This window comes from Triturus cristatus, chromosome 2_2, assembly GCF_964204655.1.
Source record: "Triturus cristatus chromosome 2_2, aTriCri1.1, whole genome shotgun sequence".
Classification (NCBI taxonomy): Eukaryota; Metazoa; Chordata; class Amphibia; order Caudata; family Salamandridae; genus Triturus; species Triturus cristatus.
The window spans coordinates 1,181,800,002-1,181,944,180 of record NC_140582.1 but is presented as its reverse complement, the minus strand read 5'-3'; the positions used below and the strand labels follow the sequence as shown (position 1 = coordinate 1,181,944,180).

The following is a 144,179-nucleotide window of genomic DNA, read 5'->3' as shown; positions in this document are numbered from 1 at the left end:
CCTAGAGTTTGTTCTGGAAAGAGCAAATGACAATGGACAGTCATACCTTAAAACGTTCACACGCTGTATGTGTTCTAGACAGTGCAGTGTAGCACGCATGCACAATTTAAAATGTTGGAAAATTAAATAGTTTCTCAATGTTAACACCTCCTCGAAGTTGTGTTGTTTTTGGCACCAAGTGCTGTCTAAAAATATTACATTAGTAGACTCTAGGCGTGGGTGAACGTGTGTGGAAACATCCATGCACCATCCACGGAGCACCGCCTTGACACAAAGTAACACAAGACTGCACGTTGCACAGTTTTGTGTTACTTTGGGTTACAATCCAACACAAAGATTGTAAATCCCACCGCAACACTTTGCCTCGGGTTTGCGTTAAAAAAAGGCATACAATCCCAATGCGAAGTCTTCGCAGGTCTGGGCGCCTTTGGCTGTGTAGATGACGTACACATTTTATATACCTCGGCTGTTTGGTAGACGTGCTTGGATGATGCAGGGTTTCTCTCTTTTGTTTGTTTTACTAGAAATCAACGCCCCCTGCTGACACAGCTGCCCACTCAAAGCTGCATCTAACTGTCTGAAAAAACTCCCTGAATTAAATTAGAGAGTGCCCCGTCCTGGTGGGACATCTGGCTCAGGTAGGTTAAAGTTTCCAAGTTATCTTTGTATTTTATTTAAGCCGAAAAAATTAAAAAAAATGCCTTTAGCTAAAAACAGAAACGGAGATAAACGTGCAGAATAAAAAAAGACGAAAGTGGTGTGTAAAAAGAGAAAATGAACGGAATGAGCGAATTACCAGATTTATATTTGTTTAGAGCTCAAATAACCACACTGCGGCTTCAGAGCGCTTTGAGAATGGCGAGGGGCATCATTAAGTAGGATTAAAAAAAGTGCGAGTGAAAGACTCCAGAGAAGGGTCTGGCTTCAGAAGTGGAACTAAGATACCTTTATAAGAGGCGTGGCCTATATGAATCACTAAGGGTGTGGCCTAACACACTGCATCATTGTCGGCTTAGTACATTTCGGAAAAGATACTTATTTCTCCGACACGATAACACAAAAGAACAGATTTCAAGGGGTCATATATAACGTTTTATTTAACATGGCTGTCGAAAGTCACGCAACAGATTTTAAAACCAGACATTACGAATATTGCAGTTATCAGCCGTCCATTCCAGTGTTCGCACATGAAACTATCTGGCGACCTTTCCAGCTCGTGAAGAGACACGGGGGGGGGGGAGGGGAGGTGGAGACATTCAGGCTGGCAAATGGTGTTCGCGGCCGCTACTGTCCGTGGTAGGGTATGTGCGTGTGTGAAAGTAATCGCGATCGCGATCACATCAAAGCGGCCGTGCGGCCCGTGAAAGTGAAAGCAAACGAGTGCTTTCAGGCCTCCAAATGGTGCGCGCGCCCGGCCGACGCACATGCACTGTATTTGGTGGCCTGAAAAGCCACTGTTTGCACTTCCAAAACTCTCTTACTATAAGTCTCGCCAGAGCAGCGCTAAAGCGCTGTCTCAGGCGAGACCTAAAAAGGGTAGTAGAATAGAGAGGGATATACACACACCTTCGTTAGTTCGTGACGCCTTTCCTGATGGTCCAGATGCTGCCCGACCGCTTGATGACTGCAAACTTTTCCCAAATCCACGGGCTATGATAGATGCTTGCACGATTTCTGGTCCTTTGATAAATTGGGGACTGTAACGTGCTGAGCAGAGGACTTTGAGTTTTGGCCTGCTTTATTCGGACAATTTGCAACAGACTCGGTTATGCAGAGCCAATGAATTAGTGGATCCCAAATAGCCAGATTAGGTAAATATGATGTTCTGCGATTTACTTGAATTGATCTAGAAATTCTAAACTTTGACGAGACAAATGCAAATATAAATCATTATGGAAATTTAGATAAACAAATATTGATTAACAAGAAATATGAGTTTGTGGTTTTTCGTTAAGGGAAATAAGGATTCTGAGTCTTAAATGTGTTTTAGCTGGTTCTAAATCACCATCAACCAATCCAACTAATTGGTCCGTCGACCAAGTGGGTGGAGTGCCTTGATGTTTAGGATTAGGGATCTATAGGCGACGAATGTTAATGTATATTTTGTAAAATAACTTTTCTCTCCCAATAGGTTATAAGGTGTTCCCCCCACATGTCCAGCGCTTGAATTACTCATCTCTCCTGTGTGTGTAGACTCGTGAATGGTGACATGTGTGAGTTGGTGTTATGGGCCCCACCAGTGAATGCGTGTATGAATGAGTGTGCGTGACGACGGGTCTGCGACGCAGGGAGGATATCGGTAAATGTTGTTCCCCATTTTCCTAGTCTTGCGCTGGATCACTACTATAGGCTAAACATAAGCAAAATACAATATAAGGTAAAATATAGGAAAGAAGTATAGTTAAGAAGATCAAGTCCAGAGACTACACCTATAGAATTTCGTCATCATACTACCCCTACAGTGGTGGACTCTCTCCTGAATGTAGCACTTTCTCCAGAAATCATGGGGTGGGTTTTTATTACCGCTCAATTCTAATCTAGCTCTTTAAATCGTAGTATTGCAGGAAACTTGGTCAGGGGAAACACTTGCAATGTGATCAGGCCTCCAAGATCTGTACTGAAACCTTTATTACCAGTGCTGAGGTAAACCCAGTATAGTCAGTGGCGACGAGGTAAGACCCGGCAAAATGTGAATGGGGAAAGGTGCCTGGTACTTGGGGAAAACTATGGAAATCAGAATTAAAATATTTCAACGGATATTCTCCATTTCAAGTACCTGGGAATACGGATCGCGGCTGTATTGTTAAGTGCTCGAGTTGGAATTCCTAGCTGAACACCTTGGCAGTCTAAATAAGGGCACCAGTCTTATTGTATGATTGCCAAGTTCTTATCAAAATAGAGGTTTTGAAGACAAGCAGTGGCTCCCTACATTAGGGGGCTTATTTATGGGGATTTGGAGCAGGGCAGTGCCACAAGTCTTCTTGCTGCGCTGCCCTAACCCAATGTGAAAGGGCAGGAATGCACCGTATTTATGCAAAACGGTGCATCCTTGTCATTTGTATAAAGCTAGCGCACAATGGGCTGCCAAGCGCGAACGCAGGCACCGTTGCACCATGGTGCAAGGGTGCCTCCATTGTAAGCAGGATTGTGTTTGTGCAGGAAGGGCCACCTTTCTGCACAAAAACAATCCTGAGAGGCGTTTCCTCTTTCCATGGGTGCTGTAGAATGCAGCACACATGGCAAAAAAGAAAAAAGTGGAGAAATAAAAATATTTCTCCTCGTTACGCCTGGTCTGGGTAGGCGTAAGGCTTTGGCGCTGCCCCAGGTTTACGTGTTTAAGCAAATCTGGGCCAACGTCACAATGCATGCGTGTTGCGTGGGAAAACCCACCACAACGCCCATGGAATGCCTCCCTGGTGCAGAGTAAGGCAACGCAGTGACTTGCGCTGCTTTGTCTTACTCCATATCTATGAGGCCATTCAAAGCCATGCAAAGTAGCCTTGTGTGTTCTCAGAGATACGGTTCATAGGTTTGCGCCACCTGAGTCAGAAAATGTATTCCAAGTATCAAACAATAGATGGACAGTTAGGGCCATACCTGCCCCACTTTACTCTTTACTGCCCAGTGGTATTCAATGCCTTACTGCACCAATGAGTTGCGTGTTTTCCTCCCACCGCAATGAGTAACCATGAACCACACCTCCATGCCCTATTACCTCCTTCTTGCCCAATTGACTCCAGAAATATGTGTTGCATGTAAAAATTCGGCAGCCATTTTGAGTTTTGGGGAAGTTTTCCATTCCGCATATAGCAATCATTGTATTTGCACGGCATACATTCTCCACATTACAACTGGCAACTATTTGGTGCTGTTACAGAGTGAACCTGTGCCCAATGTACCTGCATTCTGGCGGCCATCTTTGTTTGGGAAGCTGTTCAGGTTTTCTGGTACGAAGCCTGCACTTAGGCACACCTGGTTAATTGGATCATCCCACCAATTAAATTCCCATGTTGGTCATAATTTTATTTACTGGCAATTGGAGATAAGCCTGTGTTCATGGTGACAAGCACACCTAGTTACTGTGATAATTTTCTATTGATCTTTAGCAACTGTGGTATTAGAGGCAGCAACTCACCCACGCTAGGCTACACTCATGGATAAGATACCAGCTCCCACACCATTTTTACCTGCCCCTGTAACTCCTCCACTTAATTGGCCACAGTGGAGGGAAGCATTAAAGGCAAATTTGGAGGCAATTAAAGATGAAACATTCACCTCTAAAAAGAAAAAAGCCCTCTTGATATACAATTTTGGTCCTGAAGGCAGAATCATTTTAAAAAGCATTCCAGACAAAAAAAGGTAGCTAGGGAACACGATACTGCACCACCGGTCATTTCTACAAAGTGTTTTTATTTGCTGCCCACCTCTATATGTCAGCTATCCAATGACCCAACATAGAGAAAAGATATTGTATTAGAGAGGCAACACACATAATCAAAAATTGAAATAAAATAAAAAGACAATTAAGTTCACAATGATAACCAGTAGGTTTTCTTTATCCTTTAGATTCTTTATTCTTCTTCATACATGAACAAAAACTCAACCAATGCTTTTTGCCCAATTGGGAGCTTCATCAGGGCATGATATCTGCGAGTAGTCCAATAATCCAAACAAAATTATTGTGGTAGGTTCAAGCTAAAACAGCAGCCATCCATTAGGAACGCTGGTAAACTGTATGGACCTCAAGTTGTCCAATATCATATGTTTGTGATGTTAAGTAAAATAGTGCTCGCAACACCAAGTTCGGCGAGTCCAGAGAAATGTGTTTGTCCAAGCTGTGTTCAGCAGAGTGTCCGCGCTCAGAGTGGAAATGTCAAATAACAGTTGACCCTTTATAAGTGTTCCTAATGGTTGGCTGCTATTATAGCTTGAACCTACCACTTTAATTACTTTTCTCTGGATGGGGTAGAATATTTAGAACATCATGCGTCAAAAGATGGGGTAAAACCCAAAGTCAAAATCCTAAAAGCAATTGAGAAGGCTTGTAAAGCTGTCAACAAGGATCAACTTAGATCTTTTTTGGGTTTATTAGAATATTATGCCAAATTTGTGGGAAATTTTGCAAGTAAGATAGCTTGCTGAAGGGACCTGCTTATGAAGAACACAAAGTACATTTGGAATGAGGAGAGTGACAAGGTGTTTGAGTCAATTAAACATGACATTGTTGTGGCATGACCTCTTTAGACATTTGATACTAATGACACATGTTTAAATTCCACTGACGGCAGCAATTTGGGCCTTGGGGCCGTACTAATTCAGAAGTTGCGCAATGGTGGTGAAAAAATCCTTGCGCTTGCTTCAAGGGCTTTGAGAGGCGCAGAGACCACTTATTCTACCATAGAGAAGGAGGCTCTGGGTTTGTGGTTGGGTGTTCATTGTTTCAAATATTTTGTGATGGGGCAGCAGATTTATTTGAAGAATGGACCATAAACCATTGGTAGACCTATTTAGTACAAGTTAGGGCGGAAGAGTTACCACTCACAATGCCAAATGGAAATATACACTGAAAGAGTTTCAGTATAGATTAGAATTTGTAGCTGGTGCCAGAAATATATTTGCTAACTGTTTGTCAAGGCTGCCGGTGTGTGAGTCTGGATCCCAGTCAGAAGTGGATGATGCCTTCGATATGGTGTGTGTGGTGAATTCCATTGATGTTGCTGTGAATGGTGCTCTTTCTGAAGGGAGTGGATGGAAGAGTTGGCAGGTTGACAGTGAAAGCATTCAATCAATCAATCAGTAGATTTGTAGAGTGCTTTTTGTCACCTGTGAGGGTATCCAGGCACTGGCAGGGTCTAGTTGGACTTTTGGAACGCTGGAAGAGATGGGGAGGTCCGGAGATGAAAGGGTAGCTTGTTCCATGTCTTCGCTGCTCGATAGAATGAGTGACCTCGGCATCTGCTATGTCCGATACAGGGGGTGAGGGTTACAGAAAGGGAAGCGGAGCAGGCTGGTGGGCTGATGGAAGTTCAGGTGGTGATTCAAGTAGGCGGGTCAGCAGTTTTATAGGCCTTGTACGGGTGGGTCAAGAGCTTGAACTGGCATCTTTTCTGTACAGAGAGCCAGTGGAGTTCTCTGAGGGATGGGGGTATCTGGGTTGATCTTGGGAGATCCAGGGCGAGTCTGGCTGCGGCATTCTGTATGGACTGTAGTTGTTGGAGAAAGTGAGCTGCGATCCCTGTGTAGAGAGAGTTGCCATAGTCCACTCGGCTGGAAATGAGGGCCTTGGCAATGGTGCCTCTTGAGCTTTGGGTTAGCCGTTTGAATATCTTATGAAGCATGCGGAGGATGAGGAAGCAGGAGGAGGAGATTGCATTGACCTGAGTCATCATGGTTAGCTTGTTGTCCTGAATGATGCCTAGGTTCCTAGCATGGTCAGTTGGGGTAGGCATAGGTCCAATTTCTGAGGACCACCGGGATGCGTCCCATGGGAAGCTTTTGTTTCCAAAGATCAATACCTCTGTCTTGTCCATGTTTAGCTTCAGGCAATTGTCCTTCATCCAGTTGCCGCTATCTGTCTTCCAGTTGTGGAAGTTGGTTTTGTTGTTGGTAGTGTCTTTAAAGAGTGAGAGGGTGAGTTGTCTGTCGTTGGCATAGGTATATGATGTTGAGTCCATGAGTATTGACAATGCTGGCCAGAGGTGTCACATAAGTGTTGAAGAGGGTGGGGTTGAGGGAGGATATTTGGGGTACTCCACAGAAGATTTCCCTGGGGTCGAAGGTGAAGGGGGGAAGGTGAAATGTTTGTGTTCTTCCGGTGAGGAAAGAGGCGATCCATCCAAGAGTGGCTCCTTGGATGCCTCTGTTGTGCAGCCTTGTGATGAGTGTGTGGTAGGAGACCATATCGAAGGCTGGCCAGAGGTCTAGGAGGATCAGAGCCGCTGTCTCTCCTCGGTTGAGTAGGGCTCGGAGGTCATCGGTAGCCACTATGAGGGCTAGCTCGGTGCTGTGGTTGCTGCGGAATCCGGATTGGGAAGAGTTGAGTAGGAGGTTCTATTCCAGATGTGAGGAGAGTTATTGGTTGATGGCTTTTTCTAATATTTTGGCCGTGAACAGGACCAGGGAGATTGGTCGGTTGTTATTGAGTTTGTTGGGGTCTGACAATGGTTTCTTTAGTAGGGCATTGACGTCTGTGTTTTTCCAGCCCTCGGGGTAGATGGCCATGGCAATTGAGATTTTGAACAAGGTGGTGAGTATGTTGCTGATTCTGGCTTCTCCTAGGTTGAAGATGTGTTGAGGGCATGGGTGAGTTGTGTCCCCCGACTGGACAAAGTTCATGAAGGAGGATGTGTCTTGTGGGCAGAGCTCGCTCCATTCGGTTTGTTGGATATCTGTGGGGGTAGTGGGGCCATTGTGTTGCTTGACGAAGTGGGTGGCCGTGAGCTGGGGTTTGAAGTTTCTGTAGATGTTGGCAATCTTGTTGTGGAAGAAGTTTGCAAGGTTGTTGCAGAGTTCCTGTGAGGCCCTCCACAACACTGGACCCCAATACCTCAATGGCTGCATCTCTTTCCTTGCCCCCTAGAGAAAGCTCCCCTCAGGTGACCTCACCCTGGCCACCAGCCCACTCTTCTGCAGGACCAAAGTGGGTGGAAGGTCCTTCTCCTACCTCGCTGCCAAGACCTGGAATGACCTCCCCCTTCGTCTCCTGCTAAGCCCGACACTGCACCAAGTCAGGAAAGACCTCAAGACCTGGCTTTTCAAGTGACCCCAACGGAGCTGCACACACCCAACCCTCAGTGCCTTGAGACACTAACGGATGAGTAGCGCGCTTTACAAAATCCTTATTGATTGATTGTTGCAGCTGACGGTTTGGAGAATTTTGTGGTGATGTTGCCGAGTTCTTAGCTGTTATTGGAGCGTGATTCAATACATGAGGTAAAGACGTTTTCTTTGACTCTCTCAACTGTCTGTGGTAGAGGTTAAGGGCTGCCTTGAAGGCAGTCTTTTTGATTGTGTCCTTGCTGGAGCGCCATCTCCTTTCCAGTTGTTTACAGTGTTGCTTGGTGGTTCTGATGTCTTCAGTGTACCAGCTAGCCTGCTTAGTTGACCTTCTGTGGGTATTGTTGCTGATGGGAGCAACTCTGTTGGCACATTTGGTGATCCAATTGTTGAAGTTTCTGACATTCTGGTCCCTCCACCAGGCTTGTTGATGCGGTCACGGTGGATGATCTTGTATCCTCTGGGTAATGCGGTGGCGATGCCTGGCGCAGAAGTGGGGTCGATCCAGGTCTTAGTGAGGAAGAGGATGTCAGATGTGAGGGTGGAGATGAGGTACTAAATCTTGGTGGTGTGTTTGCATAGTGAGTGTGTGTTGAGAAGGGCACATGTGAGTTGGTGTCTTTGTTCAGGTGGTGTCTGCGGTGTGTTCAGGACGGGGCTGGCCGGTGGGCTGGTGTGTGTGCTGTGGCAGGTGAAGTGGCAGTGGGTGCAGGTGAAAGGTCCAACCTTGGAGCGTAGGTCGGCACTGTGACAGTGTGGTAGGCAGGAGGGCCAGGAGTCATGGCACTGGGCACGATCCAGGCGAGGATGGGCTTGCCTACGGCATGCCCACTGCGTTGTTGCGCTGCGGCCTGCATTAAATAGATCCTGGGATGGGCAGGGCTTCTGTTGGCAGCAAGACCGGTGAAAGGGAAAACCTGGGTGGGAAAAGCCAGGTGAGAAAACCCAGGCAGTGGCAGTGTCATTTGGTCAAATGGTAGCAACTGGATCAGGCTGGAACAAGAAGGAAATGAAGGCCACAGGCAGGTGGCAGGCCAGGTGCCTACCTGAGATACAAAGTGTGATGGAATTTGTTGCCAGTCATTGGCCTCCTGCTAAAGACGTACAAGAGAGCTTGATTCCATATTTAAGTGTTTTTGATGAGTTGTTTGTTGTTAATGGTGTTTCGCTGAGGTGTGAACTGTTGGTAGTTCCATCGGTGTTGCGCAACAAGGTCCTAACTTCAATTCATGAGGGTCATATTGGTATTCGTGCCATGAAGCATAGAATAGATGACGATTTTTGGTGGCTGGGTGTTAACATGACTGTGGAAAGTCTAGTGTGTTGTTTGAGAGTGACAAGACCCAGGGGACTTGTCCTAGTCCTATTACCGCTGTAACCACAGTTAATTCACCATGGCATAGACTGGCTTTTGACATAGCTGGACCGTACAGTGCTTTTGGCAGCACACATAAGTCTGCTTGTATATTGATTGACTCTTTTACTAGGTGGGCTGAGATCAAATTTGTGGACAGTTTGAATAATTGTGTTGTCATCGATTTTCTCATAGAAATATTTCTGAGGGAATGATATCATGAGGAACTGGTGACTGACAATGACATCCCATTGGTGTGAGGGAAATGGAATACTTTTTTTAACTGGCTGACATTAAACACAACAGAACATCTATATATCATCCCCATAGCAATAGGTTGGTGGAAAGAATTAATTGTGTTATTAAGGATCAGCTGCAGTTGACATTGGTAAATGGTTTCAAATGGAAGTCTGTAATGAGTGATATGATTTAGGTCATGAGGACCTCACCTTGTATGACCACAGGTATATCACTGTTTCCTTCATTAAGGGGCATGATTGCTCAGATGAAATTGACCAAAGAATGGATAGATAGGAAAAGGGTTGATGTTGAAAACATTGGCAGAGTTGTGGACGTGAGACATGAAGTGCAAAATAAATAATACTAGTGGCAACGTTTTCAGAGGATTGCTTGTTAAGGCGGTTGATTGGGTTAGGCTCAAGAAACCTGGTCATGCTCAGACATCATTTTTTTTCTCCTGCCTGTTCAAGTAAAGGACCTGAAGGAAAATTTGATGGTCCTCAAGGATGGAAGGGTATGGATCAAGCGCTTCGTTTCATTGGTGCCCGACCCCAAGTCCACGTATGTGTGTGAGAAAATGGCTGTGGGAACACAAGAGTGTGCTGAAGTTGAATGTGACCAGCACCAACCTAAGTTTCCTCAGAGAGAACCAGTTCTGTGAACTTTAAAAAATTTGTTATGAAATAGTTATATATTGTTTCTACCTACAAGCTGATTGGTTCTGTCTACGCATTGTGAGGTTATGTTGTTCATGACATGTTCATATTTACCTTTGCCTTTTGTTAATGCTCCTGTTACCATTAGGTTGATGGTTATGTTGATCTATTTGAGTTTATTTTGTATTTTTCATGCATGTTGCTTCCGTGTTCTCCATCCCACATTTGGCAGCCTGGTTCTATAGGGTGTCATTTTATTTTTAATTTATTGTTATAAGTTTGTTTTATTTCTATTGCGTTTGAGAATTATGTTCTTATTTGTTTTGGTTGTGAATGAAGAGGGGTGTGTGTGTGTGTTTTTAATGTTAGGTGATGTTGGTTCCTTGCGTGGAACATTTGGGGTGCGGGATTGTTGGAAAGACTGTTGCTGCTGACTGTGGTGACTGACAGTTGAATACATCTTTTCTCCCTCACCCTAGTGCTTGTCTTTTCAGTGGGACGCTGGCGAGCAGGGGTCCTATGGAGCGGAGGTATTTGGATGTTTGGAGGAAGGTGGTGTCTGTTCAGGTTTGTGGGGCCTGAATCCTTGTGGTTATTCTGCATTCTGAGGGGGGGAAATGCCATGATCACTGGTGTGGGCCAGATTCCCTCCAGTATTGCTGCCCCAAAAAAGCAGCACAATCACTCAGAGGGCCTAAGCATGGGAATTTGTATTGGGTGAACCCAGCTATAAGGCAACACAGCACTGGCTTGTAGTTCTAAGTCTTGGGTCATAGTAACAGCTCGGAGACATACCTCTTCTCACTTTTGTAAACCTTACACAGTGTGATGTGATAACATCAAATTTACCTTTTCTTAATTTGACTGTTTATTAGCATATTTTACAAGTCTTAAAATGTATCCTCCAGGGAAGTCTGACATATGTTTTTTGATTTCAATTGACGTCTACTATTTTATTTTGAAAAATGAAAGGTGGGAGTATTCCCCCCTTCATTTTTCAGTTTTAGAATGAAACACAAATTCGGTGCTATTTGTCACGTATTGCTTGATTAGGGCTGTCCCATTCATATGTGAAATATTCAATGTAATAATACCACCGGACCGCTACACCTCAACAATCCTGTCTTTAAGTCTGGCCTAAAAACATCTTTACCTTTTTCACCAACCTCATGTAATTACTTTTTTTATAAACAATATATATATTATTTTTTTTTCAAACAAGCATGCTGCACTCCCAGAGGCTTTTAATCTGCATTTAATCAAACAGCACTTGACTAGCAATGCACACCACAACGCGTTTCGACAGCTTCGTCTTTATCAAGTGGTGATCATTGGTTGATTCAATTAACCAGTCTTAAGTACCTCTCTGAAAGCATTGTGGGATTTGTAGTGTTGTTATAGTTAACATTTTGTGCTCAGTGCAGATTAAATTTGAAAGTCTTAGTAGTCAGATATCCACAATGCACCAGCCATTTACTTTCATTTGTACTGTGTGATGCTCAACTCTGGACCCTTTCCGCACAAACTCAGGACGCATCGTTGTCTTTAAACATAGAAGGGGACATCTGCTCACCATTGTGACAAGCGTGTCCCTTTTCTGGGAGTCGCTCAAGGCACATTAGAAGTTGACAAAAAGTCCTCTGTCATCTAGGGTAAGTACCCATGCAAGAGCATAGTATCCCTTCACCAACTCCACACTGTCTTCAAACAACGGGTGCCGCCGCTTCCAAATAGTAGTTCAAACGAAAGTGGTGTAATAGCGGCGCGCACTGACTGCCGGTGCACCGTTAAGGGAAACAGACCACGAATCCAAAAATATATTTTCAAACAAGGACGCTGCACTCCCAGAGGCTTTTAATCTGCATTTTATATATATATTCCTTCACAGCCCCTACGAAAAGAGCAGAAGTGGGTACTCCCCGTAAGCAAGAAAATTGTTCATTAATGTCCGTCCTGACGTGTTTCGGCTGGTCCCAGCCTTTTTCAAAGTCATTTTATTGTTCGATTTTTTCCAAATTTAAAGGTACAACACATATAGACATATAAGAAACAACATCTGTTGCTAACATGTCCCCCTCATTATGCATGCTGTCTCTTAAACTGGCTCAATACATATTCATATCCAAATGGTATATATATTTTTTTATATTTACATTTTTAAAATTAAACTCTTTTTTAATAATAACAAAAAAAAATCTTTATATAAAACAAGCCACCTTGACATTGTCATTTCCTATCTAACAAACTAGGAAGCGGAAAACACTTAGGAAGCATACTCTTGGGCCAGTGCTCAAACCTGATAAGAAGCATTATGCGACCTCTCTGGAATCAAACCTTTGGCGACAAAATACAGGGCATTGCCAACCTCAAGATATTCTACTTATCCTAGAAGTGCATATGTATAGTTATAATTCCTTGTTCAAGCTAAGAATTAGGTCTGGGCGGTAAACTTCGCTCCGTTGGCGGAATTTGCGGCGTTTTCTGCACTCCGCACTCGACGGAGCTGGCGTAGTGCAGAAAACTCCGCTTAGCGATGTGCAGCATAGTTTTTTCCCCGCTCTCGATCGTGAACGGTAAGTTAGCGATCGCGAGCTGCTTCTCGGATAGAATTTCTACCCGAGCTGCAGGAATACCAACACACACTGCAGTTCGCACTGCACTCTGCCACTCGCGGAACTTTGCAGAGTTCCGCGCAGCAAAACTCCGTGAACTATGCCCAGGCCTGCTAAGAATGAAAGGGTATAGATAAATACATAAATAAGTGAATGATAAGATATGATCACCAATGGATCAATTCCCATAAAATATGTATTGTATAGATCCTGTATAGATCAATTAATATCTAACATGCTAAATCACATTATATAAATCCAGTCATTCCTTTCAATATAATAACTATACATGTGCAATACTTCTAAACATACGTAAAGTGCCTGAGTGTAAAATATCGTCATAATTGGAATCAGGGATGTCCCAATGTAAAAGTGCTGTAGTGGAAAGATAAAACCATCTGCCGTTAACTTGGCGATAGTTCCTTGTGAATATCCTCCTTAGTGTTCAGCTCCAGGATGTATCTAGATTCCAAGAATCGTAGATTTATGACTCTGTTGCCTTCTCTGATGTTTGGGGGAATTCTATCATCTGCAAAGAATATTAGTAAGCCAGGATCACTATTGTGTTTGTCATAGAAGTGTTTTGCCAGAGAGTATGTGAAATCATGTTTCCTAATCGCTCACTAATGTTCTACTATGGAAAATAGTGCTTCCCACATACATCTGGGGGCATGGGCAGCTAAGTACGTAAATGCAGTGGTCAGTGTTACAATTATAACAAGCATTTGCAATGCAATAGGTCTCGCATTTTTGAGTTATTGGTATTGTAAATGACAATACCTTTTATTGGTGTTCTAAAAAGCAGCACGCGGTGCGTAAACACCCACTTAGTACTAGTTGTCCGTGTTTACTACAGGCTGGCAGTAAAACAGGCACGGTTACTGCCAGCCTTGCTTCTGGTAAGCAACAACTATATGTACAAAGTGCGTGTTTACACACAACTTGCAGATTTTCAAAATACATAAATAAAAGGCATTGTCATTTACAATGCCAATAGCTCAAGCGAGAAACCTATTCATTTTCAAATGCTTGTTAAAACGTATGCCCAATGTACCACGCATGTCTGGTGTGATAGTGAGTCTCTGGTAAACTAGGCGATAATTTGCTTCAATAGTTACTGCTGGGATATTATTTGATTGGCTGAGAGATTTCCTTCACGTTACAAAAAGCACTATCTAATTCGAAGTGATTTATAATGGTGGCCTTCCCACTGTTACCTGCGTGGGAAGGGGCTCGTCCTGTTCGGCGTTATCATCTCGCAGAGTGTGTGGTTATTGTCGAAATTACTTGCACACTTCAACATTTTGTGATAGGTTCGTATAGTCAGTGCTCAGCACTGAATGATGTCTTACTTGTACAATCAAACAGCAAAAATACGAGAGTTTTTCCAACATATTTTGATATGAACCATTGATAGCAGAGATTTCAAAGACCCTCCTCTCTAGCACATCATTTACATGATAGCTCTCCTTCAGGGATCAAACCCAGGGGGTGCGCTGCAGTAGAACGAATAAATGGGCAAGAGGGGCAAAAGGTCACCGAACCCACACACCATCACAAACACCACACAATTAACCCCGGACCAAGCATTGGAAACAGGGTGACGTCGAAATGTCCCGTGTGAATGAGCGTGCTCAGGCAGGGGGCGTCCGGCCATATACAGTGATGCAACAGGAAGCTGCATAGCTTAAAAAGATGGTATGAGACTCGCCTCTGTATTAGATCTCTTACCGCCAGGGAGGAGGCGGATAATCTCCAATAATAACTCACACAGCAGTAAGAAGCAGCCCCTGTGGTTTAATGCATGGAATACATACAGTATCTGGGCAGCTCCTAATTGAGTGAACACAGCTATTCAAAATAACATTGCTTTCACTGAAACCCATAAAGAATGTGGTATTTGCAAACCACGGGAGTTATTTATTTAAACAAAATGGTTATTTTAAATCATAGGAGCAATATTTCCTCTTTATAGAGAAAAATAGCATGTTTTATTACGAGCCCGTGGCAATGAATAAAAGCTTCTTCATGCCGTGAAGTCATTCCCTTCCTTTTATTTTTACCTTTCCACTTGTAAGTTCAAAGACAGGAAGGCAAAAAATGCGGCGTCAGTAACAGAAAAGTGCCCTAAAGGAAAACAAATGGAAAGCGCGAAGGACGTATAGAATGTGCGGCGCTGAGGCAAGGAAACACGAAGGAAAGTAGTGTCCAAATGAAACAAGCCCGGCGGAGCATGGCGTGCGCGCTTTGCGGGGCTGGGGAGCGCATTCCAGGCGGGGGAGCGGACCCTTTGAAGTAGGATGCCAAACGGATTGCATGGCGGCACGATGCACGTGATTGTGCGCGTGCTCGCCATGCAATCCGCTTTTGGGAGCACTTTTGGGAGCCCCTTTACTAGAGTCTCACTGAGCGATCGCTTACGCGATAGCCAGCGAGACCTAAAAAACATTTATCTTTTTCACATGGCCATCGTTCAATTTGAATGTAAGGTCATTTTTCACCATTCTGCAGGCCGTACAATGATTGCACTTGTAGAACCCCTTCATGGTAGCTAGCCATCTCTCAGGTTTACGGCTTCCATCGAAATAGCTATGTGTCAGATTATCTCCCAATGGCCTCCTTTTCCTGTATGTCACTGGGGGTGCCATAGGCAAATCTTTACCAATTACATTATCCCTTTTGACTACCTGCCAGTGTCTTCTCATGATCTAGTATACTTTTGGTGACATTTGATTGAAACAGATGATCACGGGTGAGCAAGTGCGCTCTTTATCAATGCACGCGAAATCAGGATCCCTATTAGACCCTGCTCCTCCTGCCGTTATGTCAGAACTTACTCCAGTCGTAGCTGATGCGCTTGCTGAAGTTTGTAACATCTCGTTAGCTACAGCCACGTTTCCCCGTAAGTGGAAACACGCACACATTAAACCACTGTTGAAAAAGGTGCTGACAGATCCCACTGATTTACAAAACTACAGGCCGATTTCTCTCCTCCCTGGTAGCTCGAAGATCATGAAGACATTAATCAATCGCATCTCCCTGGCTTTTTGGAACAGAATAACCTACTGGATCCATCCCAGTCGGGTTTTCGGGCCGGTTATTCCACCGAGGCCGCACTGCTGGAAGTCACTAACACTATAAGGATGTCACTGGACAATGGGACCTCGGCGATGCTTGTTCTCCTTGATCTATCAGCTGCCTTTGATACCATATCTCATCGTATCCGTTTGGATAAGCTTCGAGAGATTGGTGTCGGAGGCTTGGCCTTTAAATGGCTTCAAAGTTATCTTAGCGACAGATCACAATGTGTCAAGTTGGACTCCTTTGTGTCACAGACTACTCTAGTGGATAAGGGGGTCCCACAGGCATCCATCTTAAGTCCCACCTTGTTTAATATATATGTGGCACCCTTAACCTCAATTATCAGGAACTGCGGGTTTGAGACCATATCTTATGCAGAAAACACGCAGGTGTTAGTTCCCATGGAGGCGGACCCGGCAGCAACTAAAGAAAACTTTTAAAACTGTATGTCTAATATAACCCTGGATGAGGAATAACTTTCTCCATCTGAATTCCATTAAAACAGAGATACTGCTGTTTGGCAAAGCGGAGGAACTGTGGACCCCAGAATGGTGGCCAGTAGACCTAGGAGAGGCGCCCTCCCTGAAAAGTTGTGCCAAGAACTTAGGCATTAGAATTGATCATAAACTTTCCATGGAGGAACAGGTGAAGGTGTTGTCGGGCACCTGCTTTGGAATAATGCGAATGCTTAGAAAGATCTTCCCATGGATACCGCTTACGGCAAGAAAAATCCTTATACAGTCACTTTTGGTTAGTCGACTGGACTATGGCAACTCTCTCCTGGTCAGAATAAGGGAAGATTTATTATCTGAATTGCAGGTGGGCCAAAACACTGCAACCCGCCTTGCCCTCAATAAACTGGCACACACTCCATCTCTACCTCTTCTACGTCAACTATATTGGCTTCCTATTAGAAAAAGAGCAATTTTTAAACTGCTATGTATTGTGTTTAAATCGCTCCATGGAACGGGCCCTTCCTATCTGAAGAAGAAACTTGAACTTTATCTACCCGTGCGTCAGCTGAAATCTAGCAATCGCAAGCTTCTGTGAACGCAGAGCATTAAAAAAGCCAAAATGGGTGGTCGGGCTTTCTCCCATCTAGCCCCCGTTAATTGGAACGGTCTCGCTGATGAGATCCGTGCATGCTCCAATCTGTTTCACTTTAAGAAACTGCTTAGGACCTGGCTGCTTTAAGATTCCTCTGCTCATTAGGTGTCCTTTTCTCAGGTGCCGAGAGATCCCCTTGGGGATGATTCGCTGCGCAATACAAATAAGTAAGTAAATAAATAAATAAATAAATAAATAAATCTTGCTGAAGTGCCTTCCTTTGGGGCTCTATCATTTGGATAAAACAACTGATTTCTGGTGACACTTTCTGACTTGTGTTTAGTCTCAACTAACGTCTTTGGATGATAGCCTTGTTTCCTGAACCTCTGATTCATTTTTTTTACCTGTCCTTGGAATTCCTGATCCTGGCTACAAATTATTTAAGCCTTAATGTTTCTCCATAAGGAATGCTTGCTTTCAAATTGGTTGGATGTTGACTTTTAAAGTGCAGAGTGCTATTACCGGCTGTTGTCTTGTGAAACACAGTGGTGCTGATTTTACCATCTGTTACTTGTAATAAGATGTCCAGAAAGGATATCTCGTTTACACTCATCTGTGCTGTAAAATGCAGATTGAAGGGGTTCTTGGTTAGGATCTTCACATACTCCTCTGCCTCTTGTTTTGACCCGTTCCACAACAAAAATAAATCATCAATCTAACGGGTCCAGACCAGTGTATGTTGTACATATTTCGCATTTTCGTCTGCCCAGGCCACCTGCTTCTCCCACTGGCCCGTAACTAAATTGGCAAAGCTGGGGGCGAAGCAGGTGCCCATAGCTGTCCCCATAGTCTACCTGTACACCCTTCCATCGCGCATGAAGATGTTGTACTTCAAACAAACATAAATCCTCTTCAACAGCATTCGCGTATGTTCTAAGAAACACGCTGGTCTCTTTTTCAAATAGTACTTGCATGCTAGTACTCCTAAATCATGGCCAATTGAAGTATAGAGGGCAGTAACATTAAGCATAATCATGATGTACGAGTCACTCCATGCGAGGTCATTCATTTTAGTGAGGAAATCTCCACTGTCTTTACAGTAAGATGGTAATGTTTTAACAAAGGGAAAAAGAAATGAGTTAATATATATGGCGGTGTTCTCTAAAAAACTCTCATTGGAGGAAATGATAGGTCTTCCTGGAGGGTTGGACAATCTTTTATGGAACTTCGGCAGTAAATAAAACTTGGGGATCTTGGGATGCTCTGATCTTAAGAAATTGAATTCATCCTGATCTAAAATACAGGCGTCATACCAAGACTAGAGTTGTCTTTGAAATCTCTTGACGCAATCACGATATTCATCAAATGTAATAACCTGAAAACATTCCCCATCCTGTAATATATACACATACATTAGTTATAGTTAGGAACATGTTTCCATAGGAAAGGCGTTTTTTGGCACGTTCCAAAATAATGTAATTGTGAATCTTAATGTGCATGGAAAGTTTCAGGATGATCCACAGACATGCGGCAAGGTTAGGAATGAAACAATTGCTCCTGCACAGAGGGGGTTAGCAGCTCCCTCCATGCAGTAGCAATGCTGGCTCCTGCAAGAGGCAGGGAGCCAGCAGGGAGCCAGCTGGGACCGTGGGGACCTTGAGGCTTCCCCGGCGGTCCCCATGCTGCACACTGGGTGTCCAGAGCACCGAGGAGACATACCCGGGCCCCGGGGGAGGGGGTCCTCAAGGCCAAAATCACCCCAGGGAGGCAAGATGCAAGGCTCCCCTCACCCATTAAAATATATCAATTTTAAGGCCAGGCACAAGGGATTGAGGTCCCCGGGGCCAAAATTGGCCCGGGCAGAGGTGGCTACGTGTTCCCCTTCCTCATTTGTTTATGGCTGGACCCTGGGGGATGTGGTCCTTGGGCTGAAATCGGCCAGGGGGTGCATGCAACCTCCTCCCCCATTAAAATTATATACATTTTAAGGCCAGGCCCCAGGGGATGGGGTCCCTGGGGTCAAAAATGGCCCAGAGAGGGAGGCGCGCAGCCTCCCTTCCTCACTACATTGTGGCTGGGCCCCAGGAAATGGGGTTCCAAGGGTCAAAAGTGGCTGGGGAGGGGGCCTCACAGCTCTCCTCTCCCACTGTATAGTGACTGGGACCTTGGGGATGCATCCATGCGCAGACCCACTCAGAGACTCATGCAATTAGTCTCAGACCCACCCAGAGACTCACACACCCACTCACAGTCCCACCGAGGCACTCACACACCCACTCACAGCCCCACTTAGAGACTCATGCACCCACTCACAGACACACTCAGACATTCGTGCACCCACTCAGACACCAATGCACCCACTCGCAGACCCACTCATGCACTCACTCACAGACTGACTCACACTCATGAAGGCACCCACAAACCCCCTCAGACACTCTCACACCTACTCACAGACTGGCATACACTCACTCAGACACTCATGCACCTACTCAGACACTCACACACCCACTCACAGACCCACTCATGCATCCACTCACACACCCAGTGAAACACTTATGCGGCCACTCTCAAATCCATACAGATACTTACACACCCACTCACACACCCATTGAGATACTCATGCATTCTCTCACAACCCAATGAGGCACTCTTGCACTCACTCACAAACTCACTCTCAAAGGTTACATGTTACAATTGGGAAATAAATTTGAAAACAAACCTTAGATATTCACTTAAAAAACCAAAGGCTACAGGGATGTTATAGGTAGGAAACAATGCTAAAAAAAAGCTTAGAAAGTTACCAAACAAGCATTTACAATGCAATGGTCTCGGCATTGGTAAAGTTAGAGCTATTGGCATTGCTCATGACATTATTTTTGTTTATGTTTTTGTTTTTAAAACATTTAAAGAAACGGCATTGTTATTTACAATGGCAATAGCTTAATCACTCTCAAATGCGAGACCTTTTGCATTTGCACTCACACACACAGCCACCCACACACAGAGCCACCCACACACACAGAGCCACTCACATAAAGCAACCCACACACAAATAGAGCCACCTATAGAGCCACCTACACACACAGTTACCCACACACAGACAGAGCCACCACGCATAGAGCCACACACACAGAGCCACACACACACACACAGTGGCTTCCACAAACCTTCCAGCACATGTGACGAGATTAGCAATAAATCATCATTTAACAGTGTTTAAGGCACGAGAAACGAAGGAGTTAAATGCCAACATCAGAAGGAAACAAAAAGAGAACTTCGCCACTAAAGATAAAGCGTGCAGGAACTGCTGAGGGTACTGCGTAGGATGGACAGTGGAAATGTACAACACCAGCAGGCACTGGCTGCACGCTTCGATGGGGACTGTAATGCACAGGAAGCTCTAGACCACCACCCAACTCAGTAAAATTGGACACTCTGTGAACGAGGGACTGGAGACAAGTATTTGGGTAGGAGCGGTGGGGGAAAGCGGGAAGCCCTGGCGTTGTCCCATCTAAGGCTTGAACAGTACATAATTCACAACAAAGCAGTCGTCCCTAGGGCATAAAGATCTGCTGCTTGGCGAAGAGTCTACAGTTCAACCGGAAGAGAGTCAATTCACCCACACACTTCTCTGGTAAACTTTGGAACCACAGGTTCGCACCAGGCAACTCCTTGACTCTAGCCCACCCGAAATGAAGCAGTCACTAAACATGCTTTTTTGACGTGGTGATATTTGACAGCAGACGAAAAGAGAAATGTATACATTAATGAAGAAAATAAAGTCACCGTATGATTAGCGTCCCTTTACAAACCCCTCCGTTGTCCCCATGCACCTCCAACAACAGCTGAATAGTGTTTAAAGGGGGGAGTGTTTGCTCAAAGCCGCAGGCATGCAGGCTCTATCCTGTGCCTCGCACCGCATTGTTGTTGTGGAATCGGCACGGAGGGGCTGTGAGGAAGCGTTGGATGCCCTGGAGGAGAGCGAGGTCCTAGGGGGTGTTGTTTGGACTCCTCCTGAAGTTGTGGCGAGGGACCGGTAGCACCCTCTTGCTTACGCCGGTCAAAATGAAGGCACGCAGATGCTATTTGAAAAGCGTGCCGCGCTATTAAAATAAATTAATAAATATATACATTATGGGGGGTGGGGGGGGAATTTACATATTTAATGAGCGGTGCAATGCTTTTTTAACGTGGTGATATTTGACAGCAGACGGAAAGTGAAATGTATACATTAATGAAGAAAACAGTCACCGTGTGATTAGCGTCCCTTTACAAAACCCCTCCGTTGTCCCCACGTGCCTCCAACAACAGCTGAATAGTGTTTAAAGGGGGGAGTGTTTGCTCGAAGCCGCAGGCATGCAGGCTCTATCCTTTGCCTCGCACCGCATTGTTTTTGTGGAATCGGCACGGAGGGGCTGTGAGGCAGCGTCGGATGCCCTGGAGGAGAGCGAGGTCCTAGGGTGTGTTGTTTGGACTCCTCCTGAAGTTGTGGCGAGGGACCAGTAGCACCCCCTTGCTTACGCCAGTCAAAATGAAGGCACATTCCTGTATACTCCCCTTGCCTCCAGCTGCACTCCAGCTTTGGCGGTCTGCTAGGTCCCATCCCATTCATTAAGTACGTTACCCACTACAACGTAATCTTTTTACATAACAAGCAACCTACATTTCACAGACCAGTAATGCACAAACGGTGCGTAGGTAAATAATGAGGCATTCTTACGTACATAGCTTCGGCCCGAGGAGAGGGAGCGAGCGCCACCATGTTTCTCCGAGGTCAAGCAGAAATGCCTCGGAGAAACACAGCGGCGGTTTCGGATTCGGGGGCGTGTTTTTCTTTTCTCTCCTCTTGCCATTGGCTGGAGGAGATAATCAGAAAAGTAGAAAAAAACACGCCCCCGAATCCGAAAAGGACGGGGCCTGATCGGAGTGACAAAGCCTCTTCTCCAATGGCTGACCAGCATTTAAGAGGCCAGCCAATGGAGAACAGGGGAGAAGAGGGGCGGGTTCAAGCCCCTCTTCTCCAAAACATTAAACCTCCGACTTCCAGTTCTGCCTTCGGCAGACCGGACGGTCCTCGACCTAAAAACCAAAAGGTTCCAGGGACATTATACTTAGGAAATAGAATAAACAAGCCTTTGAAATTCACTGAAAAAAACAAAGGTTACAGGGACATTATAGTTAGGCTCAGATTTCACTCATACAAAACCAGTGAAATTGAGCAGTTATAGTTAGCTGAGCTAACTATAACTTACACCCAGCAATGCACTGCTTATGATTTCACATATTACATCACTCATGACATGCTCAATAACATCACTGATGACATCATCCACAGAATCACTCACACACCCACTCAAAACCCTATCCAACCTCTCATATACCCACTCATATAACCATACAATCACTCACTTACCCATTCACAGACCCATACAAGTACTAATAATAATAATAATAATACGGCATTTTGTAAAGCGCGAACAGCTACCTCACGAGGAGGTGTCCCGGCGCTAGGAAAAACACAGTTAACCCAGAGGACTGAAGTAGGGGAGCTTAGCGTGGTTGGAAAAAGAGCCAAGTCTTTAGCAACCGCTTGAAGCAATATTCAGAGGGGGCTTGCTGAATTGCTGGGGGCAGGGTGTTCCACAGTGTCGCAACATTAGCCGAAAAAGTTCGACCCCCCAGCCGAGCCCTTTTTGCTCGTGGGACGGCAAGTCGAACGCGGCAATTGGAGCGAAGCGCACGGGCCTGGGAGTATCTCGGGAGCCGGGTTTTCAAATACTTAGGGCAGGTGCCAAACAGAGATCTAAAGGCCAATGTGAGTGCCTTAAATTTGATTCTGCTGGCAACTGGTAGCCAGTGCAGTGATCGAAGATACGGAGAGACTGAGTGCTTAAAAGGAATCCGCATTAGCAGTCTCGCAGCCGCATTTTGGACCAGCTGAAGTTTTTGAATAAGGTATTTAGGTAAGCCCAGATAGAGGCCGTTGGCGTAATCCAGCCTAGATGTCACTGTGGCATGGATTACTGTTTTCCGACAACTCTCAGGGAGAAGTCTCAAAATCTTGCGGAGATTCCTCAGCTTACTCAAGCAGCAGCCAACTACTTGTTGAATATGCGAGGTAAAGGACAGACTGTCATCCCACCGCACTCCCAAATTTTTTGCCGTTAGGCTGGGTGAGGGGGCTTGTCCCATCTCCACTGGCCACCATAGCTCTGAGGGTGGAGGGGGGCCTTTACTCACACAAACACTCAGTCATCCATAGAGCCACTCACACACTGACTGACTCACTCATACACCTACTCACACAGCTACTCACTCACCCATACAGCTATGCATACAACCAGTCACTTACCCATACAGCCACTCACACAGCCACACACTCACTCATGCAGCCTCTCAACACAGCCACTCACTCACCCATACAAGCACTAACACTCACTCACACACCCATACAACCACTTATATACTTATTCACACATCCATATAAGCACTCACACATCCACTCACTCACCCATACATCCATTCACACAGACAGTTACTCGACAATACAGCCACTCACACACCAACTCACTTAATCAAACACACTCAATCAGCCACTTACACAGGCAGTCACTCACTCATACAACCATTCAAACAACCACTCACTCACCCATACAGTGAGTTACACATCCACTCACCCACCCATACAGGCACTCACACAGCCACTCGCTCACCCATATGGTCACACACACACATTTATACACCCATACAGCAACTCACACACTCACTCACACACTCACTTAAATAATATATGTTAGAAGTAATATCACTCATTAGTAGTACACCTAATATACTTTTTTACTTTTATAGTACCTTGGCATATATGTTTACTACTCATAAACATTTAGAAACCACTTACTGGATGATGTCATCAGTGATATCATCAGTGATGCAGAGGGTCAAGAATCACTGCGCGTGCGTTGGGTTTCTTAGTCCAGCAATAACGATATGATTTAGACCTCAAAAAGATACTGCATCGGACTGAGAACTGGAGAGACGTGCATCCACCAGATCGTGTAAATCACCCGACTGGCCCATAAGGATTAACCCTTGGAAATTATTCCCAGACCTCCAAGATTCTTTTTTTCTTTTTGAGGTCTAAATCATATCGTTATTGCTGGACTAAGAAACCCAACGCACGCGCAGTGATTCTTGACCCTCTGCGCAGGGCTACATACCTACCCCCCTGTCCCGAGGAAGACCCGCCGTAACGCTTATTAAATATTGCGCTTTACATACGGTCGAAACGTCGACGCATACTATGAGTCTACGCAATGCTTCAGTTCAGAAATTAACTTATACATGATGATGAAGCATATGTGAACAATCATATGGACATAATCAAAATTTGTATCCTCCCAAAATAACCTTTTTGTGATTTCTCTATCCGTCATCTGTATTTACCACTACATGTCACTCCTTCTTCACAAATCTTTCAATTGTATAACTGTAGCCTTGTTTATTCGTTATTTCCTTTTTTCTAAAAAATAATACCGATTGAAAATTTCGCTTGGGTGTGTTTTATTTACTTATGGATATGTGTTACATGTAATGTATTTATACTGTGAACACCCTAAAGCAATTGAAACTTCCCCGACAGAACCATTGTATTTATATAATACGTATACCCAGGTTCTGAGGGACACCGGGTCACCCCATTATTTTTTGTAAATGAGTGACAGAATGGTCAAGTCTACCAGACAACACAAGCTGTCTGGTTGCAAAAGACCTATTGTGAACTTACAGTGTGCTTACCGCCCGCTCAGTGCTTACCACTGATTGACTTTGGCTTCGTAGAGAAGGTTCAGAACCTTGGAGTTACTTCAGATGAACATCTTTCTCTCGAAAAGCATGCTAATGGAGTAGTAGGGGTTTGCTTTGCACTTCTTTGGAGCCTTAGAAAGCTTCTCCAACTGTTACCTGTTCAAGCCAAATCTCTAATTGCTGGGCATGTAGTGCTTAGCAGACTGGACTACTGTAATGCCCTTCTCTTGGGAGCCCCCAATTATCTGATTAAGATATTTTACAGAGTTCAGGTTTCTATAGCCAAACTGACTCCAAGTAGATCGCGGTATTCTTCCGCCTCCAGTGCTCTTAGGGACCATCGAACAAAAGATCCTTTTCAAATTGCTTTGTATAGTTGCCACAGCCCTCCAGAATAAAGTTCCAAAGCCACTACAGACCAGACTGAAGAAATACGCCCCAGGAAGATCGCTACGTTCAGCTACAGCCAATCTTGTTCAAGAATACAGATTCAGTAGGATGTGTGAAAGTGGACTAGCCTTTTCTTTCAAAGCTACTCAGGTTCGTAATAAGCTCCCGCCTCAACTGAGATCTCAGGCCGACTTTAGGAAAGCCCTTAAGACCTGGCTCTTCCCAAAATAATTTTTACCTGATGATAACTACCCTCCACCTTCCCATATTCTCCCCCTCCCCAGCTTCTTACCATGATTTTAGCTACGGTCAACAGGGGAAAACTGTGGTCCATGATGGGGGAAATGGGTTTTGAGTAACCTATCATCACCCTCCTGCGTAGGTTGCACGTGTCCACTACGGTAGCAATACGATTTGGCCCTGGGGGAGAGAGGACCGGACCCATTGTCTCTACAGAGGAGTTCATCAGGGGTGCATACTGGCCCCCTTTCTCTTCCTCTTGTACACAAATGGCCTAGAATCAGCCCTAATAGATCAGGAATTAGATTTCCCCAGAATTGGGGGCAAACCGGTACCGTTGTTGTCATATGCGGACGACACGGTCTTCATGGCTTTAACTGCAAATAGTTCACAGAAGTCCCTGAATGCTTTTACTGATTTTATGTTAGCTTTGGACCTAAAAGTTAATTTTACTAAATCCTAGTCCAAGTCATACTAAATCTAGAAAATGTATTGTAAAGGGCAAGACAATCGATAAGGTCTCCAATTTTACTTACTTGGGGAATGTTTTTAATAATAAACTGAACTGGGACCATCTTATTACATCTAGGGTGCTGAACACCAGCCGTGCTGTGGAAGGTCTTTTTCGCTTCGCATGTAAGTTGGGCCACAAGCCAGTTGCGGAATTGATTACCTTATATAAATCAAAATGCTTCTCTGTTGCCACTTAAGGGGCAGGAGTATGGTGATATCACAAAAGTACACAACGACAAACACTAGAAAATAAGTTTTCAAAAAGATTGTTGATGATCCCAAAAAGTGCCTCCACAGTATTCTGTCACTCTGAGGTAGGGATGGATTTTATTGCAGACCAGATTAACATTGCCCCACTGATCCTTTGGGCCAAAGTCTGGCTGTCGGAAGACTTAAAGCTTACAAGGGAAATTATCAAGGATTGTATGCCGCTGGATAATGCCGAGGCTATCCCATGGCTCCGCTATGTGAAAGGAAAATTTAATGAAATAGGTCTAGGGCATTATTATGATAATCCTGCCAGCATCGATACTAACATGAAACTGATCATAAAAGATGCATATTTTGTTGAGCTTGATAATCGCCGGCGGCAATCAGGGCTGCAACCTCATTTAGATCGGTCCCTCTTACCTCCACAATTTTATTTGTCCTTTACCACGAACATACAGTTCAGATTACTCTTGACTAGGCTTCGGCTTTGCACGTTGCACTTTTTAGTGGCCTTTCCCAAACAGGCCGGATGGTGCAATAACCTTACTCCTTGCCCCTGCAATAATTCAGCACAACAAAGCACCTTGCACTTTACTCTATTCTGTACACTTCACAAGGAGGCAAGGGCACGGTTCCTTATTCCACTTTTAAGAGAAACTCGCCCGCGTAACCATCAGGAGGGTTTTAATCTCTTATGCTCCTTGTCCACTGAAGTTATTTGGACTGCAGTATTCCATTTTATTAGAATTGCACTTTTAATAAGGAAACGGTATGAAATGTAAATGAAATTGGTGCTTTCCTTTTAGAAATTTGAATTTTAGATTTATTTTATAAACTGTGGAGTTTTTGAGTCAAGTGTCATGTTATTGTACTAATTCGACATGTAAACTTTATTCACTTTGTATGTATGTATGTTATACTTATGGTCCATTTGAACCGAATAAAGTTATTCTTGATTGATTGACTTTAGCTACTCTAGCGCCAGGATACCGGTCTGGTCACAGTGCGTACTATACATATATCATACAATACAATAAGAGAGCATGTGTTTTTTAGCTCCCTCTTTCATGTTCTGCTTCTACCCACCCCATCCTCAAATAACCACCCGCTGTGTTGCTTCCCATCCCTTCCAGCTTGCCTGTAAAAGTACAGCAAGAGGGATATTTGTACTGGGGTGCATCTGAAGAGCAGACTTTAGAGGTTGTTATTTTTATCTCCTGCATTCCACATATTGCCTGAAAGCACAAGCTTTGGCACACAAATGATTGTATGGCGCTGGTTTAAGAGCCATCTGCTGCACTCACTCTAGCATCTGAGGCACAAGGTGTACTTAGCATGACACTTCTCCTGGAGGCCCATACATCTTCTCCATGTGCTGGGACATAGGTCTAATGGCTGAATCCAGTGAAAAGTAAATTAAGTCTTGGCAAGTGGTTCCCTTTATATCTGACACTTCTTTGTCTTTTTTAAACTTTGTTCAGAGTATTCAGAGTGAAAAGTATTTTAAAAATAAACCAGGCCGTTTAAAAAGATTGAAAACGTTGAATTCAATGTACAGGTTTGAGAAAACATAAGATATGCTTTTGCTGAGAGACCTAATGGCTTTGCAAAGGCTTGTTCTAATTCACAATGATTTTCCAGATTTCACTTGGAAATGAGTGACAGTGGCAGGATTCCAGGCATACGCCTGGAATTTGTTTGTAAATTCCATTTTCACAGAAGTAAATATACATGAAGATTAATTGCTCCTACAAAATCTGCTAAGGAGGTCACATGGCAGTTTTTCTTTTTTATCAACAGGCAAAATACTTTTTCCAGTATAGACACCCCATCCACCAGTTTTAGGGGTGTTGTCCGCCCCTACCAAACCTGGAAAGGAATTTAGTCTTGCACTTGTCAACAGAAAATGTCCACCTTCATCCAGGTGCAAATAGGGAGGGGGGTGCAGTGTTTGCATCCACGGGTTTGCACGTTTTTTGGTGTGCACTGACATACTCTCTGACTTGCACGCCACGCTCATAGCTCAAAGCTGTAAGTTTAGGCGTTTGAAAGTTGTGTGAACTCCAGCTTTGGTTTTATGCTGTGCACCAGGCTTGTGCCAGCTGCACAGTTGCAAACAGCTTTGTGAAATTGGCTCTGCATTTTTCAAGACTATTAAGATTTCTGTGGTCATCATAAACACACTTTATATTTGCACCACGTTATGCAAAACACATGCATTTTATTTTCCTCGGGTTAAGTCTTCCTAGATTTGTTTTACGGGAGCAGATGTGTGTAAATTGGCTTTTCAAGCTCCTTTCTGTGTCCGTCATGGGGACGTCGGAAGAAGTGAAAGGACATGCTTAGTAACTGCACATGATACTACTTGTAAAAGGGCTACATTCAGGAACCTAATAACTACATTTTTCCTATATGGATATCGGGAAAATCTGTCATGCATCCTCGGTTCTTTGCTAGACTCAGCTGACCCATAACTTACCAAAACTTCTCAGAGGACCTTATATACCTCCAACAACTCAAGCTATGCTGTCCTGAACCCCCTCTGAAACTGAGCCACAACACACTGCATACAAAATATACACAAACAAACCTGTTGTGCTTCCTTGTTAATCCCTCACCTCATCACCTATGACCTGGAAGTGACTGATCACCATGAACAATGCAAAGATGTTGTTCCTACAAAGCAACCTCTCACTGCAAGAGCACTTGGGTTTGCCAACTGTTTGGTTCAGCGCCCACTGGCCCACTCATGCGTAGTCGCGACGCTATCTGAGACTTTTGTGCATAAACTGCCAATCATTTGCTTCTACAGATTTGCCAGGAGACAGGCTTATCTAGGCTTTCCACCTCTCTCCATGTCGACAAGACACGAAGGCCTTTCCTTTGACTACCTAATATTTTCCAGTTGGACTAGCGGGCCGCATACCTGGTATTTTTAATTTAAAAGCCCAGGCCAGAAGCATCAGTGCCTGGGTTAGAGTTGGCTGGTAATGAAAAGTCTTCCCAGTTGTGCTATCCTTAGTTTAGCGGAACACAATGTCCTGTGGCCAGGGTTGGCTCCTCCGTTGGAGCGGAGGAGCGCCGCCCCACTTATAATCCACTCCAAAAACCCCAAGATGAAAAATAAAAAAATAATTTATTACTATTTTATTTTTATCCGCTGTCCCAAACAAAGCGTCAGACGGGGGTGGGGCCGCAGGTGAGTGACAGGGAGGAGGGTGGACTGGCTTATGCACTTTTCAAAGTGCGCATGTCCCTTTGGCCGGGAGTCTTGCGACGGCCGGCCAGACATGCGCAATTTGAAACCTCTAACCCAGCTGTGTTAAGACAGCTGGGTTAGAGTAAGTGCAGGCCTCCAGGGCTCTGTGGTGCGCCGTGTGAGGCCGCTCTCTCCAATCAGTGCGCTGCTCTCATAGCATGAAATGATGCCCCTCTCCCAGGTGCCCCCTGCCGGACTTACCTGGCTGGCTGCGTATTGGGGGAGAGCGTGCCGTGAACTGGGCGCCACCACTGTCTGCCACAAGGAGCCATGCCTGCCAGATGTTTGGCGAGGCAGTGTGATGCTGACTTGCACCGGTAGCTTTGACCTTCCTTTTGGAAGTAATGAAAATGGACACAGCACAATTTGGGGCTGATTATTGTCACCATTTTTCAAAAGCAATACAAGTGTTAAAATTGTACCATTCGCACCTATGTATGATGCATGGTTAAAGTCACAGAGATAGAGCACAAGGCCTTTCTGAAGAGATTGTTTCTTTGAGGTTGCCAGAATTAGGGCAATTTTTAGGAAAATGCACAGAGAGGAATAAACAAAATGGCGTAGTCATACATCTATTGCTCTAAATTGGTCTTTTATGCTAGATGTGGGTGGATATAAAAAGAAATGGTACTGGAAATTGAATTCCAAGTTTAACACACTCAGCCCCGCCATGTTTGAGTCACGCTTTTTGCAATTTAGTTGTCGGGATGGTTTGTTGCAAGATCCACCGTCTTGTAAGATGAGTGTCACGCGCAATGTTACATGTAGCACGTGTGCGGTGTTGTAGCCCAGCAACATAGTGCAACACCACAAAGTGCTTAGAAACAAGCCACAATGAGCACCTCAGTGCTGAATACAAGTGATTGGTCCTACGCTGTGGTGGGGAATGAATAACCGAGAGAGCTGCTTCAGTTAACTCTCTGGAAGAAAGATTCAAAAATGTAATGCCTCATTATTTATTTCAAAATTCTAAATACTTTCGTACCCAAACTACTAAAAGCATTTCACTTCCTTGATGCAAAGAGGATATTAGGTGCACTGTGTGCAGTGCTTGCTGGATGCAAAAACATAATTGCAAACCAAGCCTTTAATGAAATAAATGTAATTACCAACTTCATCATAACCTATGTGGAAGCCATAACCCTGTTCATTATTCATCATAAATTAAATTGTATTCATTAACATATTTATCCTTACCCTATTCCTGACACTAGGTTAATCTTAATACATTGAAATTAATTTCAATTAACTTAAATAAATACCCTAGTCCTCACCATACTGCGACCCTGCCCATAATCCTAAATGGATTTAAATTAAATTAAAGTACATTAATGTAGGTTAAATACTTATCCTCATCCAAGCCTTAATACTGATCCTAACAGTTAATTTGTTTAAAGTGAAGTAAAATAATTTATCTTATTACTTATAACTTAACCCGCCTAATGATCGACTTTTCACAATTTATTTTAATTCAATTAATTGCAGCATAACATTAACCTAAACGCAATGCCAACCCTCGTCTTAGCCAACAATCAATTTAAGATTAATTACTTGCAATAGTTTGCCATAATACTTTTTTATTTTTAATAAATAATATTAAATTAACCGTTACTCCTTAATTGATTTACAGTATCACAAAAAAGAAATGACATTTAATGGCATTCTCTCTGGTGGTAGTTTCTATAGTGGTCACGTTGATGTCGTGGTCACGTTAATGTGGCCCCATCAATGTAGAGTGAGGTGCATCCTCTGCCAGATCTTGCACTCATTGGCCCAAGGTGTGACACACACAGAACAAGCACAGCGCAGAGAGCAGCAGTGTGAGCGCCCCTCACACGGTAGCAGGTCTGAGAATTGCAGCGTAGGATTACACACGCCCAGGACCAGTACAGCAGTAGGGGAGCTTCATACTTAAAGCACAGAGGGCAGCAGGGCATGCTTCCATATATAAGCTAAAATGAAGAAAGGGTGGGTCCTTGCGTGATCCCAGAGCGAATATCTAGAAGATGTCAGGAGCGGTGTGCTCGGGTGCTCTAGAGTCTGGGGGGCAGATTTACAAGCCCCTAGCGCCGCCGGTGCATCACGTTGCGTGACGCACCAGTGGGGCAGCCTGCTGAGTGATATTTACAAGACCAGATAAAGTCACCCTGCGTGACTTAACCTGTGCTTGTAAATATCACCCCTGTTCACGCAATACTTTGCGTGTTAGGGGCGTGACTTGGGTGTTGCTGTGGGTGTTCCCACGCAACACCCATGTCCACTGATGCATTTCCAGATTTACGAGAAATCGTAAATCTGGAAATGCGTCAGAATGCTACGCCACTCTAGGGGTGGCGTAGCGAGGTGGAACGAGGAGAAATGTTCTCCATGTTTTTTTCCTCTTTCAATGCGTGCTGCATTCTACAGCACACATTGGAAGAGGAAATCACCTCAATTGATTGTTTTTTGTGCAGGAAGGTGCTACTTCCTGCACAAAAACAATCTCCCCACGACACAGGCATCCTTGCACAATGGTGCAAGGGTGCCTGCGCCGGCGCATGGCAGCAGTTTGTGCGCCAGCGCAGGAGGAAGCACAGAGATGCGGCATAATATTGTAAATATGTTGCATCCCTGTGCTTCGAAACTAATGCAGCGCGGAGCAGCAAAATGACTTGCAGCACCGGGCTGTGTTTGTTTCTTGTAGATCTGCCCCAGGGTGTCTACCTGCCCCGAAGGACTGGAGGCAGCTCCTTGGACAGCCCGTGATGACTACTACACTCTCAGAAACATTCATCCACAACAAATCATCAACATTATCAAAGGAAACCAACAAATCTGACAGTACATGGACTCTGGTCGCCCCGAATTCCTGGCTGAGATCAAAGTATGGTTATCACAAACTGGTGCCAATTTGATCCCATGGCCGTGCCACAACCCAGACTAGTGGTCGGCCAGTATATAGTGACTTTGGGATATTGATTTAAGATTGATTTTCAGCTTGTCTTAGGTCCCTACTTGTAGCACTGATATACAAAGGCACATGTAAACACCTGTCTACCTTAGAAGGTGTATATTATACACACACAATAAGGTTACATGGTGTTTATCTGCTCACTGCAGTCACATGTTCTTTACCTGCAAAAAGAGATCAGTTCTGAAGTATTGTATTTTAAGTCCTCACAATCCTGAACTAAATGGCTGCTCTGATGAACTCTAAACAGCAAAATACACACTACAAGTCACTTTGAACAAACATGTGAGCAACGTTTACCACATGGACAACTACAATGACTATAATGCATCGGGATATGCAAATTTGGCTATTGAAACCTGTGATTGTGATGCAGAAGATAAATTATGACATTTTTAGCTGTAGGGTTCCCCGTACAATGGTACATAGAAGTTGGATGAGAGGATGATAAAGCCAAAGTACCTCTCTGAGAGATGTTGCTGCTGGACTCCTGGAGGGCAGCCACATCATGCTTTTTTGTCAAAAAATGCTTGGATTAATGGCGCTATGACAGGGCTGCCATGTGTGTCAGTGAGAGCGTGGTTTTTGCGGACTATGGACATGTGTGCGTGTAATGGGATATAAGTGTATGGGTGAATGAGAGCCTGTGTCATATGTATTTGTGGCACAGAACATACCTTTCACCATATATGGCAGCATTACATGTATAACACAAACATACAGCCATTTATTTAAATGAGAGAAATTTAAAGTGCAGAAAAATGTTCTGCAAAAATGCTCATAATAAGGAACATTTTTCTGCACTTTAAATTTCTCTTTGTGGAAATAATGCCTGTATTTTTAGGTTATAAATATGGCCCGGGTCTACCAGCCACCGGGAGCAAGTTGCCTGCTGTGTGTAAAAGCAGCCATTTGAAATGGTAGAAAATTAAACCGAAGAGTTAACTTTAGGTTTATATTTATTCCATAAAACCCATCACTTAAATGTTCTCCCATTTCCAAATGCCATATTTACATCAGGCATCTTGCTCCCAGTGGCCTGTAGATGCAGTGCCATATTTATAACAGACAAATACATCCATCTCTTTAAATATGGGGAATTTATACTGAACAAACACGCTTCATAAAACAATAGGACAACAATGGCATAATTGCAAGGGGAGAAAGGCCTTAAGACATAATATTTTATAGAAATGTTTATCCACTTTAAATATCTCCCATCAAAGAAGATGACTGTATTTTTCAGTTATAACTGTGGCGCAGCGTCTACAGGCCGCTTGGACAACAGGCCTGCTGTTTGTAAATTCAACATTTTGAAATAGGAGAAAATTAAAATGAAGAGTTAACTTAATACTTTTTCTCCCATTAAAAAAGTTCAGCAACATCGTTTTGTTATCAGGCTCTAATGTTGAGGTAACAAGGACTTTTTTTCAAGAGTTAAATACCTCATTGCTTGGGTTATTCACCTCGGTGACCCTGCCCGGGTCATGAATCTGACCGGGCACTGCTCATCATCAGGCCCTGCCATCTGCAGGCTCATGATAATAATGGAAATAAACACAGCCTTCTCTTAACCGACCAATGGATGAGGAGGGCTGAGATCCACTATAAGTCAGTATATTATATATGAATACTTTTATTAAAATCAAAAGGTCTTGACTAACGCTGGACCTTAAAATGGCCCCCCTCCCTTTGGTTTCTTTCTAAATCAAGGTGCCACAAGCAAAAGATGCTGAGCAGATGCCAGAGCCATCCTTAGGGGACATTCCTGAATCTTATATTCATGCATTGAGGATACTCAACGCTTTGATGTTTTTTGGAGCAGGTGCTGAAAGCTGCAATTTCAAATTATTTTATTTGGGTGCCTCATTTCTTTGTCGTAATAAGGTTTTCCTTCTTTGCCTGTAAACTCTTTAGACACTACTTGAATTTACAACCTGCTGGTACATCCTCACTCACAAAGCAAAAGCATGCATCTTTTAAATATAGAAAAGCCAACATATTAACATTGACCCTGAGTAGCAGCCATTCACACATTCCCTTTGTAAAGGCCCTCGCCCAGTCCTAGAAGGCGTTAACTAGGTGGGAGTAAAGCACAAAGTTACTCAGTATCCTCTGTTACCCACTGAGTTTCCCACGCTGCTGGCACTTATAGTAATGCAGATCTGCAAGCATAGCCAAGCCTGGCGGGAAAGTACTGGTATACGCATACAAGCCGCATCCACATGGGGGAAGTATGCTGCACCCGAACGCTTGCACAACTCCTCATGGGCATAGAATCCTGCGCGTGCCCTATGAAGCCCTTCCTTAAGCTAATCACATGGATGTACCCACCCAGTGGGTCCTGAAAGACCTTCCTCTGCCAATCACATCGAGTTATCCTCCCTGCACTTACAATACGCCCTCCTCCTCACAACAGCCAATCACAAGGAGACAGCCACCATTTACATAATATGGGATCAGCACGCCATGCTTGAACCTTTGCTAACTCTAGCATGAATACGCTCTTTAGCGAAAGTAGGAACTGTAAAACTTAATGCCACCATTTGCTCCATGCCTATGTCCATTAATGCCAATTCAGTAATTTTCTCTAAAATACTGCTGTGCCATAATGTAAATACGATGGCAGGTTTTCCAGTTGTTATCATCCTGAGAAACCATTGTGACTGCTGTCCCAGCATCTGTGACTGTGCACATTGCTTGGAGTTCCAATCCAGGCATGGATGTGAATTGTTCAACCAGTAATCAGTGCAAGCGTGTAACCGATTAATTAGAGATAATGTTTTTTTTATTATCACACATAATGCACTAACTACATCTGTAATTACTACAGTACCTAGGACAGGAAAGAATAAATTAAAATAATAAAACAAGAAAACATTGATCTCGTCGCCGATTGTTATTGTGTGGTTGCCCGCAGGCGTTAGATGTGGTGGGCCATCTATCTGCTGGTGGACCTTATAAGTCCGGCCCATCCTGTCTGTCCCTTCCTCTCCTTCCCCTCTCTCTTCTCCAGCGCATATTGTCCTCTTTCATTGGGAGAGTCTGAGCCACCAGTAAGCTGACGACCTCTTCGGCCACTGCTCCCCGATTCGCCGACTTACTCCGCTGCGCTGGTAAGCAGAGTGCCCGCATCACGTGGAACTAAGAGGTCATTCAAAACACACTCCAAAATGAAGTTTCTAGGTGTCCCGTTGAAATGTCTAAAGATTTGGGCCAAGTCCTCCCTTCTTTCAAGGCTGTATAGCATGTCTTGCTGTTGAGTCGGCCATCGCTAGTCATTAGAGGTCACGTCAATGTCCTCTCCATTGGGCTGCTTGGTGGCCATCCGCCATCTGTTGATGTGGTGGGAGCCCTTCTTCTTCTGTTCCGATTCTGGGCCCTCCTCTTCCAGTTTCTGCCTCTTGTATTTTGTCCGCCTGTTTTGGAACCACACCTTCACCTGCAGACGAGAGAAGGAAAGTGCCCGTTAGAATGTGAGGGAGTCCCATAATTTCAGGGGACCAATCGTAGCTGCATGAAGATGTCCACATCAACAAATACACAATTGGGTGACAAGTTCATTAGAGTATTAAGTCCACATAAACAAACTCTATATCCAATTATTCAATCATATTAGTAAGAGGTCTAAGCTTATTTATATAAATACCAAACAATTCCTTCATACAGTAAAATAGAGGTTTTTAACCCTTTGACTTCTGTGGACCCCCACTGTATCGCAACAGGAAGCTGGAGACCCCCACCTACGCGGTTTCTATGATTTGAACTTCAAAAGAATATACAAAAGTACAGAACTAAGTATACATCAAAATATGAAAAAATGTTTTTGATTCCCAAAAATATGTGTGAAAAACGAAATTGTAACTTTAATGGGAAACTTCACTAACCATCCACACTAATCTCATTTGCTGTACATCCCCTACTTCCACGAATCAAATGGCTTCACGTTTATGGATTGTTTGAAAATGTTCAGTGTTCAATTTTACTTTTTCATGCATATACAATTTATTACTCTGCGCATAATATTTAATTTTCTAAACAGTCACAGGCCCCCCTGAGTTGGTGCTGCAGACTCCCAGGGTCTACAGTCCCCAGGTTAACAGTCGCTGCAGTCAAGCCATCAATTGCACTGACTCTCTTTAAAGCTGCCACATTGATCCACTGACGTCAGAAATTTAGCAAGAAGCACAGCAACCTCCGGGGATTCCGTTTTGAACAGTAGGTCAGGAGAGCCAGCCATAACTGGAGCTTAGCGTCTAAGGAGACTTTCTTCAGATATAGGGGCATATTATCTAGCAATGGCGATAAAGCTCGCCTGCACACGCTATCGTCATTTTTTGTATCGCATAGTTTCCCGGATACTTTTCGCATTGTTTTCAACGTATTATCAACACGTTGGTAACATGCGATAGTTTGCGGGAAAGGATGCGAAAACTCCCGCTAACACGCGATAGGAATTCATGCGATAGCATGGATCAGCGTGTTAGCGTTGCGTTAGAGTTGCGCTAGCGGCGATAGTATTGCAGCTAACATGCCAATAGCATCAAGATGACCCACTGAACACCCTGTAAGACCCACACAATTAGTCTTGCACTCTGCAGCAGTAACACATTGTGAGGACCTGTTATGTGATGGGGTGGCGTGTTTGTTGTATTGCACCCCCTTACAACACCACGCCACCTTCGTGTACATGAGCAGCAGAAATAGGCTGGCTTACATGCACCTACATGCTTAGGGGCTATTAATGCTGTACCTTTTTGGTGTCTGTGGCTCCTCAGATGGAGATCAGGCCTAGTGTCCCTTAAGTACCCCCATGTATAACCATGTTTAGTCAGGCTTTTATCAGGTGTTAAAAACCTGTGATCTTCGGGGATTAGCGCGATGTTTTTTATCACGGCACAACTTTGGTAATACAGCGAAGTGGTGTTAGAGACTTTTAACATATACATTTTGGTTAGAAACGCCTACCTTGCATGTCATTAGCGATAAATATTGCTGACATGCAAGGCGATAGAAAATGCGACCGCTAACGCCTGAAAGCTTGCGCTAACGCATGTTAGCGCAGGCTTGCTAATAGGGCGATAAAAATATTGCCGCTTTATCGGCAAAAAGTGCCGCAAAAGCGGCGACATTGCCCTTGATAATATGCCCCATAGTTTCTAAACCTACGAGAGCATGGGCACATTTTCAACATAGGAGTCCTTTTGTTCCATGATCTCATGTCACATACAAAAGCTTCTTAATTCAATTTCCTTGATCAAATTTTCAAGAGCCACGCGCCATAGTTTAGCATCGTAGCTGAAGGTCAGATTCGAATCATATTTCGTTCTCACTTGGAGGGACTAAACAGAGCAAGGGAAGACTTTCCCTAAATATATATCAAATATATGTGATGATCTGCGTGCATACACTGATTTGATGCCAGTTGTGTGTTAATGTTTATGATATGTAAACTGAAAATAAAGTTTAAAAAATATATATATATATATATATGTGATGATAGTGCTTGCTGACTCAGCCCTGTAGTTTCTTAGCGCTGTAAAAACACTTTTTACTATGAGTTGACTTAATGTTAATCATTTCCTCCACCAAGCGATAGCAGAATGTTTTAACGGTGCCCTAACGTAGACTCAAGGGTCTGACACTAATTTATTTGGATGGACTATTGTTAAACGATAAGCACCTTTTAAGAAAAGATCTTGTGAAACACTAAAAGATGAACCCTGCATCACTTTCTGGGAGGGCCTCTGTGGGCTGTGCAAGCTTCCAAGAGACGCCCAGTCCAGGAGCTCCTTGTGCGAGTGAGTGTTTCCTTGTACCCATGAGATGCACTTCTGATTGAGCGACGATAGGTTTCACCTATGCAAGAGATATTGTCTTTGCGAATGTTGTGGCCATGTTGGCTCCAATGCACTACCCTATATTTCACCCTATACCTCTCTCAATATATCCTCTACCTCCCCTCTCTGACTCATCCCAAACCTCATTCTACTACTATGATCTCCCACATAACCCCCACTAGACTCTTCCCTCCGCTTTTCTTCCTTAGATCACCCTAAACCTCATTTTACTACTATGATCTCCCTAATCCATTTCTAAAGCTTCCTCCCTCCTCCATGTTTCATTATACTCATCTCAAACCTCACCTTACTACTGGGATCTCCCAATAAACACTTCCTAGCCTCTTCCCTCTTCTATCCCTCCATTCTCCTTTTTAATCCAACTAACAGACTCACATGTCCACCACTCAAATTAACTCAGATTCACGATACTAGTCCACCACTAATCCTTTGTGGGTTCCGGAGTAGCATGCTACTCGCTGAAAAGCGCTTCGACGCCTCATCAGGGGTAGTAAGCGCTGCATAAATGCCATTACAATACAATGCAACGTAGTCTCCATTGATGATGAATTGTGAAGCCTTTGGTAAAATATAGGTCCTTTCTAGCACAGATATTCCCTCACTGCTCACACATCAAATTGCTTTATGCGGTGTACGAGCCTGCAACTCGATATTAATTGATCAATATATTTCTCTTTATATGCATATATAATCTTGTATGACCTACAACATAAAAAGTAATTATTTAAATGCTGCCTTATTTATATATGTATTTATTGTCCAAATGCCCCGTTTAGGACTCAACTCCAAATGGGACCATACATTGGATGCGCAGTTTTGGCAGGTCGATCTTTCGACCTCGATGTAGTGGTGTAACTACCACCGTACAATCTTAGTCAACAGTTGTTTGTTGCTCTGATAAAAGAGATCAACAACTATCGACTGTGAACAAGTAAAATATGGAGGCGCCCCCTTTTGCAATGTAACCCCCATATGTATAAATTGGCCAATAGGCTCTTTCCCGAGCTCGATTTAGAGCAGGGGGGCAATGGAATATCTGGCAAGTTCTGGAACAAATGTTAAATTAAGAGAGTCTACCTGTGGACTTTCCTCCAACACAGAAATAGTTTAGTGCAGGAAACTAGAAAAGGAAATCTCCTCCTTTAAATGTAGCTCTGCTTCCGCCAACTGGAGTATTTACCACAGAGGGAAGAGGTGTGGCGCCGCGGCCAGGGCGACTGATGCTTGAATCTGGGGCTCACGGTTCGATCCCCGGCACTGGCGGCAGGTCAGCCCAGCACCTTGTGACTCTGGGCAATAGCTTGCTTAATCTTCCCCACGGCCCCCAGCGCCGGGATGCCTTGGGGGTAGCTGTTCGTGCTTTACAAATACTGGATTTACATTTACTACCACCAAATCCCAAGCCAAGTTCAATAAACAGAGGCGCAAGTTTCTTCCCCAGATACATCCTCCACCATACAACGCCCCAAGCCCTGAACCTCCCTTTCTCAACAACTACCACTTTAGGAGGATGTACACAGTGAAAGATTCAACGTTGAACATGCAGCATAGAAACTAAAAGTTAAAATACCACACATGTTGAGCTTAAGTATGGAATATGCAGTAAAAAGCAAATGCCATCAAGTGTGAAAGTGTTGAAAGGTACTATGCCTTCTGCATTAACTAGAAGATACTTGTGAGCCTCGGCTCTATGACAAGGAAAATGGGGTGTAAACTAGAATACTTCACAGCGCCTCTAGAATACTTCACAGCGCTTCTGGAATACTTTGCGGCGCCTCTAGAATACTTAACAGCTCCTCTAGAATGCTTCACAGCGCTTCTGGAATACTTCAGAGCGCCTCTAGAGTACTTAACGGCTTCTCTAGAATGCTTCACAGCGCTTCTGGAATACTTCAGAGCGCCTCTAGAATACTTCACAGCGCTTCTGGAATACTTCAGAGCGCCTCTAGAGTACTTAACGGCTCCTCTAGAATGCTTCACAGCGCTTCTGGAATACTTCAGAGCGCCTCTAGAATACTTCACAGCGCTTCTGGAATACTTCAGAGCGCCTCTAGAGTACTTAACGGCTTCTCTAGAATGCTTCACAGCGCTTCTGGAATACTTCAGAGCGCCTCTAGAATACTTCACAGCGCTTCTGGAATACTTCAGAGCGCCTCTAGAGTACTTAACGGCTCCTCTAGAATGCTTCACAGCGCTTCTGGAATACTTCAGAGCGCCTCTAGAATACTTCACAGCGCTTCTGGAATACTTCAGAGCGCCTCTAGAATACTTCACAGCGCCTCTAGAATACTTAATGGCTCCTCTAGAATACTTCATAGCGCTTCAGGAATACTTCACTGTGCCTCTAGAATACTTCACAGCGCTTCTGGAATACTCCACAGCGCCTCTAGAATACTTCACAGCACCTCTAGAACACTTCACAGCGTCTCTAGAATACTTAACAGCCCTTCTGGTATACTTCACAGCGCCTTTAGAATACTGCACAGCGCCTCCAAAAGAAAACCTCAGGCTGCTGCTTTCAAAATAAGAACATGTGGATCCAGGAAGTGACGCGCTGTCTTGTGATGGAGACACCTTTGTGCGATAATGGATGTTTATCCACAAGGAAATAACTGCCTGTGTGGAGAAAAGAAGTCAGCATGTGAAAATTCACTTTCGCAAATTCAAATGCGTGAATTACAGCGGCCATTTTCTGAGCTGTAACTGTTTACACTTGTGCGTGCTCCTAAAAACCTGCAGCTCTCTCAGCTTCCCAGTAGTAAATGAATTTGAGATTTTAAACAAATCTGTGGCTTTAAAACCTACTTTTTTAAAAATAAATCAGCCCTTTATTGGTTTGGGTGGTGAGTAGCCTCTCCTGTGTAAAAAAGATTCTTCGACGAACACGTTAGGAGGCGCTCCGAAGCCTCCCCGTGCTCCAGAAAGCACTCTGTTTGTTGCTGTCATTGGTGTTGATTCGAGGCCTCGGGCCAATGTGTAGGTAAAGCCGCGTCGTACAGGCGGGTCCTTCCGCCCTTTGTCGGGTATAATGCGTGTTTGTGTGGCTGTCCCTGTCCCTCATGTCCGGCTGTCACCTGCCCTCGGGGGCCCAGGCCGGCAGGGACACTTTCCCAGGCCTGCCCGCCCTCGGGACAGGAGAAACATCCTCTGTTTACTGTTTGTCGCTGCACCTCGTCCATGGCGAGGTGTTTATGTCACAAAAGGCCTGGTTAAGGGGTCTGCTCTGTCAGCAGCCCTGGCGGCGTGGTCCCTGGACGCTGAGAGATCTCCACGCTGCTGCCCACATACCTTGGCCTCTAACAAGATGGCGCTGGCGAGTGACGCACAGGAAGTCCCAGGCGATGCCCTGCAGAGGCTGCTGTCCCTCCCTCAGCGGCCCTCACGGTGGACTGTACAAGTGAGGCCCACCTCTGGTCTGGTCTGGTGGCTTGGTGGACTAATGCGTCCACTGTATGGGGCCTGTGTCTGGCCTCATGGTCACAGGTTCAAATCCTGGTGGGTCCACTCAGCCTTTCATCCTTCTGACATCGATAACATTAGTAATAATAAGTTGGGTAACAATCAAAATCTGTTATTTATCGCCAAGATACCCGTGGGTGAACGTGCGCTTTGTTATGTTATGGTCAGCAGGGCCGTCCCGGGTGTGCCAGGGACAGGTGGCCTGCCCAAACTGGAGCCACTGACAGCAATCAAAATGATGGAGACCCCTGTGGAGCTCGGGGAGGGCCTGCTGGAACATAGTAACATTGGTTACTTATAGTGCTGAGAAATGCCAGGCGTGTGATTCGGAGCACTATATAAAAACAAAACTACTATTGGTTATAAACTAAGACCTTGGGCCGAATGCGGTGGGCCCCTTGTCCCACGTCCTAGCCCACCATGCACCACACGTGCCGCAGGGGCTACAAGAACCTGGATTACTTCCCTGACAAGCGCCTGCACGAGACTTGTTTTAGCTGCTGTACTGACAATAAAACTCAAATGATTCTGTGGGACTAAAACACAAATGTGAAGGAGGGAAAGTTGGACATGAGCTTTTGTGGGGTTACCCAGATTTTTGGAGTACTTAAGTCTGATATTCTCAATAGCGCCCACATGCATGGGCGTGTTTGTACATGGAATTATAACACGTGTGCAATCACACAGGCAGGAATGTAGCATGAAAATATGTTTGTTTGTTCTCTGCACCCACAAACCCAAGCTGCCTCCCTTTGGGAGCCTGTTTATCGTTGATGCCACCCCTGTGGGAGGCTGCCCATCATTCATGCCCCCACAATCTGCAGCAGGTCCATCGCTCCTGTTCAGAAGCTGCAGCATGTCCATCGCTCCTGTCCACCACCTGCAGCATGTCCATCGCTCCTGTCCACTCCTGTCCGCTCATGTCCACCAGCGGGAGCATGTCCTCGCTCCTGTCCACCAACGGGAGCATGTCCATAACTTCTCTCCACCAACTGGAGCATGTCCATCGCTTCTGCCCACCAGCTGCAGCATGTCCATAACTTCTGTCCACCAGCTGCAGCATGTTCATCGCTCCTGTCCACAAGCTGCAGCATGTCCATCGCTCCTGTCCCCCAGCTGCAGCATGTCCATAACTTCTGTCCACCAGCTGCAGCATGTCAATCGCTCCTGTCCACCAACTGGAGCATGTCCATCGCTCCTGTCCACCAGCTGCAGCATGTCCATAACTTCTGTCCACCAGCTGCAGCATGTCCATCGCTCCTGTCCACCAGCTGCAGCATGTCCATCGCTCCTCTCCCCCAGCTGCAGCATGTCTATCGCTCCTGTCCCCCAGCTGCAGCATGCCCATTGCGTCTGTCCCCCAGCTGCAGCATGCCCATTGCGTCTGTCCCCCAGCTGCAGCATGTCCATCGCTCCTGTCCACCAGATACAGCATGTCCATTGCTCCAGTCCACCAGCTGCAGCATGTCCATCGCTTCTGTCCACCAGCTGCAGCATGTCCATCGCTCCTGTCCACCAGCTGCAGCATGTCCATCGCCCCTGTCCCCCAGTTGCAGCATGTCCATCGCCCCTGTCCACCAGCTGGATCATGTCCATCGCCCCTGTCCCCCAGCTGCAGCATGTCCATCACTCCTGTCTACCAGCTGCAGCATGTCTATCGCTCCTGTCCCCCAGCTACAGCATGTCCATCACTCCTGTCCACCAGTGGCAGCATGTCCATCGCTCCAGTCCACCAGTGGCAGCATGTCCATCACTCCTGTCCACCAGTGGCAGCATGTCCATCGGTCCGGTCCACCAGCGGCAGCATGTCCATCGCTCCTGTCCACAAGTTGCAGCATGTCCATCTCTCCAGTCCATCAGCTTGAGCATGTCCATCGCTCCTGTCCACCAGTTAGTGCATGTCCATCGCTCCTGTCCGCTCCTGTCCACCAGCTGCAGCATGTCCATCACTCCTGTCCACAAGCTGCAGCATGTCCATCGCTCCTGTCCACAAGCTACAGCATGTCCATCGCTCCTGTCCACAAGCTGCAGCATGTCCATCGCTCCTGTCCACAAGCTGCAGCATGTCCATCACTCCTGTCCACAAGCTGCAGCATGTGCATAACTCCTGTCCTGTAGCTGCAGCATGTCCATCGCTCCTGTCCACCAGCGGGAGCATGTCCATCGCTTCTGTCCACCAGCTGAATCATGTCCATCGCTCCTGTCCACCAGCGGGAGCATGTCCATCGCTCCTGTCCACCAGCTGGATCATGTCCATCGCTCCTGTCCACCAGCGGGAGCATGTCCATCGCTCCTGTCCACCAGCTGGATCATGTAAATCGCTCCTGTCCATGCTTGATTACATACATGTCCTCAACAGAACCAAGGGCCCTACGAATGGATCTGTTCCCCACTCAGTGGCCACTGCAGGAGACACGTTTACCAGTTCCTTAAAGTAGGGATGTCCAGTGTAGTTACAGGACGGCCAGATCCAGGCCAGATTTTCGGGCTAGCCACTGGAAAGGTAAACGATTTCCATTAAGATAAATTGTATGTCAATGTGTCTTTTGTGGATTTCCTTAAGTCTCCGCCCTGCTTGTCCTTTGTTACGCATTCCTGCACAGACAGCCATTAGGAATGAGTTTTACATCTTCCTAGAAAGGCTTGCAGGCTTGAGACCTGTCAGAGGGCGCTTGAAGACGTTCTCTCCAGGGTGGTGATCTTACCATGGTCAAGAAGGAGAAAAGCGTGACGTGTGCTAGAGTAGAATGTTCCACCTACGCAGAATGAAAGGGGATAGTTCACTTTGCTGAGATATGAGCTAGAACCACTTTGACACTGGCCAGTAAATCTTAGCAAGGCAGGGGCCGGCATCGGACACGCCGCATGTATGGTGGTCGTGCCGGGCCCCGATGACGAGACAGGGAGGTGGGTCTGTCGTGCGCAGTCGTGATGCGGGGGGGCGCGCCTCATTGGGGATTGGTTTGCCCGGCTCGCACCCCGGAAGTGATAATGATCACTTCCGGGGCACGTGTCGTCCAAACGCCAGGGGCCGGTTAGAACCAGCTCCTGGCTGGACTTTAAGGCAGAATAAAAGGCTTGGGAGCGGCGAAGACTGCCTCTTTGCTCGCCGCTCCCACAGCCTACACAGGCATCCTTCCGGCCTCACTAGGAGGCTGTATTTAATTTTCACCCACCATCCCCTAAGCAAGGTTTTCCAAGGTTTTGTATTGCAGTGTTTTTTTCAGGTTGACTTGGTTGTGTTCATCATGTGTACTGTTGTTTTTTCCCTTTTCAGGAAGTTTTATTGTTTCTTTTACAGGAAATGTTTATTGTCGTATTTATAGTGCTATTCCTTGGTCAGCGGTAAGGTCATGATTGGTGAGCATTAAATTTAAGGTCCTTAGAGGGAGGCGCAATTCTTGAATGGGGTCGCCCAAGGGGGAGGGACAAGTGGTCTCTCACGGAACTCCAGGGGCAGTTACAGCCGGTTGGCTGGAAGGGTGCGGGGGGAGGGGAGCTACACTTTCCAGTAGGCTGGTTGGCCACCTGCACGCGCACAAGGGCACAAGTAAACGGCGCATAACTGCTAGGGCCCCTTTTGGAGTTAATCTGCGGGGCGTAGAGGGTGCTCGGTGGGGAAGTACCCTCCCGGTGAACGGGCCCCCTGCGCATGCGCACTCCGGTTGGAGTGCGGGCATCGTTTTGATCAGGATCTGGCGCCAGTCATTGACCTTGCCATAGGCTCAAAATAGGGATACGCAGAAAGATAAAACGTTATTTGATTATGGAATGTTTCGATTCGGATAGAAATTCTATGCATTAGAGATATGTTAAGGTTAGCAAACATGACATATGTACCTATAAATGTAATCAATGTAATGCAATGGACTTTCTGCGTATAATTATGAAAAATGTATAACAAATTGTTTTTGATTATTAATTTTTTAATAAATACGGCCGGGGTTTAACGGCCTCTAATCCAAAAAATGTCCTTGTGATAAATGATTTGCTGCCCTAGGAGTAAATGGGAGGCGGGCAATTTTTGGGCCCCGGTAAAAGGGGCCCTCTAATAGGGGTTGTAGTCATACAAACGTGTGTTAATGTTGGACCAGTAATCCGGCAATGCCAGCTCTTCAGGATAACCACACGAGATATATTAACATACAGGATATTTAAATAGGCTTCATTTACATAATTCAATCGTCGGCCTGAAGCCCTGGAACGGTTCTAGCCTAATGGACCACACTGGACACCCCTGAAAGATGCTGGGTCACCTCCAAGAGACAAGGAACAAATCCTGTTATTCTGAAGAATTTGCTGAATGTCCGAACTTGCTCCAGAATAAAATCTTGTAAAACATGTGAGATCAAGCTAAAATATCTTTAAAATACTTATTTTCCACGGCAAATGTCTGACGCTGCTGCAGAGAAATTAAGTGCATTTTTATGTATCAGCAAAGAAAACATATTTAAGCAGAATTCATTGGGTGAGAAGATGGTGTGATGGCAATTACACACGCTGACGGGTTTCGAGATATGCAGCGTGAAGCGCCAGCTCTCATTTGGCCCAATTCCTCGCAATGTGAAAATGCAAACTCTGCATATTTAATGTTCAGTTTTTTTAGGTCCCAGATCAGATGTATATGATTTGAGATGGAGCTGCGGAGCACGAGGACGGAGGTTGTGGCTTAGTTACACTGAATTTGGGCTGATTTTGGGCTTCCGTTCGACGAGCACAAGAGTGGGCGTACGCTAGAATGGACAATTAAATATGCCAGGGGGATGCACACCCATTTAATCTGGAAAATGGTTCAGTCCAGCTGTGTACTGATGAAGGGCAATCAGAAAAGAATTTGATGGGACTGGCTGCTGTGCCACCAGTGGTGAGTGCCACAAAGGTGACTGAGCTGAGCTGGCTCCCAATGGAAGCTTCCTGCAGCTTCAGAATGGCTAGTCTCACTCACAAAGTCCTTCCCCCTGGGCAACCAGCTTACCTCGCCTCAAACCTCAAAAAGACAGGCCAGTCAAGAAACCTAAGAAGCTCAAATACTGATGTAATGAGGTCTGATACCCTCGGGGAAGAATGCAGCACACCGAGAAAGAGGAAACAAACAGGAGAAATAAATAAATGTCTCCTCATTGCACCTCTGATGGGAAGGTTGGTACATCTGCGAATGTGGCAGAATACATGGGTGGGTGTGTGGGAACACCCATACTCCACCTTACACTGCATTGCAAGGCAGCGCCTTGTGCTACCTTGCGTGACCCCAGATTTACCAAACCACGCAGTGCCACGCAGGGTGGCCTTGTGTGGCTAGGTAAACCTGAACCTAGATTTTGCATCGTCCTGCGTAGTGCAAGGGCGACACAAAACATTGATAAATGTGTCCACCAACATCAGCAATGCATGTCTACAATGCAATACAAGGAGCCTTATACAGGGCAAATACACCTGTCCTCGGGGCCCACTACCGAACCCTGCTCTCCAGTCTCTATATGGCGCCAGTAGGTGATGTGCTAACACAACATGACATCTCTTTTCTGCAACATGCTGACATTTACCTTACAGTCGATGTTGCGGAAGGCTCCAGGTGCTTATGTTCTCCCTTTCGGATAAACAGGTCTGAATATTTTAAAATTAAAGCTAAACCCTCAAAAACACTGAATTCCTCCTTCTCTCCCCAAACAAAGAACAAGAAATTCCAGCTGAATCGTGGAACCAACTCAAGGACTTGGAACTGGAACTTACACCGAAGACTATCACAGCCGTGTCAAGCTTCACAAACAAGTCCTGCTTGAACTGCACGTCAAAGAGATGCCAGAGACCACTTTGCTTTTCAGATTCTAACTAAAGCATCTTCAAAGACTCAAACCTATACTCCAAAAATAAGACTTTAAGCTGATTTTAGTCAGTGAAATGTTCTGCTGACTTGGCGGCTTAAGGGGCATATTAACAAGCTGGCGTTTGCAGCCGAAAAGCGGCAATAATTTTATCGCCTAATTAGCAAGCTCACGCTAACGCGTGAAAACTTGCTTTAGCGTGGGTATTCCTAACGCCCAGCTTTGCATCTCTAATGAGATGCAAAGTGGGCGTTCCTGACCTAACATGACAGGAGAAATGTCACTAAGCGACATTTCTCCTATCATCAAGCCCCACGCTATGAAGCATAGCGTCAGGAAATGTAGCGATAACCCCTGTTTTCGCTACTTTCCTTACGCCTGCTTCAGGACTGACTTAGCCATGATATCCTATGGAAGGTGGATATCATGCCTAAGTTTGTGAGTCCCTATCAGCAAGCTAACGCCACACTACGTGAGATTATCGCTGGGTTTCCAGCGACAATCTCACGTTAGGCAGTTAACGTAAGGATTTTTATCACTGAGGAGATAAGCGTTGCTTATAGCACGCTATCTCAGCGATAAAAATCCACGTTACCCGGCGATAATTATCCTCACGCTAAGAGCGCTGAGCGATAATTATCGCCGGGTGTTGCTGATATGCCCCTAAATCTCTGAGCTCCCCTTATATCAGTGCGCCACTCGGAAGCTGGTGTTGTCTCAAATAAAACAAGATCTCAGAGCATCACACTAGATCGTGTCCCTTGGACAGATGCTTTAGAAAATGTATATTTTTTGGGCAGCTTTATATAGCGTGAGCTCGACCCGAAGGAAGTACCAGTTACGTTACACAAGGACACATTCATTTTTGGATAGGCACAGGGAGATTAAATGATTTGTCCAGAATCACAGGCTGTTGTGCCGACGCCGAGACTCGAACCTGGTTACCCAACTCCAAAGACGGTAGCTTTAGCCCTTATGCCACATCCTCTCCCACTGTCTTTCAAAATGCAAGCATCATATACAGAGTGATTCATTTTAAGAAACTGAATACTTCTCTAAAAATCTCCAACTCTCTGGTAGAAGCAGAACTTTAAGAAGCCAAGCTCTTCTCTGGACATCCCCAGATTCAACATGTCTGTCGCGTTGAAACACTCTAGGAATGCACCAAGTGTATGGAATGCTGTACTGACACAGATCTGACAGGCCGCCCCAATCCCTGCTCTAAAGGGACCTTGTTATCTGTATCCAACCTCGTGTATATGGTTTTATCAAACCTTGCACTACAAAGATGACTCCATCTTTATGGCCTCGATCTCTGTCCTCAGACATGCTCTTCGGTTGTCTCTCTGTTATTCTGTGCCTTGTTTCTGTAAATCACACCAATGCCAATGGAGGACTGGAGAGCTGTTAAGCAGGGTTGGTATGGGGCTTCCAATCTACAGTTTCTGGTTTCCTAAGAGATTTTTGGGCCCCTTCCCTTGCTGCCATATTATGGGTAATTACCTGTCTCTGGGAATCTCTACAGAGTGCCCCAGCAGTGCACCAGGTGCAGTGTGCTTTGATGGAGATGTCTTGGTTCATAATGTTTCAGCCCTGACTGCCACTGCAACCCTGTGCCTTCTGCAGTACATGTGCAAAGCTTCTTTACAGTAGCCAATGGAATTGTAGTAAGATGAAGCCACATCAACAAGATCCCCCAGCCCCAATGCGGTGAACTCAGTGGGTAAATGCACCTGCTGTAGAGGTATTTGTGTAATCAGCAGTTACCAGGTCTGGATGCTAGCAGCATCCGCCCACATCTCATTCTGTGACATCGACACAATCAATGCCAAGTCTGTGGGGTAAATGCACAAAACATGAAAAGCGCCAAGACACACCAGAGGGAATAGTGGGTGTTCTGCAACTACAGCTCCTATAAGCATGAACGAGTCATAAACGTACGGTCGGGTTTATAGTATGCCAGCATGGCATCTGGGATGTCTTCAAAGTACACATGTGGGTGTCAACAACATGTGCAATGAAAGGTCAGTCTCTGCGAAGTGCTTACCAGGAAAGAACAAACACTGACAAAGTCAATAGGTCTGGATTTTTCTTTATACGTTTTGTTGATGAGCCACACACATGCAAAGGTACTGTGCACATTGTACTGTTTCTAAAATGTGCAGGCGCTCATAATGGCGGTTAGAATCCCTTTTTTGAAGAATTTGCTGGTAAGTGAAATATTGACTTTCAGGATTTCATGTCGCCTGACTTAGTGGCTTTTTGTGAGGCCCTTTTTAGATCGAGCCTAGAGTCAGCAGCGCGCATGCGCTGCACTGAAAGACTTGTTGTAGTCTAGTAGGGAATAAAAGCCCCACCCACTCTCCGCACATATTTGCCGTTGGCTTGTGTCACTGTCCGGCCTAAATGCTGGTTTCTGATTCATAAATAGGTTTGTTAGTCCCTTCTTAGTACAGCCTGCTCTTCATTTGTCATCTCCCATGGCGCCTGGCCCCTTTACTACGGTTGTTACACGGTACTTGTTATTTTTGGGCTGTGAGCACTATTTTCTTTATCCGGTTTCTCTTACTGCAGGCACAATGTGCTTTGGTGCCTTCTTTGCAACCCTGGCCTCCCTCCCGTTCTCCGTGCCTTCTTGAACCCCCCCCCCCCGCCCTCCCTCCCAATGTCCGTGCCTTCTTTAACCCCCCACCCTCGCTCCCGTTATACCGTGCTTTCCCTACCCTCCCTCCCTCACTCCTGTTGTCCATGATGCCTGCCATTTGCAATGCAATAGGTCTCGCATACCTTTTATTTATGTTTTGGTTTTTAAAACATAAATAAAAGGCATTTTCATTTACAATGCCAATAGCTTAAGCTCGCGTAAATGCGAGACCTATTGCATTGCAAATGTCTGTTATTACTTTACTGTTAGATTATAGGAAGACGATGGCTCGTCTTATTGTTAGAGAGAATAAATAAAATCACAATTCTAAATGTTTTATTGCATTAGTTTCGGTGCCCAGTCCCTCTGTGAGTTCAGTGCCACATGACATAAGCACGCCTTGCCTTATTTTAATGATGCTAATTGCACTGGGGTTAACCTTGCCACACATGCCAACTCTCAGAGCTCCAAACAGCGAGCACGCCATTGCGCTCTACATCAACTCGGTGCATGGGAACAGCCTTTATGTAATTCGGTTTAAATAGCACCTACTAATCCTAGGGAGGCGTGGAAGCGCTTTATTACATTAAAGAATGCTGTCTTGAACATGTGTGGAATCTGCTGCCTTTCGAACACTTTTCCAGATGTGGAAATGACCTCCTAATACATACTCCACGCTTGCAGAATTTACTCTGTACAGTTATGCGTCAGAATGACAGTGCAAAATGACATTGTCATATATAGGCGGCCTCTAGCTTTCCATTTTCCGGCTGCGATATTTACAGGATGCCCTAAATTGGAATACGCTTTACAGATGTTTTCATTGGTGGGAGCATGGGTCAGGGTATCTGCTCTCTCTATACCTGCAAGTGATCAGACTAGAAAAGAACAAGCATGTCAAGACTTCTATCCTGCCTTCAGATCCAGTGCCCATTCAGTTCCTGGCCTCTGTGCTGAGACTGCCTAATCAAATATCACTACTGCCAATGGCGATGGTTGCTCGCGAGTGCGATGTTCATTAACCCCTTAAAGCCACCCTCTTATTTCCTATCGGCCACCGCCATGCTCAGTCCAAACATTTCAAATGCTCCTACTGTTGCAATATTTGTATAGCGCTCTACTGCGCTACTACAGAATCCTGGGGCTAAGGGAGACAAAGGAAACAGGAGCGAGACAAATGAAACTGATTTGGCGGAGAAGATCAAGGGTTTGATGAGCTTCCAAACAACATGATGATTGGCTTCTTAAGATGGTAGGTTAGGGAACAGTGAGTGGGCGGGGCTAAGGTGAGCAGCTCAGTTTTGGATAAGCTGAGATGCTGGGTCGATAGGTGGGAAGACCTAGGACTTATAAAAAAAAGCAGTGTTGTCTTAAGGATTTTTGGGGCCCTGGGCAAGACATATTTTGGGGCTGCCTTTTCTTAATGTTATTGCCCATTTCCTGAAAATTTAAGACCGCATGAAACCAAACAAACTTTCAGAAACGGGGTTCAGACATAAAAAGTTGAAATATGTATTTCAAGGGCTTCCAAATATCCTTAGGATGCCACTGGGCAAAGCGAAAGAGACTCCCAGGTAGCGGTACGCAGAGGGGACAGAGGGCGAGATATGGGAACAGACAGAAATGAGCTCGATAAACAGAAAGTTTACTTTCAAAGCGGGCCCCATGTAAGATGGGGGCCTGGGCCCACTTTGCCCGTCCCTTAAAAAGTCTCTGATGAAGAGTTACAGTAGTCAAGGCGAGATAAAATAACCACAGGAACTACTGAGGAGGCAGGGAGGAAATGGACTTAAACAGACGTAGAAGAGAACTTGAAGGCCATGAAAGAGGGGCTGGTGTTAAAATAAGGCCTCGGTTTGCTGGCAGGAGAGGGTGTCCACCTTGCAGAGGATCAGACTGGTGAAGTAGGATAGGGCGGGATTGCGTACTGTCCATGAAGCAACTAAACCTACAAGTCTGAAACCTAGATTGGAGGACCCCAATGTTCCCTCTACTAGAGACGAGAATCCGAGAATCATTAAGAGGGAGAAACGTAACCATCTCATGAGGATAGCAGAGGGCATATGTACAATTTAAATAGAGCTGGGCCTAGGGAGGAGCCATGGAGTACACAGTGAGAGAGATTCTAGAGAGGGTTGACTAGGACGAAGCAAAACTACCTGGCACCTATCAGAGAGAAAGAGATGGCCAAGTAAAGGGCTAAACCATTACTGCCCATGTTGAAGAGTCAAGAGCACAGGATGTCATGCGATACAGTGTCACAGCCACACTGACATCAGGGAGAAAGGGCACGGCCTGGTGAAGACTCTCGCAATACAAAGGGAGTCCGAAACTACAAGCAAAGCGGTTTTTGTCCCATGAAGGGGACAGAATAGTGGAGTAGTGTGATAGTACAGGGTGATAGAATAGTGGTGTAGTCTGATAGCACAGGGACATACAATAGTGGTGCAGTGTGATAGACTAGTGTTGTAGTGTGATAGGATAGCAGTGTAGTTTGATAGGACAGTGTGATAGAATATTGGTTTAGTGTGTTAGTACAGGGAGATAAAATAGTGGTGTAGAATGATAGGACAGTGTGACAGAATAGTAGTGAAGTGTGAAAGGACAGGGTAATAGAATAGTGGTGTAGTGTGATAGGACAGAGTGGCAGGATAGTAGTGTAGTGTGAGAGGACAGTGTGATAGACTATGGGTGCAGTGTGACAGTACAGGATAATAGAATAGTGATGTAGCGTGATAGGACAGTGTAATAAAATAGTGGTGTAGTGTAATAGAACTGTGTGATAGAATAGAAGTGTAGGTTGATAGGATATGTGACAGAATAGTGGTGTAGGGTGATAGGACAGCGAGACATTATAGTGGTGTAGGGTGATAGGACAGCGGGACATAATACTGATGTAGTGTGATAGGACAGCATGATAGAATAGTGGTGTAGTGTAATAGGACATACTAAAAGAATAGTGGTTTAATGTGATAGAAGAGTGCATTAGAATAGTGGTATAGGGTAATAGGACAGTGTTGTAGAATAGCGGTGTAGGGTGATAGGGCAGTGCGATTGAATAGTGGTGTAGGGTGATAGGAGAGTACTGTAGAATAGCAGTGTAGGGTTATCACCATACCCTGCTATTCTACAGTGTAGGGTGATAGGACAGTGTGATAGAATGGCGGTGTAGGGTGATAGGACAGTGTTGTGTAAGGGTCCATTTTGATCGGTGCGTATATACGGGAGACGCGACAATCCTCACGGTCCCGGGCGAAGCACAAACGTGGTAGTTGCTGGCATCTCTTATTAGGGAAATAATAGATGCCGGCAACTACCACGTTTGTACTTTGTCCGGGATCATGGGGATTGTCGCGTCTCCCGTATATCTGCACCGATCAAAATGGACCATTACAGGATTTCAATTCTTACTCATGGGACTAATATTGGATAAACCTAGGACCCTTACCTTTGGATGACAAACATATTCTCAAACATTTTCTGCCCTGAAGAAGTCCACCTTCATTTGGACGACACGTGTTGGCTGGTTTTCCTTGGCACATATTTATGAAGCAACAATAAAGATAAGATTTCCAATAACCTCTTTGCAGTTTGTGGATATACCTTGTACTAACAGAAACATTGCAAAAGTGGTGCACCACTGTTTCTATATTTAACTGCTTTTCCTAATCTAGGTTGGCACTCCTTGGGCAGAGGGTGTCTACAGTGAGTGCACACATTTCCAAAATAGACGCTTTCGTTGATAAGTTCTATTTGGGGAGATAACAGTGAGGGGACGGAATCTAGTTGTGGTCCACTTTCCACAATTTTTCTTCATACTTTTTCTTTTTCTTGTCTTCCAGTACATTATGCTTGGTCCATACTTTTTTGCTCTTTTAGCCCAATACCCTTATTTCTGGCAAGTGATATTTATTCCTTTTTTTATATAGAGTGCATTGGTGACCTATGCCAAGTTTGCCTGTCCCTATTTTTGGACCTTGGTATACCTATTTCGTATGTCGCCCTGAAGAAGGTAGACCTCTGATTGTGGTCTACATCGAAATGTGTGCGGCGCTTATGTTGATAACAGCCAGACCAGGACCACAAATACAATTGAGCCCTTCTTGAGTGTAAGAAATGCGGGCCATTCTACAGATGCAATTCATAATCAATTGAGAATATTTCTATAATATGGGGTTCTTCTAAGAAAATTATAAAAATCACGTTTTTTTTCTGGTCCTCCTGGTCTACTGACAACTATTTTGCTGTTTATTTGATCTAAGAATGTGCTTGTCTGAAGGAGTGGATCTTTGGGTTTGTCAGTATATGTCTGATACGAGTATATGTGAGTTTGTATGAGGTATTTTTCGTGAGGGATGCTTCCTGGCTTTTTGTGTGACTTTTGAAGTTTATTATTTTTGCTATATAAGTATATATCTTTTTACTTCTATCAATATATGTGCTATATTGTATTGTATTGTTGTTGCTTTAGTTATGATTTAGTATTTATACAAAAAACAAGTAACAGAAAAGAATACATTTTGTAAAAAATTCATTGTTGTGTTTTAAAAATCATTGTAAGGGATTGCTCTTTCACTGTAGTATTGTGGGCTTTTTTGAAATTGTTGCGCTTTTTAATGAATGATTTGTTCATTAGAATTGTATTTTTTCACCAGACAGGAATTGCTTTTGTATAGGGTGATAGGACAGTGCGATAGAATAGCGCTGTTGGGTGATAGGGCAATGTGATAGAATAGTGGTGCAGGGTGATAGGACAGTGCTGTGGAATAGTGGTGTAGGGTGATAGGACAGTGCTGTAGAATAATGGTATAGGGTGATCACCCTACACTGCTATTCAACAGTGTAGGGTGATAGGACAGTGTGATAGAATAGCAGTGTAGGGTGAAAGGACTGTGCAATAGAATAGTGGTGTGGGGTTTTAGCACAGTGTGATGAAATAGAGATGTTGGGTGATAGCACAGTGCAATAGAATAGTGGTGTAGGGTGATAGGAGAGTGTTGTAGAATAGCGGTGTAGGGTGATAGGACAATGTGATAGAATAGAGGTGTAGGGTGATAGGAAAGTGCGATAGAATAGTGGTGTAGGCTGATAGGAGAGTGTTGTAGAATAGCGGTGTAGGGTGATAGGACAATGTGATAGAATAGTGGTGTAGTGTGATAGGACAGCATGATAGAATAGTGGTCTAGTGTGATAGGACAGCATGATAGAATAGTGGTGTAGTGTAATAGAATAGCGGTGTAGGGTCATAGGAGAGTGTTGTCGAATAGGGTTGTAGGGTGATAGGACAGTGTGACAGAAGAGGGGGACCAGCAAATTTATTTTTTTGAAAGAGGAACTGCCTGTTTTGTTTCCCAATCTGTTTGAGCCATGCCTGAAGAGTGAGATGGCACAAGTGGCTCTGGATGGGTATGTGGCATCTGAGATTTGGCAGAGGAAGTGAGCTGGGCAGAGCTCCTAGAGAAGGCTTGGTCTCTTTGCGTCAAGTAGTCTCAATCTCCATACGTCCTGGAGAAGGCTTGGTCTCTTTGGAACATAGAGGCTTGGTCTCCTTAGGTTCTAGAGAAGGCTTGGTCTCTGTAGGTCATGGAGATGGCCCAGTCTCCTTAGGTCAGGGAACCTTGGCCTCCATAGGCCTTGGAGAAGGCTCAGTCTCCTTAAGCCGTGGAGAAGGCTTGGTCTTCGTGGGACCTAGAGAAGGCTCAGTCTTCTTATGTCATGGAGAAGGCTTTGGCTCCATAGCTCCTGGAGAAGGCTCAGTCTACTTGGGTCCTGGAGAAGGCTTGGTCTCCTTAGGTCACAGAGGCTTGGTCTCCGTAGGTTCTAGAAAAGGCTTGGTCTTCGTAGGTCCTGGACAAGGCTTAGTCTCCGTAGGTCCTGGAGAAGGCACGGTCCCTTTAGGTCATGGAGGCTTGGTCTCCGTAGGTTCTAGAGAAGGCTTGGTCATTGTAGGTCATTGAGATGGCTCAGTCTCCTTAGGTCAGGGAACCTTGGTCTCCATAGTGCATGGAGAAGGCTCAGTCTCCTTAGGCCGTGGAGAAGGCTTGGTCCTCGTGGGTCCTGGAGAAGGCTTAGTCTCCTTAGGTCATGGAGAAGGCTTGGACTCCATAGCTCCTGGAGAAGGCTCAGTCTACTTGGGTCCTGGAGAAGGCACGGTCTCTTTAGGTCATGGAGGCTTGGTCTTCGTAGGTTCTAGAGAAGGCTTGGTCTCCATAGGTCCTGGAGAAGGCTCAGTCTTGTTAGGTCCTGGAGAAGGCTTTTTTTCCATAGGTTCTGTTGAAGGCTTGGTCTCCGTAGGTCCTGGGAAAAGCTTGGTCTCCATAGGTCATGGAGAAGGCTTGGTCTTCGTAGGTCCTGGAGAAGGCTCATTTTCCTTAGGTCCTTGAGAAGGCTTGGTCTCCTAAAGTCACAGAAGCTTAGTCTCCATAGGCCCAGGAGAAGGCTAAGTTTCCTTAGGTCCTGGAGAAGGCTTGCTCTCCTTAGATCACAGAAGCTTGGTCTCCGTAGACCTTGGAGAAGGCTTGGTCTCCATAGGTCATGGACAAGGCTTGGTCTCCGTAGGTCCTGGAGAAGGCTTGGTCCCCATAGGTCCTGGAGAAGGCTCAGTTTGCATTAGGTCCTGGCGAAGGCTTGGTCTCCTTAAGTCACAGAAGCTTGGTCTCCGTAGGTCCTGAAGAAGGCTTGGTCTCCATAGGTCATGGAGGAGGCTTGGTCTCCGTAGGTCCTGGAAAAGGCTCAGTCTACTTGGGTCCTGGAGAAAGCTTGGTCTATTAAGGTCACAGAGGCTTGGTCTTCATAGGTCCTGGAGAAAGCTTGGTTCTCTGTAGGTCCTGAAAAAGGCTTGGTCTCCTTAGGTCACAAAGGCTTGGTCTCCATAGGTCTTGGAGAAGGCTTGGTCTCCATAGGTCATGGAGAAGGCTTTGTCTCCGTAGGTCCTGGAGAAGGCTCAGTTTCCTTAGCTCCTGGAGAAGGCTTGGTCTCCTTAAGTCACAGAAGCTTGGTCTCTAGGTCCTGGAGAAGGCTTGGTCTCCATAGGCCCTGGAGAAGGCTGGGCCTCCTTAGGTCCTGGAGATGGCTTGGTCTTCATAGATCCTGGAGAAGGCTCAGTCTTGTTAGGTCATGGAGAAGGCTTGGTGTCCGTAGGTCCTGGAGAAGCCTTGGTCTCCATTGGTAACAGAGGCTTGGCCTCTGTAGATTCTGCAAAAGGCTTGGTCTATTTAGGTCACAGAGGCTTGGTCTCTGTAGGTCCTGGATAAGGCTCGGTCTAGTTAGGTCCTAGAGAAGGCTCGGTCTTGTTAGTTCCTGGAGAAGGCTTGGTCTCGTTAGGGCCTATAGAAGGCCCGTTCTCCTTAGGTCAATGGTCTTACTTGGGCACCTCAAGGAGAGCTTGATTACCAGGGAAAAGGGGTCTGCTAAGGTGGTAATGACTGAACCTAGGACTAAGAAATTGGGGTACTCTGGTCTAAAGGTTAGTGGACTATTGCCGTAGGTTAGTGGACTATTGCCAGCGCTTTGAAATCATGGCTACACTGTATCCGAAGTTAGTGATGGGACCGTACCACAGGCATTCACCTCCTCCCCACCCCCACCCCCTGCTGTCCCTTTAGAGGTGCTGCCTGTCTGGAAAGCGACCATCGTCCTGAAGAGGCTGTGCTTCCTTGGACGCCCATGACGATACAGGCCTGTTATTCCCAAACAATGTAACCAACTCCTACTCATATTTTTTCCTGTCTTCAAAGTTGTTTTTTTCATTCCATTTCCCACCCCACGGGAGCTTTACACCTGCTTTGCGCCGAGACAGGTTCTTGTTATTGCTCAAACCCTACGTAAGAGGAGCTCTCACGCGCTATCGGTGGTGACAGGAAACACATCAGAAAGATGCGCGTCCCGCCTGCATGCATCACAACACTTGCTACGCCGCGCAAACCGCTCTCCTCACACGACTCGCCGTCTCCAATCTGCCTCCGCGCCGACACCTGCCTGCGCGGCCTCCCTAACAAGCGACACTTCTCCGGCTGCTTCTTTAGCACCCCGAATCCGTGCTGCCAGAGTACGGAAGCCCGCTGGGGCCAATCAAAACTCCAGACACAATGCGGCTTTTCCGTGAATGTGTCGGTTCCGCCAGAGGAGCTCGTTCTCAGATCTCGCAGGTTCAGCATCACAGCGTTAGATTACCCATCACGGGCAGGGGCAGGGCGGAAGTAGGCAGCTCTACTGTGCCATCCTGACCATCCACCTTAGAGCACGATCTCGCAGGTCCACAATCAGAGCGTTAGACTACCCACCACCGGCAGGGGCAGGCCGGAAGTAGGCAGCTGTACCTGTGCCATCCTGACCACCATCCACCTTGGAGTGAGATCTCGCATGTTCACCATCACAGCGTTAGACTACCCATCACGGGCAGGGTCAGGGCGGAAGTAGGCAGCTCTACTGTGCCATCCTGACCACCATCCACCTTAGAGCGCCTGGTGAAGGCTCTCAGCGCGGGGGCTGCGAGGGGGCTAATGTTACGCCACTGTTGTAATATTAGACTAAACACAGACACGCTATACGCATGCACAAACACACGCAGGAAAAAGTGTGTATAAGAGTCGTGCAAACACGGACTCGTATATGGATGGATATAATTTGTTTCTCCCTTATAGACATACAAACACACACCAAATATACACCATAAAAACACACACACAAAATGGAAGCACTGTAAACAACAAAGGGGTACCACACGCAGGCACGTGCGCGTAAACCCACACGAACAGATAACCACAGGGAAAGCACACAACCGTGCTCGGACAATGAATCACTTGTGCACACACACACACGTATGTACGCACACAGACACACACAACCAGTCTCTCGCTCAAATATAACCCAGTGATGAACTTCACGCGGGTGTGCATGGCCTAGTACAGCAAAAACTAACGTGCCAGCGGCCTCAAAAACAAAACACAGGCTAAGCGCACGCAAGCACCACATACAGACACAGACTGGCACATGCACACCGGCACACAAATGCTCCCGCGCAACCACCCGCGCCATGTAGACAGACACACACAGCACGTGCGCGCTCACAGACAAATAGCTGCTGGCATGTTGACGCACTCACCCATTGGATGGGCCACTCGTCACGTAACACGCGCCCGACTGTTGCTGAACGAGACGTATTTAATCACTTTATAAGTAATGTTGAAATAACCGCTACACAACGTGACCCAGAATTTAACCCTCATTTGAAATGTTATTACCAATGCAAAATGTGTGAAAAAGGCAGCCTCGTTGCTTCTTCTTAAAGGCAGCGTCTACTCCAGAGTGTTTGATTGTATAATTATGGGTTTAATTTGACATCTCCTGTTGTCATAGCACACCACTCTGTGTTTTAATTTGTGTCCCTGTCAGTAATAGAAAAGACAACTTTCCTAGCAAGTGTTTTAATTAAGCTCGTCCTGGGCAAATGTTGTTTTGACGAATGCAACTAAAAGCGTTCCTGATAAATCGGCGGTGGTGGTGTTTGGGGGATGGAGGAGTGTGGCGGGGAGGGGGGGTTCAGAGTGGGGGGGGGCGGCTGCGTGGAGATGGGGCGCTGCTCACCTAGAGAAAGGCCCCTCGTTCTCTATGGACCAGGGGGCCCTACTCCAATCCCTCTGGCCTCTCGACACTGCTCCATGTTGACGAGATATTGAAAACATTCCCGCCATAATGTAGGGTCGTGCAGCTGTGAAAACATGACTCTAGTCTAAAGACATTGGCGCACGCCTTTGCACTGGTGCACATTTTCACAACCTTGTATTCTGCACGTAGGAGGCATATTCAAAAAGGGAATGGCGAAGGGTGGCCTCAAGCAAACGTTGCTAACGCCGCGCTCTGTCATTCTGAAAACGCAGGGAAGCGCTAGATTCACAAGATTGCGGCTACACCTGCATTTTCCCTAGCGCTGGCACTAAATCTAGCTGCCTAGTGCCAATACGGGCAGTCTTTCAGCATAGTGAGGGCAGTGGCGGCTTGCCGAGGGAGGGCTGCGGGGTAGTGGGGCAGGCGGGGGAGGGGCAGGGTTGAGGGGTAGTGGACTCCGACTTTCGGTGAAACGGAGTAAACTAAATAAATAAATATATAAAACTATTTACCTTGCGTGCGCTGCATCGCCAACTCGGTGATGCAGCGCGCGCAAGGTAAATTGTTTTATTTATTTATTTATTTATTTATTTATTTATTTGCTCAGTTGGTTGAGGCAATGCTTGTTCATGTGCAGGAGAGTGTCCCTTCCTGCAGATAAACAATCACTAATGGTGATTTGTAATTTCTATGTGTGCTGCATTGTGCAGCACACATAAAACTTGCAAATCATCATTTTTTATATGATTCTTCCTGCACATAAACAATCATGCATGGAGTTTTGCTGTTTCTATGTGTTTCTATTAAGCATTTCTCCTCGTTTCGCCATGTTAAGACCAGGTTCTCTCTGGTCTTAATTTTGGCGCTGCCTCCTATTTACGCCACCCTTGTAAATATGGAGGCAGCGTCAACATCAATTGGTATTGTGGTAAACGTCCACCGCTACACCCATTGCACGCCCCTTTCACGCAAATTGTGTAGCGGGAAAGGGGCCTTATTTGCAAGGTGGCGTTAAGCCACGTTAAATGCCGTAACGTCGCCTTGAAAATAAGGCAAAGGGTTTATCACCACAGGAACATCATAAAAAGTGACGTTTCTGTGGCGATGGGGGCTTGTAAATATGCCCCCTAGTGTCACCACCAGCTTTTGCTGTCTTTTACCAACAGATTTTTAACATCTTATCACCATCTTTACATTGTTTAGCACCAGATTTGTATTGTGTTTTACCTCCAGCTTTGCATCGTTTTTTACAACTAGCTTTTTTCTGTGTTTTACCACCAGCTTTTTATTGTGTTTTAACACCAGATTTTTGTTGTGTTTTGCCACTGATTTTACTGTGTTTTATCCACCAGTTTTTTATTGTGTTTTACCACTACCTTTGCGTTGTGCTTTACCTAGCTTTTCACTGTTTTACCACCAGTTTTACTATGCATTACCACCAGTTTTTTATTGTGTTTTACCACTACCTTTGCATTGTTCTTTACCTAGCTTTTCACTGTTTTACCACCAGTTTTACTATGCATTACCACCAGTTTTTTATTGTGTTTTACCACTACCTTTGCATTGTGCTTTACCTAGCTTTTCACTGTTTTACCACCAGTTTTACTATGCATTACCACCAGTTTTTTATTGTGTTTTACCATTACCTTTGCATTGTGCTTTACCTAGCTTTTCACTGTTTTACCACCAGTTTTACTATGCATTACCACCAGTTTTTATTGTGTTTTACCATTACCTTTGCATTGTGCTTTACCTAGCTTTTCACTGTTTTACCACCATGTTTTACTATACATGACCACCAGTTTTTTATTGTGTTTTACCACTACCTATGCATTGTGCTTTACCTAGCTTTTCACTGTTTTACCACCATGTTTTACTATGCATGACCACCAGTTTTTTATTGTGTTTTACCACTACCTTTGCTTTGTGCTTTACCTAGCTTTTCACTGTTTTACCACCAGTTTTACTATGCATTACCACCCGTTTTTTATTGTGTTTTACCATTACCTTTGCATTGTGCTTTACCTAGCTTTTCACTGTTTTACCACCAGTTTTACTATGCATTACCACCAGTTTTTATTGTGTTTTACCACTACCTTTGCATTGTGCTTTACCTAGCTTTTCACTGTTTTACCACCAGTTTTACTATGCATTACCACCAGTTTTTTTTATTGAGTGTTACCTGCAGATTTGCACTGTTTTACCACCAGCCTTTTTTGTGTTTTGCCACCAGCTTTTACTGTTTCAACTGCCAGTTATTATTGTGTTTTACCACCAGATTTTCACTGTGTTTTACTACAGTTTTTATTGGGTTTTATCCAATGCTTTAAATGGAGCGGTACTGTCTGGTATAGAGTACTGGCACTTTTTTCTTTTGAGGGTGAGAATACCTGCACTTCTCAAGAGAAACATAATACTTTTAATTGGAGAAAACGAGCTCTTTTCAGAAACAAGCAGGTACTCTGGTCACAGAGTACCTGCACTTTCATTTTTCCATTTCAAGCACTGGTTTTACCACCAGTTCCTTATTGTATTTTACCTATGGATTTCTAATGTGTTTTACTACCACATTTGCACTGTAGTTTACCCTAGCTTTTCACTGTGGTGTACCACCAACTTTTTGTTGTGTTTTACCACTAGCTCTTACTGTCTTGTACAACCAGTTCTTTTATTGTGTTCCGCCACCTTTATTTATTGTGCTTTACCACGAGCTTTGCATTGTGTTTTACCACCACTTCTTTCATTGTGTGTTACCGTCTCTATTTATTGTGTTTTACCACCAGTTCTTTCATTGTGTTTTACCGCCTCTATTTATTGTGTGTTACCACTAGTTATTTTATTGTGTTTTACCACCTGCTTTTATTGTGTTTTACCACCGCTATTTATAGTTTTTTACCACATGCTCCGCATTGTGTTTTACTGATAGCTTTTCATTGTGGTTTACCACTAGCTTTTCTTTGGGTGGTAACAACTAACACAACATATAACATAAGGTAATAACTGTGCAGCCTTAACACAAGTGGTGAGTGCGTCAGATTAGGCAGTGCCCAGTAGTTCTAGGTCTGGAGGGCTTCTCAGACCAGGTCCCAGAGGGCAGCGTCCACGCCAGATTTGTAGGAGAATCAATTTATTCATTTAAGTGGTGACGTTATTTGTATAGTGCCGACCTAAGCACAAGGACCTCTGGGCACTACACAGAGAGTTTGAGTGATCAGGGCACCGTAATGGAGCACAGAGTTAGGACCCATGCACAGGTTCTGTTTAGATTAAATGTCTGCAAATTTGTAGGGACTGCCATTGACCTTTGAACCCAGGCAGTGTAGTAGGGGCCACCATTGGGCTTTGAACCCCAAACAGTGTAGCAGGGACCACCATTGACCTTTGAAACCAAGCAATGTAGTAGGGGCCGCCATTGACCTTTGAACCCAGGCAGTGTAGTAGGGGCCGCCATTGATCTTTGAACGCCATACAGTGTGATAGGGACCACCATTTGTCTTTGAACCCCAGGTGGTGTAGTAGGGGTCTGTAAATCTTAGGCAGTGTAGTAAGGACTCTCGCTGGTCTTTGAACCCCAGGTGGTGTAGTAGGGGTCTGTAAACCTTAGGCAGTGTAGTAAGGACTCTCTCTGGTCTTTGAACCCCAGGCGGTGTAGTAGGGGGTCTGTTAATCTTAGGCAGTGTAGTAAGGACTCTTGCTGGTCTTTGAACCCCAGGCGGTGTAGTAGGGGCCTGTTAATCTTAGGCAGTGTAGTAAGGACTCTCGCTGGTCTTTGTACCCCAGGCGGTGTAGTAGGGGCCTGTTACTCTTAGGCAGTGTAGTAAGGACTCTCACTGGTCTTCGAACCCCAGGCGGTGTAGTAGGGGCCTGTAAATCTTAGGCAGTGTAGTAAGGACTCTTGCTGGTCTTTGAACGCCAGGTGGTTTAGTAGGGGTCTGTAAATCTTAGGCAGTGTAGTAAGGACTCTTGCTGGTCTTTGTACCCCAGGCGGTGTAGTAGGGGCCTGTAAATCTTAGGCAGTGTAGTAAGGACTCTCGCTGGTCTTTGAACCCCAGGTGGTGTAGTAGGGGCCTGTAAATCTTAGGCAGTGTAGTAAGGACTCTCGCTGGTCTTTGAACCCCAGGTGGTGTAGTAGGGGTCTGTAAATCTTAGGCAGTGTAGTAAGGACTCTCGCTGGTCTTTGAACCCCAGGCGTGTAGTAGGGATCTGTAAATCTTAGGCAGTGTAGTAAGGACTCTCACTGGTCTTTGAATCCCAGTTGGTGTAGTAGGGGCCTGTAAACCTTAGGCAGTGTAGTAAGGACTTTCGCTGGTCTTTGAACCCCAGGCGGTGTAGTAGGGGGTCTGTAAATCTTAGGCAGTGTAGTAAGGACTCTCGCTGGTCTTTGAATCCCAGGTGGTGTAGTAGGGGTCTGTAAATCTTAGGCAGTGTAGTAAGGACTCTCGCTGGTCTTTGAACCCCAGGTGGTGTAGTAGGGTCTGTAAATCTTAGGCAGTGTAGTAAGGACTCTCGCTGGTCTTTGAACCCCAGGTGGTGTAGTAGGGGTCTGTAAATCTTAGGCAGTGTAGTAAGGACTCCCGCTGGTCTTTGAACCCCAGGCGGTGTAGTAGGGGTCTGTAAATCTTAGGCAGTGTAGTAAGGACTCTTGTTGGTCTTAGAACCCCAGGCGGTGTAGTAGGGGTCTGTAAATCTTAGGCAGTGTAGTAAGGACTCTTGCTGGTCTTTGAACCCCAGGCGGTGTAGTAGGGGTCTGTAAATTTTAGGCAGTGTTGTAAGGACTCTCGCTGGCGTTTGAACCCCAGGCGGTGTTGTAGGGGTCTGTAAATCTTAGGCAGTGTAGTAAGGACTCTTGCTGGTCTTTGAACCCCAGGCGGTGTAGTAGGGGTCTGCAAATCTTAGGCAGTGTTGTAAGGACTCTCGCAGGCGTTTGAACCCCAGGCGGTGTTGTAGGGGTCTGTAAATCTTAGGCAGTGTAGTAAGGACTCTTGCTGGTCTTTGAACCCCAGGCGGTGTAGTAGGGGTCTGTAAATCTTAGGCAGTGTTGTAAGGACTCTCGCAGGCGTTTGAACCCCAGGCGGTGTTGTAGGGGTCTGTAAATCTTAGGCAGTGTAGTAGGGACTCTCGCTGGTCTTTGAACCCCAGGCGGTGTAGTAGGGGTCTGTAAACCTTAGGCAGTGTAGTAAGGACTCTCGCTGGTCTTTGAATCCCAGGTGGTGTAGTAGGGGTCTGTAAATCTTAGGCAGTGTTGTAAGGACTCTTGCTGGTCTTTGAACCCCAGGTGGTGTAGTAGGCATTGCCGTTGGCCTTTGAAGGCAAAAGCGATCCACTTAAAGGGAAATCACACTGTCAAGTCGCTGCATCTTGTGTTCCATAGTGTCAGATTCTGCTAGATCGGCACAGCTGCACCATCGCAGTCTTTCATGCATTGGAAGTGACCGCTGGTGACCACTGTAGGCAATCAAGGGTAGTATAGAGGAGATAAGGTTCTCTGACTTGAAGATATGCCTGACCTTTGAACCTGAGCCTTCTGAAAACAAGGAGTAGACCCGCCAAGACTCTCAGAAAATGCAGGTGGAGACCAGTTGGAGAGGGAGTTTGAAAGCTTCATGATCAGGCTTGTCTTAGTGGGGACAGTGCAGGCATATCAGTGCATCTAAGGGACCCTGGGACTAACTTTTGTATTACGACAAGTAAACATAAATAAGACGATAGGTTGCAATAAACAAAGAACTAACAGGGTCCGCAGGGACAGGAGATTTGTCGAATCGTACCGCTAGGAGGCATGTACATTTGTTACGCTGTGTTCACCTGGAAGGAGTAGGCACACTCAACTTGATTTGTGAAAACCAGAGCAGATGCCAGCAGGCTGCAGCCTTCCACCAAGACCCATGCATCCCACATGCACACATCTTGGATTCAGAATGTTGACATCTAATGGTCGCCATCTTGGTTCCTTATTGAGGTTCAGTAGAACTATCCGGAATCTGCCAAAGCAGGATTGTCGATTGTCCTGAAAGGCTGTAAGCAGGCTGATCAATAACAGGAAGGCGGGTCAAGCACGGGGCACAACTATGTCTATAAGTGGGGGAAGAGTCTGGCAAGGAGATCAAAAAGGATAAAGTGCTCGAGGTCAAATCTGTCTAAGATTTGAGTCAAGGCCTGAAACTTGAGGGTTCCTGAGAATAGCACAGGTGTCATCTTCCACGGGCCAAGCATCGGATAGCTTTATCAGCGACAGGGATGTTGATGATGGAGTGTGCAATGTATAGGTCTGTCCATTATAGGCGTGGGTGACACAGCTTTCATTAAATGCAGAGGCAGGTAACCCTGAGCGAACGCCTCTGAGGTAGGACTCTTGGAAACAGGCTATGGAGGAACCCTCTTGGGCTAGTTGAGATCGGGCCTTGGGCGTGCGTCAGTGCACTAGAGAAGGTACGTACAGATGTGTGTGAAAGAGGCCAAGAGTCAGGGAAGGGCAGATATCAAAGGCTGCTGTGGCATCTGGAGTGCCTGGAGAGAAGGGACGGATCCCGCCCACCAAGAACAGCTCGGTGTGATTTTGGGGGTTTGATTGTTGGGCATCCAAGCATGAAAAAAAATATAAAAGACTCGATGGCACTTTCCTATCATCCTTGGAGCCTGTAACATCTCACCAACCAATGGCGGCTCAAAGGTCATGGACGCCCAGGGGTCATCACCATGGTTTGTTCATGAACATAAAAAAAGGGATCTGGCTCCAAAAAGGCATGTCAGGTTCAGCTCCAAGGTCCCAGCCAGTGGGCCCACTGGAGATGGTGCCCTGAAGCTGAAGCTGCAGGCAGGAGGCAGGGTCCTTGCATAGATACCTGGAGCAATAGAATGTGCTTTGCAGCCCTAGGCTGGTGCAAGGCAGGAGCTGCTGTGCTTCGGTTCATCCTCTTACATGGCGGATGCATTGCAGGTGGGTGCTGCAGGTAAGGGGTGGAGTTCTTGTAGTGGCAGGGGTGATATCCTAGGGTCATGTGAGAGGGTTGGGCCTGGTGCTTCTCCCGGTGCAGGACCACGTCATGAGGGGTGCAGGGCCAAGAGCCTGTGACCCGCTCTAAGGGGACCTCTCTGTGCTCGGTGTCAGGGCTCGCTTTTGTAGACTTCCTTCCATCTGCGTCATTGTGGGAAGGCGTGGGTAGGGGTTGGTGATGGAGCAAGGAAGCGCAGCATCTTGGGAGGGAGGAGACAGACAAAGGAGGCGGAAGGGATATACAGGAGGAGTAACTATCGGAGCCCCAGCATACACATGACGTCACACAGGTCACTCGTTCTGGAGTGTGGGCGCTAGGTAGGGGGCATGTGCTTCTAGGCGTGGGCTCCGGTGCTGGGTCGGCACGGAAGGGTACCAGGCATAGAGTTGGCTCATGGATGATAACTTTAGGACTGGGAGTGGTACGTAGAGGCCTTCAGAGCCTCCTCTTGGCCAGTCCTGTTTCTTCTGTTAGCTGTGTACAGGGCGCCTTTGTTTTCTTTCTTTTAGGACTTGCGCCATCTAGTGGTGAACTCACAGAACTCGACAATGACTGCTCCTTGGGTTTCAAAAAGACCCGAACAGGGTATTGATTAGTGAATGAATCGGGAGGGAGGGGCGCCTCGGATACAAGACATGGTACACTGTACACAGCTTAATTTGTAAAAGAACGAGTGCCGGGGCTCAACGTTTCGCTCAGAAACCCGCGGCTAGTGCTACCGAATGCCGCGGGCGGGCCCAAATACCAGTGAGACAATGTTGATTCCACCTCATGCCTTTTTCGTCCACCTCAGACACTTACTGCCCCTTTATGTCACTCATTCGTGTTCTTTTCCATCACTTCTTTTTACCTTTACCTTTGTCATTGATTTATTATTTTCTCTTTCTTTACCCATTTTGAGGATTTTCTTCTTGCTCTGGGTCAAAGTCTGAAAAGGAGCAATTGGTGCAGGTCCCCAACATGAGTGCCAATGGGCCCCACCTGCAACCACCGTCTCAAATTAAGCACTTGTTCACAGCACTCATTTGTAAACCGACTCCCAAGGAACATTTAGAACGGTGCATGCACACAAATATCTCTGTCCCAAAACAATACATATTCCTGTGGTTCTCTTCAGGAAGGCTTAATGGACCCGAAGCTACAAGCTCAAAAATCGGTGAATTGTTATTGAATTGTAAGTGGCATTCGAAACAAGAAAGCTTATGAAAGAACAATTCAATATTTTATTCACAATGAATAGATGTTTTGCGCAATGCCCAGCTGAAGAAGAAGGCATCTCCCTGTTAAGACCAGCTACAGTGTTGCATTTATCTCTACAAACACCACAAGCGACACCAGCTTAGTCAGCATCAGAAAGAACTGTCCTTAAAACAGAAGTGGTCCTCAACTTGTAAATCCCACACAGGGAGACATGCAGATAATAGGCATTATTTACAAAAAAATTACGCAGCGCGGCGGCACACACCATTTTGCTGCGCTGAGTTGCGTCATTTTAATAGCACAGGAATGTGTCATATTAACAACAATAGTCAAGAGATAGATATCACGCACACCAATTGTTTGTCAAAAAATTAGTTAAATCCTTAGCAGGTAATTAGCGTGCAGCTAGAGGAGCGACCCCTGAACCTAGGTCGGTAGATGAATGTTAGTTGCACTGCCCCATTCGGGGTGGTGTCCCTCTATGCGCACAGCACTATGGGGTAACGAAGTTACCAATCTTCACAAGCATGAGTTTGAGTCAAAAGTTCATTTATTCATAATGAAAAGTATGTTGCCATATTGTAAACTTCAAATGTTAAGTCACAACGATATCAACGGATATCCTCTATGCATTTCGGGTAAAACCCTTCATCAGGAGGAATCCTGTAACAGAAATAGGAGAACATGTTGCTAATCCCCTTAAAATACAATAATTAAACAAAGCATACAAAAGAGTAAATGACATTGCCCTTCCGTGAAAGGTCAAAATTAAACTAAATAGTGTTACTCGAAAGAGTATATGTAACAGTGTTGCAGTAAAAAATGAAACGAGAAGAAGCACAGTAACGGTGAAACTTGAGAGATAATAACGGTGAGAAGTGAAAAATAAAATACAAGTAAACTTGGATGGTGAGAGACACCACGCGTTGTGATGCGACAGTGAATTCAACATATATGCGAAAAAATCAAGCTTAGAATGAACCTGGGTCAAACACAGGTGCATGAGTAAATACGTGAAACTGCGTGTGTAAAGTTGTGCGTTTGAAGCGCTGGGGTGAACGCTTAAAATAGTGCTCAAGCGTTGTAAACAGGCTAATAAACGTGATAAGATCAAAGGAACAGGGTCAAAGGAATCCGGGTTAGAAAAGAAAATTACCTCGATTCGTTGGTGAAACGGGCATGGTGAAATAAGTTGATAAACTTTATTTACTTTCCTAACTTTATTGTTTCCGACATGTCTTTCATTTCAACATTCCCTTTTTGGTAAACCTTTGTTATCACACAAATCTCTTGCTTTTTTCTTTGGGTCACATTTGCCGATAAATAGTACAACTACTAACACACTTTGCATCTTTAAGATGGCCGCCGCACTTTGAGTCCTCTTTTTTTGTTTATCACTCAATTTCCTATTTAACATGGTGACCGTTACAATTCACGATCTTCCGGATCGGCACAATTTCACCATGCCCGTTTCACCAACGAATCGAGGTAATTTTCTTTTCTAACCCGGATTCCTTTGACCCTGTTCCTTTGATCTTATCACGTTTATTAGCCTGTTTACAACGCTTGAGCACTATTTTAAGCGTTCACCCCAGCGCTTCAAACGCACAACTTTACACACGCAGTTTCACGTATTTACTCATGCACCTGTGTTTGACCCAGGTTCATTCTAAGCTTGATTTTTTCGCATATATGTTGAATTCACTGTCGCATCACAACGCGTGGTGTCTCTCACCATCCAAGTTTACTTGTATTTTATTTTTCACTTCTCACCGTTATTATCTCTCAAGTTTCACCGTTACTGTGCTTCTTCTCGTTTCATTTTTTACTGCAACACTGTTACATATACTCTTTCGAGTAACACTATTTAGTTTAATTTTGACCTTTCACGGAAGGGCAATGTCATTTACTCTTTTGTATGCTTTGTTTAATTATTGTATTTTAAGGGGATTAGCAACATGTTCTCCTATTTCTGTTACAGGATTCCTCCTGATGAAGGGTTTTACCCGAAATGCATAGAGGATATCCGTTGATATCGTTGTGACTTAACATTTGAAGTTTACAATATGGCAACATACTTTTCATTATGAATAAATGAACTTTTGACTCAAACTCATGCTTGTGAAGATTGGTAACTTCGTTACCCCATAGTGCTGTGCGCATAGAGGGACACCACCCCGAATGGGGCAGTGCAACTAACATATTAACAACAATGCAATACATCCGTGCGCTTTGCCCTGCGCTGGAGCACAATTGGCTGCCATGCACCAGCGCAGACACCCTTGCGTCATTTTGCAAGGGTGCCTACATTGCGGGGATGATTATTTTTGTGCAGGAAGGGACACCTTCCTGCACAAAAACCATCATTGATTGCCTTTTCCTCTGCAGCATGCAGAGAAAGAGTAAAAAAAAGAGGAGAAATAAAAGTATTTCTCCTCACTGCGCCACTCCTACGCCTCCCCTGGCGAGCTGTAGGATTCTGATGCATTCGCAGCTTTACAAAACTTTGTAAATCTGGGATTGTGTCAGGCTCCATGGATGTTGCTTGGGAACACCCACAGAAACACACATGGGACGCCCCTTTCACACAGAGTAATGCATGAAAGATGCCCTTATTTACAAGGCCATGAAAAGTCACACAGGGTGACTTTATGGGGCCTTGTAAATAGGGGGGTAGGCACACTGTGTGGCCAGTGTGTCAAAAAAGTCATGCCTCGACGGCGCAATGGGCTTGTAAATGAGGCCCAGAATGTGCAGGCGTATATACTCTGACTCAATGAAACCAACACAGGGCGGCAAGTAACATAATGATGGGCCTGGAGTTCAGCTGATCTCAAAGCCAGCAGTGGCACACCCCCGCCTCGCGTTGTTCCTTTGTTATGTTGTGTCTTATTATAGTATGTGTTATGATAGCGGCATTTGTGTAGCGCACATTATGACATTAGCATGGGCTCTTAGCACTGTTGGGTTTGCGGGTTAACTTCCACCTATTTCTGAGGCTCCATCACAGTCGTCATGTGTAGATATGTGTGGGTGTTGTATCCTACTCTCTCTAGGCAAATGACAATAGCTACAGCATTTGAAATTGGCACCAGAGGGGCGTGGCTGTGAGGAAAGCATACGTGGGTGTATTAAAATAATGATTCGATGCTGCTCAACCATCCGGGGTGGACGGTGGTCACAGTAGGAAAGAGCCAGGCAGGAACAGCATTGTGATTTGTTTCACCGCTCTGATTTTCCATGGCACTAAACCCACTGAGCAGCTCATGCAGGATTCCACCCACAGAAGACCTGGGAATCTGTTCTTTCTAGGTGATCTACACTGGCCAGTGTCTTTGGCTGCTTTGTGGCCAACCTGCTCCTAAGTGTAAATTCCTTCTGGTTATTAAGCTGATAAGTTCCGAAAAAGCAATGTATATTGAAGAAAACTATTCCCTCTGAAAAACACCACTGGGTGGAAATATGTAGAATAAAATTATAGATCGAAATGTGTTCAAATGTTGTCACCTATTCAGTTTTAATTCATTTTTAGTTATTGTTTCAGCTAACAGCCTTAAAATAGTTGAAACCCACAATTAAAAAGAAGAACAAAGTTGGCGCGGAACACAGCAGAAGACATAAACAATGACCAAAAGTCGCTCACCAGCAAAAAACAGGACTCAAGCCAAAAACCAGCTCATCATTACTAAGTTTCCCAACAGCCACAACACATCGCCAATGAGTTGGATGGAAGAACGAGGCACATTACCCTCTCACCTCTTACTACTAGCTTTTAGGTGTATCCTTCCACCTTTGTTGATGTTATTCCATTGGAATGACTCAGAACCTTGTTTACATGTAAAGATTACAACCAAAAAGTCCACTCAGAATTTACAAAATAAAGTGCTAACCTTCCTAAAAGTGACAAAACCCAAGTGAACCGTTTGGTTACTAGCATGGGAAAGCAATAAAGTTTCTTTAAATAACCCTCACCCACCAAAAGGTCCCTTGGTGGCATGCTTCATAATTGGGTTCTTCCCGCCCCGCTGCGGGACGGGGTGTGCTACGACCGACGAATACATGGGAGCACTTTAAAGTGAAGTAAACTATGTGTATTGGTGTGAGAGTGGAAGGCTCAGGAATGAGTGAGTTTAAAAAATACCTGGCTTTTTGGAAAAACTAAATTTTAATGCTCCCTATAGCTGGTATGGATTAAAAAAAACGGGGAAAGAAGGAGGGAAAAAAACTTTATTGAGCAGCTCTCTCGCTGGTCGACATGTTTCGAAGCCTACCCCTAAGCTTCTTCTTCAGGACCAAATACAGTGATCCCTGTTACCACTCTGACTAATACCTGGTGCTGTTAGCCTATTAGGTGTGTCGGATTAATATACTCCTGTGCAAGACATTCGTTCGATACCTACTTGGTAATATTCTTTAATAGAGCGAATATACATATTCTTATTTTTGACAATTTTATAGGTTTTCTAATTGGACCCCGTGAGCATCAACACGGGAGGGGAGGAGTGCTTGTAGTCAAACATTCATCAAAGCATCTCTCTCACCCATAGAACAATACCTGCCCGTGGCTCCGTCGAATGGGCAGGCATTGTTGGGTATAGTCACTTTTTGGAAGGTTAGCACTTTATCTTGTAAATTCTGAGTGGACTCTTTGTTGAGATTGAGTCCATGACTGATATATCTCTTCACTCCCTTCGTTGTTTTTTGATAAGATTACAACCAACCGTAGTTACTGTCTGTCACAATCAGTTGTTTATGTTCAGTACAGGAAGTAGTCTTTTTTGTTCATCTTATCCCAGAAGTGGCAAAGCCCATAGGACAGGCTTCACCATGATAAATAGCATTTGTGTATGCTACACATGCAAATAGCATTTGTGAAAACCTTTGTTTGAAAATGCCAATGCTTGTTTGGAAGTGTAAACTCTCCCACGAGTAAGCTTTTAAGAGTAATTGATTACTATGAGAACAAAATACTGATCAGTTGTACATTTCGGTGCCTGCCGAATCTCTCCTATGTAACTATGTTGTCGAATGCGCTGAGCATAAAACTCTTGTAAGAATAGCCCAGGGAAGTGAATAGAGCAGAAAAGAAGGATGGAAGCTCTTTCAGAAAGTCAAATGGACTGGCATCTCCTGGAGAGAAAAAAGAGTACTCTTTCCATACTTGGAAACTTAAATGCTTTGCAGCCACAATGGGGACTCCGAGAGTGAGGAACCCAGATAAAAAGGTGAATGTTCCAGTAGGGTGAAGGTGATCACCCAAGTCTATATGGTGGGAGGCAGGAGAAGCACCCTTTGAAAAAAGGGGGCGCATTTTAATAATCCTGTGCGGCAGAAAGCCTTGGAGAATATTCCTTGGTGCACAAGACGCCGGGGCAGAACTCTTAGAGTGACAGTGACAGGACCAAAGTGTCTCATCAGAGAAACTAGCTGCTCTGTGTCATTCTGAAAATGCTGAAACTTAGCAAGAGTCTAAATTGCTCCTACCAGGCAAACACTAAACCAGCCATGAGAAGATATCACCAGCCACAATGGCAGTGAGCTTTTCGAAGATGGGGCTGAGTGGCTGTTCTGCCACTCTAGCATTTTCTGGGGAGTTGGAGGCGCTGAAAGCCCACGTATGTCCACTTCCTGCAGTGTGGAGCTGCTTCGACCAATTTTGTCAAGGGTGACTTAGGCTTCCAGTCTGGCCCTGCTTCATAACATAACATGAAATAACATAACGTGTAATTGTACGGCACACGTTCACCCAAGGGTGTCTTTGCGCTGAATAACAGATGTTTATTGTTACCCAACTCAATAGTACTCATTTTATCAACTCCAGAAGAATGAGAGGCTTAGTTAGACCCACCAGGATTTTAACCTGTAACCATGAGGTCAAGCACTGACCTGTGCAGTGGACACAATTGTCCACTAAGCCAACGGACCCAGCCTCATCATACCTGAGAGGCAAATTCCGTCCTTCAGTGTTGATGTGCAAAGGGGGACTTTTCAGTGCCAAACATGTAGAAAGATCATTGCCGGGGCTTGAAGTTCCTCGTAGGAGCTTGCCGCTGGTGCGACTGAACGCTGAGGTGGCTAGTTACCAAGGATGAATACGCCTGAATCCACTTCATACCTCTTCCACTGTTCCACACTTCCTGTCTCTTTATTTCACTCTTACACATACTTTTTCATCCCTCCTTTCTTCATTTGTCAGTGTTTTCTGGTCTTTGTCTTCCTTAGTTTTGTTTCCTTTTCTGCCTGTCTCTCTTGACCTTGGCCGAAATCTGATGATAGGGAATAAAGTGCCAGTACTCACCACCTTCATCCACTGGCACAAGTTAAGCATCTGAAGCTGACGAGAGCTGTAGAGATAACTGAGGGTTAGCGGGAGGCTCGGGGAACTGAGTTTGAGGGGCAACCTCAGGAATTTAGATAGAGAAGGCGGCTACTGGGACCCCCGGCTGAGTACGACACCGCGGAACATTGCGGGAGGCGGAAGCTTTGGAGCTCTGAGGTTTCACTGGAGCCTGAGACCCTTAGGGCCAGTAAAGCACCACGGGAGCTGAGGGTAAACCGGACATTCCTGGAGACTCACGACTATGGTGAACACAATCCCCAAAGACCCGAGGGTGCCCAGGACCATCCAGGTAAGAGTGAGCAAGCACGGGCGGCTCCCCCATTAGGACGGAGGTGCATAGCCCCACTGCTCTCTCGCAGTACGAGAAGCAGAAACATGAAATGGTATGTTGAATACCATTTTATGTTTCTGCTTCTCGCACTGCGAGAAAACAGAAGTGTATGCCTGGTTGGAGGTGGGCTGGTCAGGGAGGAGTGGCTTGCTCAATGCTCTGGGCCCTGACTGTTAGGTCGGCCCTCTGGGGCCGGACAAACCAGTCATGCGCACTCTGGATTTTTTCTATGTAAGCTGCATGCAGCCTACATAGAGAAAATGGCCTCCCCATAGGCCCCAGCTGGGCACCATCCTTACCAATCACAACGCTGTCATTGCAGCGTTGTGATTGGCTGAGGGGAGGGGAGGGGGGAGGGAGGCTGCCTTCTTCCTGTTCCTGCCGGAGGCGGAAGAGCAGGAAGGCTGCAGGAAAATGTAGGACCCGGTCAGGATCGGAGGCGGCGCAGGACGCAATAAGGTAAGTTTTATTATTTATTTTTAAACCCTCCCCATGCGAAGCCCAAGTGAACCCCCACGCGATCCCCCCCACCTGCAAGTCATGCCAGCCGCGACTGTGAGCAAGAGCTGCAGAAGATAATGGGGGACTTGAGATGTGAAAGTGAGCAGGGGCCTTTGGGGGTCTCAGGGTAGCAATGTCTTTACTGATCTTGAGGGTGAGTGGGTCGTTTGAGGACCAACCGATGAGGCGCGAATCACCCAAGGTCTGAATGTGAGCAAGGCTCCTGGGTTCCTGAGGATGAACGTAAATCTCCAGACCTGAGGGTCAGCATGACGTTTGGCGTTCTGTTGGTCAGGGACAAGTGGGGATGGCTAAGGATGAGGGTGATAAGGACATTCTTGGATCTCGGGGTGAGCGGGCCGAGGGGCCTAAGGGTGAGCAGCAGATTCAGGGAGTGAGATGGAGATTTGAAACCTGAGGCTGAACGTCATGTGACCCGTGGGTGAGTCTCAGTTTAATAATGCCATTTTCAATCTTGACCAAAGGTACTCCTGTTACTAGCTCTAAAACACCTACCTTAGTGAAACACCCTGTCATAAACCTAGGGGCAGATTTACAAGCCACTTGCTACACTTTTGCGCCGCTATGGCGTCACTTTTTGTGATGCAGCAGCGGCATAAACAGTGCACCACATTGAGGTCCATTTACAACGTGATGCATCTAGGGAGATGCGTCACGTTGTAAAGCCCTGGATAACATTATACCTGTGTCAGGTATAATGTATGCAGGGTGGGCGTTCCCCTGCAAGAAGGCATGTAGAACTGATGCAGTGAAATTTACAAACACTTCACTGTGTCACTCTGCGCCTTCACTGCGTCACAATCCTTACGTCTGCTCAGACCAGGCGTACGGAATGACGCAAAGCCTTTCACTTGGGACTCCTATCTGTTGTAGGGCATTGCTGAGCAACGCCAGCAGGTGTCACTTTTTGAGTCAACAGATGCATTATAATTTCTGACGTATCTGTCAATCCTTGTGCCATGGTGCGCCGTATTGTAAATACGGCGCATCCATGGTGGCGCAAGGGTTTCGTATGGAGGTGCAGGGAACTGACGCATCTGTACAGATGCGTCAGTTTCTTGTAAATCTGCCCCTGAATGTTTTCCACAAAGTCACCATCTGCAAATGTGGGCCACTATATTTGGGGAGCCCGGGTTAATTTTTGGTCCCATTCCAACACTGGGAGATTCACCCATCACCCAACAGTGGGCAGCGTTTTACTGGTACGCCTGGGGGCAGTGACGTAATGTAAGTATGTAGCTGGTGCTTTTCCTATTACACCCAACTAACAGAGTTTCATGCCCACCGCTCAAAACGAACTCTTATTTCCCTATGCTAATCCACCACTTATCATCTTTGGGTTCCGGAGTAGCGTGCTACTTGCCGAAATGCGCTTCGACGCCTCGTCAGGGATAGTAAGAGCTATATAAATACAAATACAATACAAAACCTGGTGGTAGAGAGAAAGAACAGATGAGACAGCATTAGTTCCAGAGAGGGACTCACCTGTGTTTCCGAGAGGCTGAGGCTGCTGGCCAGCTGCTTCCTCTCGGCCCCCACCACGTAGTGGTTCTTCTCGAAGGCCCGCTCGAGCCGGAGTAGCTGGGAAGGGGAGAAGGCTGTCCGGATCCTCTTGGGTTTCCTGGCGAAGGGGCCGTGGAGCAGCAAGCTGTCCTGGGACACGTCGCTGCCTGCAAGAGATAGAGGCAGAGACCATCAAGAGCTAGCACCCGAGGCCACCCTCCGAGCAGGCGCGCGCGGGGGTGTGGCTGGGCGAGCAGCCGCCAATCACCTGCCCCCAATGGTTGCCCAATCAAGGTCAATGTGTTCAGATGGCTATTCATGCACCAATCAGAAACACCCAATGCCCTGCAATTCACCCATTACTGACAGCTGCACCCACACACCTTGTCCTCAAGACCTGGCTTATTACCCTACACGACACCACAAGCAGCATCACACGTCACTCAGGGTGACTTGGGTTATATTTGCTTAAATTGGTGTGATGTATGATGTCAGGATACTAATTTGGCAATTTATCATTTTTCCACAAATTGGAATGTTCTCAAGGGTTGTTATTCCTTCTTCAGGGGAAGATGCTGGATGGGAGAGTGCGGGGGCTTCAGGGGGTGAGTACCAGGGGGTAAATACCAGCCGCTGGTCACTTTCCAATGCAGAAGCAGGGGTCTCTCAGACCCAGTGTTGTGAATGAAACCCCCCATGTCACCAGTGAAACCCAATGGCACGCCCACGGGGCGCCCCCTCCCAGAAGAGGGGTCTGGAAAGTGCACCGGTGAACACATGTTCATTGCAAACACACCCCGAGCTGTGCTTTAATACATTAAAAGGCAGCAGTATTGAGGTGCAAAGCAATAATGCCAGTGGGGTCTAAGACGCGCGAGGAGGCCGCAGTGGGGCGGGGCCTCCTGTGATGTGAGCCGCCATCTTGGCTCAGCCGGCCTCTGTCCTCCAAATAACCACTGCGCACAAACCCTATTCTCGCCACAGGGCTACGTTTATTGCGCAAAATCCGTGATTTAAACTCGCCTTAATTTCACAGGCACAATGTTATAGACATGAATTATTTTCTACAATTTGCAGAAGCGTCAGCAGTGTACATTGTAGATTTTCTCAAATATGAAGTCTAGACTCAGACAAACTAGTTTCCTTACCAGCAGCTAACTAGTTCTTAAACATGACAAAGAATTTGATTAACGGCCGTCCCAAGCCACACTCTGAATATCACCTTTGTACGTTAATAATCAACCTCGTCATGACCCGGAAATAAAACCTGAGCATTCTGGTTACAGTCAGGGCCCTTTGTTAGCTGCAATGTGCAGACAGTGGCTTCAAAACCTCTGGATTCCACAAGCAGGGTCATTAGGCATATTTCAATTAAAACTCCACCTTATGACCAATGTTCTCAAACATGTTCCCTTTTTGCTGCGATCTTCCCGGATTCCCATGTTTTTCAGTTACTGTTCTCAAGCGGACTTTATTCCTGTTTGACTAAAGCCATCTTTTTCATGTTAGCCAATATAAATATGTAATATGCGAAATACATAACTGATATGATGTACAAAAATAAGCGTCTTGGGATTCTGGCAATATATATAAATTGCTCAGCCTTCAGGAACACGGGTAATATTGGGTCATAATGCATATACGTTCACTGCTCTCAGTCTGTGTGTGTGTGGGCGCGCGCACGGGCGTGTGTGTACATTAAGTACTCTCTCTTAATATATATATCTGTGTGTGTGTGTGTGCGCGTGTGTCTGTGTGCGTGCGTGCGTGTGTGTGTGTGTGTGTGCATAAATACTATATATATGTAGAGAGAGCGCACGAGCGTGCGGGACGGTACTTAACGTGTAAGAGAGACAGACAGATATATGCTCGCACAAACGAGAGACAGACAGATATATGCTCGCACAAACACACGCAGCAAGGTCAAGAATAAAAGTCTCTTTGTTAGAAGGAAACAAAGAGTTGATATCTTAATTAGACCCGCCGAATTGTTTATTTTCAGTATCTCGAGGACGCGCCGCCACTTTGCCTTGCAGTATCTCGAATCCAAGGCCGGGGTTCCAGGAAAGCTTGCAAATAAACAATCCCGCTGCCATATTCCATACATCAGCGTGTTTACGTGCGTGCACGCGCGTGGCTGCGCGCTCGCTACTGCAGGAGCTTTAGAATTGATAGGAAATATGACTTACTTTGATGTGATGCCCGTAATTCACTAAAAGTTGCGTATTCCTTAAATTAATAATTGTTCTCCTAAATTAAAATGTTTAACCAAAACTAAAGTCATGTGTTTTTACATGTTTTACAAAAAAAAAAACATGTAATGTGTGGAACGGAACATGTTCAATCCCAACAGCATCTTGGTTTGCAGGGTCACGCTATGTTTTCGTGTCAGCTGATTGTATGGCTGTTTGACTAGTCGTGATTCACACCCCTTATTTCACTGTCATGATGTCACAGCTGTGAAATATGCCCCATTAAGTAGGGAATGGCCAGTTTCACTGGTGTCGAAGCGTGGCAATGCACGGAGTTCATGGCGGCCCCAACCCACATGGCTGCGCTTCACCCTCACCCATAGCTTATCAGTCAGGGCTCTCTTCGTGGAAAGTGAACAGCACTTTAACATGCTGGGTGGAATCAGGGCCCTTTGTTAGCTGCACCCAGGGGCAGAGTCAAGGAGATCGTACCGCTGCTGTTAGATTGTGCGCATCAGAGCGCCTCCCCCGAAAGCTCCCCTTCAGAAGGGCAGAATACATATGTCTTTTCATTTTAAACCACCAAACTGCAGATCTAATATTTAACGAACTGTTTTAAAAAAACGCTTTTCTTCGGGAAACATTTTGGGTGCAAATTGCTTCAAAACAAATAATGCAAAGTCGCCTATTGGATAACTTGTGTTATTCTCCAATGGCGCGGTCTTGGGGTTCTGGTGACATTTACACCCCACCTGGCCCTCAGTGTAACTGTAATGTAACCTATGGGATTGTGTGTGGGGGGTGGGTGAATTCGCGCGCGCGTGTCTGTGTGTGGATACAACGCCACTGAGAGTGCATTAATCTAATAAATCATGAGAACAAATGATATTTAAATACCACCGCAACCTATAAATCGCATTTTATTGCAGAACATCTCATTGCATTTGTTGGCGCCTGGTGTTCAGAATAGCGACCTCGGAAGGATGAATGGCTGAATCAATCAGCAGTGTATAACTTAGATGGCAGCGGAAAGCCTTTTGTCGGTTTATTTTAAGCCCGTAAGACATGAGTGCGCACCCTTTAAACTGCACTCAGATTGTGACATGTTGAGAGCATCTGAGCCGACACCGCTCCTCCTTTCAGCAGCGCACTGGTTGCATCGTTGTGTTATGTTGTGTCATTGCTGGACAGCGCACTGGAACCGAGGCTGTGTTACACAAGAGGGTATGGGATTTAGGCAGGGCCACTCGAATTCGGGGACTGGGAAGCACAACATTACGCGGCACGTTGACTAAATATTACCAGCAAGAAAAGGCAAATTATGCGGCATAATGTGGCACGTTTTTGATACTGTTACTTCATTATTCTGTCATTTTTACACTTGGAAATACTGTCTGGGCAAGGGTGTCGCCTCATTAGTACCGGTTTAACAACCAAATACAGAGAAAGCTTCCGAGAGATGACCAGCTAACATTTGCAGAAGGTCTTTCAGGAGTGCGAACCCACGCGCCACGTTTACAGAAACTTTGATCTGATTGAGCTAGAGGAGCCAATTATTTTTTAATTTGCAGCTTATGCAGCCGATGATGGATTGTGTGGTAAATGTGGCAACATCCATATTTATGTGGAAAAAGCCGGGCTGCGGAATCACATAATTCCAGTGGCCCTGGTTTTAGGGAAAGCAGCAGCACGGGCATGAACCCTCGGAGCTCTCACGCTGCTTTGGCATCAACGCAGGCTCTTAAAGACAACTTTACAGCCCAGCACCGTCCTCTCTTTTCTGCCCCCTTCCTCCCTCTTCTTCTCTCCCCCCCCCCCCCTCCCTTCTGCCATCCCTCACCCTAGCACTCCCTGTAATTAGCCAACGGAGGTGTTCACTCCTCGCATACATCACAGGAGCCTGCCTTTGAAGGGCCCTTATCTTTGGCTCACATCGGGGTCGGGGTCAGGTCTGGGGAAGCCAGGGGTGCTGCTGGGGCGGCTGAGGAGGCCCCGGTGACTAATGAGCCGCCCCGGATGCCGCGGCCACCTCCGGGCAGGGAACCTGTACTGCTGGGTGCGGCCTCCAAACTGGGGAAGCGGGTTCGAGTCCCGGCGTCGGCTCAACATCCTGTGATTCTGGGCAAATCTCTGAATCTCCTGGTGCCTCAAACAAGGAGTGAGTGACCTTGTGTAATGTAACTAGCTCTTGAGTGAAGCTCTTCAATGCCTTCGGGGCCAGTTCGCCCTATATAAAACTGCAAAAAAATAGAACCTCCAGAGGGAGCCTATAGCTCCAAGAGGCGAGCGGCACCAACTGGGGTGGGGTTTACAGCTCCATCAATGAACGAATTACAGCTCCGCCTGCGGCTCAGATCTCCAGCCGGGACATGCAGCTCTACCCAGGGCTCACCACAGCTCCACTTGGGCTTCGAGCTCCATCTAAGGCCTGTAGCTTCAACCAGGGCTCACTACAGCTCCACTTGGGTTTAGAGCTCCATCTGAGGCCTGTAGCTTCAACCAGGGCTCACTACAGCTCCACTCAGGCTTAGAGATCCCTCTAGGCCTGCAGCTTCACTCAGGGCTAACCACAGCTCCAGTCGGGCTTAGAGATCCCTTTGGGCCTACAGCCTCATCCAGGGCTCACCACAGCTCCAGTCGAGGCCTAGAGCTCCAACCAGGCCATGAAGCTTCAACCAGAGCAGTCCACACCCAGAACCAACAGCTCCATCCGGGGCGTGCAGCTCCTTTTAGTGCTCACCACAGTTCCACCGGAACATGCAGCTTCATTCAGTGCTTACCACAGCTCCACTTAGGGCTTAGAGCTCCATCCGGGAGATGTAGCTTCACCGAGAGCTCACAACAGCTCCTCTCACAGCTTAGGGCACTGTCTGAGGGCTGCAGCTCCATTCAGCGCTCGCCACAGCTCGACCGAGGGGCCTAGAGTAATACTAGTAAGAAAAGCCCAATATAGCTCCCTTTGGTGCCTACAGCTCCACAAGGAGCCGGCGCCTCCACCCAGGGTCTGCAGCTCTGATCCAGCGCACACTGCTCGACCTACTGCCCACCACAGCACCACCCGAGGCCATAGTTTCTCTAACTGCCCACAGCATACCGCCCTCCCTTCCACCTATCCAGGATCTGCAGCTCAGTGACCCAGCGCCTACAGCTCCATACATTCAATGTGCACAGCTCCATCCAGTGCTCAGAGCCCTCAGGTCCTCCCATTGCCTACAGCTCCACCCAGCGCCCACCTTCTCCACGAAGTGGTCGTAGCTCCTGCTCCATACAGTAGTGCAGCTCCACCTAGCGCCCACCGCTCCATCCATTGCAGGCTACAGCTCCACTACAACCTAGAGGTCACAGCTCACCTGGTGCCCCCCAGGGCTCCAACAAGAACACAGGGCATCGCCCAGGATCACTCTCTAGTACCAACTGGTCCACCAGGTTCACCCCTGGGGCACGCCTACAACAAAACCCCTACAAGGGCCAGGAGTGCCCGCGAACACGGAACTAAGAGCCCAGAGTGCAGTGCGCGAGTTGCCTTTAGCACCAGTGAAACAGCCGAGCACCCTCGCGCAAGCGCACTGTTCACGTCCAGTCACTGTGCGTTCTATGTTATCTCGTTTTTACAAAGCATTAGTACACTCGAGCATGCTTCATGGCGCTTCACGGCATCAGCGTGTGTATCTATATTCAGTGCAGGCAACGACCCATATGATAGCTCAGTGAGTTGAGCCCTGGCTAAAGTGATCTTAGTGTATACGTTAGGTAGCTTCGAATCACAGGACGTCAACAACGATTTTTGGTTCCTTACTTATAGAACTGGATTTAAAAGCCGTAGGCGACTCCAATCATGGGATGTGCTGCGGTATTGTTCAATATAAGCATCGGTTCATTTTCATTTCAGCAGCTTTTAGTAGCGCTCCGCCTCCGCCTCGAAGCGCAAAGGGACGCCACGCATCAGCGAAAGCCACAGCGCAAGAATTAACAACCAACGGGAAAGAAATATAAGGAAGGAAAACACGAAGGGTAAATGAAAAGAGCACAGGATACGCGGTTTATTTTCAAAACATGTTTAGTAAAATGTACTCTGCCAAAGATAACCCTTAATTAATTTAAAATACTCGCTGGTGCTAGCAAGTGGCAGCGGTTCTTAGCTCGTGGTCCTGCCTCTTTCACCCCGAAAATGAGGACACTCGTTCCGTTTTAATTGGTTTAATTAAGTTGACTTTGTCTCTTAAACTCCACCTGGCTTTAGCAAGGATCGGCAAAGAGACATGTTTTGCTTCCGATGTTCATCTCGTGCGGCCCACTGGGGACTGGACCGGGGGTGCCGCCTAATTGTAATCTGCCCCCCCCCCACACACACACACATGCAGACACGCACACCACCACCCTCAATCAGGTAGCTATATATGTGGGCGCGTCACTGACTAATTGGCTAGAATCCCTCACCTTAAACTTGAATAACCTGAATAAAGTCTTTATTGCTCGATTCACAAAAACCATTGCAATTAAAACATTCACTCACCTAATGTGCTGACAGGAAATGGGGCGCATCTGTGTGTGTGTGTGGGGGGGGGGGGGGGGCAAGGACAGAACCCCAGGCTCTGCTGGGAACAAGTCAAGGGTTGGCACTTAAAACATCTGCCCCTTAAAAGGAAAACTTGCGAACATGAAATAAAGCAACGAAGACATGTCTGGTGCAAACCACGTCATCATTTCTGTGTGCGTTGGGTCAGAGGCGTGCACAGAGCATGCGCACTTTGTCAGTTGTTGAAGAGAATGCGCCAGGACAGCGAGGGGGAAACGGGGCCTCTGAAGTGGGTCACTTTAATAGATGCCCTTAGCCAATCTAAGGCACGATGCGGGATAACTTTACTGAGGGCCAATTATTTCATATATTGGGCCCGGCAATGATGCTTCAAAGTGGGCGCTACAAAGCTCCCATGGCAGATAAGGAGCCCGAAGGCGCAGAAGAAATTTGACGAAGATCACACAACTGGGTTTACTGGGCAAAAGTTGGAATTCGAGTTTAAGTTTTCTGACTTCACCAAAGAAAGCCTCAAATCACATCATACCTGTACTTGAGGGTCTCAGGCGATGGCAGGATCAAAGTTCAGGTCTGATGTACCCCCAACTCGAGCCCTGAACGTAACGTATATATACTTGGGCTCAGGCAGGCATTGGATAGATGCGAAGAGTGGCATTTGACTGCGTCCAATCAGACCCCCAGGTCCTATGTCTGCTCAACTCCTGTCCAACCGGGTGGAACGGGGGGCAGGTGAGAGAGTGTGCGCGGTCCTAAACTCTGCATCCCCCTCGGAAGGGAGGGACAGACAACCAGCTCTTCGGGAAGCCCCCGGAATATTCACTCTTGCCTTCGAGTGAACTCACCACAGAACAGGGGTGCGATGGAAAGATCACTGTTCTAGGGGTGGGGGGGTTGGGGGTACAGTACTCAATCATGTCTGGACTCTACCCTCCCCTTCTTAGCGCATTTTCATCCCTCTCCCCTCAAGCGCTCCGAAGGATCCGAAAGGAAATGCGTTACGCATGATGCGTAGCACTTTAGAACATCTTAATGAATACAGCACATCTCCTCGAGGCGCTGCTTGACACTTCGTGCTCAGTTGATCACTCATCACCAGGAGCCCCGTGTGTAATTATCCCTGGGACCCCGGAAGCTGCTGCCTTTGGTCCTTTAAATCATCGGCTTTTTTACTTGTTTGTTAGTGCCTGGCATTGAAGCGTAGAGCGCGAGCGCTTTGAGGCCGAACTAAAGCACTACAGGTGTAAACACACATGATACATGACAGGGCGGTTGGCCCGATCTGCAAAGCACACAAAACATAGAGCCATCCTGTGGGGGAGGGGACAAGAACATGATTTTTGTCAGTTTAGCGACAATTGTGATAATGCGTGTTGAGGCAGAAGGCCGCGCAGTTATCTCCGGGTGACACACGTACCCCGAAGCAGAATGCCTGTAAGAGAAGGAACGGCTCACTCGGGCGCGGGCAGAGTCCATACTGCTGATGGTAAAAGCGAGATCCTTTTTAGAGCGCTCCAGGCGTTCACGCGCCTTTCCCGGAATGATTTTAATTACTAGGGTTGTGCACCATAAATTGTTGACTTCAGTGGCCTTTAATTGCTTGAAGATTAACTGGAATATAAACCTATCCGTTCGGTGAGCAGCGACCATCTTACTTGTTTGAGTAAATTAACGAGACACCAGTGCGAGGGGAAAATAGTGAAAATATACCAGTGCATGGGGGATTATTGAAAATACACCTGTGTATGGGGGAATTCGTGAAAACACCCCTGCGCACGAGGAAATTAATGAAAAGACACAGTGCATGAGGTATTTAGAGAAAATATACCAATGCATGAGCGAATTCGCCAAAATATACTTGTGCATGCCAACATTAGTAAAAAATATACCTGTGCATTGGGAAATTAGTGAAAATACACCAGTGCCCTGGGGAATTAGTGAAAATATAGATGTGCATGAGGGAATTTGCGAAAATACACCTATATGTGAGTGGATTATTACAATGAACTGATGCACGAGTAAATAATGAAAAAACAGGGTATGGGGTTATTCTTCAAAATACCCCAATGCATGGCAGATTCGGCGAAATAAACACCCGTGCATGGGGGAATTTGTGGAAATACACCAATGCATGGCCGAATCGGCGAAATAAACACCTGTGCATGGGGGAATGTGTGGGAGTACACCAATTCATGGAGAATTAGCGAAAATACAACTGTGTATAGGGGATTTGTGAAAATACACAAAAACACGGTGAAATTTTGGAAACTACACCAATGTATGGAGGAATTCGTGAAAATACACCTGCGCATGTTGGTATTTGTGAAAATACACTTATGCACGAGGATTAAGTGGAAATATACGCATGCATTGAAAACGATGTGAATACATGCCTGCATGGAAACATTTTTTAAAATACACGCACGCATAGGGAATACTTGGAAATACAGGTATGCATGAAAACAATTGTGAAAATACACCAATGCATGGGGGAATGAATCAAAATATACCTGCTCATGGTGGTATTTGTGAAAATACACCAATGCCCGAGGAATAAGTGGAAATACAAGCATGCATTGAAAACTTTGTGAAAATACACCCATGCATGGGGAATACGTGGAAATACACACATGCATGGAAAAAATTGTGAAAATACACTTATGCACGAGGATTAAGTGGAAATATACGCATGCATTGAAAACGATGTGAATACATGCCTGCATGGAAACATTTTTTAAAATACACGCACGCATAGGGAATACGTGGAAATACACGTATGCATGAAAACAATTGTGAAAATACACCTATGCATGGGGGAATGAATCAAAATATACCTGCTCATGGTGGTATTTGTGAAAATACACCAATGCCCGAGGAATAAGTGGAAATACAAGCATGCATTGAAAACTTTGTGAAAATACATGGGGAATAAGTGGAAATACACACATGCATGGAAAAAATATGAACATACACTAATGCATGGGGAATAAGTGGAAATACACACAGGCATGGAGACATTTCTGAAAATACACTCATGCATGGGGAATAAGTGGAATAACACGCATGCATGGAAAAAATGTGAAAATACACTAATGCACGGGGAATAAATGGAAATAAAAGCATGCATGGAAACATTTGTGTAAATACTGCACACACAGCTAAGTTCGTAAATGCTGATGAACGTTCGTCTCAAACAGTTGTTTTGAGATACTCAGAAAACAAATACATTCAGATACCAAAACCATACCGTGTAACGACACAAAAGTGATGTGTCCCTGATACTACACTTGATCTTGGCCAAAAGGCCGAGAAGAGATACAAAAGGGATGTCTCCCTGGATGTGAAGCACACGCGATAACGTGCCTGCCTCTCCTCCGCACACTCATTGCTGCGTGGGGATGAGTATCAAAGATAGGGCCGTGCGAGCTGGACTCAGAGTAATGAAGATTACCAGTGTGTAATTGAAATATCCCGTCCTTCAGGTATGCCCAGGAGCATCAGTTTTAACTGATAGGAGCAGGTCTCGGGGTCTTTTCTATTGTACTTCTTTAAGAACCTGTTCGTAAAAGAGTCCAGTGAACTAGCCACCAGCACAGACTGTTTAACGTCCCTACTGGTCGATTTTAATCCGTCAATGGTCAATTAAACATGTATGCAATGAGAATATTTAAACCATCGCCTTCAAGCACCGAGACGCAATTCAATATCCAGTGTGAGCTGCGGATGTATGGATAATTAACAACGGATGGCTGCGTCACTGGCTTAACATACCAAACATGAGTGTGTTTTTCCTAGATTTCATTGCGGCCACAGAGGAGGCAATAAATGTTTCTGGTTTTGAGCGCACAACTCCGGAAATCTCTACTCCCAGACCAGAGGAGCCAAACAAAGCTGAAAGCCTTAAAAAAAACAACTCAAAAACAATTCTTTTTTGATGAAGCTTCCTCCCCCTTCCTGACACAGGTGGTGGGCTCGCCCTCCACGCGTGGGGAACAGATTCATATGCCTTCTCCAGGTCTTTCAAAGGCTCCAAATGCATCAGGAAGGGATTTTCAAAGTGGTTCAATGTGTGTAAATTCACCAGTGCCTCAATGTGGCTTCTGGGCACCGGCTGGTGCTATCAAAAGCAATGGTACAAGGAAGGGCACATCTCGCCATCAAAAGTGCCATCAACTCAGACTTTCTTCAAATTGGAACCAAAGCTTAAAACACAAAAGGGAAGATTTCTCCTTGATTCTGAGAATAAAACCCCCAGGGGCGTGGGACTTACCACCAAGCTTTAGTCTTTCTCCTTCACTGCTATGGAAGGATATATTTAGCAGCCGATCCTATGAGCAGCAGCTCAGTTAGCCCTGCCCCGCTGCCAAGGCGCACAGTGCACCCGCCTCGATGCCCAGCTCCCCACCACAAAGTGTTTACCGGATGCAGTGTGTTTGTTTGTTTGTGGTCGTTGCTTGTTGCGTTGCGTCCCACACTCTAATTATCCCTATTGACAGGCTCATAGATGCAAATTACCTTCTTTTAAGCAGTTCTCTCCTGTTGTGGTGATACACAGGGATTGCAGCAGGAAATCCCATGTTTGGGGCGCACTGCATCAGTGGCCATTGTTGTAACGGGCACTTGTGGCGCACAAACCCTTGCTACGCAAGACGTAACTGGCCTTCTAGTTATGATTTGGGTCCAGTATCCAAGGCACATTTCGTGTTATAATGTTTGCGTTGTCGCGACAAGAGAGCTGGCTGGAAGAATGCGGCTCCCTGACAAGGAGCACCCTATTTGAAGGCCTCTATTTCAGCCGATGACGTTGGTATTTCTTAGACAAAGATATATATATATATATATATATATATATATATATATATATATATATATATATATATATATATATATATATATATATATATATATATATATGTATATATATATATGTATATGTGTGTGTGTGTGTATATGAATGTGTACATGTATATATATTTGAATGTGTATATATATATACACATATATATATATATGAATATATATAATATGTATATATATTTAATATGACATGGCAGTGAAAATCAATGTGGGCCAATAACTCTTGTTTTTGGGGCGCCTCTACTGTAGTCGTAAACGTGCATTAACACATTTTTTTTCAACAGCGCAAGGGCCATATTCAAGTTTGTTACCATAATCACAGCAACATTGACACGTGTAAAGCAGGTTTTACTTCCTCCCAGAGCATGTAACGATGACTTTGGACAGGGAAGAGCTCTGCTAATAGTCAGGAAGGCTCTTCTTCTGTGCGGTTCTGTCTGACAGCATTAACCCCTTGCATCCTGGCTTTGGTTTACAAGAAATACAGATGAGCAAGCCATGGCATGAACCACATCTGGAGCAGAGTGTGACGTGCTGTTCATTGTCATTGTTAAGGGAGGGGGAGGCCATAGATACACAATATTATAAACAAAAATATCTATTGGGGACGAGTGATAAATCCATGAGATATTCGAGTTTTCAGCCCAGCCCTCTCTGGCTTTGGGCTTCCAGTGGGCTTGGACTTGGAGCCTCTCCCAGGCAAACCTCTCTGCAGGTCCAAGGCACAAAGAGTTAGTGGCCAGGCGACCTCAGAGTTACTTCCGGCTCATGTCGAGTGTGTGAGGGGGTCCCTGAGTGTCTGATGGGCGCTCCAGGACATCGACCCCAGTCCAACATGGCGACCAATACTCAAGGGTGTATATCTTGGTCATGGAATCGGAGTCAGATGTACAGTTCGTCGTAGAACACATTTACACACACACACACACACTCACATACACACATCAACACACACATACGCACACACACATACACACACATACAGATACACAAACACATGTATGAGACATTCCTCGTCAGTAGGAATGCATTTACGAATACAATTTCCCAGAAGTTGTTTATGGCTTGGAATTTTACATTCGTATATCCCAATTCTGCGCGTTAATTCCCCCGTAAGTGGGCAAAGGTGTCTGAGAACCAGGACCCAAGTTTGTTAAAACACCAGGACATTGTGGGGGTTCAGCCTTTCCCCTTCCCAGGCTGATGCAAGGGCTAATAAATACCTTTGTTTCAAGTGCTATGAGATAAGACAGTCTTTTTAAGGCGCTATGTAAGGGATGAGTAATGGTATTAGCCGCCCTTGTACTCCGGAAAGTTGAAAGGACGGTGACGTGCTCTGTGCTCCACTCGGATATTGTGGCCTTACTCGGAGTTAATTCACAAGACGGAAATCTACAAAGTGCATACACGAGTGTGTATAAAAGTGTAAACATTCCAAAGCATACGAGGTAAATACATCAAAAGTATACATTCTAAAACCTAAGATGTAAATATATAGAATTGTCTTCATATAAGCTTGAAACCTACACAGTGTATACAAATGTAAACAGTCCCAAACACAAGATGTATCATGTTAATATATAAATATATAAACATTCCCAAAAATATAGTCTAAATATATAAAGATGAACACATTATAAAAAAAGAAGGAAATGTATTAAAAATGTAAGCATTCCAAGACACAAGAGGTGAATATATAAAAATGTATACATTCCAAACATAACATGTAAATATATCAAAATGTATACACTTTAAAACATGAGATGAAAAAGGGTATTTTTTATCTTGTAGCCTAATAATTTGGTTGACACAGTCACTCATGGGCATTTCTCTGTTTATTTTTCGTTTGTTGTGTTGTTTTGTGGCTGGTTTTGTGGTAGTGGAACCCCAGGAATTAAACTGGATAAACCCCGTTCCGTCGGAGTCACACCGAGGGTGGACGGGGCTTACCAGGAAACAGCTCTCCCCGTCGGGAGCTGAAAGACACAGGTTCACCAGAGTAACTGTATTTCAATAGGCCCTGGGCACGAGGCCTCCCGACATGCTGTCATGGGCACGAGGCAAGGGGTATATGGTCATTGTTTTCCCGCAGGTCCTGTCACAATGGAAATGGGACGCGCTGTCGCTGCCCGGCCCCTGCCTCGGTGCCCAGTCAGATGGGCTCGGATGGCACAGCGCTGGCACGGATTACAGCCCCCTCCTTGTAGTATCTGCGTTGGTGAATGTTTGTTCCTTCAGGGCACCTCTGTATTCTGGGAGATCAGGATTTCGGGGGGAGAAGGGGTACCCCACAGATAAGACGATAGCAATAATAGTCTTTACGGTTTATATAGCGCACGTAGTCAACTGAAACATCTCTTGGCGCTTAAATCCTGCCGCTTGGAACTCCTAACTGGGTGGCTCTCCCGCTTGTTGAGGGGGAGTAACCTTCCATCTGCACACTTGCCCAATTTAAGTGTCTCACAACAAGGTGTGTTTTGTTGTGTGATAGAGGGCGCGCTTCTGCCGGCCTCTCCCCGCGCCCTAAAAAACAGGGTGGCCGAACCGAGGCAGACTCCACTGAGACACAAATAGAGGTACCATATTAACTGGAAGTACATGAGAAGTAAATAAAAGGAAGAGGGGCAGATCACATCATTTGCACAAGTCCCATACAATGTTGCACTAATAGTGTGGAACGTTGCACGGACTGCTTTCCAGTGGTCAGCGGGTGAAAATTTCGATTTGGCATCTGTCACTCAGGAAAAATGTAAATCCTGCCCTGGTCGCCAGAGCAACAGTTGCTGCAAAACTGTCAAGTGTGGATAAAACTTTTCGGCCCGGAAGCAGTGCACTGGTGCCCGACACAAGTTCAGTTCATGTGATAGGGCCTCAAAGTGCATTCATACGTCTTTATTTCACGAGTTAAGAGTTTTGTAAAGCGCCGTATGTATCAACGCTGCGCAGTAGGGCAGTTCGCCGCTCCAAGTTGCACGTATTCCTTAAGCGCCAAGATGCCCTTGGGCACAGCCGCGCTTCAAATATATAAATGATAAAAATGTACTGTAACAGCCCAACTCTTGCCCTCTTTCAACACAACTCATTTTCCCCATTTTAAATTTGTATTCTTATCGCTCTCAGTCTTAGCTAATCAGCGCCTCTGATAAGAATTTCAGCAGTCCGGCCAGCAGCAGTTGACTGCTTACACGCCATAGCCAGCAGCGAAAGGCAGCAGAATGGGCTGCTGAGGAGATAACTTAATCTTTTCTTCCCTCCCCAGAACAAAGGCTCCCTCCCTTTGATGCCCCCCCCCCACTCCTCCTTTTACCCGGGATCAGTGAAAGCTCCGCGTGGATTTGCATGTGTAACTGGGTAATGAGGGGGAGGCCAGGAGCCGGTGCTGGAGTTCGGAGAAAAACACGTTTTCGTGTACAAATTTGTTAACCCCCCAAACCCCAACCCCTCCCTCTTCCCTAGTCCTTTCTTGTACTTTTTTTCTGCCCTTCTTTTGTGCTTCATCGCCCTCTTTAACTAATCACGGCCTTTAATTCCTCGTTGACAGATTAGAATAATCGTTTGGGATTGGCCGGTGCCTTTTGTAGCGTTGCGTGTATACTACACCGCGAGCGCTTAGAGTCCTGTTGGGAGGCGCTGTCCGAGAGGCGTACATGGTACCGCGGGTTCAAGCCCCACCGTAAATAAAAGCACATCATAATAAAATGATTTTAAAAAAAGCCAAACTGATGTTTTAAGAAATATCCCTTGAAGACAAAATGAAACTCCACCTAGAGAACCAGCCGTGACCCTAACAATGAAATAGAGCAAGCGCCTAGCACAGCATAAGGCGCTGTCTGAGTGAACCGTACGAGCTGAGGGGTGATCAGGGTAAAGTTAAAAGGTGCCGAAGCTAACTAGTCCTTCCGCGCTCTCAATTTGCAGGTAAGTGACAGGGTGTGATAAATATATGAACATTTTTGGAAGTGCTTCTATTAAGTAGGTGAAATGTGAGGTTATTTATTGTAAAGAAAGAACATTCTTTTTCATCAAAGTATGTGTTTCCGCGCATTGTCAATCCAGGGGAAAATATTCCAGAAAACTGGTCAAACGGTGGCAAAGTCATAAGAAGACCGAAAAACAATTTCCTGCCTTACACCCAGGGACAACTCCTACTGGATAATTATATATATATATATATATATATATATATATATATATATATATATATATATATATATATATATATATATATATATATATATAGATATATATATATATATATATATGTTTCTCATTGCCTACGTACATCAATCCGTACCTAGTAGGAGATGTGCCCCGTGCTGGTGGGAAAATGCCCTCTTGAATAAATGCACAAAGCGGCAGAACTAGCTTTGATCCCGGCAGTAATTATCGCCCCCGCTTCACGTCTGTAATTGACGACATCTGACTGATCGCCAAATTAGGTACCAATTATTTGCCGCGTCCTAATTATCTAACCTAAAATCCTTTTTTTCGACAAACAGTTTCGGTAAAGTGCAATGTTATGTTGAAATTCAGGTGGTTTGAAAAAGATCTTGGTCGCCACTGCTCTGTGTCCGAAGTGCGAGTTCACTTATCACTGGAAGGTTCATATTCTGGTAAAATAGTGCTATATTCGAAGCCTGGATTTGCCTCATCTGGGGCACACGCTGCATTTCTGTAGACCGCAGTCCCCTTATTTCGGGCGTTTAGAAACAGATTTCACGGCGCTATATAAAAAGTGAATGTACATTGTATTGGCATTGTTTCTGTACATGGCCAACATGCGTGTTCTCTACGCACTGTCCACTAAACAGGTAAATACGTTTATCCTGCGGCTCGTTTGTAGTTTGTAGTGTATTCTGCGTTCAAAGACGTTAGTAGCTGAAAAATGCGGAAGTGAACAAGTCAAGATTTGAGTGAAAAAGTCTCCTGCCCCGGTGTCCCTTTACAAATTAGCTATCGAGAGCGCCGCCTCTGTCCCCGTCTTGTTTAACCTGTCAGTGGTGCGACAGGGACAGTGCCCGCCACGTGCGGCCGGAAGTGGGGTGCGTGGAGGTACGCGGAGAATCAAAGCGCGAAGTGAGCACCTAGCGCTGTCGTCTAATGCTTACATCTATAGCTCCTAAGCTGCATTTCATTCAAAAAAGGCGGCGCGTGCTCATGTTTAAGGTGCCCACGGTCTGTGCGCTTTAATCTGTAGGCAGATGAAACCGCTCTACGACGCGCTCCTAACAAGCGCCCTCTGACGCGCACCAGGGCTGCCTCTGAGAGTGCACTGCCGAGTGCGTTGAAAGAGAGTTTACTAAGGTCACAATTACTCTTTATTTGCCAATTACATTAGAATGTTAAGATTCACCCCAGGAATCTAGTCATTCATTGATTCGTGGGTATTTCCATCCCCCACCCGTTTGTTCTTTCTTTCTTTTCTCTTCTTTCTTTCTTTCTTTCCTTTCCTTTCTCTTCTTTCTTTCTTTCCTTTCTCTTCTCTCTTTCTTTCTTTCTTTTCTCTTCTGTCTTTCCTTTCTCTTCTGTCTTTCTTTCTGTCTTTCCTTTCTCTTATGTCTTTCTTTCTTTTTCTTTCTTCCTTTCTTTCTTTCTTTCTTTCTTTCTTTCTTTCTTTCTTTCTTTCTTTCTTTCTTTCTTTCTTTCTTTTCTCTTCTGTCTTTCCTTTCTCTTCTTTCTTTCTTTCTTTCCTTTCTCTTATGTCTTTCTTTCTTTTTCTTTCTTCCTTTCTTTCTTTCTTTCTTTCTTTTCTCTTCTGTCTTTCCTTTCTCTTCTTTCTTTCTTTCTTTCCTTTCTCTTATGTCTTTCTTTCTCTTTCTTCCTTTCTTCCTTTCTTTCTTTCTTTCTTTTCTCTTCTGTCTTTCCTTTCTCTTCTTTCTTTCTTTCTTTTCTCTTCTTTCTTTCCTTTCCTTTCTCTTCTGTCTTTCTTTCTTTCTTCTGTTTCATGTATGCAGCTGTTCATCCGTTTCCATTTGCTTTTATTCACGAGGCACACCGTCCTACCAGTTTCCTCACTTCGTTCTTTGTCACTATCCCCAAGCACTAGTGATGCCCATGTCTTGAACAAGCAGACACTGCTGTTTTGATTGATCCCCTTGCACTAGTGATAATTATGATATGAAGGTGCAGTCGGTGGTGTTTTCACTAACATTCTTACTCTAGTGATAGGTATGTCATGGAGGTGCAGTCAGTGGTATTTTCACTAGCAACTGCCAAGCCCTTGTGCAAATGTTATCCCTGCCATGAAGCGCAGACAGTGGTGACAGCCGAGTCAGAAAGGGCGGGCTAAGTCCTTCATCGAGTGCGAGCCGTGCCACGAAGTGAGGACAGTGACAACTCCACGCACGCGCTTGCACTAGTGATTGCCATGCCATGGAGCTCAGACAGCGGCATTTCACTACCTCCTGCACTAGTGACGGTCACGGCGTGAAGAGCAGACACTGGTATTTGCATTAGCCCCTTGCACTAGTGATAGTCACACCATGGAGGGCAGTTAGTGGTGTTCTCGTGAACCCCAACTGCATTCGCGATAGCCATGGAGAGCAGTGCTGCTTTCACTAACCCCTCGCACTAGTCATAACCGTGCGTGCAGCGCAGACAGTGGCATTTTCACTAACCCGTTGCACCAGTGGCAGTCTTTCCGTGAAGTACAGAGTGTATTTGTACTACTCCGTTACACCATAGTCACATCATGAAGCGCCGCCGACAGTGGTCATTTCACTACCCCTTGCACTATTGGAAGGCATGCCATGGGAAGCCGACAGTGGTATTGTCTCTGCCCCCTTGTACTAGTGAAAGTCACACCATGACGCTTGGACAGCGCTATTTTCACTCCCCTTGCACTAGTGAAAGTCACACCATGACGCTTGGACAGCGCTATTTTCACTCCCCCTTGCACTAGTGAACGTCACACCATGACGCTTGGACAGCGCTATTTTCACTCCCCTTGCACTAGTGAAAGTCACACCATGACGCTTGGACAGCGCTATTTTCACTCCCCCTTGCACTAGTGAAAGTCACACCATGACGCGTAGACAGCACTATTTTCACTCCCCCTTGCACTAGTGAACGTCACACCATGACGCTTGGACAGCGATATTTTCACTCCCCCGTGCACTAGTGAGAGCCAGGTTGAACCCAGTGCACAGAGCTGCCCCCTGCTTACCTTGAAAGCGGTGCCCGAAGAACCGGTTCCGCAGCACCCAGGGGTAGAAGTTGAGGGGGTCCCTGTGCTGGGGTCCGAAGAAGGAGTGCGGGTGCTGCAGGTGCGAGGCGCCCAGCTGGTGGGGGTGCACGGTCAGGGAGGGGTGGCTGACGGCCTCGGGGAAGACCAGGTGCTCGGGGCTGCTGTAGAGGGGCCGGCCGGCCGAGCTGGGGTGGAAGCCGTTGACGAAGGCGTCGGCCGCCGCGCCCGGGTAGTTGAGGGCCGTGGGCCGGATGGGCTCCTCCGAGCCCGGGTGAGTGTCCTTCGCCACCAGGGACTCGATGGTGAAGCAGCGCTTGGTCGCCGGTTGGAACATAGTTCTCTTGTTTTGGGCGGCGCGGAAGGGAGGGGTTGAGTCCACTTGGTAATGGTCCTTGGTGTGCCCAGGGATGCCCTCTCTGGCACGCGAGGCTCGGCCCTCCGCTCCTCTACCCTAGGAGAGGGTGTGGGGAGCCGCTGTGCTCCATGGAGAGACTGTGTTCCTGCGGGCGTGGGGTCTGCTGTCTTTGGGGAGTCTGTGCCTCTCTGTGGTTATTGCAGGTCTCTTCTTGTAGCTCCGTGGGCCCCTGTACCGGGCTGTGGTTACTCTGGGTCCCTGTAGCCCTCACACGCCTCTGTGGCTTCCTGTAGTAGTCGTACGCCTTTATAGCGCCCAGAGGCCTCCCTGCGCTCACTTCTGTGATGTGCTGCAGGTCTCTGTGGTTATTGCAGATCTCATCTTGTAGGTCTGTGGGCCCCTGTACCGGTCTGTAGATACTGTGGGTCCCTGTAGCCCTCACACACCTCTGTGGCTTCTTGTAGCAGTTGCACGCCTCTACAGCGCCCAGAGGCCTCCCTGTGCTCACTTCTGTGACGTGCTGCAGGTCTCTGTGGTCATTGCCGATCTCTGGGCCCCTGTACCGGTCTGTAGGTACTGTGGGTCTCCCCAGCACCTACACTCCTCTGTGGCTTCGTGTAGTAGTTGTACGCTTCTTAGGCGCCGGGCGGTTTCTAGGCGCACTTCTGTGATGCTGGCTGCTGTGAGTCTCTGCAGTTGTGCATGAGTCGGTGGTTCGAGTTGTCTGTGGTGTCTCGTTGCCTGTAGTTACTGCAGCTCCCTGTAGTTGATACAGCTCCCTGCAGGAGGTATAGCGCTGCGTGACCGCAGTTGCCCAGCAGTAACTGCCCTTCGCTGCAGTGCAAGCGGTCTCTGCAGCTGCTGCGGCTCTCTGTCTGCTGTCTCTGCTGCTCGCAGGGATGAGGGAGCAGGGTAGGACCCCTCGCCTCGGGTCCTCAGCAGCCAATCCGCGAGGGGATCCTTGCTGAGCAGTGCAAATAGTGCAGTACCTGAGAGGGGCGCGCTGATTGGACACCCTCACCTGCCCAAAGGTTGGGAAGGGCATTAGGAGAGCGGGGGATGTCTCGGAAGAGCTGGACGGGAGCATGTGCAGAGAGCAGGAGGCAGGGCCGGGGGCGGGGCTGGGGCAGAGCCCGGCTGAGCAAGAAGAGGACCCGCCTCTAGCCGCTAGCTTCTGTGACAGCATCCTCTGAGCCCCACCTCCCGCGCGCAGAGCAGCGGTGGACTGACCTGGACAAGGGGCTGAAGGATGAGAGAGAGAGAGAGAAAGAAAGAGAGAGAGTGAAGGGGGGGGGGAGAGAGAGAGAGAAAGAGGGGGGAAGAGAGAGAGAGAGAAAGAGAGAGAGAGAGAAAGAGAGAGAGAGAGAAAGAGAGAGAGTGAAGGGGGGGGGAGAGATAGAGAGAGAGAGAGAAAGAGGGGGGAAGAGAGAGAGAGAGAAAGAGAGACAAAAGCGTAATAAAAAGTGAGGGTCGGTTAGAGCTAGATGATAAGGAAGACAACAATGAAAGAAAGCTGGGAAGGAGTGGGAGAAAAGGGAAACAAGGAAGGCAAAAACAATTAAAGAGAGAAGACAAAGGGAAAGCGTGAGAGAAAGAGAAAATGACAAAGATAAGAAGAAAGGCAGGAGGGGATGGAAGAGATCGAAAGAAGGGAGGAGGAGAGGGAAACGATACAGACGTACTAAAAGAGGCAAAAGGGAAGGGGAGAAATAAGAGGCGTGGAGGAATGAAGCCAGACAGAGAGGAAGAATGAAAGAAATGGAGAAAAATGAAGAATAGACGAGGAGAAAGAGAAACAAAGAGCGGGAGACAGAAAGGGAAATGAGTACAAGCGGAAATATAATACATAGAAAAACTGAAACTCGGAGGAGAGGAGCAGGCGATCGGGATTGGGGAAAGAAGAGAGAGAGAGAGGGAAACTGGAATCAGAGAGAATAGAGGCGGAGGGTGGGAGAAAACATAGCAAAAGACGACACGAGAAGTAAAAATAGGAAGAGAACGAAGAAAGAAAGACAACAAAAATCGATAAAAAGAATAAGTCAATAAAGAGACCGAATCAACGGATCAGAGGGACAAGAGGAAACATAGAAAAAAAAGGGCGATACCTAAGAATGAAGTAGGAAAATAACAAAGGAAACAAAGAGAAGATATAGAAGAGATAGAGAATGAAACACATTAAAGAAGAAGTAGACGGAAACGTAACAGCTGTCGGCATAAACATATAGACAAAGATAAGTTAAAATAAAATCTAAGAAATTATGAAACAGCTACATATAGAAGAGAGAGATGCTAATACGGAAATAACTAAAAAGATGTGGAGATAGCGAACAGGGAAAGAAATACAAAGTGGAAGGAAAGAATGAAAAGGGGAAGAGAAGATAGACGGAGTGAAGGGCAGGAGGAAACAAGAAAGACGGAAATAGAAGAAATAACAATGGAAGTGTAGCAACGATAAAGGACAGGAAAGAAGAGCATGAAAAAATAGAGTCGAAAAAGAACAAAGAAGAAAATATAAAAGAAGAAGAAACAAAAACGAAGATACAAACATAAAATAAATGAATGAATAAAGAGAAGGGGGAGATGGAGAAGATGAAATAAACAGATGATAAAGGAATGATGTTGCAATTTCAAAAACGAAGAAAGAAAATTAAAATAAATGAATGGAGACAAGGGAGGCGGTGGACAGAGGAGAGAAAATAAATAGGTGATAAAGAAATTCTGTTGCATTTAGATAGATGGTACTGCCAATCTAGCGCTCCGAAGATGTGACACGCGTTTTACCGTCCAAGTGAACCACCTTGCTCTAAAAAGTAATGGTAAGTACTAAACCACACACACTCGCACACTCATCACACGCGGACACAACACACACGCACACTCAGGCACACACGCACAGACAACGCACGCACGCACACTTCTCTCTGCTGTTGTACTGAATCACTCACGTGTAATTAAACATTTATTGCTGGCCTAACTTTAACTTCTACTAATGCTCACCACATATTTTCACATTTTAATTGCCCACGTACAGATATGCGTTTCCACGGCAGCCTGCACCAGCCCTTGTGCGCATCCACCCTACGTCTAAGCAGCTACAGACACGCGTCTTGCGCTCACATTTGTGCGTGCAGCGCCTAGACACGTAAAGTGCTACTAACAGGCGGTGACATACACACACAGACGACCTCCCCGTGCAGCGCGTGCATCATCGCGTGCACCACGTCTTCGACCTCTTTTTTCTAGAGCACGTAAAAAACGTGGGGGTCGGGGGGGGGGGGGGGGGGGGGGGGATGTTGCATTTGTAGGTAGGCCAGACTTCCGTTTCTTTATAATGCACATTAATTCCGAATGTCCCGCAGTGTCTGAAGACCCAGCACCACGCCACGTGCCTGCAGACGCTGCGGCTTTTATTATTAAACACTATCGTGGGGGAATACATTTACTTTATGACAGAAGATGGACGCATTTTTTGTAATGTGTCTAGAGGTTCCGTAAGCCTACGTCGGAGACAATATGGAACAGATATGTGTTTAGATGATGCATCGAAGTGTCTCTGGGGCCATGGTTATATATGCCCCCCATGCACCCTGGGCTGGACAGCCAAGTACTGTACACCGGGGTGCAGAAAGACCACGCTTTAGTGCCACACACATCAGTCTGAAACGGAATGCTGGCACGGTGTGTGTGTGTTTACATGTAACACCACGGCTGTGATGCTCGGGCTCACACAGGCTCGGGAGGGCCTGCTCTCCAGGCCTCGAGACCTTCCACCACAGCCCCGAGCGCACAACCAACCCTGCGTCCTATAATTCGGTGTCGAGGACTGGGGCAGGATGTGAGGTGGTTTGCACAACTCCTTCAAACGATCCGGGAAGCACTTGTAGCCACGTTTTCCCTCTTAACTCCCCAGTACGACGATACACAGAGCAAAAAAACAAAAAGAAAGAAAAATGGAAAACAAACAAACAACCCTAGTGCCCAGCCCTCCACCCCCCCCCCCCCCCCCAAGCCTGTTTGTGTTACTTGTTGACGCACGGATCGCATCGGAGGAGCCCCCCCCCCCCCGTAAACGAGTTAAACGCCCCCAAGACACCCAGACAATGCACAGTGGGGGCGCGGCTGCTGCTGGCAGCCACCTATGTCTGTGTGTGTGTCTATGTGCGGGTGTCTGATTCTCACGGGGTGCCAGGTCTCTGGGCTCCCCCGACGCAGAGTCGAGGTAGCGGGTGGCTGGTGTAAGACGCCAGTGCTGGGGGTCCGGATGGGGCGGGTACGAGGTTCGGAGAGCGCCAGTGCTGGGGGCCCGGTGGGCCCGGGTGCAAGAGGCCAGTGCTGGGGGTCCGGATGGGGCGGGTACGAGGTTCGGAGAGCGCCAGTGCTGGGGGCCCGGTGGGCCCGGGTGCAAGAGGCCAGTGCTGGGGGCCCGGTCTGGTGGGCCCGGGTGCAAGAGGCCAGTGCTGGGGTCCGGATGGGGCTGGTACGAGGTTCAGAGAGCGTCAGTGCTGGGGGCCCGGTCCGGTGAGCCCGGGTGCAAGAGGCCAGTGCTGCCTGGGGGCCCGGTCCGGAGGGGGCTGGTGTGAGATGGAGAGAGCGTCAGTGCTGGGGGCCCGGTCCGGAGGTGGCTGGTTTTGAGGGGCCACGGGCCACTCCTGTGGGACCGGGCCTGAGGGGGCTGGTGTAAGAGGTCAGTGCTGGGGATCCGGAGGGGGCTGGTGTAAGGGACCACTGCTGGGGGCCCGGTCTGGAGGGCGCTGGTGTGAGAGGCTCGTGCTGGGGGCCCGGTCCGGAGGTGGCTGGTTTTGAGGGGCCACGGGCCAGTGCTGGGGGAGCGGCCCTGAGGGGGCTGGTGTAAGAGGTCAGTGCTGGGGGTCCGGAGGGGGCTGATGTAAGAAGCCAGTGCTGGGGGTCCGGAGGGGGCTGGTGTAAGGGGCCACTGCTGGGGGCCCGGTCTGGAGGGCGCTGGTGTGAGAGGCTCGTGCTGGGGGCCCGGTCCGGAGGTGTGAGGTGAGGAAAGCGCCAGTGCTGAGGGTGGGGGAGGGTCCAGTCCTGCTTTTTGACCCCCACCCCTCCCCCACCTCCGTTTTGGAGTAAAAGACCAGCGTCCATAAGTTGATTGAGTTTGCTTAACCCTGTGGAGGGGAGGGCGAGGAGGGCTGTACCTTCACCCTAGTACAAAGGAGCCTGGAAGTCCATTTTCCACCTCACTGCGCTGTAATAGCACCGTGTGGGCCATCTCCATCCCCTCCCTGCTCTTGCTGCTGGTAGCGGAAAGCGAGCCTGCTGTGGAAGGCTCTGCACAAACCCCCGCCCCCACCCCACCCGCGTCCCCGGAAAGCACGCACCCCAATCCCATCACGGCGGTCATTTCTGGCGTAAAAAATACGCTGGTATCGGAAGAGCTCTCGTATTGACAGCCGGATGAGGGAGGGAGTTTGGTGCGGTGCGCCACTACCGTGTAATGTCTTGATTACATAGGCTATATTGGCGCTAGTGCATTTTCACACTGACACTTCTGTACTACACCCGTTGCACCAATACAATAGTGAACCAATGTTTCCGGAGTAGATAAAGTGCACGGGGGAACTTTAGCACAACTATTTCGGGGTTGCAATGATTGCACAGGAGTCGCTTTGCACGGATACTTGTGCATCACACAGATTAATGTGTGGACAGATATTTCGAAATTGCACCGACCGCACGCGCGTTAATACAGTTTCGCGCCGACCTTGCGCTAACAATGGCAGCGACCAGCCAGTGCAAAATGTAATGTTGCCGCTGCCCAGTTCCTGTAAATGTCTGAAGCTTGCAGGCCGTGAAGATGGTAGCTGGGACTGCACCAGCCAAGAGCAGCCGCGCCTCCAAAGATGCTAGTTTGCGCCGCAGATCACACCGCGCATCTGATTAGCGACTGGGCAATCCAACCACCCACTCCCGTTTACTGTGCGCTCCAGGGGTGAATTTACCCCTGTGGTGGAACTGAATTCGCTGTATATGAAGAACACCTGTTCGGGGTCAGATTGCGCTCCAAACCCGGTTAACGCGCGGTAAATATACCGCCCGCTCCTGCATCCCGGCCTCTAGCCGGTGAATTCAGATCTTAGCAGGCTCTGTTATGGAATACCTGGCGGTATCTGACGTCCTGCAGGGGTCACGAGCACCCGGTAAATGCACCCTCGCCCCCCCCCCCCCCCTCACCAAGCGGGGACTTCAGATGTAGCAAGGAATAAATCCGTGGCAAATGGAGAAAAAAAAACAGCTCACGGTTTTCCTTGCCCCGTTCCGGGTGTATAAGTTTAGTTGGCTCCCTCGTGGGGCGGATATTGTGGGTTTGAAATCAGCAAATATTGCAGAAGTAGCACAGGGAACACAGCATGTAAAAAATAACCGAATATTCACGTCTGCGCCTCAGACAACTCGACGTGTGCACGTGACATTATTAGGATATAAACTATTAAATCGATGTTTGCTCCGATTTCAGAGCAGCACATTCCCTAATACACGGATATTTCGAAACAATGCGCGTTTGCAGCCCTGTTTATCCGAAAGCACCTGGATTCCGTGTCACCCTTTAACTCAAAGCCCGTGAGATGCTCTGATGTGAGCGCTGTCGGGAGCTGGGGCCTCGCACGTCTCCAGAATACCTAGAAATTGTCGTTTCGATTTTTCATATCTGTCTATCTCGTCAAATTTGTTTTCTTTTTTTATATTTTAATTACACGTATGTGCCATTCTTTTGTACATGGACAACACCCAGTCTGATGGCGCCTTCCAGGCGCTTTTTTTTAAATCGTTAGCAGCCTAGTTTTGTGGAAAGGGCACATTTCAGGGCGCGCACTTGGTCCCCATATATGATATGCATAATGCACCCTATTTTACGTTATAATATAGAACATGTTATTATGTCCCGAAGAAGAACAAACAACCATGGAAAGCAGTGAGAAGCGCGAAGGGCAGAAACATAAGGCGCACGTGCACACGTGTGCTACCTTTTTAAAATTGTTTCTGCTGCACGAGCCGCCTGGTAATGAAATAGAATAAACTGCGGTACGTTGTGGTGTACTCCAATCACACAAAACATACAAAAATACAATAACGTAATAAAATATATAACCATACAGAAGGTTTCCGATCGCAGCCCATACACCGTGTACGCATAGTTCAAACGGAATATAAATTATACATTTCATATTTGCGTAGCCGATACACAGCATCCTTCACATAGTAATCGTTTTGAGAGCGCCTGGTGGCACGTTTTTAGTTTAACTCTGTTTTAAAAAAAAAACTTTGGTTGAACTTTTTTGGTCATTTGTTTGATTTCGTGGCGTTATTTCCCGAAGGGGCGGGGTGACTTCAAAGCGGCCTGTTGTACAAGTTAAGTCCTGTTCCCCCACCCCCCATACCGCCTGGTGTTGTTTTAGCCCTTTCCCCTTGAGCTCCTGACACCAGTTTAGCTGTTGAATAAATACCTCAGCGTCCTACTTAACACCGGCCATAAATCCTTCACCTTCACCCCCCCCCCTCTCCCGGGTAGGCAGGTCAGCTTTTACTGCCTTTCCTCTCCAAAACCTATCATTACACAATTTAAAACTCCTAACTCGCTTCTTTTACGGGAAATATCCCCTGGCAGGCGGTCCGGCTTATCAAGAGCCCCGCAGACAGGGCGAGGAGCGTGTGCTCCTGAAGTCCCGCGCCTGCAATGAAATGTAGCGCCAATTGGTGCTCGATTTAGCGCTGCGAAGACTTCGATGGTTTTCGAGCGCCTGCACATATTTTGTGCGACAGAGACACACCTGCAGCTCGAAACACCGCTGTTTATTTCATTTTTTGTGCATTTAAATGTTTTGTTTACCTTATGCGGGAAGCAACGTTGTCTGCATGTTTATAGGAAGGGCTCCGGGGATTAATGCTTGTTTACAATGTTAGTATTTAGAGCACCTCGCTCCCGTTAGACCCAGCAGCATTGGGCGCGCGCATGTCTGCATTCTGCATGTTATATTATTTCAACTAAGCATATCCAGATTTGTATAGCGCCGTGTTGCATCATAGCGCTGTATATGAATATGCACGTAGGTATGCATCAATTGTATCCCTGGAAATAAGCTGATCTTTATGAATAAACACATATATAATCTATTCACATATAGGCACATATACGTTCATAAAATGTGGGGTTACGCGCGCGCGCCTATTGCGACAGCTTACATTGATCCGTGTACCTCACAGTGGCCAAAGACAGCTTATAACGCGCCGAACCCGGTTATGTGCATGCGCCGACAGTGGTCGTGACTTGCCGTCAGCAGGGGCAGCTCAGCGGGCTGTGCACTGGTTCAGAAACCTGTAGGCCACTGGATGCATGGGTCTGACTCCGCCTTTTATCCTTTTAGCTGCGTGTTCCGCATTAGCACCTTTCCCAGTTACAATGCGTTGAGGATGCGTCTGATGCCGGCAGTTTACAAACAGCTGTGAATCTGTGTAACAATGTGGTCTGGTGAAATTGTACCTAACTAAACAAGATGGCAGCCCAGGTGTGGAGAAAATGCGCCTTTCCTCAGGTACGAATAAAAAATAAAGAAATCGCCCCGCTCGCGGGCAGGTCTCTGCTCCGAAATGCAGATATTGTTGACATCATCTTAGGGGTATCTGTAAAACCAGGTGTTCCGGTCTTGGAAAATTGGGTAAATGTCCTCGGACTTATGGAATAGGGGGTCTGGCTGGCACCGGCGAAGGTCGTGCCACGTGCCTTGTCCATAGGAGCCAGGGGTGCCTCCCAGTGGACACCGAGGGCTGGGGTGACAGACATAGCGCCTAGTCTGACCCCAGCAGGTACCAGGGACAGGGGCGCTGGACTAGAGGGCTGGAGGCCCTGTATTGTGCTCAGAACCTTCTGGGCCCACGGTCTTTTACCGAACCGAACCCGTCCATACCGGAGCGGGAGCACCGGATCGGGGACGAGACTAATCACCAGGGTCCGTACCCACCGGGCGCGACCCGCGAGGGCGCCAACTGGGCACCGATGAAGAGTCATAGCACAGTGATGGCAAATGCTTCACCCTGTGAGTAAGACCTGCCTGATGGGAGTAGGGGGGGGGGCGCTTCTCTCTCTCTCGATCTCTATCTCTCTCATTTCCCCACTCTCTCTCTGTCGCTCACGCTCTCTCTCTCTGTGTCATTCTCTTGCTCACATACTCCCCCTCTTTCTCTATCCATATATATATATATATATTTGGTCGCCCCTCAGGGGGCTTATTTATCGGAATTAATATCGCTGCTGGGGCAGTATCAAGGTTCTGCCCACTAATAGGCGTAATTTTCAAGTTTTGTTATATAAAAGAAGAGTTTCTTTTTATATTTGGTTAATTTCTATAATAATGATTTTATTACTATCCCCAATAGTTAAACTTTTTGATTTTATCTCCCATCTTGACTCCCAGCAAAAATCAGTAAAAAGTACTGGTATTCTGCTGGGAGGCGACTTCAACGCAAAACCTATAGATTGACTAGATAGCTCTGGTTCTCACAACCCCAGCCATACTTGTCGTAGGGATGCTGAGCTGGCCACTTTTTAGAGTAGGCATAATCTCACGGATCTGATGGACATTGTAGATGAAAATTGTGTTCTTAATCCCCTTGTGCCAACATTTCGGGGAAGGGGGTGTTCTTCCACCATAGATTTTTTCTTCATATCCCCCACCTCGCTGACCACCTTATGGAAGCTGAAGTTATCCCTGTGAGTCAAGGGGATCATAATCCCATCAGAATAGGACTGAGCCTAGCACCGCGGCCCATGTTCATTTCAGGATGCGGGGCTAGGAATTTAACACCCTCCACTGACAATTTGGGGCTAATATGGAGGGGTGTAGATAACAACGACCTTTTCAAGAAGATGGTTAAGGGAAACATGCCCCTTCTAAACTGGGGTTTATCAACTCAAGACCAGCTTCCTGAAGTTGTCCATGACTTTGACAAACTTTGTACAGCCGTAAAAATGCTTCTGTCAAAACCGATATCCCGAATGAAGCGTGATCCAAGATGGTTCGATCACGGGTGTTCGGGAGGCCAACAAACAACTGCGGCGAGCCTTATTATCTGACCCTAGATGCCCCCTTGAAGTAAAATTGGCCAGGCGGAGGTATACAACCGCGATTTTTAATCGGAAAGGGGAGATTCTAAAGAATCGGTGGGAGGCTCTAGAGGTAGCGGCAAATACTAACAAGCATTTACAATGCAATGGTCTCGGCATTGGTAAAGTTAGAGCTATTGGCATTGCTCATGACATTATTTTTGTTTATGTTTTTGTTTTTAAAACATTTAAAGAAACGGCATTGTTATTTCCAATGTCAATAGCTTAATCACTCTCCAATGCGAGACCTATTGCATTTGCACCCACACACAGATTAAGCTATTGACATTGTAAATAACAATGCAGTTTCTTTACATGTTTTAAAAACATAAACAAAAATAATGTCATGAGCAATTCCAATAGCTCTAACTTTAACAATGCCGAGACCGTTGCATTGTAAATGCTTGTTATAATGATACCCACAATGCAGAGAAAAAAACTTGGGTTGGAACAGTTCATCATGCATGCATGGGAAGCTTGGCAGGGCAGAGGGAATTGACCCTGTTCTGTACCAGTGATTTGGGAAGTTTCTGTGTACACATAATCCCTGTATTTACAAAACTGTAACATGGTTTTTATGCGTGTCATGTCCTCTGCTATGAACTGTCATTAAGGGTGCAAGGCTGTTGTCCTGGGTTTGCATTTAAAAACTTTTGAATTGCATTCTGGGAGTTGTAGTCCTAGATCAGTTCACTGGATACAAGTGACTGCACAAACTTGGAAACGGTGATTTGTAAAAGAAAAGCCCTGGACTGCAGCAGCACGCCCTTGAATATACCCAGTCGCTCGGTATCCTTAATTTCCACATCTTTCCCGCTGGCCCCATGTCCGGTGTGTGACTTTCAGCCATCCCGCGCTTTTCACTTCAGGCATTACAAAGAAGCATGCGTTGGTGCAGTTGTGTACCAGAACGGAAGTGGCTGATGGACACCATGTGAAGGGGGTGGCGGGGTTGGGGTGGGGACAGTGGTGCTGGAATAATCTTCAGAGTGCCTGTGCTGTCATCAATGTTATGTCAATCTGGGTAAATCATTTAATCTCCCCAAGCCCATTGACGGTGCATGGATACCCTCACGGGTGACAAGCCGCACTATATAAATCCACAAATGAATTATTTATTGAAATTACATGGTTTGTGGTAAAAACAAAATGCTGCATGAAGGAGAGGTGTAGTAAAAGAACCACGTTCATTCAGCAGGAGAACGGTAGGGTAATAATAGGCGTCCGGTGATGCTTCTCACACTGTCCCAATTTCGATTGAAATGCCCTCTTAATATGCAAAATCAATGTGGTCAAGTATGCAGTTGTACTTCTCATCCTAAGGGCAGTTGGCGACTGCCAGCCCTACCCTCGTATGCTGCCTCTGCCCTGTTCCAAGATGTGTTCTCCTTCCCCTGTGGCCCACCAAAGCCCTCCCTACCTTGCCACACCGCCCTCCCCATGCCACCCACAGGAAGAACCCTCGCCACACCGCCCTCCCCATCCCACCCACAGCAAGAACAGCCTCAGCCTACCCAGTCACTTTTAATGCTGTGCCTTCACAGTCTCAGCTGTTGGTTTCGTAACCAGTTCTGTGGGGTCTGTAAGAGAGCATCGCGGGCTCGCACCCTCCCTTCACCCGCTCCCCCGTGTGCGCCCCCCGCCCTCCCGTCTCAGACGTGTATTCTCAGAATGCCTCGGTGCTGCCATTTCTGAGAAGAGCCGTCCTGCGGCGTGTGTTAATATGCGGCTGTGCTTGTGTGGGAAATCTCGGCGCGCCTCGCGTCCTCTGTCTCTTGGTCTGCACACTTGTGCTCGTGGCAGCTAACTAACAACCATTGACAAAGCCAATAGTCCTAACTTGTTCAAAATGAGGCCAGAAAAAAGGCTCTCCCCGTGTCTTCAGCTCCGACCTTATACCCGGGAAAGACAAAACGCAGCTTTTTCCAAGCACTTTTTGGAAGATTCATGAAGAGACAATCCTGTAGGGTCAAAGCGGTGAAATGTTTACTGTTCCCTCGAGGCAGAGCCATTTTCCCCCCAAAGTGTTGCAATTGCCAAGTTTTGGTTTTGATATTTATTTCATGTTAGAGGTGAAGGGCTGCCCTGGTACATTCCCGCCGGATGTTACCGCACACGGTGGAAGGCTGGAGTAAAATGCTGAGTAGTGAATTTCACCAGCTGCAAGATGTAGTCTCTCTCCTACTGATTTAAAAAAAGAGGAGGGTTATGTGTGTATTTTCCTATTGTATTATGTTTTAGGATTACAGAGCTGAAGGTACAAGCAGTTCTATTCTTTTCATTACAAAGCTCACTGGTAAACAATCGGGTCGACATGTTGATCCCTGTTTGACTGGGGAGGAAGATGCAGCGTTGAAGCATGTTAGAAATATCAACCCATCTGGGAACCGTGTAAACTAATTTGTATATGCGTGTGGAGAGCAAAACAGTTTACGATAGATTCAAATCATTGAAGTGAGGATCCGAAACAAGCCGCGCACCGGAGCCAAGACCAGTGCGAGTCCTAAAAAAAATGAGGGCACCGGAAGACACCACCGCCTTTCTCCGAGGCAGAGCAGAAATGCCTCGGAGAAAGGCAGCGTCGTTTTCGGATTCGGGGGCGTGTTTTGCTGTTGTCTCCTCCCTGAGACTTCTCGCAAAAAACACGCCCCCCGATCCGAAAAGGACGGGGCCTAATCTGAATGACTGACCTCTTCTCCAATGGCTGGCCAGCATTCAAGAGGCCAGCCAATGGAGAACAGGGGAGAAGAGGGGCGGGTTCAAGCCCCTCTTCTCCAAGTCATTAAATCTCGGAGCAAGACTGCGCAAGCGCAGCCTTCGCAGCTGAGACCTAAAAAGGGGGACACATTTTGGGCAGCCGTGAGGGACTTGCGGACCTTGGGTCAGCTCCTCACTCCGATAAGCTGCACCATTGCGAGTGAGTCCTGGGAAAAGCACTTTACAGAAATGTATGCTGCACCCACACAGGAGGCTGAACACCTTGTGCTGGGGCCATTAACAAGGGCACAGATGACCCTACCTGAGGTGGAAGAAGCGATTGACCAGAGTTTGGGTGCTAAAGCCGCAGAGATGGTCTACCCATCGACCTTATCAAATACAAGCCGGACTTTTGGGCCCCTTTACTCCTAAATGTTTTTAACAACTTAGCGTACGCCCCATTACCCAGTTCCTGGTCCAGAAGTATTATCGTTCCGATTTTTAAAAAAGGGGATCGTTCCCAACCTAATTATTATAGGCCTATCTCCTAATTGATAATACCTTAAAAATTTTAGGTAGAGTCCTATACTATAAGATTTTAGAGTGGTCTGAGGAAAATGAAATACTAGATCCCTGTCAACTAGGCTTCCGTAGTAAGGTGGGCCCTATCGAACAATGCCTTAACCTCAACTTAATCATGGGGAAATACACCATTGCACGAGCATCTCTGGTCTATTTGGCCTTCATGGTTTTGACCTCGGCTTTTGACCTTGTTAATAGGTGAAAGCTTTGGTCTATCCTGCTCGCCTATGGATTGGACAAGCCCTTGGTGTATTTTCTGGCACACCTGCACAGAGATCTTAAAGCGTGGGTGAGAATTGGGTGCGAGGGTGAGGTTTCGGAAGCCATTGAAGTAGGTAGGGGGGTCAGACAGGGTTGTGTCTTGGCCCCCCTCCTTTTAATCATCTACATCACAGCTTTCTAAACTTTTCATGTTGGTGACACACTTTGTAGACATGCATCATTTTGCGACATGGTAATGCAGTGTAGCGAGCGAGCGTAGCGAGCGAGCGAGCCCAAACCACCTAAAGAGCGTTCAGGGGGGTTCCTCCCCCCGAGAAAGTTTGATAAAAAAAGTGGGCAAATGGTGCATTTTCAAGCACATTTTAGAAAGCAGGAAGGTTAATAAAGCAATTGTGAATCTGTTCTAACAAAGACAGTGACTTGCAAAACTGGGTGTATCAGTTTTTCACTTATTTTCTTTCGCCTCTTGTTTCGGTATATTTTGTCTCTTGATTTATTTCTTGCTTTATTTCTTTCATTTTCAGGGTGAGAGAGTTTTTGATTGGAGTTTGAGAATGCTTTGGGCATTCCCAAATTTAAAAGGCTAACCATGGCTCGAGTTGTAGGCTGGAAATGCATGTTTATGGGACCTTTGTGATTTGACACCCCCATCAATAAATCTATCAAACGCATCTTCTTTCAAGTTTTTCTAGTAGTAACTGGAATGGGAGTTAAGGGCTGGCTTTGTACAGGCGGATTAGGACACAAGGACAAGTTGAAGGTAGGACCGTACCTCATTACTCAACACTGCAGCCACATACTTGTATATTTCCACTGGACCTAACCTTTGTAAGTTTTTTTTAATTAACAATCTATTCATGAAAGTTTAGCACAACCTCAAAATTATTATCTGCACCTTGAGGACAGCATCATAAACAATAGCTCCCACAACCCAAAGCTGTATTTTTTTAATTCTACACCTTTAACTTAACATTTTAAATCTTGTTCTCTTCATTTTGCTGTAGGCAACCAAAGGACATAGTGCAGTATTTCACTAACGATTTTCAGTAAACTTTTCCCTATTTAAAAAGCACATTTTCAAGCTAACTATCTTTAAACTAAACATGTGATATATAAAATGTATAACCGTGTGTTACATGGTTCAGTGTTGCCATCTGGTGTGTCATGGACTGAATAAATAAACGGCATTTTATCTCGCTGACAGTTTGCAGTCTGACGTTATGATTGGGCGCTGTGGGGGACGTCACATACTGCTTTGGAGCTCGGACGCTAGGGAGTTTTGAAAAAGGTGCGGCTCCGAGTTGGTTTGATTTGCGGACGGCGCCTCAAATTCAATGATCATGGCACCGCTCGCCCGCTGTTACAGGCAGCTTGTACCCGCCCGGGCCGCTGCACACAATGCTCTAGCTCAGCTTATTGTATCCCCGCCCGCGCCTGATTGAGCCCGAGCCGACTGAGAGCGACTGACTCCAGAAGGGGGAGACCTGACCATGACACGGGAACTCACAGGAGTCTAATCACCATCTATGGAGGGCCGGGCGGAATTGGAAAGCCGCAGCCAGCACTTGCAGAACAGAGTTGCTGCCTTCACTGCAGACTCCACTCCGGACTGACTCGGGATTTTTCTGCTGCCGGAGCCGAGGTCAAAGTAAGTACCAATCCGAGAGTCTTAAATTATAGACAGTGAATCCCTTATCTTCATTTTCCTCGGGAGAAAGTGTCTCTCATACTCGTTGAAATGTCACTTATCAATCTGAAACCTTGGCAGCTATGCATCATCACGAGACACACCCACACATAGCAGGCGACACAGTACTGTGTCCCGACACAGAGTTTGGAAAGCTCTGATCTACATCAATGGATAGAACAAATCCTTAAAATCCTCAAATCAATATGTTCCAAAAATCAATGGGAGGCCTCTCCCCGTACTCCTCTATGCGGACGATGCGGTCCTTATAGGCTGCACCCCGAACTCCCTACGCAGGTTAGTACATGGTTTTGTCAGTCATATGGACAGGCTGGGGTTACGCACTAATTTTAAAATGTCTTTTGTAACGTCGTGCGACCCAAGGAAGCATCAACTTAATAGTATACTTGTGAATAATCAGAAGCTGATGAGTACTAGGTTTTTTCCTTATCTTGAGGTGGTCTTTGTTGCGGACGGCTCTTGGAGCGAGCATATGGCTCACGCCAGGAGCAAGTTCTTAAAGGCCACCAACTCAATTCTTAGACTTCCACGACCAAAGAGAACAGGTGCTATTTTAGCTGTTTTAAAAATGTTTAAGTCTCAGTGTTTTCCGACAGCCACAAACGGCGCTGAGATTTGGGGCTTTGCCAACAGTACCTGCATCCAACAGGAAGAAAATAGATTTTGTAGGAAATTACTAGGCGTCCCAATATCTACATCTCAATATATTTGCCATACTGAACTCAATTCACATTTTATTGAAGATTTTATTAGATCGCGTCCTGCCCTCTTCTGGTTATCAGTCTGGAAAAACCCGGCAGCATCCCTGACAAGAAAGATCAGTAGTGAATGCATGGCATGTGCAAAAGGTAAAGACATACCATGGTTGTCAGGGGTGCACCAGAGCCTTTGTAGTGTCAATAGGATAAGCTTTTACACAGACCCTTGTACAGCGATGGCCGCAAATAAAAGTGAGCTTGGGAGCGCGCTTTACTCATCATATAGAACAGAAAGATATGAGAAGGAATACAATAAACCTCTTGTTTATAGCCTCATGGCCATTGCGGATTGTGCACACCAGTTGGCTAATTATATCAGACTGCCAATGAGCCATTGGGAGAGGAGCCTTCTGTTTCGCTTAAGGGCTGGTACCATCAAATTTGTATTATGTTTCCCTCTTGGTTACCACCATGACCTCGATCATATTCCAGCACTTTCTGTTCTTCTGCAAATATTATTTAAAATATGATAAGTGGTTCTTAACTCCCTATTTTAAAAAACATACACCCATCAGTCTGCAACATGCCTATTTAAAATGACTTACCCTAGACGATGAAGTGTTGGTTTTTCACACTGGCACTTTTTTGAGAATTGCTGCTCGAGCACGACAAACGTTGTTTAATCCTTAGGTTTTATGTCTTTTATGGATGAATCATAATCTTATTGTACATTGTATGCTGTTATGGTTTTAATGATTTATTACGACTTTTAACCTGCACGTTTTTATCCGTTTGCTGTTGTGGTTTGTGCTTTTATGGATACAATGTTATCCGAATAAAGAGTATTTGAACCTTGAATATATATATATATATATTTTTTTTTGCTGAAAAAAACAAAGGTTAGAGTAACCTTAACATTTTAAATAAAAGAAATCACTGAAATTCACCAGTTATAGTTAACTGAAGTACCTATATCCAGCGCACTCACTATGCACAGGGATGTCATTAATGATGTAATTTCACATATCATCAGTGATGTTATCAACGAGGTCATGGAGCATGTCCTGAGAGATGCAATCGGTGAGGCTGAAAACAAAGCAAAGTGGTGGAATAATTTCTAGTTGGTCCATCAAACTATAACTAGAGAATTTCAGTGTTTTTTTTAGTTTTAAATGCTACCTTTTAACTGACATTTTCACCTAACCATAAGGTCACTTTAAAAGTAAGATCTTATTACTATACCAAACCCCCCGCAGGTGCCCCTTCCTCCTGCGGCAGCCAGCTCCCCCATCCTAAGGACACCCACCCCATGTTTTGTTTTTTGGTCTTTCTGGACTCCCTCTGGAGGCCCCCGAGATCACAGCAACTCCCAATTGTTTTAACATTTTGGGCTCAGGGGTGGTCCATCTGGGACCCCCCCTCCACCCACAAGGACCAGCCGGTCTAAGTAACCATACTCTGCACCCTTATATGGTAGTTTAAAAAAAAAAACAGGACAGCGGACTAAGGGGCTTATTGCGATGGTGGACGGACTGGAGTCCGACCGCCATCATGGTGGAGACCTGGACCATCCGCAATACATGCGACGGTCCCGCACACCAAATCAGGATGCGACCACCACCATGGCGACCACATTTTGCATTTTAACATTGTGGTGGGTGTTGCTGACAGCAGCACCCGCCACAAAGTTAAAATGGTATGTTGTGCATTTCACTGCACTACGTGGCAGGCACCACATGGTGCCTGCCACTTGGTACAGTGAAATGCAGTGCGGTACCATGGGTACCCCACAGTGCACCCACACCTCCCTAAACACAAGGGGGCCCACAACTGGCCCCCAAAACCAATCTCCACCGTCCTTTCAATGGCGATTTACCCGCCATGGAAAGGCTGGCTGGAGACAGCATTGTGATCTGGCGGACAGTGCTGCTAGGCACCACCACCATTTCATTGACGCAGAACGCTCCGCCAGGCAATCGCAACGATTTCCGTGGCTTTGTGTCTGCTGTGGTCCAAACGCGATTCCCTCCGCCATCCTAATGTGGCAGGGCAAAATCACGGTCCGATTGTGGAAGGATCACCACCGCATGGCTGGCGGTGATGGGCCTTCCGCAATCGTAATCGGCCCCTATGTTCCTGAGTTCTGTAATAGCCACTGCAACATTTCTGTTCATGTTGCGGTCAGACATTCGAATGTTGAATTTCAGCGCAACTGTCAATAAATCTTTAAATTATGAACATTAATTTCCCCAAAGCTACTTGACAGATTTACACCAAATCACAAAAAGCAACTTTCTGGGTAAAGATCTAGTTTACTGACAAATTTGGAGTAATTCTGTTAAGCCATTATGTCTGTAAAATTTCCTATGGAAATTGCATGATGAAAATGCATTTGCCCTTCCCCCTTTTTTTTCATGGCTCCAGCCAAATAACCCTAAAACTTTCCAGGAAGGAGCTGAGGTATCTGAACTTCTTTTTTGGAAAGTTTTGCAAAGATTAGTCAAACAGCACCCAACTTATTAGAGAAACAACCTAACTATAACTATACAGTGGCAACCGCCTCTGTCAAAAAAAAGGTTACATGGACGTTATAGTTAGGTGAAAAATTCAGTGCCAACGTAAATTTTAAACAAAACAATACTGAAATTCACCAGTTAGACTTATCTTAAGTAACTATAACTTGTGCCCTAAAGTAACTATAACTTGTGCCCTCGCCATGCACTGCAAATTACATCACATATTACATATAACACATCAGTCATGACATGTTCCATGACATCATTGATAACCACTGCAACATCTGAAATGGCATAATTGATGACAGCAATGTGCATGGCGGGGGCACGAGTTATAGTTACTTTAGGGTATGAGTTAAAGTTACTTGAGATAACAGTCTTGTCATCAAAGATGTCATTACAGGTGTTGCAGTGATGTTATAAATGAATCATAGAATATGTAATTGGCGATGTAATATATGGGGAAATTAGCAGTGTTTTTGAAAGGGCGTGGGTTATAGTTACCTTAGGGTACGAGTTATAGTTACTAGAGATAACTATAACTAGTGAATTTCAGATTTTCTTGTAGTTTAAAATGTTATATTGGCACTGAATTTTTCACCTAACTATAACGTCACTTGAGCCATTTGTTTTAGTGAATATATATATATATATATATATATATATACATATATATATATATATATATATATATATATATATATATTCACTGAAAAAACCATAGGATTCAGGGGTGTTATAGTTAGCTGGACATTTCCCTCGTACAAAACCATTGAAATTCCCCTGTTATAGTTAGTTCAGCTAACTATAACTCGCGCCCACGCAATGCACTGCTGATGACGTCACATATTACATCACTCATGACATGGTCAGTGACATCACTGATGACATCACTGCTGACATCTCAAATGACATCACTGATGACATCACTGATGACATCATCCATGTGATAAATTACTGCATCTTCTCACACCCTAATTTAACCGTTGATACACGAACTCAAAATTTCAGACGTCCATTCTCAAAACCATAGATACTCCAATACCAATAACTACATACCCTCTTATTAACTCTTAGGTCTACATACACCTCCACTCATTCACATGTACAGTCACTCATACTTACAGTCACTCCGTACAAGACTATCAAATGCATTTATACACCTACATAGACACTCACACACCACCAATCATCCATAGAGGTACTGTCACACCTAGTCAGTCATGCAAATAATTAATCACACTCCCATTTACTCACCTATGCAGTTATACACACTCAAGTTCACTTACTCATAAAAATGGTACCACATTCTTACGCTCTTATACAATCATTGATACAAGCACACACTCATCCATACAGCCACTCTCACAATCACACACTCTCACATATACCCACGTATATACTCTTACATGCATATATACTGCCTTTCACATATGTAGTTAGTCACAAATGTACCACTGAGATATACATTCAATCCCTAACACACCCATACATACACTCACTCAACCATACAGTTCATCACAGATGCACTCTTAAAACCATGCACCCATAGAATCACAAACTCACACATCTATGCACAGAGTCACACACAGCCTACCCACACAAACACTCAGGCACCCATATAGATACTCAGACAACCAATCGATAACCCATATAGACACTCATATAGCTATTCACAAAACCATGCAGCCACTTATACACCAACAGACAGAAACATACAGACATTCACACAGTTTAGTCACTAGTCTGCAGTAAGATACATTTAATGACTCACTTATAGAGTCAGTTACGCACCTAGAAAATCATCCATTCACACACTTGCACAGCCACTCATTCTTCCACAGGCCTTTCACTATAAATATATAAAACATATTTAAAATTTACAGAAACACACAGTCACTAGATGATGTCATCAGTGATGTCATTTGAGATGTCATCAGTGATGTCATTAGTGATGTCACTGACCATGTCATGAGTGATGTAATATGTGATGTCATCAGCAGTGCATTGCGGGGACGCGAGTTATAGTTAGCTGAACTAACTATAACAGGGGAATTTCAATGGTTTTGTACGAGGGAAATGTCCAGCTAACTATAACACCCCTGAAACCTATGGGTTTTTCAGTGAATTTCAAAGGTTTTTTAAATGCCAATTCCTAACTAAACTGAAACCTATGTTTTTTTCAGTGAATATCAAAGGTTTTTAAAATGCTAATTCCTATCTATAACTTATCTCTGAAGATATCATGAAAAGCATTCTTTTTTAAAAGTAGGGTGCACATTAGTTTTGTGGAAAAGCATCTTTGTGATTGTTTAAGAAAAAGCAGTTTCAACGTGGAGTACATATCATAGGATAAAATTTGCTCAGCTCAACCACACCTGCTACTTGCATTTGGAAGGCACTGTTCGAACTGAAAACAATCGTCAAATTTTAACCTGCACGTGTCATTAAATGTTCAAGAAAATGTTACAAAAAAATATCGTAAAGTTTAAAAAAATTGATGAACTTTTAACTTGCACGTGTTGTAGAATGTTCTAGAAAGTGTGTTGATAGAATACGTTGCACTTCTGACTTCTATGTGTTGTTGAATATTAAAAAAACGGTTCGTATGGAAAATTAAAAAGAAACCAATAGAGAAGTTTTGAAACCTAAAAGAATCAAGGAACTATTCTAATTCATTCTTTACATGTATTTATGTGTGCAAAGGCCAGTCATTGGTGTTGTGGGATGTCTGCGACCATGGTCATCATGGATGAGATGCCCAGCATGTGGCACATGGTCGAGTTCACTGTGTTTTATGTTGCCAAACGGCTGCTCCTCCCTCCCACGAGCCCCCACACTTTTGTACGGTGAGCTGTTGTATCTCGTGCACTCGTATGGCACGCCATTGTAATGGCTATTTGCGCATGTCCTGCTACATTCCAACAACAACATCACAGTGCCGTTTGGAGGTGGTACATGCCACTTTACAACATCGACTGCTGCGGCTCTTGTAACAGGCCACACCAGAACACAGAGACACACTTACCACACTTCCTGTACACGGACATGTCCGTGACACCCCGTTCCCCTTGCCGGATAGGCACATCCCTCCACTGACCTGTGAACCCCAGACCAGCACACGCCAGTTGTGCATGCAGGAGGATGCGTACGTAGCTACACATCCAGGCTCACTGCCATCGCTGAGGTGACAGCAAACTGTGATGTTGCAGGGGTCGTGCCTATCATGCTAAGACAATGACCACAGGGACACACTTACTAAGATATGGGCATTGGCGGTCCTGGAGTTGTTGAAATGAGTCTTCTGGCCCTCATGGGTATCCCTGTATCATGCTCATTGACTTTATGGCACCTGTGGGTGTTCTGGTGTGGCTCTTGGCTGTGTTCCCTTTCATGGTGCAGGTAGTTGTCCTGCTTAACACCAGCAGAAAGCAGGTGTAAAATCCCTGGTGCTAACGTGTCTTATCGCCGGAATTTGTTTCGCATTGCAATTAGTGTGAAAGTTGTGATGTGATTTTTTTCGTATGCAGAACAATATACGAACTGAGCAGTGTATCTCGTCAAGATCCAGCACCTGACGCACTATTCCCAATCAATATAAATACAATGAGATTTCTTAATAGATTTCGTGTGTACACTGTAAGTGCAGCCAATACCTCAGTGCAATACAATACAGGATTTTAGTATTTAGAATAAATCGCAAAGGTGCACCTCATGTCTTTTTGCATGGGAACGGCTACTCTCCATTTCATTATCAGCACTTTAACGGAAGTAAAGTTGAGATAAATCTAACACACTATTCAGAAGTTGGTGCAAACTACAGATATCACTAGTATTCCAGCGATAAGTGCCCCAAAATTTAACACCATGGTGGACTCCATCAAATAACAGTAATAAGAACAAGAAAGAGTCACACAGCAGTTAAGAGAACAACCAAAAACATTATTAATTTTTTTTTCAAACTTTAATTTTTATAATAATAAATATATAAACGATAAACTATTTTCAAACTTTAAATTTTTATTAACATAAATATAAACAATAAACTAATAAACAAAATGTAACAACAATAATACAAAACAACAAAGCAGAACACTCCTGTGGGAACCACGGATGTCGACGACAGACCTGGAAAATCAAAAAGATTGTTAAAAAAAACCAACATGGTATTCTTAACAAAATACCACAAGAAACAAATCACAGATATATAAAATGTATACAGCTAACAAAATTTTATAAATTTAACTTACAAAAACTGTAAATGTTGCCGCTTTAAAATATTTACCGAATCTGAGGATTTTTTTTTGCAGAAGGCACCACGCCCACAACGTTTTTCATCAGTGGTGAAGAAATGTTTTATTTTTTCCAAGGGGCAAACAAAGACCAATGCCACCTTCTACATTCGCAAGATTTACCAAAGAGTTCTGTTACGAGGGGATCCTAACAAAAAATACTCGTGCAGCACAGCAAGTATGATGAAACACCTAAGGACCCTTCATCCAAACAATCTTGCACGAGAAGAGTGCAAACAGATGAGAAACACTCCTGTTCTGTATCTGTAAAAACTAATCACAAATAAATATTAATAACTTTCAAATTTATACTATTCCATTACTGTACAAACACATGTTATGTAAAAACTGACTAAGAAACTATAGCCCTGAACCACAAGTGTGACGATCGTTAAAACACTACATGCATAGTGCATACTACTTTGAAGCAGTTCATGCCCTAAAGCCTACCTCACTAAAAGACTACATGCTAACTGACTAAATGATTACAGTACTATAAGGAGACACACTGGGTGAGTTACAGGGTGATTGCTAGAAGAGTATGAATAATAACTAGAGAATTGAAGGTGTGAAAGACAACTGTGTAGGTGATTAGAGGCCTGCATCAATACTGCATAGGCCTTTAAAGCAGTCCATGTGCTAAGGCCTGGCTCACTGCATGACTACTTGGGTACTGACTGAATGATTAGAGTACAGCAAGGAGAGTGCCTAGGCGAATTTATAAGTGCTAGGATTTTCGCACAGGGAATGGATTAGTACTTGATACTAAATGAGTCACTGGAGGAGTGCAAAGGCAGTCACAAGTGCTGGACTGTATGGATACTGACTAGGAAATTAAAAGTGTGAAAGACAAGTGTCTAGGTGGTTAGAAGACTGCATGCATATTGCATAGGGGTTTGAAGCAGTCCATGTGCTAAGGCCTGGCTCAGTGTATGAATACTTAGGCACTGACTGAATGATTAGAGTACTGCAAAGATAGTATCTTGGTGAATTTATAAGTGTTTGGGTTTTAGCACAGTGAATGGATTAGTACATGGTGCTGAATGGGTCACTAGAGGACTGCAAAGGGAGTGACAGGGTATTTCCTGGAAGTGTATGGATCCTGACTAGGGAATTGAAGGTGAGAAAGACAATTGTGTAGGTGGTTAGAGGACTGCATGCAAAGTGGATAAGGGTTTGAAGCAGTCCATATACTAAGGCCTGGGTCACTGGATGAGTACTTGGGTACTGACTGAATGATTAGAGTACTGCAAAGAGAGTGCCTGGGTGAATTTATTAGGGTTTGGCGCAGTGAATGGATTAGTACATGATGCTGAATGGGTCACTAGAGGAGTGCAAATGGAGTGACAGGGTGTTTGCTGGAAGTGAACGGATACTGACTGGGGAATTGAAGGTGTGAAAGACAAGTGTGTAGGTGCTTAGAGGACTGCATGCATAGTGGATAGGGGTTTGAAGAAGTCCATATGCTAAGACCTGGCTTTGTGCATGAATACTTAGGCAGTGACTGAATCATTAGAGTACTGGAAAGAGAGTGTCTTGGTGAATTTATAAGTGTTTGGGTTTTGGCACAGTGAATGGATTAGTACATGCTGTTGAATGGGTCTCTAGAGGACTGCAAAGGAAGTGACAGGATATTTCCTGGAAGTGTATGGATACTGACTAGGGAATTGAAGGTGTAAAAGACAAGTGTATAGTATGTTAGAACACTACATGCATACTGCATAGACATTTGAAGCAGTCTATTTGGTACTTAGAAACTGACTAAATAATCAGACTACTTCTAGGACAGTGCTTAGATAAAACCATTACATTTTCAGTTCTGCCACAGTGAACAAAATAGTACATGGTACTGCACCTTAGTGTCAAACCCTGACTCATTTTATCAATGCATAAGCAAAGACTAGCTTCTAATGCTACTAAAACTTGACAACATGAGAGGTTTTAAATTAGTTATCTGTCAGCAAATACACAATGTTACCAAATGCCTCTCTCACAGTGGTTCTCAAATGCACACAGACTCACAGTGTGATTCTAGACAAGCACCACTATCCCTAGGAGTTTACCAAAACTCATTCACTACAGTGGACGTGGTAAGCGAACTGCACACAATCTTCATATTTCAGGACTGCACTTTTATGTCAAAGCCTGACTCATATAATCAAAGCTTAAGCAAAGACTGGCTTCTAATGCTACTAAAACTTCACAACATGACCGGTTTTAAAACAGGTATATGTCAGCTAATACACGATGTTACTAAATGCTTCTCTCACAATCCTTACCCAAATGCACACAGACTCACAGTGTGATTTGAGACAAGCAACACTATCCTAGGAGTTTACCAAAACGCATTCACTACTCTGGAAGAGTTAATAGTACTGCACACAATCTACATATTTAAGTACACCACATCAGTGTCAAAGCATGACTCATTTAATCAACGCATAAGCAAAGACTGGATTCTAATCCTACTAAAACTTCACAACATGACAGGTTTTAAAACAGTTATCTATCAGCAAATACATGATGTTACTAAATGCTTCTCTCACAGTGATCCCAAATACACACTAACTCACAGTGCGATTCTAGACAAGCACCACTATCCCTATGAGTTTACCAAAACTCATTCACTATAGTGCAAGTGGTAAGGGAACTGCACACAATCTACATATTTCACAACTGCAATTTACTGTCAATGCCTGACTCATATAATGAAAGCATAAGCCATAACTGTCTTCTAATGCTACTAAAACTTGACAACATGACATGTTTTACAACACTTATCTGTCAGCAACTACACAATGTTACCAAACCCTTCTCTCACAGTGGTTCCCAAATGCACACAGACTCACAGTGTGATTCTAGACAAACAACACTATCCCTAGGAGTTTACCAAAACTCATTCACTACAGTGGAAGTGGTAAGGGAACTGCATACAATCTACATATTTCACAACTACACTTTAATGTCAATGCCTGACTAATTTAATCAACGCATAAGCAAAGACTGGCTTCTTTTTTTTTTGATTTTATTTAAATCAGCATTGATGATATCACACTTACAGTCAGAAAATGATTCTCTTTACATAAGCAGTACACAAGAACAAAAATAGAACAATCAGACCCAGTTCATTACTGGGGCCCATAATGCAAACCCAAATTCCTTTTTTCTTTTACCTTTATGTTTGTACAAAACAATTTCCAAATTATACAGGGATAATAGTTTAACCTTCCATATAGAAAAAGACGGTGCACCCGGACTGAGGCATTGGGAGGTAATACACCAGCGGATAATAGCCATACATATAAACAAAAACCCTTTCTCAGGGGTTGAGTGCTTTCTAATATTTACCCCAAACTCATATCCAAATAACACTAATTGAGGTGTGAAATTAACAGAGACTCCAAGACCTGAATTCAAAAAACATTGTATTTCTTTGAAAAAAGAGACTAGTGCAGGACAATCAAATAACATATGCACCAGATCGGCTGCCCTCAAGGCGCACCTGGGACATAGATCCCCACAATGTTTTCCCCATTTAGCTATCTTCGCTGGGGAATAGTACAGATCAAAAATAGCCATATAGCATTGGCTTTTAAAGCTACCAGAAAAAATAACAGCATCAGCAAGATTCAAAGCTATTTGTAAATCAACACCTACTATCCCCAGCCGGCTGTCCCAACATTGCTCAAAATAAACAAGATCGTCCTGTTGAGTTGCGATTATAATTTTAGAGAGTTGAGAAATCTTACATCTCCCTTTAATACATTCCAATATCGGATTCTTTTCCAAACTGATCTGCCCTCTTGAGTCAAGTTTATCTAAAAAACATCGGATTTGGAGATGTTTGAAGAAGTCGGTGCATTGCAGCCCGAACTTCTCTTGGAGTTCCGAAAAGGACATCAATTGATTGTTTAGAAAGAGGTCCCCAATAGTTCTGATCCCCCGAGTGTTCCATCTCCGCGTAGTTGCATCACAAAAGATCGTAGGAATTTTCCCTATTATTCCTAAAGGCATGTATCGATTATATTCCTCCAAAATAAAAAGTTTACGGACTTTTGACCAGACTGCAGCCGCGGCCTCCAGAATCTTGAAGCAGGTTCTTTTATAGTAACTGGGCTCAAAAAACTTCGAAAATAAATATTTGGCTTCAGGCCCTATAATAAGCTCATATATAGATGGGGAAACAGCAGGATCTGTATACATCTGTGTACCAAAGAACAAAATCCCCATATGTTGAAGCATCGCCGCCCAGTAATAATACTGAAATTGGGGGACATTCAGTCCCCCCCTCACCATTGGTAGATTAAGTTTTTTAAAAGCTCTCCTAGTCCTCTTATACCCCCATATAAAGCGAGAACACATTCTTTCTATTCTTGTAAAATATAAGTTGGGTAACAGAAGTGGAATTGAACGGAATAAATAAAGAAATTTCGGGAAAATCACCATCTTAATAACATTACACCTACCATATAAGGATAGGTGAAGATAATCCAGATTTTCTAACATTTTATTAGATGAGGTTAAAATTGGATCAAAATTTAAGTTAACAATAGTTTGTACCTTCGAAGCAATTTTAACACCCAAATAGACAGCCTCTGTAACAGTATTGACACCTGGGAGAATGCCAGTGCCGGTGAAAAGAACTTGTGTCTTATGTAAATTCAATTTGTAGCCGGATTCCCGAACCAAATTCAGCCGTCAAAATTTCAATTTGTCTCATGGATTTGACCACATCCGTTGTAACGACAGCCACGTCGTCAGCGTAAGCTAAAACTTTAATAGGTTCCAACATAGGCTTAACTGGTATAATCTCTAAATCATATTCAATTTTAATCAACAGAGGCTCAATATAGAGAGCGAACAGAAGAGGGGAACAAGGGCAACCCTGCCGGGTGCCCCTGTATATCTTAAACTCCCCAGAGTACTTCCCAGAGATGCGAATTGAAGCAGCAGGGCAGATATAAAGGGCTTGTACTGCTTTAATAAAAGGAAGTGGAAAACTTTTCCAATGAAGGACTGCCCATAAAAATTCCCAGGAAACCCTGTCGAATGCCTTCTCGGCATCCAACAGGGCTACCCCTATTGGAACTACAGAAACCTGAGACCAGTCCAAAAGAGATATTACTCGACGGACATGATCGGTGGTGTCTCTACCTGCCACAAACCCATGCTGACGACGTGAGACTAATGGTGCTATAACCCTTCCCAATCTTCTAGCAAGGAGCTTAGAAAAAATCTTGCTATCTGAGTTGATTAATGTAATTGGGCGGTATGAAGCCGGGTCAAGCGCATCCTTCCCTTTCTTTTTGAAAACTATAATAGTTGTTTTAGACCATGAGTCGGGTGCTATACCGCTAAATGCAAGCTGAAATAGAGAGGTTAGAGGGTCCCGTAATTCGGATTGAAACAGAATATAGAACTCCAAAGGGATCATGTCTGGCCCCATTGCTTTGCCCCGGGGTAAAGATGTCATTGCCAATTCAATTTCCTACCAGGTTATGGAGGTGGACAGAATATCCTTCTGAGCCAAGCCAAAGCCTGAAGAGGGGATTTCCCCCAAATACTCCCCCGGATCTAGGATTTTCTCATTCACATATAGCTTTTGGTAAAAAAATGTAAATACCTCGCAAGCACCAGACTCCGACTCTTGTAGTACCCCATCCATATCTTTAATTTTATCAATCTTAGCTTGCGTCTGTTTTTGCCGTAATCTATTGGCCAATACCTTTCCCACCTGCTCCCCATATTCAAAACATTCCCTTCTGAACGTTTGGTATTTAGCAGCCATTTCATCAGCATAATATTGAAAAATTAGAGACCTCTGTTTAGTTAGCTTATTTTGTACTACAGAAACATCTAACCGATCCTTAATCTTCTGGGCAAGCTCACACTCCAATAAGCTTAGCTCTAAAATAGATTGTTCGAATTTATGTCTCAAAGTATTACGCTTACGTATTACAAATCTTAAAGTTTCCCCCCTTACACCAGCCTTAAAAGTATCCCAGACAACTGTATCTGAAGCCGAGTTCTTATTAACTGAAAAAAAAACTGGGAGCCATGATTTAATGTGGTCCCGGTATTCCTCATCGGATAATAGCTTACTATCAAAAGTCCAATTAGATCTTAAAGATGACACAGCAGGCATCTCAAATTTTAACATAAGGGGATTATGATCCGAAATTAATCTCGGCAATATAGTAATAGTGGCTCTTTCCAGAATAGAAGACGAGGCTAATATATAATCTAGCCGAAACAGTTTATGGTGGGGAGCAGAATAAAAAGTGCTGCCCTGCTGTGCTCTGTTGAGTCTACTCCAAGTATCATAGAGACCCTGTTTCATTGCTAGATTACCTAAAGATTTATAAACTCTTGGTTTTCGTCCCACATATGTTGCGCCTGACCCCAAATTAACAGACTCATCTATATGTATATTAAAATCCCCACAAAGTATAATAGGTTGAGGCCACATAGCGAGTTCCAGATTGAGAAAATCATATAATTTAGGTTCGTCCAATTTAGGCCCATAAATCGTACAAATAGTGACTATCTCCACATTGCCAAACAGCGCCTCAACAATCACCCACCTACCATTACAAAGACTGGCTTCTAATGCTACTAAAACTTGACAACATGACAGGTTTTAAAACAGTTATCTGTCAGTAAATACACGATGTTACCAAATGCTTCTCTCACAATCCTTACCCAAATGCACACAGACTCACAGTTTAGACAATCAACACTATCCTAGGACTTTACCAAAACTCATTCACTACTGTGGAAGGGGTAAGGGGACTGCACACAATCTACATATTTAAGTACAGCACATCAGTGTCAAGGCATGACTCATTTAATCAACATATAAGCAAAGACTGGATTCTAATGCTACTAAAACTTCACAACATGACAGATTTTAAAACAGTTATCTGTCAACAAATACATGATGTTACCAAATGATTCTCTCACACTGATCCCAAATACACACTAACTCACAGTGTTATTCTAGACAAGCACCACTATCCCTATGAGTTTACCAAAACTCATTCACTACTCTGGAAGAGTTAATGATACTGCACACAATCTACATATTTAAGTACACCACATCAGTGTCAAAGCATGACTCATTTAATCAACACATAAGCAAAGACTGGATTCTAATCCTACTAATACTTCACAACATGACAGGTTTTAAAACAGTTATCTGTCAACAAATACATGATGTTACCAAATGCTTCTCTCACAGTGATCCCAAATACACACTAACTCACAGTGTGATTCTAGACAAGCACCACTATCCCTATGAGTTTACCAAAACTCATTCACTACAGTGCAAGTGGTAAGGGAACTGCACACAATCTACATATTCCAGAACTGCAATTTACTGTCAATGCCTGACTCATATAATGAAAGCATAAGCCATAACTGTCTTCTAATGCTACTAAAACTTGACAACATGACATGTTTTACAACACTTATCTGTCAGCAAATACACGATGTTACCAAACACTTCTCTCACAGTGGTTCCCAAATGCACACAGACTCACAGTGTGATTGGATGTATGTAGACTATTTTGATTTTAATCAGACTAATGTATTTTTCCTGCTTAAGTGTAGGGAGTACTTTTTTTCTCTACAATGTGTGTGCATGTAGAAACCATTCTGTGATTGGCATTTGTGTTTTTCATGTGTTTGTAGACAGATAACTGTGCAGTTTTTATATTTTGGTAGAATTAGAAACCAGTCATTGTTTATGAATTTGTGAAATGAGTTATGTTATGTTTCTATACTAAAATGTAGTACTACTTCTAGATGAAGAAATGTGTTTTGATATAGTGCAAGGGATAGTGTTGTTTGTCTAGAATCACACAGTGAGTCTGTGTGCATTTGGGAACCACTGTGAGAGAAGCGTTTGGTAACATCGTGTATTTGCTGACAGATAACTGTTTTAAAACCTGTCATGTTGTCAAGTTTTAGTAGCATTAGAAGACAGTTATGGCTTATGCTTTCATTAAACGAGTCAGGTATTGAGACTAAAGTGTAGTCGTGAAATATGTAGATTGTGTGCAGTTCCCTTACCACTTGCACTGTAGTGAATGAGTTTTGGTAAACTCATAGGGCTAGTGGTGCTTGTCTAGAATCACACTGTGAGTCTGTGTGCATTTGGGATCACTGTGAGAGAAGCATTTGGTAACATCATGTATTTGCTGATAGATAACTGTTTTACACCTTCAATTCCCTAGTCACTATCCATACAGTTCCAGGAAATACCCTGTCACTCCCTTTGCAGTCCTCTAGTGACCCATTCAGCACCATGTACTAATCCATTCACTGTGTCAAAACCCAAACACCTATAAATTCACCAAGACACTCTCTTTCCAGTACTCTAATCATTCAGTCACTGCCTAAGTATTCATACACTGAGCCAGGCCTTAGCACATGGACTGTTTCAAACCCCTATGCACTATGCATGCAGTCTTCTAACCACCTAGACCCTTGTCTTTCACACTTTCAATTCCCTAGTCAGTATCCATACAGTCCAGCAAACATCCTGTCACTCCCTTTGCACTCCTCTAGTGACCCATTCAGTACCAAGTACTAATCCATTCCCTGTGCGAAAAGCCTACCACTTATAAATTCACCTAGGCACTCTCCTTGCTGTACTCTAATCATTCAGTCAGTACCCAAGTAGTCATGCAGTGAGCCAGGCCTTAGCACATGGACTGCTTTAAATGCCTCTGCAGTATGGATGCAGTCCTCTAATCACCTACACAGTTGTCTTTCACACCATCAATTCCCTAGTTAGTATTCATACACTTCTAGCAAACACCCTGTCACTCACCCAGTGTGTCTCCTTATAGTACTGTACTCATTTAGTCAGTTAGCATGTAGTCTTTTAGTGAGGTAGGCTTTAGGGCATGAACTGCTTCAAAGTAGTATGCACTATGCATGTAGTGTTTTAACCATCGTCACACTTGTGGTTCAGGGCTATAGTTTCTTAGTCAGTTTTCACATAAAATGTGTTTGTACAGTAATGGAATAGTATAAATTTGAAAGTTACTAATATTTATTTGTGATTAGTTTATACCAGGGGTCCTCATAGTACGGCCCGCGGGCCTCCAGCGGCCCGGCAAGACTTCCTTGGCGGCCCGCGGAGCTTACAGACAATATACTTGTGCTCTTTTCTTTTTGTTTTAAAAGTGTCACCAAACACCGCGGTTGCAGTAGCCCGGACTCCGAGAGGAGGCCGGCAATTCCAGCGATGGTAAGAGCGGAGCTGCGGGGGCGCTGAGAGGTGAAACACAACAAAGCCCCATTAACAAGCAAATGGTCTTTTAAAGACCTGTGAAGTACTGGGGGCGGCTGTGTGTGTGCGCCTGGGCTGCCACACAGGTGGGGGGTGGGTGGTATATGCACTGCCAGCAGCAACCTGCCAGGCCAGTGAGTGCACAACACTTGCATCACCCTCTCTCTGCCTGCCACTGCCTCCATGCTTCTGAAAGGTAAGACAAAAACATGCATTTTGCGTTTCAAATGTCCGATCCTGCAGCAGCACACTTCCAAAGCCCATACATGACAGTAACCCGATTCAAGGCCCCATTCTCCCGATTTTTAAAAAAGAATCTCCCACTTTGCTCTTCTGAAATGTTGGCATGTTTGCTAATACAGTGATTAATGAATAAGCGCAACAGGAACCACCTGCACCCACAGACTACGCATTTTTCCATGGGTGCCACAGCCCGCCATCCAGTACAGTAATAAAAGCCCTTAATAGAAGATTAGGCTACAATTCAATTATAAAGGTGGCGGGACAACGTTCCTCCGCGACATCAGTTTCTTCCGCAAGCTATGGATTCCTCATGCTGCGAGTGTCCTGGCCCTATTCCAAGTGTCATGGCAGTGAAGTGACAGAGGGCAGCAGGGTGTGAGTGAGGTGACAGAGGGCGGCAGGGAGTGACAGCCGGGTGAGGGGATAGAGGGATGCAGGGAGTGACAGCCGGGTGAGGTGACAGAGGGACGCAGGGAGTGACAGCCAGGTGAGGTGACAGAGGGACGCAGGGAGTGAGAGCCAGGTGAGGTGACGGAGGGACGCAGGGAGTGACAGCCGGGTGAGGTGACAGAGGGCAGTAGGGACTGAGAGACGGGTGAGGTGACGGAGGGCAGCAGGTTGTGAGAGTGAGGTGACAGAGGGACGCAGGGAGTGACAGCCGGGTGAGGTGACAGAGGGCAGCAGGGAGTGACAGCCGGGTGAGGGGACAGAGGGTGACAGAGGGCAGTAGGGACTGAGAGACGGGTGAGGTGACAGAGGACAGCAGGGAGTGACAGCTGGCTTTTACATTACACAGGGAGCGGGGGGAGTGGGGGGGACTGTCTCTGGGCTGGTGACGGGGACGTGTAGACACAGTACGTGTGCACTGCCCGAGGCACAGAGATAGACAGAGACAGACAGAGGCAGAGACAGACTGACAGACAGAGACAGATAGAGGCAGAGACAGATAGAGGCAGAGACAGACAGAGGCAGGGACAGACGGAGGCAGGGACAGACGGAGGCAGGGACAGACGGAGGCAGGGACAGACGGAGGCAGGGACAGACAGGGATAGACAGGGAGAGAGAGAGAGAGAACGCGAGAGAGAGAGAACGAGAGAGAGAGAGAGAGAGAGAGAGAGATGTGCATGCCGGGTCTGGTGGCTCAGTGGACGAAGGCATCTGCTGCAGGGGCCTGTGTTCAAGCTCATGGTCACAGTTTTTTTTTTCTAGCCCCGCCCTTCCCCCACTGACCCCGCCCCCACCGGTGCGGCCCTCGGCCACAAACCACACTCTAAATTTGGCCCCCAAGAGAAAGTTTGTGAGTACCCCTGGTTTATACAGATACAGAACAGGAGTGTTTCTCATCTGTTTGCACTCTTCTCATGCAAGATTGTTTGGATGAAGGGTCCTTAGGTGTTCCATCATACTTGCTGTGCCGCACGAGTATTTTTTGTTAGGATCCCCTCGTAACAGAACTCTTTTGCAAATCTTGCGCGTGACGAAGGTGGCATTGCCCCTCGAGAAAAGTAGAAAATTTCCACATCACTGAAGGAAAACGTGGGCGTGGTGCATCCTCCAAAAATTCATCCTTAGATTTGGTGAATATTTTAAAGTGACAACATTTACAGTTTTTGTAAGTTAAACTCATAAAATTTTGTTAGCTGTATGCATTTTATATATCTGTGATTTGTATCTTGTTTTTATTTTTGAGAATAGCATGTTGTTTTTTTTTAACAATCTTTGAGATTGTTTTTTTTTTGCCTGCTGTTAAGTGATGAGTACGATTTAAATCACTATTTTTAGTGAAATTTAATATATTCTGAGAACAGCAAAAAAGGCAAAAAAATTACTTTGTGGAAATTATGCTGTGTTGTAAAGAATGTATTATTACATGTTATAATTTTTTTTTCTTTTCTTTCACAGATCCAAATTTTAAAATAAGCAATTTTTTGGAATTTAGATTGGAATGAAAATGTGAAAAAAATGTGTACCATTTTTATTCCTATTACTGTGAAGGTAAGTTTAACTAAGTCTCAATATGCAAGTATGAGGTCTGCAAGAAGCTATAAAGTTGAAACATGTTTCTAAAAAACACTCTGTTTATACCTTTGTAGTTTTGAAATATGACCATAATCAGATATCATGTGACCTGCTAAAAAAGAGATTTGAGGGGTTCATAATATTTCCTTTTTTAGCTATTGAAGGACCGCAATTATTTCAATCATTCTTCTTTGAACATCTTTGCAGACAAAACTCTGTGCTTACCTTTTATCATTCGCAAGGAATTTTAAAACTGGAAATATGTCACTTTTTGTAACATAGTTATTGTGTAAGATACTCTTTCATATTTACAAAGAGAGGAAAAGGCACTCTGTGCACTTTTTATACTCCATGTAAATACAACCTCATCATGCACACCACTTTGTGTTGAAAGGGTGTTCTATAAGTGTTGTTGTGCATGATTGCACTTAATACTCATAGAACAAGACACATGTCTAGATTTATCATAAATCATAAATCTCGAAATGGTTGTGAATGCTGCACCATTCTAAAGTTGGTGTAGGAAAGCACAACAAGGAGAATTGTTTTAATTTCTCCACATTGTTATATCTTCAATGCATGCTGAAATGTTCAGCATACATTGAAGAAGAAAAATGCATTTTCTCATTGTTTTTGTGCAGGAAGGTGTGTCTTCCTGTAGAAAAACAAACAGTACATGACACAGATATCCTTGCACTATGGTGCAAGGGTGCCTGTGTCACCACATGGCTGCAGTTTAAGCAGCTGTGCAGAGAGAAGCATAGATTTGCAACATATTTATGTACATATGTTGCATCCCTGTGCTTTGGAAGTACTACAGCACACTGCAGTAAAAGAGGTTACTGTGTGATGCTGCAGCACTTCCTCATAGTTCTGCATTCATTCAGTCAATTACATACTACACATACATTCATCTAAACTAACACTAACAAAGAAATTTAGCTCTTTTTTTTAAACCAGGAAAGTTAGTTCTTACAAGAACTTTTTTTTTTCTTCTTTCTTCTTTTATAATTTGTTTTGGGTTTTCTGAACAATTTTTAATTTTTTTTGGTTTGTTTGCAAAAAAAAAAAAGAAAAAAAAAAACAGGAGAAACCAAACAATGAACTTCAGGGAACAATAATAATAAAAAAAAACTAGCAAATGTCACTTTCTTGCCGTCGGCAGATCAGATCGATCGACTGCTCACCATAGCACAAAGTCTTATTGCACTTAGTGCAGAGCACTTTTAAAAATTGAAATTGAGGACGGATGTCCAAGGTTTGGGCTGATGGATGCACTCTTGATGTGCTCGGCTGCGATGATGTGGATGGCGCAGGAGTGTTTCTCATCCGTCGGCACTCTTCTTGTGCAAGATTGTTCGGATGAAGGGTCCTCATGTGCTTCATCATACTTGCCGTGCCGCAAGAGTATTTCCTGTTAGGATCCCCTCTCGATAGGACTTTTTTGCAAATCTTGCACGTGACCAAGGTGGCATTGGTCTTATTCTGCCCCTCGGGAAAAGTAAAAAATTTCCACACCACTGAAGAAAAACGTTTTTTGGGTGGTGCCTCCGGCAAAAATTCATCCTCAGAAGTATGAGGTGATGCAGGTGATGCCTGCTGCCCTGAAGCCATTTTTGGTTGAAAAAAGTTAGAGCTAAGTGTAAACTTAGTCTAAAAAATCTTCTTCTCTCCAAAGAGATGGTGCTCTAAAGAAGGTCAAAGAAGAATGATTGAAATGGGTGGGGTCTTTCAAGAGTTAGAAGAGGAAGTGTAATGATCCAATCAAATCTCTTTTTTTGCAGGTCACATGGGATCCGCGCACCCTGCGCTTACGCAGCACGCACCCAGCGCACATCCGCGAAATTCAATTAAAAAGATATATAGGATTAGATGTAAAAATATATTAGTTTTAAGACTAGTTTAGAGTTTGTCTTCAATTAATATTCACATGAAATACATATATATATATGTTTTTTTAAATGTTAAACATTTCGCGGGATCCGCGCACCTACCGCGTCGTAGACGCACATGACGCATCGCGGAAGCGTGTAAACGTCGCATTACGTACATCGAACGCATTGCGATCGCGCACGAAACACGTACCCAACTCGTACCATGCGCGGATGCTATCACGTAGGGATCGAGAACATTGTGCATAGGGTGCGCGGATCCAAAAACATTGAAAAATATATATAAAATACAGTTTTGAACATATAGTTAAAAAAATATTTTGAAAAATATAAAAAAATATGTTTGTAAAACCCATTAAGTTCAAATACCATTTTTTAATTTTTAAAAGAATTAATTGAAAAAATAAGTTTAAAAAATGGTGATAAAAAAGTATTTTAAAAAAAAGATGATTAATTAAATTGACACACTGAATTTGAAAAATGTAGAAATCCAATCAAAATCATTAAACATGATATCTTCAGAGATAAGTTATAGATAGGAATTAGCATTTAAAAAACCTTTGAAATTCACTGAAAAAACCATAGGTTTCATGCACGTTAAAGTTAGGAATTGGCATTTAAAAAACCTTTGAAATTCACTGAAGAAACCAAAGGTTTCAGGGGCGTTATAGTTAAGAATTGGCAACTAAAAAACCTTAGAAATTCACTAAAAAAACCATATGTCTCAGGGGCCTTATAGTTAGCTGGACATTTCCCGCGTACAAAACCCTAGAAATTCCCCCGTTATAGTTAGTTCAGCTAACTATAACTCGCGCCCCCGCAATGCACTGCTGATAACGTCACATATTACATCACTCATGACATGGTCAGTGACATCACTGATGACATCACTGATGACATCTCAAATTACATCACAGATGACATCACTGATGATGTCATCCATGTGATAAATTAGTGCATCTTCTCACACCCTAATATAACCTTTGATACACCGACTCAAAATTTCAGACATCCATTTTGAAAACCATAGATACTCCAATACCAATAACTACATACCCACTCATTGACTCTTAGGTCTACATACATCTCCACTCACTCACCTGTACAGTCACTCATATTTACAGTCACTCCGTACAGGACTATCATATGCATTTATACACCTATATAGACACTCACACACCGCCAATTATCCATTGAGGTACTGACACACCTAGTCAGTCATGCAAATAATTAATCACAGTCCAATTTACTCTATTCAGTTAAACACACTCAAGTTCACTTACTCATAAAAATACTAACGGATTCTGACACTCTTATACAATTACTAATACAAGCAATCACTCATCCATACAGGCACTCCCTCCATCACACACACTCACATATAGATAGTTATATACTCTTACACACATATACACTGCGTTTCACATATGTAGTTACTGACACATGTACAACTGAGATATACATTCAATCACTAATACACTCATACATACACTCACCCAACCATACAGTCCATCACAGTTGCACTCTTAAAACCATGCACCATAGAATCACCCACTCACACATCTATGCACAGAGTCACACACACCCTACCCACACAAACACTCAGGCATCCATACAGATACTGAGACAACCAATCAATAACCCATATATACACATTCATATAGGTATTCACAAAACCATGCAGCCACTTATACACCAGCACACAGACACATACAGACATTCACACAATTTAGTCACTAGCCTGCAGTAAGATACATTTAATGACTCACTTATAGAGTCAGTTATGCACCTAGAAAATCATCCATTCACACACTTGTACACCCACTCATTCTTCAACAGGCCTTTCAATATATATATTAAACATATTAAAACTTTACAGAAACACAGACTCACTGGATGACGTCATCAGTGATGTCATCAGTGATGTCATTTGAGATGTCATCAGTGATGTCATCAGTGATGTCACTGACCATGTCATGAGTGATGTAATATGTGACTGGACCGCCGCCCAAATATCATTGCTCCAACTTGCCCACGCTTGAACAGCACTCGAACACAAAGGTAGGTGGCAAACCTTTATTTTCAGGGTACAACCGGTCTGTTGCTGACAGCTTCAATCAGACAGTCAGTTTGGCAGTGAGCCTGACGCGTTTCAAAAGATTCCTTTCTTCTTCAGAGGCATTTGCTTAGCTGATTGCGTGCACCTGGCCCCGTTTTCACAATGTTGATGCCACGCCCCTGGATGGGCCTGTCACATGACAGTGGGGCATCGTGGGAACCGCAGTCCAGGTTGATTTCGTGTCATATGGTGGGCGTGGGCAAGTTGGAGCAATGATATTTGGGCGGCGGGCCAGCCGCCGAACTTGCACCACCCCAGAATCGGGGCCGCGTGGCTGATATTTATCGAGCTGCAATGCGGAGCACAGAGGAGGGATTGAGACTGGTCGCTGCTGGCGGCGGCCCATCCGAGGGCTTGAAAGAGTGACAGACATTAGTGCCACCATATGACACGAAATCAACCTGGACTGCGGTTCCCACTATGCCCCACTGTCATGTGACAGGCCCATCCAGGGGCGTGGCATCAACATTGTGAAAACGGGGCCAGGTGCACGCAATCAGCTAAGCAAATGCCTCTGAAGAAGAAAGGAATCTTTTGAAACGCGTCAGGCTCACTGCCAAACTGACTGTCTGATTGAAGCTGTCAGCAACAGACCGGTTGTACCCTGAAAATAAAGGTTTGCCACCTACCCACCTGAAAAAAGAAAAAAATAACCTCACATTTAAAGAAATAGAAGCATTGCAAAACCTGAAAAAAGATGACACGATTGAAATAAAAAGAGCAGATAAGAGTGGCAACTTCATCATCATGGAAAAAGATGCATACATGCGGGAAGCATATTCCCAATTAAGAAACAGGGAATATTATGAAAAACTTAAAGAAAATCCAACAACAAGGTGGAAACAAGAACTCGATGCAAAACTAACAACGAGGATGAATAAAAAACTCCTAGATGAGGATGAAGTTAAATATTTAAAAACTGACCACCCGAGGATGGCAACAATATATTTCCTCCCGAAAATTCACAAACATCCAACGAGACCACCAGGTAGACCGATAATATTGGCAAAAGGAGCACTGCTGGAGAATATGGCAAACTATCTGGATGTATATCTATTACCGTATGTAAAGAAACTAACATCATACTTACAGGATACCGGAGATTTGTTAAGACACATACAAGAAATCACATGGTTAGACACATACCAACTAGTCGCCATGGATGTAATATCATTATACATAAGAAATGATATTGGGTCAAAAGCCTATGAATTTTTCCTGCAGGAAAGGAACAGTCGATATGCCGACCACAACAGTATGTTGTTAGAAATGATTGCCATATGTCTTGAACAAAATGCTTTTATGTTTGGGGAAGAAATATTTCGCCAAGTAAAAGGAACGGCGATGGGCTTTTCATTTAGTCCTAGTTTTGCCTGTCTCACTATGGGGTGGTGGGAAAACACCATTGCCTTGTCGTCGGAAAATTAACTGTATGTAAAGAAGACCGTAATGTGGTTACGGTACATAGACCACTTGCTAATAATCTGTGATGGGACCAATGAGGAATTCCAGGAATATTTTAAAATCTTAAACAACACAGAAACAGGTTTAAAATTCACATACAATATCAGTAAGGAACATGTTGTATTCCTGGATACTGAAATTTATATCAACAACGACAAAGTCCAAACCACACTACATCGTAAAAGCACAGCAACAAATGCTGTCCTGCATGCTGTGAGTTTCCACCAAACAAGTTTGATAAACAACATCCCTTATGGGGAATTCTTAAGAATAAAGAGAATCTGTTCACAGGAAGAGGAATGGAAATCAAATTGTCAAAAGGCGAGTGAAAGATTCAAAACAAGAAAGTATAACCCGAAAATTGTTGCATCAGCTCTTGAAAGAACAGTGAAAATACCAAGAATTGAACTATTGAAAGAAAAAATCCCACAAACGAAAGAAGAAGAAAAAAATGATCAAAAGATTCGTCTAATCACTACCCACTTCACCGAAAATAAACAAATTACAAAGATTATGAGAAAGACAATTAACAATGACAGAAGCAATGCAGTGGCTAAGCACATGGAACAAAAACACGGGGGCAACTGGAAGGATTTAACTTTTTATGCGGTGGAAGCAGTAGCAAAACATATAAGAGGAGGAAACAGAGAAAAGATTCTCAGACAGAAAGAATCAAGACACATTCTTAACTTTTGCACTTCGACTCCGAATGGACTGAACCAGGACGAAGAGATGTATTCGCACCTGTAAAATTGAGAAATGATCTCAATGAACTGAACGAACAATTTTCCTCTTGCAATTACTAAGGATTTATTTAGTATGTTTAGTATAGAATGTACTATGGTGGTGGGTTAAAATTAAGTTGCACGTTGAAAAATCTTTTAAAGCCAAATTAAAATCCTCAAATTTTGATAAATGGGCTAGGTACAGATCAGAAGGTTATAGAGTTCAATTTGTAAATATCATAAAGATATTTGAATGGGCTAATGAAAAGAATATCATAATCAATGAGAAAGAAAATTGCATAAATTACAACAGTGGTGCGGATAAGCTTAAAACCTTAATAAATAAGGAAGGGGTGGTCGCAGCCTCAACCCACTGGAGGGTAAGAAAAGTAGTAAGTCCTCCAAATAAAGGGTAAGATTATTGTTTGAATGAACTGAAAGCGACCACAATAAATGACGAGCAGTCGCGTACTGTTATTATAAATAGACACGGGTTGTCATGCAATATGTGGTATGATGTTTTAAAATTTAGATCGTTGATTGATGTAACACTATGGATGCTCATTATGAGTGTAATAAGATCATATCAAAAAGGTTGAGTCTAAACTGAAATCGTAATTGATTTTAATGGAATGTATTTAGAATTATATAATTTTTTGTATTCACGTAAATGGGTGTGGAAACTTATAGGAATTTAAGAGCAGATGATTATAGAGAACCACAGTGACCAGAATGCACTTCAATCAGAAGGCAGGAAGTGATGTCACGCTATGTCAGGAAATGTTTAAAAATAGAAAAAATGTGGCAGATGCTGAATTACTAACCTTGTGAACAAGATCTTAGTGAAGATCGAAACGCGTAGAGGATTACTGGTATGCTGAAATAAATCACAGCTTTGAAAATTCATAAGCAGAAACGCTTCTATCTTTCTTGAGTGCAAGCGGATTTGTTTCCGTCTGGAGACGTTTGCATATATATATATATATATATATATATATATATATATATATATATATATATATATATATTTATATATATATTACCTAATAGCGGCCTCCAGTAGGTAGTTATAGTTAAGACCTAGTTTCCATAGGAAAAGCAGTTTTTCCCAAAACTTGCCGCATTTTGTCTAGTTGTGCGTAGAAAGTTTTGGGGTGATTTATCAGGCAGGGGCTGAGAAAAAGGGGGGACCTAAAAAGTGAGTTTCTAATGTTAATCCCCTTGGAGAGTTTAGACACAACTACACCAATTTTGGCAAAAAGCTAGATCTTGGTCCATAAAGCATGTTTTTTGTGCTTTGGTGTAAATCTGTTCAGTAATTTTTGAGAAATTAATGGAAAAAGAAATGTAGATATCTAGAGGCGTGAATCCTTCGTAATCCTTTGCAGCACTTTGAGTATCCACATGCTAACAGCACTGCTGTTATTGGCTGGCCGTAATTTGGGTAGAAAGTTGCAGCTGCCGTTTTAGGTATCAGGGAATGGTCACTGGCAAGGTTCCCTCTAATTTCTTTTCTCTGTGTGCGGCAGTGTAAGGTCTCTGTGTGCTGCAGCCAATGCTATGTGCGCCAAGAACCGGGCCACGCATAAGGGTGCAGCAACAAATATCAGTGCAAACATCACTCCAAACTTTTGCTTAAAAAATTAAAATGCTGTGCATTCCACACATACAGCGCCACATGATGGGTCTTGAGACAGGTTTGCAATGTACAAACACACACCAAGACATCAATTCGTTACACAGTCAAGTGTACTTCGGCTTTAGAAAAGCACAGGACTCTAACGGTGGTACCAATATAAGATTTCACTAAAGATTCCCAACTAGAGCTCTGTTCATATGGTAGGGAAATATTGGGAGCCTATACAAGATCGCATGCCTGGGGATACATGCAGGGGGCACATGTTATGCCCCCCTGTGTGCATGCACCCCCAGTTCCTGCAGGGCATGGACTTGGCTGTCCATGCCCTGGAGGAATTTACTTTGGTGTTCCCATTTCGGTGCCTTTTTTATAGGTACCGCTGTGGGACAGCCTTTACTTTGAAATCTGCATAGTTTACATTCTTTGCAGCAGGTATATTAACCCTCGGCGCTACCGTAAAACATCCACTAGAGAAAACTCTGATCGTCATCTTCACACATTTATTACTGCATGAAATTTGCTGGAGGCAAGGAGCGTCGCAGCAGGTGCTTTAAGAACAATAATATACCTGCAAACACGGCGTTCAGCCACCCACACTTCCCAAAGTCAGCAGCCGGTACAGTGGCACCAGTCACACAGCCCTAGCGCCGGCCCTGGCCCCGCGGCTGAGCCCTATTAACCAAAGAAATGCAGCAAGTCTACCAAGGACATCTTAAGGATTTTGGGAGCCCTAGGCCAAACCTATTTTGGGGGCCCCTGTTCAGAACAGGCTGGAATTTAGGATTGCATTTCAGCTCTTTCATGCCCTCTTAGGCCAGGTCACTGACAGTATACAGGCGCAATTGTCCGAATTCTAAATGTGTTTACATCTATTGTTCAGGGATAGTGATGTGTGTTATCAATATTGTAACACATCAGCAGTTCACTAATATTACTGCAAATAGTATCTGTGATGCACTCCCATTTCTCATAAGTTTGGTCCTATTGGTATCTAAAAGAAACCTTTTTATGGATGTTGCATGAAAAATAAACATTTCTCTGCAGAATGGCTATAGTAGACCCTCACACATCACCCACCTTAAACACAAATTGAAAGATAATGGTATTCAAAACAATCTGTTTAATAATTATTTAAGGTCATCACGGCAGGACTTTCAGGAGGCTCCCCTGAAAGGCTGGGGCCCTGGGCCAGAACCCACTTGGGCCATGCCTTAAATCGTCTCTGAAGTCTCAGCCCTGCCAAGTACCACTCATCAAGCGTTAGACCAGAGCTTTCCAAACTATGTGTCCCGACACGTTACTGTGTCGCAGACGACTATGAGACGCGGTCTATTCATCATGCAGCAGGACAGTACTGCGCACGTTAGTGACGTAGTACCTGTTCCCGCAGAAGAGGTGGAGCATCGCGCTGCTGTTCTCCCTTCCGGAGGTAGCAGTGGCTGAAGTATAAAATACACTGCTCACACTCGTGTGGGTTTTATTTTTAAGTAATTCGTTTTCCTCCATTTATTTCCAATATCTCCATCAAACTTGAGATGAGCTGTAAAGGTCCTTGATTCTGCTGATTTTCAAGCAGCAGTATTTCATGCCCGAAAAACAATCTATCCTCGGGTGCCATTTGTCAATAATGAACTCGGTGCAGTGTATATTAAATCTCAAATACAATTAGAAATGCGGTAAGTGAGAACAATATGAAATAACAGACAAGGATGGCCACGGCCAGAGGGCAGATAACACCCACAAGGTTTGATGAAGAGACGGAGGAAGGCAGATGTTGGCTTGTCAGCCATCATGTCGATGTATGCCACAGCAGAGATAATCTTAAGTTGCACAACAATGGTAGGTGGTGATCGGATACATCTGCCTGATAAGGAAGGCACACAGTAGTGTGGAGGCCCGCCTGCCTTCTGCCCAACCGACGAAGGACCCTTGTTCCTATTGCAGGCTGGGCTAGGCACACCAATGAAAGTAACGCACATTGGGGTCCAAACTGACGTTTGCTAACCATTCTCCACCACCCTTGATAGAACCAGAGCATCCCTGCCAAGTGTCACTTATCTGCTGTTAAGCTAAATCGAATACCGTGTTACCGCATTCCATCAATTAAATATTTTGTCACAAACATCATAGAGGCAACAGTTGCTCAAATTACTTTTACCATACAAAATATTTTTCAGCTGCTCACAGAGCTTGTCGACTGATCTTGTCTTTGTGACGCAAGTGTTTAACTTCTGCTGCAGCTCCTGTGACCATGCCAGGTCCGAGGAGAGGTCACAGGTTGTCAGGCTTATGCTGCCAGAGACTGGCATTCTCCCAGTGCACATGAGCATCTAATTATAAGACTGAATTACCGTGTCGCGAAAGGATACATGTCTAAAAAGTGTGTCACCAACATAAAAAGTTTGGAAAGCACTGCACTGAAATGCAACGTCACTCATAATTGCGGGTCCTCAGGAGCGCGAGTAATCATGCACTAATTCTGACGGATTGATTTTCACTAACTTTAACTCCTGTGCTTATTTTAACTGACTGACTTTAACTCCTGTGTGCTTATTTCAGTTTTCTACTGACTGCTCACTCCAAGCAAAACAAAACTGAGTCAGAATCGTAACTTTCACATGATGCTGGTGGGGCTAGGCAGTGGGTGTGTATTCACGTTAGCACGCAAGAGGGGGCAAAGCTATAATGGCTGAAGGCTGGAGTAGGTACAATGTCGCCTTGACCATGCGGTGCGGAAGCAGCGATTGCCCACACTGTCAAAGGCAACCTGGTGGTAAGTTCTGAGTGACTGAGAGGAAATTACGGGGAATGATACGGAAACCTGTTCATGCACGCTGGGCAAGTATGAATTGATGGAATGGTGGAGCCACCTATCGTCGTGGAGTCAAGTGTGCGACAGACGGGTTGAATATGTGACTGCTAACCGTGCGCCTCCTTTGCCTGTTTCACACCGCGTCTACTAGGACCCTTGTGGATTAGAATATTTGCTTTCTACAAGAGGGCAAGTCGGCCATAAAATTGACAGAGCCGAGCCGGACATCCTGGTTTGGTGTATGGTTTCCACATTGAGAAACATACCGGCCATTTGTACAGTTTTCTTGAGAGGCCAAAGTTTTTATTTATACATATTGATTAAATGTAATGTGTTAAATATTGTTTCATTTTTTAGATGTTTTGTATAAATATCATTTGTTTAAATAATATGAGAAGAAATTATTAAAATAATAACAAATTTGAACATATTTTTTCCGTCTTCTTATTGTCATAGATATTGTGTAATTTGTTTACTTAATTGATATTGCCTAGGAGTTTTTGTCATTACTATTCAAGTCCCTGTCCTAGGAATTGAACTATCCATTGTTCAGGGGGTCCTTGTTTTTTCTCAAAGTTTGTCCCTGCACAGTTGCTACTGAGCCATAGAAACATGCTTGGGCCCACGTTTGCCAAGGGAGTTGTTACGGTGAAGCGGCCCATACCAATTGCTGCTCCTCGAGAGACACCTCACAAAATAAGTTGTGCCTCGGTGAGGCATTTCTCTCACTGCTTCAAAATGTACTTTCAATTATTAATAGCACCAGCGTGCCGCCCCCTGGTGCCGGTCCAATTAATTTCAGCACGAGCACGTTAAGTCAGCAGAGCCGCCGGCCTGGTCAGTGCCAGTGGTTTGTAGTTCTGTGACAGCCTGTGGCTGCAGGGCTGTATTGGTTACATCATTTTTTTAACAGTACGATCAGGTTAGCTAGGTTAGTGTCCTTCCAATTTTTGGGGCTTGCTCAGGGGCGCAACTAGACCCGAACTTCGGCGGGGGGGCCAACACTCCCAGCCAGTGCTGGCCTTAGCACTGGTTGCACATGGTGCAACAGTCTTTTTTGGAGCCCACTACCCCATGTCCTCCTTCTCCTTGAATTCCCTCACTACCACTCACCAACAATGGACCTCATCTCTCTATAGCACCTTTCTGACAAACATTTCATTTTTTTAGAGTGCTAGTCATAGTTTACTCAAACTCAGTTCTCTGATCTGCATGGTACACATTCTTTGTATGGGGCACATTAACCCTCTGCACTGTGTGGGTGGCAGGAGCGCCCATGTGAGTGTTTGATGAGCAATGCGACAGTGTGAGAGTAGGGTTAGAGGAGTGACTGAAGGGTGAGTGAGGTGATCATATGAATTTGGGTGCGAATGTAAGTGCACAGTGGGACGAATAAATGCATGGTTAGTGATGGGCTTGTTTGAGTGAGAATGCAGATTAAGTAGTAAGGGGGGCAGGTGAGTGAAGTGTCACATGAGTGCAGGGTGAGTAGTGTGCTTGTGTGACTGCAGAGTGAGGTACAGAGTGAACATCGCAAGTGCAATGTGAGTGCATTGTGATCGCTGTGAGTGCAGGGTGAGTATGAAAGTGAAGGGCAAGAATGAGGAGTGAGTTGTCTGAACACATGGTGCATTCCGAGACACTTGAAGTAACTCAGCATGGTATTGACGGCGGCATAGGGTGTCAGATACAAGTTAAACTATTGCTATTATGACAATCAGGGATCAAGGGTGGAGGATATAAATAATGTGCTGATCCTGCAACAAACTTCCAGTCTTATAATTAGGGTTGCCAGGTCATTATTTTGATGTCCAGACAGTACAAAAATAAACAGTCACCTAAAGCCATATTTTCAGCACTTATCTGTGCATCTGTGCATACTTCGAACAGCGAATATAAAAAAAAAAAAACTTTTAATTGCGTTCCAGGGCTGCCTGAATGATCCACAACCGATTTAAAGGGAAAAAAGACAGAAAAGTCAAATTACAAATGAATACATACTTTTTTATTTATAACTATATTTAGTGTCAAGACAGGCCTTTGCAGGCTCTTTAAACAACACATGGCTGGCATTTTTCTTTTGGCAACCCTACACTATATTCCTTTTCATGAAATGGATTATCACACTACCGCAAAGGAATAGGCAGAGTGGGACCCAGGGGGTTACAGACCTGTCAAGTATCACGCATCAGGCGTTAGACTAACGCATTTCAGTGTGGTGGTCCGCATCACCGCACTGAAATGGAAAGTCACGCATAATAGCGCTTCTCCAGCTGTCAAGGGAGCGCTAATAATCATGCACCAGACTGAGTGAAACTAAAGCTGGAGTGGCAGTGCTCCAAGCGCACTGCCCCCTGCAGGCTTGGGGGCTGGCTCAGAGTCCGCAGCTCCAATCTGCTACAATGTAACAGAATATTCACTCCTATTAATTGATACATTCTTGACTTAGGCAGGCAGCACTGCTCGTGCCACGTGTTGGGATGCAGGCGGTTATTTTATGAAATTAGACCTCCAAGGTGGAGCCTGACACCACCACCGGTGGCTGAGACGAATATCCCGTGGACTGTGGTACCCGCTGGAGTAGTTCGCTGTCATTTGAGGCCTCAGTGAGTTAGTGTAAAAAGTGAGTTAGAATGAAATGTTTTCAAAACACGCAGCCGAGGTGTGGTGTTTGCGCACAGGGCTGTTAATCCCTAGTAGGGCATGAAAACGCTAGCAATGATGCCCAGCCGATGTATAATTACATTGCCTTCCCCGCGCTGAGGCCCCCTTCACATCTCTTTATTTTTATTTACTTATACCTCTTGCCTTGAATTGATACCACATCCTGCCGCCGCGCAGCCTCGAAATCCTGAAGGGCCTCGTGGTGCACTGCAGAGCAAACAGCAAGCCATCAGCCCAGTCGATTAGTCCACCGATTACAGCACCCGCGGTGCTGGTAAAACCTCTAACAAAGAAGCGATGACCTGCGATTCGCTCTTGATCTAGAATCCTCAGCCTACTCCAGACACTGCCCAGCCGAGCCAGAACACTATCTGACCCTCTCTATTGACAAATTAAATGCAGCAAGCCTACAAGCATGAGGTGCTTGTAGACTTTCTGCCTTTCATTTGTTAATAGGGAACAGCTGCAGGTCAGATTGTGTGCCTTTGTTAAAGTAATCATGTCAATTACAGTGCATGACAGGCGCTGCGATTAACATGATTACTTACAAAGAGGCACACAATCTGACCGTTTTCACGGGCATGCATTTTTAAAGCAGCAGCGTGGTGGTCCTCAGTTACCTGTGCTCGCTTTACATTTTAATATGCGTGCTACGGGAGACATTGGTGCGCGCGTGCCCACGCGTGCACCTTAAAGGGAACAGTGGTCACCGGTTGCAGAAATTGAGATGTAATGAAGTAAAAGGGGTCAGAGTAGAGGTACGTTAAACCCCATAGGTGCAATATAGGGGTCTATGAGGGACCCCTGATGGATTAGAAAATACCCCAGATCATTTTTTTCCTCATGCATGGGTTTGTAAATCCGTTGTGACGCTCAGTGTGGCCCCCGTGTAATCTCAAGGTGGATTTGCAAATTCTGCTGCAAAAAA

The 144,179-nt window shown here is 45.1% G+C and overlaps 1 protein-coding gene and 1 pseudogene across 1 annotated transcript; both read right to left on the bottom strand.

The window, feature by feature from the left end:
• Positions 1-34,912: 34,912 nt before the first annotated feature.
• Positions 34,913-96,540, bottom strand: LOC146863328 (homeobox protein EMX1). Its single transcript, XM_085642758.1, has 3 exons — positions 95,163-96,540; positions 76,397-76,581; positions 34,913-35,573 (listed from the first exon to the last, which is right to left on the bottom strand). The coding sequence occupies exons 1-3, from the start codon at positions 95,515-95,517 to the stop codon at positions 35,406-35,408; spliced, it is 708 nt and encodes a 235-aa protein (XP_085498884.1). The 5' UTR covers positions 95,518-96,540; the 3' UTR covers positions 34,913-35,405.
• On the bottom strand, positions 86,318-86,457 carry LOC146863329 (U2 spliceosomal RNA; annotated as a pseudogene).
• Positions 96,541-144,179: the final 47,639 nt, after the last annotated feature.

Excerpts from the sequence above, each read along its gene's own strand:
- LOC146863328 (XM_085642758.1), bottom strand. The coding sequence starts at position 95,517 with ATGTTCCAACCGGCGACCAAGCGCTGCTTCACCATCGAGTCCCTGGTG. Across the intron at positions 76,582-95,162 it reads CTTCGGGCACCGCTTTCAAG|GCAGCGACGTGTCCCAGGAC; the intron begins GTAAGCAGGGGG and ends TATCTCTTGCAG. Across the intron at positions 35,574-76,396 it reads TCAGCCTCTCGGAAACACAG|GTGAAGGTGTGGTTCCAAAA; the intron begins GTGAGTCCCTCT and ends TCTCGTCTGCAG.